This window comes from Prionailurus viverrinus, chromosome X (assembly GCF_022837055.1).
Source record: "Prionailurus viverrinus isolate Anna chromosome X, UM_Priviv_1.0, whole genome shotgun sequence".
In the NCBI taxonomy this organism is placed as follows: domain Eukaryota; kingdom Metazoa; phylum Chordata; class Mammalia; order Carnivora; family Felidae; genus Prionailurus; species Prionailurus viverrinus.
This window is the reverse complement of record NC_062579.1, coordinates 105,309,399-105,453,577: the sequence shown is the minus strand read 5'-3', so window position 1 is coordinate 105,453,577 and position 144,179 is coordinate 105,309,399. Positions and strand designations below refer to the sequence as shown.

The 144,179-nt window shown below is 43.9% G+C and overlaps 2 protein-coding genes across 4 annotated transcripts; one reads left to right on the top strand and one right to left on the bottom strand.

Moving 5' to 3' along the window:
* Positions 1 to 53,137: 53,137 nt before the first annotated feature.
* Positions 53,138 to 108,604, bottom strand: SLC9A6 (solute carrier family 9 member A6). 3 transcript variants are annotated; one of them, XM_047843582.1, is made up of 17 exons: positions 108,576 to 108,604; positions 108,217 to 108,441; positions 98,213 to 98,412; positions 95,282 to 95,359; positions 94,935 to 95,011; positions 94,519 to 94,631; positions 91,444 to 91,549; positions 86,645 to 86,786; positions 84,650 to 84,755; positions 84,261 to 84,349; positions 81,306 to 81,419; positions 76,044 to 76,155; positions 74,983 to 75,136; positions 68,316 to 68,346; positions 65,782 to 65,861; positions 60,047 to 60,152; positions 53,138 to 55,867 (listed from the first exon to the last, which is right to left on the bottom strand). In XM_047843582.1, exons 2-17 carry the CDS (start codon positions 108,383 to 108,385, stop codon positions 55,595 to 55,597), a joined length of 1,950 nt encoding a protein of 649 aa, XP_047699538.1. In that variant the 5' UTR covers positions 108,386 to 108,441; positions 108,576 to 108,604; the 3' UTR covers positions 53,138 to 55,594. The 3 variants fall into 3 exon arrangements, with proteins under 3 accessions (XP_047699538.1, XP_047699539.1, XP_047699537.1); XM_047843583.1 differs by lacking the exon at positions 108,576 to 108,604 and adding an exon at positions 69,524 to 69,613 and having other exon boundaries at positions 108,217 to 108,549; XM_047843581.1 differs by lacking the exon at positions 108,576 to 108,604 and having other exon boundaries at positions 108,217 to 108,549.
* Positions 108,605 to 119,111: 10,507 nt separating this feature from the next.
* MMGT1 (membrane magnesium transporter 1) lies at positions 119,112 to 130,501 on the top strand. Its single transcript, XM_047843584.1, has 4 exons — positions 119,112 to 119,493; positions 123,350 to 123,402; positions 125,636 to 125,739; positions 127,406 to 130,501. Exons 1-4 carry the CDS (start codon positions 119,415 to 119,417, stop codon positions 127,563 to 127,565), a joined length of 396 nt encoding a protein of 131 aa, XP_047699540.1. The 5' UTR covers positions 119,112 to 119,414; the 3' UTR covers positions 127,566 to 130,501.
* The last annotated feature ends 13,678 nt before the right edge of the window (positions 130,502 to 144,179 follow it).

Sequence of the window (144,179 nt, the reverse complement as noted above, 5' to 3'; positions counted from 1 at the left end):
CTCTGCCCGTCCTTCGTTCTCTCTCTGTCTCTCAAAATAAATTAAAATAAAGAGTTTATTGAGTTTATTTATAAAACCTTTTTAAGTTTGTTTATTTTGAGAGAGAGAGAGTGTGCGCACAAGTGGGGCAGGGGCCGAGAGAGAGAGAGAGAGAGAGAGAGAGAAAGAGGGAGAGAGAGAATCCCAACCAGGCTCCGTGCTGTCAGTGGGGAGCCCGACGTGGGGCTTGATCCCACAGTCTGTGAGATCATGACCTGAGCCAAAAATCGAGTCAGATGCTTAACCGACTGAGCCGCCTAGGCGCCCCAAGATAAATTCTTAGTGGAGGTACCACTTGGGGTATTGAAGGGTAGTGGCATTTTGACAGGTATAGTTCAGTGGGAGAGGCATTCTATCTGTGTGTGGGGTGTCGAGGCAGGGATGGGGGTAGCAACACACAGCAGGAACAGTGGAAATGAGAAGCGCCTATTGTGTTTAAGAGACGTCACGCATCCCAGTCGACCTGGAGGTAAGACCTGGGATGTAGTGACACCCTAAGGCAGCACAGGCGGGTTGGGTCATATCCTGGAGAGCATTGAATGCCACGCTCACAGGTTTGGACTTGCCTCACTGGGCAAGAGAGAAACACGAAGGCTTTTGAGCAGGGGGGTTACCCTTGCCCCCCACACTACCTGCACCCCAGCCTGAATCACCCTCACCCTCACCCTGAATCACACATTATCAACTGCACATCTTGTCCTCCAGCGAGAGATCTGAGCAAGTGAACTAGAGAGGCTTGTGACCCGACACCAGGCACAGCACAGACGAAGCTGAACGGTCAGAACAATAGGCATAGTTTGTCTCTCGTGTATCTTTCTCTGAAGCTACGGGTGGATCTGCAAGAGGAGGAATTTAGGGTATGTGGATGATATATAAGGTAAAAGAAAATGAAGCAAAAGGTAATTAGAAGTTCCAGGAAAAAATACATTACAAGACAGAAAAAAATCATATTACTTGACTCCACAGTAAACGATATTAACATAGTTGTAATGGTATAAACACTTTTTCGTTTTATTTTATATTTTCTTTTATTTTATGTTGTTTTTTTAATGTTTTTTTATGTTTTTTTATGTTGTTTATTTTACGTTGTTGGGGAGCCACAGACACTTATTTTTTATTTTATTTTGTATTTATTTTTTAATGTTTTATTTATTTTTGAGAGAGAGAGAGAGCGAGCAGGGGAGGTGCAGAGAGGGAGGGGACAGAGGATCCCAAGCAGGCTCCACACTGACAGCAGCGAGCCCCATGCGGGGCTCGAACTCACAAACCATGAGATCATGACCTGATCTCATGAGGTTGGGTTGCTCAACTGAGCTGAGGTTGGATGCTCAACTGACTGACCCACCCACGCGCCCCAACACTTGTTTTATTTTAAAGTATAATTACTTACAACTAGATAGTGTAAGATTGTTAGATTTCATCTATGTAGTCCTCTCGTAGCATAACAAGAAATCAATAGATGATGTCTGAAACCGATGAACTCAGAAATACCAACAAAATCATACTGTAAAGAAATGTGGTCATAATGACTAGAAGGAGGAGCAGAAGGTATTTAAGTGGTTGCTTCTGTGGAACAGAACTAGGGTGTGATAAAAGGTGAGTAGGTGAACTGTGGCTTTTCATTGTGTGATATTTGATTCTGAATTAATTTTTTGTAGTATTCATATATTAACAGATATTTAAAAAATTTTTTTCAATGTTTATTTATTTTTGGGACAGAGAGAGGCAGAGCATGAACGGGCGAGGGGCAGAGAGAGAGGGAGACACAGAATCGGAAACAGGCTCCAGGCTCCGAGCCATCAGCCCGGAGCCCGACGCGGGGCTCGAACTCACGGACCGCGAGATCGTGACCTGGCTGAAGTCGGACGCTTAACCGACTGCGCCACCCAGGCGCCTCATATCAACAGATATTTTAAATGATGTGTTTTAAAAAAAAAATCTAACTGTGGATCTGCTGTGAAGTTTCACCTGGAGACGGTTGAAACCTAATGAGAAGGATAGTATGAAAGTCATGACAAGAGATGTTAAGGGCCTGGGGCACCTGGGTGGCTCAGTCAGTTAAGCGCTGACTTCGGCTCAGGTCATGATCTCACGGTTTGTGGGTTCGAGCCCCGCGTCGGGCTATGTGCTGACAGCTCAGAGCCTGGAGCCTGCTTCGGATTCTGTCTCCCTCTCTCAAGGTCCCTCCCCAACCAGTGCTCTGTCTCTCTGTCTCTGAAAAATAAATAAATGTAAAAAAAAAAAAAAAAAAGAGAGAGAGAGATTAAGGGCCCGAACTAGGCTGGTTAGGCAAGCAAATGTTCAACCAGATTTGTTCAATTCACATTCATCCAGACCCTCTTCTGTCAGGAGTCTGATTACAATGTTCTCTCTCTCGTCTCTCCTATCCCAAGAAAAGACCAAAGAGGGTGGAGCCATTTCATCTGACAGAAAGCAGGGTGACAGCTGGCTTCCCAAGATTCCATTCTCTTTACCTTCAGCAAATAGATCCTGATCAAATGCAGAATTGAAGATCCAGATATTTTCAAACAGGGTGTTCTCATAGAACTGTGTAGAGGAGCCCCACAAGCTTTCCTGGAATTTGAGAAAGCCATGGTTCAAGAGGCTAAGTGCCTGAGAAGTATTCTATCGAGTTATACAACCGTCTAGAAGCAGTGCCCAAGGAACTCTGCATCAAAGTATTAAAAAATAAGAAACAGAGATGTTGGTTACCCCATGGTTGCACACAACCGAGTGTATATTTAGTCTGCAAGCCCTCCTCCCGAGTCCTCTTGGAACTCTGAAGATTTCCCTTCGAAGCAGAGGTTTCGATGGTAAAAGACGCCAGCACGGTTAGATTGTACGTAAGCCCTGCCATCTGAGCAATCGCCAGGCAGGTTATAGATTAAGTGAATTCAGCCATGTGTGGTGGCTGCAAATCCCTAGACATTTAAGTTTAGGGTCTGATTATTTGAGTGTGTCATGATATTGTATGTACAGACTAAACAATATCTGTTCGCTGCACAAAGACAAGTTACCGAGGCAAGAAGCCAGCTACAGGGGAGGAAGACGAGAATCAGGACAGTGGCTTTGGGGTGCGGGGTGCGGACTGCGCTTGGTTTCCATCCCTCCCTCCCCCCTTGCCCTCATCGATTTCTCAGTATCCCAGCCAGGTCCACTCTGCCCCAACCCTGAGGGGCTGTTCCACCTCAAAGAATTTCACCCTTGAAACTTGGGATCGTCCCAGTTTGCTCTAACTTGTAGCAGTTAACCCTGCTAAGTCCTGTTAACCTCTGGAATTTCTAAGCTAGTCGATGCAGCTTGTATTATATGGTTTGGGTTCATTGCTACTTTTAGAATATGAAAAATACTTTTTTAATAATTGAAACAATTTTTTTAATGTTTATTTACTTTTGAGAGAGAGTGAGTGGGAGGGGTAGAGAGAGAGAGAAGGAGACACAGAATCCAAAGCAGGCTCCAGGCTCCGAGTGGTCAGCACAGAGCCCGATGTGGGGCTCAACTCATGAACCGTGAGATCATGACCTGAGTCGAAGTCGGACGCTTAACCGACTGAGCCACCCAGATGCCCCTGAAAAATATTTTTTAAATTAGAAGTTGGGAGAATGCTCAAGAATGAGAGACCGTTTGTATTTTCACCATGGGCACAAGGCATAAAACATGTCTCTCAACATTGCAGCTGCTAAGTAACGCAGCCAGGTTCCCAGTCTCCTAAATGTTTGCTTATGTGCCTCTGCATTCCCATGATACCATTCAAAAGTTCTCCTGAAGTCCCCCACGATTTAGGTGCACAATAGGAACAGGAAACATCATTTCCCATTTATTCTGATTCCTTTTGCGATAGACCGAATGTTTGTGCCCCCTTCCATTCTTATGTTTGAGCCTAACCCCCAATGTGATGTATTAAGAGGTGGGCCTCTGGGAGGTGATGAGGTCATGAGGTGGAGCCCCCTCGATGGCTTTAGTGACCTTATAAAAGAGACCGCAGAGAGCTCCCTCACCCTTTCCACCATATGAGGACACAGCAAGAAGATGGCTGTCTGTGAACCAGGAAGTGGGCTCTCGCCAGACACTGAATCTGTCAACACCTTGCTCTTGGACTTCCGGCCTCCAGAACTGTGAGTAATACATTTCTGCTGTTCATAGAGCCACCCAGTCTGTGGTCTTTTGTTCTAGCAGCCCAAACAGACCAAGGCATCTTGGGAACCGGGAGCCAACACGATCGCCATTCTAGACTAGACAGTTCAAAGCAGGAAGGGTTTGCTCAAGAAGAGGTGAGTGTGGTGTTTTGTCCTAAACGCTGAGGTTCTGTCATTCCTCCAGTGTTGGGGCCTGTGCTGGGTCCTGGGGCTATGGGAGTGGACAAGGCAGGTCTCTTCCCTGCCCTCATCACACTCACAGTCTAGTAGGGAGAGACAGACCCGAAACAAGAAAACAAAGGGAGAGCATTTCAGAGTGTGAACAGAACTATGGCGGACATAAACAGGGAGGTATGGTAAGAGTCACGGGTGGTGGTGGTGGGGGGGACTATTACGGAGGTTCAACATTTTCCTTTTGGTTATGACGGCCTTGCCCCGAGAACTTTTCAGTCTGGCGAGGGAGACAGACTAAAAACAAGTAGATCAAAAAAACAAAAAAAAACCTAATTGCGGGTTATGACAAAAGAAACAAACAAAGAAACAAAGGGTGGTCAGAGAAGGTCTCTCCCAGGGGGTGCTAATTCAGCTGAGGCCTCGTGGGGGAGAAGGAACCAACGAGCCCAGAGCTGAGGAAAGAACATTCCAAGCAGCGGGAACAGAAAATTGGAAGTCTTTAAGATGGGGGAAAGCAGGTCATTTTCAGAAAGGAGACCGGTGTGGCCTAGCGAACAAAAGGCAGACTGGAAGAAACAAGGTTGAAGAGTTACACAAAGACCGGCTCCAGCCCGCAGAGAGGAGTGGGGTTCTTGTTCAAACCGCACTGAGAAAATGAAAAAGCCGCTTATGGTGTACCGTTCCTTGGCCTTCTGTTCCAGACTGGCTCTTTCTCTGTAAACTTTCACGAGGCAGGTGGGCACAGGTTGTCAGTGAGAAATGTGAACTGTTTGAAAGCAGACTAAGCTAGCCTTGGCCTTTAACAGCCCATAGATATCCAAGTGAATATTCAAAGACAGTGGTTATATGCAGACCGATCCTCGTAGACCATTATGGCCAGCAACCTGGTAAGCCAAGTGAAGCTTGAGTCTCTTCCCTCTTCACTTTCTTTAAAATGTCTAGCAGGGGTGGGGGGCCTGGGTGGCTCAGTCATTGAGCGGCCGACTCTTGGTTTCGGCTCAGGTCGTGATCCCACGGTTCGTGGGTTTGAGCCCCGTGTTGGGCTCTGTGCTGACGAGGGTAGAGAGCTCTCTTTGCCCCCGCCCCAGTACTCATGCCTGTTTTCTCTCTCTCAAAATAAATAAAAATAAACTTAATAAAATGGCTAGCAAGGACAGTGTTTCTAACACGCAGTGATATTTGTTATGTTCATACCGTTTTCCTCTCTTAATAAGTAACTGAAGTAGCAGTTTGGTCAGTAACATACTGCCTCCTTCCAAAGGGGATATGAAGTGGGTCGCATAAATCCATGTAATACCACAGGATCAAAAATGATCAATAGATAAAGTTCATGACCAAGGGGAAATATGGGTAGGAAAAAAACATGAAACCGGGAAGAAAGTCAAAACAGTTTGCTGAAATTCTACAAGTGGTTCACAAACCTAGATACGGGCTGTCTGGTAGACAAATAAAAGAAGGAAGCAAGACCAAATTCATAATGTCTATAAGATAAACCATAGTTTTGCTCAAGATAAGTGCAGCTTTTCCTGGTATGGAAGCCTGAGAGAAATGTCTCTCATGGGTCCTTCTAGACTGGGGACACTGTGCTCAGGTGCACCTATGTTGTTTTTTTTTTTTTAAAGCAACTTTATTGAGGTATCATTTACATACCGCAAAATTCACCTGTTTTTTTAAAATTTTATTTTAGTTTTTAAAGTGTATGTATTTAGAGAGAGAAAGCGCAAGTGGGGGAGGGGCAGAGAGAGAGAGAGAGAGAGAGAGAGAATCCCAAGCAGGCTCTGTGCTGACTGTGCAGCATATGGGCCTCGAACCCACAAACCATGTGATCAGGAGCTGAGCCGAAGTCAGACACTTAACCCACTGAGCCACCCAGGCGCCCCTCACTTGTTTTTTGTTTTTTTTTTTTAAGATTTTATTTTTTTACGTGATATCTGCACCCAACATGGGGCTGGAGCTCACAACCCCAAGATCAAGATTTGCATTCTATTGACCAAGCCAGCCAGGAGCCCTCAAATTCCCCTGGGTTTTTTTTTTCTTTTGAAGTTTATTTATTTATTTTGAAAGAGAGAGAGAAAGCATGAGCGGAGGAGGGGCAGAGAGAGAGGGAGACACAGAATCGGAAGCAGGCTCCAGGCTCCGAGCTATCAGCACAGAGCCCAACACAGGGCTCAATCTCATGAACCAGGAGATCATGACCTGAGTCGAAATCGAGAGTCGGATGCTTAACCGACTGAGCCACCCAGGCGCCCTCAAATTCACCTGTGTTACGTGTGACAGTTGCCTGTGTCCCTGGGTCTTCCGCAAGGCTTCTACATAAGAACGCCTAAGGAGGTTTTGGAATCGGGGAAAGTATTATCTTTCCTTCAGATAAAGTGATTCACGTGGGTAATCATACTTTCTCCTAGCAAACAGCTCTATAATTGTTAGCATATTCCTTCTAATTGCTAATCTTAAGGATTACAGTATTAGTTCCACTTGATAAGATGGAGAACCTAAGAGCAGGGAAACTGAACAATTTAGCTGAAGGCAGACATCTGGCCAGGGCTAGACTTCAAAAGTGGACTGTTACCCAAGCCATATTCTGATTCGAATTGCTTAATATGGGTTGATTTCTCCCTGTTTACAGATGGCTACTCCTGTAGTGTGTACATCTCACTCAATTGAAGTCCGGAAATGTGAAAGGGCTCCAGGAATTCAAACGCCCTTAAGGCCCCATGTCAGATGGCTAAGCACAGATTAACTGTGACTAATACACTCCAAAGCTATAAATGAAAAAAAGAAGATGTTTGCTTCTTCATTTTTGGAGACGCATACGAACATTTTATTTTGAACTTGAGAAAAGCACCATCACGTTGGTCCAACGGGGATGTATAGATAATCACTCAAGAGCACAATGTGAAATATGAGGATATTATTGCAAAAGACCTTGTTATTGTCCAGAATACACTAACAGAAGAATAACAGGCAGACCAAAACGTTCATAAATTCATCCTTTTTGTTTATCTGGCCTTTTTGCACTCCTTGTAAAGTATTCTACACGGTCAAGCAAGGATTTGACCATTCTGGAGCCCACAGTCCTCGACCAGGACATTTTATGATCTCTCCAGACTCCAGCCAGCACAGACTAAGAGCTGGAGAGGGACAGAGAGGCCAGAAGGTGCTTTCTGGGATCATCTAAGAGTCCTGCACAGTGCTGAGAACATAGTAGGTAGTCAGTAATCGGATCTTAACCCGAAGATGCTAGGGTGGGGAAAGAGTTATTATTTTCCTGTTTTTTTTTTTCCTTAAAAACCAGCTTTTTTGTTGAGTGTAAGTGTATAGCTTGGTGAATTTTCACAAGCTGACCACACCTGCCTAACCAGTTAGCCATTTCCAACGGAAGATTTTTTTTTTAAGTTTATTTATTTCTTTTGAGAGAGACAGAAAGTGTGAGTGGGAGAGGGGCAGCGAGAGGGAGAGAGAGAGAGAATTCCAAGCAGGTCCCACACGGCCAGCCCAGAGCCTGACGTGGGGCTCGAACTCACGCACTGTCAGATCATGACCTGAGCTCAAGTCGAGAACCGGACGCTTAACCGACTGAGCCACCCAGGCACCCCTCTGATGGAGGATTTTTAACAAGAAATGTGCAAAAAAAAAAAAAAAAAGAAATAGGCAAGACCTATCCTCTGCACTGGAGAAAAGCATAGTCTAGTAGAGGAGACAGATGACAAGCAAAAATGCAAAACCGTGTCATTATCATCCATGTGCTGAGGGCCCCAATAGAAGTGTGTATGAGGTGCCCAGAGACGCGGTGGAGAAAGGGGTTCGCCTTACTTTGACTTACTGAAGTCCTCGGAGAGGAGGGGACATTTGGGATGGAACTTAAAGGACAAGAGCGTCTTGGGTGGAGGAGGGTGGGGACAGAACTTGGCACGTGAAAAGAACAGCACGGACAGAGGCAAGTTTGGGAGAACTAAGGGAAGGAGACTGCAGCAGGAATGCCGGGTGCAGGAAACTTCCCCCGTTGACCCCACAGCCTTCTCCCTCAGATACTCTCCTTTTCTGCCTGCCTCGCAGCGCAACTTCTCCAAAGATTCGTCTCCTCATACCGCCTCTTCGTCCCCAGCCCCCATCCACTCCTCAACTCACTCTGATCTGTCGTCCTCACTCTCTACTTGACTGAAACCACTCTTGCTGAGGCAGCCAATTTACACGCTGGCAAAGCAAAGGAACATTCTTCTGTCCTATTATGTAGCCTCTCAGCAATATCCAGACGTCAATCCTTCTTTCCTAGGACTATCTCTTTTCTTGGTTTTGGTGGCATCCCACATCTTGGCTTTCATTGTGCTTCTCCTTCAGTGCCTTTTGCTAAATCCCCCTCTTCCTCTGCTCTTGCAAAGAGTTAATACGCTAATGCATGGAAAGTGTTTAGAAAAGTTCATGGTAAATAGTAAACACTCAATAAATGGTACGTGTTATTATTTCTAGTGTTCCTGTGTCATCTGTTTCATTTTTCCAGTCCTGCTATTGATTTACGCTTTTTTTTTTTTCAACGTTTATTTTTTTGGGGACAGAGAGAGACAGAGCATGAACGGGGGAGGGGCAGAGAGAGGGAGACACAGAATGGGAAACAGGCTCCAGACTCTGAGCCATCAGCCCAGAGCCCGACGCGGGGCTCGAACTCACGGACCGCGAGATCGTGACCTGAGCTGAAGTCGGACGCTTAACCGACTGCGCCACCCAGGCGCCCCGATTTACGCTTATTTTAAGTTATTATCCAACCTCTGGATTTTGTTGTTCCTCAGGACTCATGCTTTAAATGCCATCACCTAATTATGAATCACAAATTTCCAGTTCTAGCCTTTCTTATCCACTGAACCCTTTTTTTCACACAGTAGCCAGAATATTTTTTGACAGAGAGAGAGAGAGAGAGAAAGCAAGCATGCGCATGCAAGTAGGGGAAGGGCCGAGTGGGAGGGAGAGACAGTCTCCAGCAGCCTCTGAAGTGGGATCCGTGCCGACAGCCGAGAGCCTGAAGTGGGGCTCGACCTTCCGACTGTGAGATCATGACCTGAGCCGAAATCCAGAGTCGGACCTTTAAATGACTGAACCACCCGGGCACCTCCAGAGTATTCTTTTTGAGACTTATAGATCATCATATTCACTGGTGGGTATATTGAGTAACTAAGATTGGTATCAAGGCAACAATATCTGCTCTTTTTTTAAAGCAAACTCTGGGGGCGTCTGGGTGGCGCAGTCGGTTAAGCGTCCGACTTCAGCCAGGTCACGATCTCGCGGTCCGTGAGTTCGAGCCCCGCGTCGGGCTCTGGGCTGATGGCTCGGAGCCTGGAGCCTGCTTCCGATGCTGTGTCTCCCTCTCTCTCTGCCCCTCCCCCGTTCATGCTCTGTCTCTCTCTGTCCCAAAAAGAAATAAAAAACGTTGAAAAAAAAATTAAAAAAAAAAAAAGTAAACTCTGTGCCCAGTATGGGGCTTGAACTCGCGACCCCGAGATCAAGAGTCTCCTGCTCTACTAACTAAGCCAGCCAGGAGCCCCAAGAATGTCTACTCTGGTCACTTTTCTTAAACCCCAGTATTGTTAACATACAGTGTTATATTACTTTTGAGTGTACAATATAGTGATTCAACAATTCTATACCTTACTCAGCGCTTATCATGATAAGTGTATTCGTCCAAAAAAAAAAAAGTTTTATTGGGGCCCCTGGGTGGCTCAGTCTGCTAAGTGTCAGACTTCGGCTCGGGTCATGATCTCACAGTGTAAGTTCGAGCCCCACATGTGGAGCCTTCTGGGTATTCTCTCTCTCCTTCTCTCTCTGCCCCTCCCTCACTTGCTCTCACGCTCTCAAAATAAATAAATAAACCTAAAAAAATAAAACAATTAAAAAGTTTTATTTATTTAAATGATCTCCACGTGCCATGTGGGGCTCGAACTCCCAACCCGAGAACGAGAGTCGCATGTTCTTCTGACAGCCAGCCAGGCGCCCCTACTCTTGTCACTTTTATTCAACACCATCCTGGAGGTTCTAGCCAGTGCAGTGAGTCAAGAAAAAGAAATGAAGGCATACAAATTGGCGAGGAAAAAAGTTACTTTTATTCAGATACCATAATTGTGTATAGAAAAAAAAATTTAAGGAATCTACAAAAATAAAACAACTACGGTAATAAGCATATTAAGCAAGGTCACAGGTATAAGATCAATATACAAATTCATTGTGTTTCTATATACTGGCAATGAGAAATCGGGAAATAAAAAATCAAAACACATTATTGTTTGCGATAGCATCAAAAAAACCCTTCAAGGGGCGCCTGGGTGGCGCAGTCGGTTGAGCGGCCGACTTCAGCCAGGTCACGATCTCGCGGTCCGGGAGTTCGAGCCCCGCGTCGGGCTCTGGGCTGATGGCTCGGAGCCTGGAGCCTGTTTCCGATTCTGTGTCTCCCTCTCTCGCTGCCCCTCCCCCGTTCATGCTCTGTCTCTCTCTGTCCCAAAAATAAATAAACGTTGAAAAAAAAAAATTAAAAAAAAAAAAACCTTCAAAACCCAGAAAAAAATCTAATAAAAGACATTCAAGTTCTCTAGATTGAAAAATAAAACACATTGCCAAAAGAAATTAAAACAGACCTAAATAAATGGAGAGATACATCATGTTGATGGGCTGGAAGTATCAATAAGGGTAGGATGTCAGTTCTCCCCAGATAGATCTATGGATTTATTGCAGTCCCATTTGTAATCCCAGCAAATTACTCTTGTAGAGATTAACAAGATGATTATAACATTTATATGAAAATGCAAAAGATCTGGCCCAAACAATCTTTTTTTAAAAAGTTTTTTTTTAAATGTTCATATTTGAGAGAGAGAGAGAGGGAAGCAGATCGAGAGCTGGGGAGGGCCAGAGAGAGGGAGACACAGAATCCGAAGCAGGCTCCAGACTCCGAGCTGTCAGCACAGAGCCCATTGCGGGGCTCGAACTCGCAGACCGCGAGATCATGACCTGGGCTGAAGTCGGACGCTCAACCGACTGAGCCACTCAGGCGCCCCAAACCAATCTTAAAAAAGAAAAATGGGGGATGTTGCACAGTATCTGAATTAATGCTTAATTCTAAAGCTAATAATGTGTGATACTGGCATAAAAACAGACAGGTAAATGGAAAATGTAGGGAGTCCAAAAATATATATTTAATTGGTTTTCAACAAAGGTCCAAAGGCAATTAAATGGGGAAAAGATAGCCTTTTCAGCAAACGGTACTTGCCACAGCTAGATATTCTTATGGAAAAACAAATGAACATTGCCACCCCCTCACTGCTTACTTAAAAAGTAATGTCAGGGGGCGCCTGGGTGGCTCAGTCGGTTGAGCGTCCGACTTCGGCCCAGGTCATGATCTCGCGGTCTGTGAGTTTGAGCCCCTCGATGGTCTCTGTGCTGACAGCTCGGAGCCTGGAGCCTCCTTCGGATTCTGTGTCTCCCTCTCTCTGGCCCTCCCCCCGCTCACACTCTGTCTCACTCTCTCTCAAAAATAAATAAACATTAAAAAAAAAGTAATCTCAGATGCATAATATACCTAAATGCAGTTAGGTATAGTTAAAACTATAAAACTTTTAGAAGAATATTTGCATGAACCAGGGAAAGGCAACAGTTTCTTAGACAAGATATAGAAAGCCCTGACACGGGGTGCCTGGTTGGCCCAGTCAGTAGAGCGTGCAACTCTTGATCTTGGGGTTGTGAGTTTGAGCCCCACGTTGGGTATAGAGATTCCTTTAAAAGGAAGAATAAAGAGAAAAGAAATAAATAAAAGGAAAAAAAGTTACAAACATTTTTTAAAAAAAAGAAATCACTGACATAAAGAAAAACAAAGACAAATCAAATTTTAATCAAAATTAAAAATTTCTTTTCATCAAAAGACACCAGTAAGAAAATGGACAATCAAGTCACAGACTGGGAAAAAAAAAATTCACCATACACATTACTGACAAAGGACTGAAGACAAAAACCCCAATGGGAACATGGGCAAAAGGCTTAAAAGACACTTGACAAAAGAAGATAGATGAAAATACACACAATAGGGGCACCTGGCTGGCTCTGGCAGAAGAGCATCTGACTCTTGATCTCAGGGTTGTGAGATCAAGCCCCATGTTAGGTGTAGAGATTACTTAAATAAATAAAACTTAAAAAAAAAGAAAAGAAACACAATAAACTTATGAGAAGGTTCTTGACACTATTGGTCATCAGGGCAATGCACACTAGAGCTGCAGCGAAATACCTCTTCACACTCTTTAGAATGGCTACAAGAAAAAAAGACTGACAGCATAAAATGTTAGCAAAGTTGTGGAGCAACGGGAAACCCCACACGATGTTGGGAGGAATATAAAATGGTAAACCATTTTGAAAACCTGTCGAGCAGATCCTTATAAAGTGAAACATACGTCTTGCCTGTGACCTAACACTTCCACACCTGGGCATCTATCCCAAACAAATGTAAGCTTATGGCCACAAAAAGGCTCACATAAGAAGACTCCCAGTGGCCTTAGTCATGTAGTCGAAAACCAGGAGTAGAGGACCAAAACGTATGTACATCCACAGGAGAAAGGGCAAACGGTGGCAAATCAATATCCTGGAGTATCAGTCACCAGGAAAAAGAACAAACTCCTGATACATGCAACAGCACGGATGAATCTTAAAAATACCATGTTGAACAAAAGAAGCCAGACATAAGAGTGTATACCATTATGAGTTCATTTATATGAAGTCCAGGAACAAACAGAACTAATCTATAGGTGGGGGTAAGGGGCATGAAAGAACTTTCTAGAGTGATGGAGATGTTTTATTGATTTTTTTCATTAAGTTTTTCATTTTAATTCCAATATAGCTAACATGCGGTGTTATATTAGTTTCAAGTGTACAATATCGCGATTTGACAATTCCATACTTTATTCAGTGCTCGTGATGGAGATGTTTTATGGCTTGATTGGGGCGTTGGTTACACAGAGGTTTATAATTGTCTAGACTCACTGAACTTAAGATGAGTGAATTTTTGCAAATGTATAATTAAAATTTAATTAAAAGTATAAATTAAAATGCAATGAAAATTAAAAATAAAGCCCCGGGGCCTGAAACAGCAACAAAAACACGTCTTTTATCCAACTATTCGATTGGCAGCACGGCTTGGATGATTACGTAGGCATCTCAAATGGAACTCGGGTATTGGATGGTAGTCTCAAAATCCTTTGACACCATGAAGAGCATAAAATAAGGTCATGTGATGGAGGATGACTGGACAAGGGATTATTTTAGTTTGGGTAATTAGGAAGCCATGCAGTGAGCTGAGGAAAGAATGTTCCAGACAGTGGGAAAGCAAATGCGAAGACTCTAAGACAGAAATGATCCGGCCACGTGCCTGGAACTTAGTGAACAAGGGAGAAGTGGTGGGAGAGGACATCAAAGAGGTCGGGCTAGAACTGTAGGGCCATGGTGGAGAGCTTGGATTTTGTTTTGTGTGGGATGAGGAGCCGTTGGAGGGGTCCAAACAGGCCCACGGTCTGCCTTACATAACAAAGGATCGCTTTGGCCGCTCTGTGGAGAGTAGATGGGGAAGACTGGAAGCCAAGTGACCAGTCAGAAGCTGCACTGGTTTTTCCCCTTAACCTCTTTACCTCTTACCCCCATTACCTTCTCTGCCTTCTCTGACCCTGAACGCTGAACCCCGTAGATAGAATCTTCGGGGCTCCTTTGCTGGCTGGGTTCTTGTTGAGTTTGGCCAATGGCAGGCACTGGCAGGAGATCAGAAGGTGGAGAGGAGACATCGGGGTCCTCATTGTCGCTCTTCTTGCCCCATTTCCTTTCTTCCTCAACCAGGTCCTGGCCGTGGCTGTGTTGCTGCAGCTCCTGTGCTGGTTGCTGGTGCTTCAGACCTTTTGGTTGTTTTCTTAAGCCTGCTCATACCTTGGTTTAATGGTCAACAGCTCATGGTTTATATATAATAGTTAAAGTCAAGAATATCTTGTTTGCCATGGTAAATTGGAATTGTCGACTAGGCATTCGAATGGAAACATCACACAGGCATGCAGACACACGAATCTGGAGCTCAGTACAGATGTTGGCTAGAAACAGAAATTGGGGGGGGGGGGAAGACATAGACGTTTGGGGGCATCGGTGTGTCGGGAGCAGGCCCTGACTTCCACTGGGGAAACTGAAATTGCCAGACACTCACTTTCCCTGACCCCCCGCAGCCGGGGCCCGGATGTGTGAGCGAGGCTCAGCTGCCCTAGGACTCCCGTCGGGGACTTTGAATCTGGAGCCAGTGTTACAAAGAAGCAAGGGACAGTTTCGAATTTGTCCTGATGGCAGCAGCTGTGGCATCAAAGCGGTCCCCGGCAGCGGTTGGCGGTGACAGTGTCAGCATTTGGTGTCCAGTCCAGAGGCACCTAACCAGGCTGTTTTTGTGGTGTGAGCTTGGCTGAGACTCTGACCCCTCAGTCCCAGATTGTTTCCAAGCCTGGTTCACTGGTTTTCCTGTCAGTTCTGTTTGCTACCTGATTTCCTGCCAGTAAATTCCTTTTCTCCTTCCGTGAACCAGAGTCAGTTTCTGTCGATTGCAGCGAAGAGCCCTTTTAGCACAATGCCTTGAACTTGGGAGGCACTCAACAAGTATTTGCTGATTAAGTGTCTGAATAAGTTCCCCCTCACACAAAGTTACTCAGTAAGGAGTCCCATGCTTTTCTACCATGGTCTAATGGCGGCCACTCTTTGTTTTGTTTTGTTTTGTTTTTTCATTGACAGCTTCCCTTGGAGTTTCTAAAGGACTGAGAAACAAGAGGTCAGCAGCTGAAGTGACTGTCATCCCAATCTAACAGGAATAAACATATTGACTCATGGGTGAAGTCAGTTTCCTTCTAAAAATAACACGTGGGAATTATTATTCATGGGGAAGGACCTTCTCTGGATCCTCTGTTATTTAATGATGTCCACATCAACCCACTCACCATTCGCCACATTTTCAACAGCACTGGTAGGGCCCATGACCTCCTGACTTTCACATACGTGTCCACGATGAAAGCAAGGATGCCTTTTGTGCTTTGCCACGGGAGTAAAGAGATCACATTTTCCCTTTCAAAACTCCTCAAGGTAATTCAATTCCTCCCTCCCCTCCAGTGCTTTTAAATGAAAGTCAACTGTTGTCTTTGAGGAGATTTAAAGAAATTATTGAAACAGCTGGAGTCTAAATCTGCTTTGGCAAAAACAAAACCAAAAAAGTGTGGGATTATCCTTCACTGCTCTGTCTTACATTTTATTGATTTTGAGCTGCACAAGAGGCCATCTGCTGTGACTCCTGGAAAGAAACCAACTTTCTGTCCACAGACAACTCCAAACCCAAAATGAAGGCCAGCTTCTCAGCTGTGGTGGGGACCCAATCCAGGAGAGTGTGCGGTCACTTGGAGCCTTTGCTGATGGAAAAGGGGGAAATGTCAGCAGATGGAGAAATGAATTAATTTAAAAGGGATCACTACATCTGACGCTAAATTCTGTCACGTCTACCTTCGTAGCTGTCTCATACCTACGCTCTCCTGTCCATCCTTGTTTAGTCTTGGACAATGAATGCTTCTCCATTTTTTTTAAAGTGTATTTATCCATTTTGAGTGTGAGAGAGAGAGAGAGAGAGGGAGGGAGGGAGGGAGAGAAAGAGAGAGGGGAGAGACACGTGAGCGAGTGGGGAAGGGGCAGAGAGAGAATCCCCAGCAGGCTCCACACTGTCAGCGCAGAGCCCGACACAGGGCTCGATCTCACTACCGTGAATCCTGGGTCTGTAACATTCTCTTTGTCTCTCTCCACTTATATCTTCCCAGGAGCGCCCAGTGTTCTTAGAATGCAACCTAGATCCTGTGCTGCGGCACCATCGGTCTTTATGCCTACAAGCCGCTGAACAGCACTCTTTTCTACGTGCGCCCCGCAAGCCGGCCGTCCCACAGTCTGTGCTCTCTCCCGGCTCCACGTCTTTGCAAGTCATTTTTGTACTTCTTCAATGGGGCCTCCGCCCCTCCGCCTGGGGAGCGATAGTTTGCTAAGCCTTTTCCTTCTCTCCACAGCTCCTGCCTCCTTCGCAGAGGGAGGACCTCTTCTTATGGGTTCCCACAGTCTCCTGAAGATATCTCTACCACCGGTCTTATTAAACTGCGTTTTAATTGCGTTTATTATTCCCTAGCACTAAATTGGGAGCTCCTTAAAAGCATAGGCCTCCCTTCTCTCCTCCCTCTCTCCTTCGGTCTCTTCTTCTCTCCCTCATTTCTTTCTTTCTGTCACACTGAACTATCTTACCCCCAGCCCACCGCCCCCCCCAGCCTGACGAGGGGCCCCCCACCACACTCTATGCAAACATGTCATCGCACTGATTACACCCTACTGTGACTGAATGTTTACTCGTCTACCCAGCTAGACCAGGTAGTCATTCGTTCACCTATGCATATATTTATTCATTTCCTCAAATATTTGTTGAGCACCTGCTGTTCTAGGCACCAGGGATACAGCCGTTAACACAAAAGGCACACGTTCTGCTTCTGCTTCCTTGGAGCTTACATTCTCATGGAGGGAGACACACTCTAGACAAATACATATATCAGGTGATGATAAGGACTTCAAATAAGAAGAAATCAAGTCAAGGCGATAGGGAGGGGCGGGGAGGTGTGCTATTGAGGGCGGCGAGGAAAGGCGTCTTGGGTAAGATGGTACGTTTGGGCACAGGACTGAAGGAAGGAAGGGACCAAGCCATGCAGGTTCTAGACAGAGGGAACAGCAAGCACAGAGGCCATGAGAATAGAATGTGCTGGGCATTTTTGAGGGACAGTGTGGAAGTCAGCGTGGCTGGAACAGTATGAGTAAGGAGGGTGGTGGGAGGCATCGCTGAGCCTTTGAGTTGGACAACCTTCAAAAGTAAAGAAGATTGGGGCGCCCGGGGGGGTCAGCCGGTTAAGCGTCTGATTCTTGATTTCAGCTCAGGTCATGCGTGATCTCCTGGTTTGTGAGTTCAGGCCCCACGTTGGGCTCTGCGCTGACAACGAGGATTGTCTTGGGATTCTCTCTCTCTTTCTCTCCCCCTCTCTCTCCTCCCCTTCCCTGCTCTCTCTCACACACACTCTCTCTCTCTCTCTCTCTCACAGAATAAATTAATAAACATTAAAAAAAAATAAAGGTCACGGACTAGGGAAGACGGGGAGCTTCACGCATGTTCAGCACCCAACACAGAATAACATTTTGTGAGTATTAAGAGCAGTTGTTTACTTCATCTCTGCCATGGGCTTATTATCTTTAATGCTCACAATAACCCTGCCAGGGAGGGGGTGTTAACCGAATTGTACACATGAAGCAACTGAGTCTACGTGATTTGCCAAAGGTCACTAAGATAATAGGTAGGACAGGAGGGAACAGCACTTGGGTCCGTCTGACTGCAGGATGTATCCTTATAGCCGAAAAGCAGTACTGAATAACGCCACAGCCTGACTCGGGGAGTGAAATGAAACATTCGCATAGCTTGAACGGTTAAAAATAAAAAAGGGCACAGCATACCGTTTAAAACTTAGAAGTACAAGAAACACCAGGAGCGTGATGCCATGGTGTTCTTACCTTGACAAATGACCACAAACTTGGTGGTCTACGAGAACTGAAATTTATTCTGTTCTGGAGGCCGGGAGTCCAATACCAAGATGGCGGGCAGGGCCAAAGTCTCTAGGGGGAGAGTCCTGGTTGGCCTCCTCCGGTTTCTGGTGGCTTCTCATCTGTCTTAAACACTTGTCATGGGATTCAGGGTCCACCTGGATAATCCAGGATGATCTCGTCTCGGAACCCTTAACTTATTACATCTGTGAAGGCCTTTTTTCCAAATATGGTCACACTCACAGGTTCTAAAAGTTAGAAGGTAGACATATCCTTTTGCGGGGGGGGGGCACCATTCAACCAGTTATAGCTGGTGACATGACATTAAGAGATTCATAGTCCTCCAGTGACCATCCTGACCACATTTGGGCCCCCACACTCCTCCTGAATCTCAGTCTTTCTCAAATGCCTCAGATCCTACAAAGGAGGAAGCAAAACAGTAATATCAGGTGTGTGTGAATTCTTGCATTGAAGTATCATAAAGTAAATCCAATAGGTTTGTATTTCGACAACCGTGTGCTTGTCCGTCACTCCAGACAACCACTGGGGCGACACTCAAAATATTTAACGACTGGTCTGATGCAGGTACCAACCCATCCGAATGGGCATAATCAGTAGTAACTGGTCACTAATCCATCCCGTTCCAGAAGTTTCTTGGTCTTCAGAGTTTTCTTTCACATTACTTACACTATTTGGTTTCCTCAATGACTCTGTGAGCGTAGCAGAGCATGTTATCTCAGAGATGAGCAAACAGAGGCAGAGAAGTTAGCTGACCATCCTGAGATCACTCAGTTGTGTGTGTTAGATGGAGTTCTTGAACCCTTCTGATTCCTAGGCCAGTAGTTGTTCCATGTTACCAGACTTGGACTGCTAGGGTAGACTTAGTTTATTTTGCAATGAATGTAACATCCATGGAAGATTAAGGCTGACCATCTCTTCAGGAAGTCAAATGGAGGAGCCAGGCCAGTGGTCAAGACCCAAAACGCCTTCAGGAGTTGGCAGGTGAACAAAGAGAGCCCTGCCTGGGGGTGAGACAGACAGCAGAATGGAGCCTGCGTTGATCTGGAAAAAAAACGTATCTTGCCTAAAGGTGTTTAAAATAATTTTTTAAAAATGTTTATTTACTTATTTTGAGAGAGAGAGATAGAGAGCCTGAGCAGGGGATGGGCAGAGAGAGAGGGAGAGAGAAAATCCCAAGCAGGCTCTGCACTGTCAGTGTGGAGCCTGACGCATGGCTTGAACTCACGAACTGTGAGATCATGACCTGAGCTGACACCAAGATTCAGATGCTTAACAGACTGAGCCACCCAGGTGCCCCCCCCTTTTTTTAATAACACTGAGCTCCCCAAACACAACACATCTGCTGCTTTGTGTGTATGTACCCTGTGATACTCCAACCATCTCAATGACAGAAAACAAATTTGAGATTCAGAGAGGCCAAGCAATTCTCCCAAAGTCAAACAGCTTGTTATTGACAGCTGAGATGAAAACTGAGCTCCGCTCACCCCTGCTCAGTCCTCTTCCCATGCTTATCCCCAGTCTGCACTTGTCCCTATAGAGCCTACCACCCCCCGGACTGTGGATCATAGTCCGGGCTTTTCCTATCCCGGTGGCACCAACCTCCCTGGGTCCTCATAATCGATTCCCCAAACCTTCTCCCTGTTCCCTATGGCCCTGCCCCATGTTTGGCCTAACCCCAAAAAAGAATTCTTGCTAGCGTAGCAGTGGGAGGCAATGCCTTAGTATGAATCGGTACAGCCAGTTAGGTCGGTTGGCTATGCCAAGTCAAGGATAAATTCCTTTATAGCAGAGTGGTCAGGGAAGGCAATATAACATCAGGGCTAACAGTTTGGGATCTCCACTTACAGAGACCTGGGTTCAAATCCTGCCCATGTTACTTTGGAAAAGTTACTTATCTCCTCTCTGCCTTAGTTTTCTTCTCTGCAGAATTGTTTCAGATTTGGTTTTTGCTTCCCAGCACTACAATGAGGATTAGAGAGAGTACATGCAAAGTTCTTAGCACGGTGTCTGGCATTCGGTAATCCATCACAAGTGACAGCATTTGGGAAAAAAAATCAATAAGAAAATACATCCCAATGATGAGTATTCTTCGGCAGTCTGGGCTGCTTCCGTACTCCAGGCCTAACCGGACTTCAGAGAAGAGAGGGGTGAGAAGGAAGAAAAAAATCTTCTAGGTCAAATGTGTTCCCATATGTGAATATATGTAGCCAGATTATGTTCATGTAAAGAAGGGATCTTTCATATACTTTCTCTGTAAATAAGGGTTCTTCGGGATAGAAGGAACATACTTAAAGATCATAAAAGCCATTTATGAAAAGCCCACAGCTAACATCATCCTCAACGGGGAAAAACTGAGAGCTTTTTCCCTGAGATCAGGAACACGACAAGGATGCCCACTCTCACCACTGCTGTTTAACATAGTGCTGGAAGTTCTAGCATCAGCAATCAGACAACAAAAGGAAATCAAAGGCATCAAAATTGGCCAAGATGAAGTCAAGCTTTCGCTTTTTGCAGATGACATGACATTATACATGGAAAATCCGATAGACTCCACCAAAAGTCTGCTAGAACTGATCCAGGAATTCAGCAAAGTTGCAGGATACAAAATCAATGTACAGAAATCAGTTGCATTCTTATACACTAACAATGAAGCAACAGAAAGACAAATAAAGAAACTGATCCCATTCACAATTGCACCAAGAAGCATAATATACCTAGGAATAAATCTAACCAAAGATGTAAAGGATCTGTATGCTGAAAACTATAGAAAGCTTATGAAGGAAATTGAAGAAGATTTAAAGAAATGGAAAGACATTCCCTGCTCATGGATTGGAAAAATAAATATTGTCAAAATGTCAATACTACCCAAAGCTATCTACACATTCAATGCAATCCCAATCAAAATCGCACCAGCATTCTTCTCGAAACTAGAACAAGCAATCCTAAAATTCATATGGAACCACAAAAGGCCCCGAATAGCCAAAGGAATTTTGAAGAAGAAGACCAAAGCAGGAGGCATCACAATCCCAGACTTTAGCCTCTACTACAAAGCTGTCATCATCAAGACAGCACGGTATTGGCACCAAAACAGACACATAGACCAATGGAATAGAATAGAAACCCCAGAACTAGACCCACAAACGTATGGCCAACTCATCTTTGACAAAGCAGGAAAGAACATCCAATGGAAAAAAGACAGCCTCTTTAACAAATGGTGCTGGGAGAACTGGACAGCAACATGCAGAAGGTTGAAACTAGACCACTTTCTCACACCATTCACAAAAATAAACTCAAAATGGATAAAGGACCTGAATGTGAGACAGGAAACCATCAAAACCCTAGAGGAGAAAGCAGGAAAAGACCTCTCTGACCTCAGCCGTAGCAATCTCTTACTCGACACATCCCCAAAGGCAAGGGAATTAAAAGCAAAAGTGAATTCCTGGGACCTTATGAAGATAAAAAGCTTCTGCACAGCAAAGGAAACAACCAACAAAACTAAAAGGCAACCAACGGAATGGGAAAAGATATTCGCAAATGACATATCGGACAAAGGGCTAGTATCCAAAATCTATAAAGAGCTCACCAAACTCCACACCCAAAAAACAAATAACCCAGTGAAGAAATGGGCAGAAAACATGAATAGACACTTGTGTAAAGAAGACATCCGGATGGCCAACAGGCACATGAAAAGATGTTCAGCGTCGCTCCTTATCAGGGAAATACAAATCAAAACCACACTCAGGTATCACCTCACGCCAGTCAGAGTGGCCAAAATGAACAAATCAGGAGACTACAGATGATGGAGAGGATGTGGAGAAACGGGAACCCTCTTGCACTGTTGGTGGGAATGCAAATTGGTGCAGCCGCTCTGGAAAGCAGTGTGGAGGTTCCTCAGAAAATTAAAAATAGACCTACCCTATGACCCAGCAATAGCACTGCTAGGAATTTACCCAAGGGATACAGGAGCACTGATGCATAGGGCCACTTGTACCCCGATGTTCATAGCAGCACTCTCAACAATAGCCAAATTATGGAAAGAGCCTAAATGTCCATCAACTGATGAATGGATAAAGAAATTGTGGTTTATATACACAATGGAATATTACGTGGCAATGAGAAAAAATGAAATATGGCCTTTTGTAGCAACGTGGATGGAACTGGAGAGTGTGATGCTAAGTGAAATAAGCCATACAGAGAAAGACAGATACCATATGGTTTCACTCTTATGTGGATCCTGAGAAACTTAACAGGAACCTATGGGGGAGGGGAAGGAAAAAAAAAAAAAAAGAGGTTAGAATGGGAGAGAGCCAAAGCATAAGAGACTGTTAAAAACTGAGAACAAACTGAGGGTTGATGGGGGGTGGGAGGGAGGAGAGGGTGGGTGATGGGTATTGAGGAGGGCACCTGTTGGGATGAGCACTGGGTGTTGTATGGAAACCAATTTGTCAATGAATTTCAGAAAAAAAAAATAGGGGTTCTTGGCAGGGATGTTTTTGGTGCACCAGGAATAAACTGACAGAAATGGAATAATCATGGAACAGACAAATGGAGGCCAATATATATAATTGGGGATACAAGCCAGGAAACTGGAAGAGGCCAGAGATGACTGGGAATAAACCACAAGGGAAAGAAAACATGGGGCAGACTCCATATCCTCTTGTCCTGTTCAACATTTCTAATCAGTAACTGGAATTCAGACTAGAGGGAAAATTAATTGTATATGGAGGCAGCATACACCTTGCAAGGGATGGGTAAATACCTTGCATGACAGAATCAGTTTTCAGAAAGACCTGAGGGGCACCGGGCTGGCTCAGTCAGGAGAGCATGCAACTCTTGATCCCGGGGTTGTGAGTTTGAGCCCCATGTTGGGTTTGGCAATTACTTAAAAATAAAATCTTAGGGGCGCCTGGATGGCTCAGTTAGTTAAGCATCTGACTTCAGCTAAGGTCATGATCTCATGGTTCATGGGTCAAGCCCCGCGTTGGGCTCTGTGTGGACAGCTCAGAGCCTGGAGCCTGCTTCGGATTTTGTGTCTCCCGCTCTCTGTGCCCTCCTGCCCCCTGCTTATGTTATGTATCTCTCTCTCTCTCTCTCTCTCTCAAAAAAAAAAAAAGAATAAATAAATAAATAAAATCTTAGGGAAAAAAAAACAACCTGAAAAGAAATCTGACTTCCCGGCCCAATAAGATAGCTATTGCAACTAAAAAGCCCTGGACACAACAGAACAAACAAACATATGAAGACTCTAAAAGGTGTAGATAAGAAGGCAGACTTGGCCAGGGACCTCAACACCTCAGGAATGACACGGCAGTGAGTTCTCTGGGTTTCCCTTTGCTGCCCATGTATCTGGAATGGGCACTGGAGAAGCCTACAACCTGGAACAACCAATAGGTATAGATGAAAAACTCTCCAAGAAGGGCCTGCTCTTTCTACCCAAAGGACTAGAAAAAGGGTGGCCCACAAGAACAGAAAACCTTTTTGACAATACCTGCCCCACTCCAGCTAAACACCAGTCTGTGTGTCTATCTCTCCACCAATTACCACGCTGTCTTGATTACGATGGGTATACAGTGCATCTTCCGTTGGATGCACATTTCAATTTGAGTGGGCACTTTTATTATTGACTTGGGACATTTCCTCTTTTCTAATGTGCGAACTTAGTGCTGTGAATTGTCCTTCGGCACTGCTGTAGTCGTGTCCCACAAATTTGGATGTGTTGTATTCTCATTGTCATTTCTTGGACTGTATCATTTTGTTTCCTTGAGCCTCTTGTCCCACAGATTAGTTAGAAGTGTGTTACTTAGTTTCCAAGCACTGGGGATTTTCCTTTTATCTTTGTGTTCTTCCTTTCTAGTTGGTTTGTGGTTTGATTCCATTGTGGCTGGAGAACACACACTGTATGATTTGAATTCTCTCAAATTTCTGAATGTTCTTGGTGAATGTTCCATGGGCACTTGAAAATAACATGTATTCTACTTTTATTGGGTGGAGTGTTCTACAGACATTGATTGGATACTGTTGGTTAGAGGTGTAATTGAGTTCTCCAATATCCTTGCTGATTTTCTTTCTAATTGTTCTACCAATTGCTGAGAGTCAGGTGTTGACAAGTCTCCAGGTATAACTGTGGATTTTCCATTCCTTTTTTCAGCTTTTTCAGGAAGTTTTTGCTTTATGTATTTTGAAGCTCTGTTGTTTGATGAACATTTAGAATCGCCGTGTTTTAGTGGTAGATTGATCCTTTTATCATTATGTAATTTCCCCCTTTCACCTGGTAGTTTATGGTTTTGGTCTGAAGTCTACTCTATATGGTATTAATATAGCCACTATTACTTTTTAAAAATTAATGTTTGTACAATATATCTTTTCCTATACTTTTTCTTTCAATCTCCTTATGTTGTTATGTTTGAAGTGGATTTCTTGTAGAGTTGGGTTATGCTTTTTAATTCACTCTGGCATTTTCTTCTTTTAATTGATATATTTAAGCCATTTATATTTAATATAGTTACTGATATGTTAGGATTTAAGTTTACCATTTCATTATTTTTTTCTCTTTGTTCTCTCTGTTTCCTTTTCCTGCCTTCCTGTGTATCGCTTAAACATTTTTTAGAATTACATTTTGATCTATGTATATTTGAAAAATGAAGAGTAAAAAAAATCCTACCAAAATTCTTTTTGTGATGACATATGAATTGTCTAAGATGATGTAGGCTTTCTTTACCATGCTCCTGACTTCCCCCTGAGCCCTCCCTGGCAGAATCTTTAACATCTATATTTCTATCAACAGCCTGTCCAAACTAACATAGGATTTTTCTATCATACTTTTCAAAATTCTCCCAGCCTCTACCCGTTACCCAATTTCAAAGTCACTTCCACATGTTTAGGAATTTGTTGTAGCAGCACTCTCCTGGTACAAAATCTGCATCAGTCAAGTTTCAACCAGAGAAATAAAACCAGTTTGAAGTATATATTGAAATTTATTGGAAGAAATTGGCATATGAAATTGTGGGAGCTAGCTAGGCAAGTTTGAAATCCACAGAATAGACCAACAGGAAGGGCAATCGGGAATTCTTGGTCATGAGCTGAAGATGCTGTCCAAAGGCAGGATTTCTCTGCCAGGGAAACCTCAGCTCTGCTCTTAAGACCTTTTGCCTGATTGAATCAGTCCCACCCAAATTATCTAGGGTAATGTCCCTTACTAAAATTCAACTGATTATGGGCTTTCATCACATGTACAAAATACTTTCATAGCAACACATAGATAAATGTTTGGTTGAATAACTGGGGACTGTAGGACACATAAAACTGGCCATGACAGACTGTAAATTACCACGGTCACCTTTTAAAACTGTTCGACAGCATATACTAAAGCTAAGCATACATGTACTCTATGAACCAGCAAGTATCCTTCTAGGTTTATACCTAATATAAATTCACGTATCCACCAAAGTCATGTATAAGAATGTTGATAACAACATTATTTGTATTAGCCTGAAACTGGAAACAATGCAAATTTCCATCAACAGAAGAATGGATAAATAAATTGTGATACATCCACATAATGGACTACTACTTAGCAATGGAAAAGAACCATCTACTGCTATATACAAGGGTATAGATGAATCTCACGACAGTAATAGTTAAGCAAAACAAGCCATTCACAAATGAGTACATTTTGTATGATTCCATTCATATGAAGTTCAAAAACATGCAAAACTAATCTACAGTGTTAGAAATCCCACCTTGGGGTGGGGAGTTATTTGACCGGAAGCCTTCTGGGCGCTGGTAATGTTCTGTTTCTTGATCTGTGTGATGACTAAAAGTGTGTGTGTGTGTGTGTGTGTGTGTGTGTGTGTGGGAGAGGGAGAGAGAGAGAGAGACAGAGAGACAGAGAGATCAGTCAAGCTGTGCACTTAAGATCTATACACTTTACTTAAATTATACCTTAATAAATTTTTTTTTAAATAATAAGAAGGTCCAGACAGGCCAGAATAATGAGTATCATGAGTAAAATGTCTAACAATTTTAAAGTAGTGTATGAGGAAGGCCTAACTGGCAGCGCGGAGAAAAACTTGGGGGCTTCCGTTAACCACAAGTTCTGTATGAGTCAGCCACACGACGTGGTAATTTTAAAAGCGCGTGTCATTTAAGCTGCTTTAGCAAATGCAAAAGCTTCTGTTATATTTCATCTTGTTGGTTCTGGCCCATCATTTTCAAATCTCTTTGGATCTTCATTTTGTCATGTAGGACAGAATGGGGTTGTAAGAAGAACTCCTGGCTAGGAAAATAAAGACTTGGAACTCCCATCCTAATTGAGACAACCATTTTTCATGTCGAGCAAGAGTCCAATGAGTTGTTTTCTTTATGCCTGGGCTTAGATTTAGAGACCAAATGCAATGCTGCTGGGAAGTTCTTGACAAATTTAAGAGGGTCCAGAGGCCAATAGGAGGACAATGAGTAGTAACCCTGCCATATACGGAGGAGCTTGAGATAAAAACCTAAGAAGGGATATGGAAGGTTTTTTTTTCATTTTGAATATTGGACGGGCTAGTTTATGGAAGAGGGAATAGCTGTTCATTCCCAAGGGCAGAGCTAAACCTGCAGGGAGGTGTGATGGGAAAGCTTGCCTGTGTTCTGTATTAAGAAGGAACTGCCTATGGGGCACCTGGGTGGCTCAGCTGGTTAAGTATCCAACTTCGGTTCAGGTCATGAGCTCGTGGTTGATGAGTTCAAGCCCCACATCGGGCTCTGTGCTGACAGCTCAGAGCCTCAAGCCTGCTTCAGAGTCTCTGTCACCCTCTCTCTCTGCCCCTCCCCTGCTCACGCTCTGTCTCTCTCTCTCTCTCAAAAATAAACAAACATTAATTTCTTTTTTTTTTTAAAGAAGGAACCACCTAATGTCTGGGGCCCTGAGAAAGGAAGAGGAGGTGGCCATCACGGGTGAGTTTAATCGGTCCCTCAAAGACCACAAGCTGGCTAGTGCTCAGAGGACCCTGCTTCACGGAGCCTCTTTCCAGATGTGAAGAAGCAAACAATGGCACCAAGGGGAAGGAAGGAGCAATCGCAAAGATAATGAGGAAGGACTCATGCTGATACCTGTGCCCTATTACCCACTATGCATTTGCAATCTCTTAAAGGTGGTCCGGCGGGGGGGGGGGGGGGGGGCGGGGCTCTACAGGTAAAGCACCAAGCATTTTAAAACTAGAAATGGACCAGAAATAGAAGGAGAGCTTTGTTGCAGCTTCCTCGACTCACCTCTGCAAAATGGAGCTCGTATCAACCACCAGCATAATGTTTGTAGAACAGAGAGGCCATCCAAGTGTTGTTCAGACTCTCCAGTCCATTTATGGGGCCACCAGTTTCCAAATCTTGCTTCTGTCAAGCGGCATAAAAAACACCTTAGTATATAACCCTTTCAAAAACATCCTCTCCAGCCACACTCCCACTGCCCCTCCAAGATCTTCATGTTCATAAGAAAGTGATTTTGCTTTAACTGTATTTAATTTAGCCGAGCTGGCATCAAATACAAAGGATTCTGCCAGCAAGGGTTGGGCAATCTGACCCCGTCCAGAATGCGATGCTTGTTTTAATATATGGCTGCAAAAATATTGTCACAAGTATCCCTGACTATCTATAAAGTACATAAAGTTATTAAAATACATTCTCTCACTAAAGCAGTACAAAAAATGCATAAACAAAGCTAGAAGCAAGCATATTTCATTTGCTTAAATAACACTAAGGAAGCCACTGAAGCAAAGCTTCTGATGGGCTGGCAGGCAGCAGGGAGATAATTTCAGCGATGATATGACATGATAAATTGCTTCTGCTGTCCACAATTTTCACTCAAGAAAATAACTCATTTCTACTCCCATCACATTGTTCTTTCTCACTGATGCGTGTGTCGGTTCTGTCATCTCTGGTGTCTGAGGACCGAGGTTGTCGTTTGTGGCTGTATCTCCAAAGATGCAAAAGCACAAAAGAAAAATAAACCCACAAAGCACAGCCTGCTTTTGGACAACTTCTTACATGTAAATGTCACCATTTGGGTCCCATGTACGCGTTTGCATTGAGAGTCCAGAGATACACATAGAACGATACCTTTTTGCAACAAGGTACCTTGAGAGGAGGCAGAAGCAGCTACACGGTGACCCTATGGATGCTTGATTTGGAATTCTAGCATTTACCAGATGTGTGGGTTTCAGTAATTCACTTAGCTCTTCAGTCGCCTCAGCTGCAAAATATGGAGGTAATACAACTTCTTAGGGTTGTTAAGAAAATTAGGTGATGTCATCAATGTCAGGTGTCTAATCACACGGTTTGCGTCTGTTAATTGGTATCACCTCGCATAATTATTCAGTCTTTTGAAAAAGTGTACTTATTTATTTTGAGAAAGACAGAGAGAGAGAGAGCACACAGGGGAAGGGCAGAGAGGGAGAGAGAGAGCATCCCAAGCAGGCTCCACGCCGTCAGTGCAGAGCCCGATGTGGGGCTCGAACTCACAAACCATGAGGTCATGACCTGAGCTGAAATCAAGAGTTGGGGACGCTTAACCAACTGAGCCCCCCAGGCGGCCCAGTTATTCAGTCATTTAATGAATATTTACTGAATACCTATTTTCCAAGCACTGTTCTAGGTGCTGAGAACACAGCATATGAATAAAGAAACCAAAATCCCTTCTCTAAAATATCTTAAACCTACTGAAGGGAAACAAACAGTAAACAAACAAACAAACAAAAAACCAAGTAAAACCTGCAGGTTGTGAGAAGGCAATAATTTCCATAGAGTACACCATGGCAGGGGAAGGAGAATGAGGAGCGTGGGAATTGAGTGTGGGGTTGCATGTTTTCATGGTGTGGTTGCCTAAGATGATGGCGTGTGAGCAGATGTCTGCAGGAAGTGAAGGAAGGAGCCGTGGGCTATGAGCCATACGATGTCCAGGCGGTATGTTGCGGACAGAGGGAACTGCAACGCAACAGCCTTGAAACGGAAGCGGGAAGAGGGTGTTCAGAACAGCGGGGAGGCCATCGTGGAGTTGTATGAATGATGGGGGTGGGGAAGTAGTAGAAAATGAAATCAGAGAAGTATGGGGCCAGAGCACAGGGGACCTTGCAGTGCCTGGCATCTAGCAGGTGCTATGTATGTAATAGGTATTATTATGTAATGCCTTCCTTACCATCAAACTTAAATATTTAAGGAATCATCCTTGGGGCGTCTGGGTGTCTCAGTCAGTTGAGCGTCTGACTTTGGCTCAGGTCACGATCTTGCATTTGACGAGTTCGAGCCCCACGTCGGGCTCTGTGCTGAGAGCTCGGAGCCTGGAGCCTGCTTCAGATTCTGTGTCTCCCTCTCTCTCTGCCCCTCCCCTGCTCATGCTCTGTCTCTCTCGGTCTCAAAAATAAATAGACGTTAAAAAAAAATTTAAAGAATCATCCTTTTCTGGGGCGCCTGGGTGGCTCAGTTGGTTAAGCGTCTGACTCTCAGTTCAGGTCATGATCTCACAGTTTGTGGGATTGAGCCCTTTGCCAGGCTCTGTGCTGACAGCATGGAACCAGCTTTGGATTCTCTCTCTCCTTCTCTCTCTGCCCTGCTAGGTCTCTCTCTCTCGCTCTCAAAATAAATAAACATTAAAAAAAATAAAATCTTAAAAAAAAAGAATCATCCTTTTCTGGGTTGGAAACTATAGAAGGCACAAGGGTGGCAACAGGGAGATTATTGAAATAATCAGGTGAGAAATGATGGTGGCGTGGACAAGAGAAACAGCAGTGGAGATTGTGGGACACGTTTGGATTCTGGATATATTTTGGTGTCAGAGCCAGCAGGGTTTCCTGATGTAGTAGATGTCGGGTGTGGGTGGAAGAGAAGAGTCAAAGATGACCTCAGGGTTTTGGTGCCTGAGCCACTGGAAAGATGGGATTGTCATAATCTGAGATGAAGACTACAGGTAGAGCAGATTCTAGGTGGTCAGCAACTCGTTTTGGCCACATTATATTTGAGAGGTCTGCTAGACATCCACGTGGACAGGTTAAGTAGGGAGGTGGATATCCACATCTAGAATTCAGGGGAGAGGCCCATGACGGTGGTATCAGTATATGGATTGTATTTAAATCCACGGAACTGGATGAGATCACCAAGGAGTAAGGATAGATAATGAGGAGGCTTCTTCTGAGCGCTGGGAGGAAGAGTCTGCTCCAGGCCTCTCCCCAGCTTCTGCTGGTTTGCCGGCAGTCTTTGGTGTTCCTTACTTACAGATGCACCGCATGGATCTCTGTCTTCATCTTTTTTAAAAGTATTTTTTAGGTCGATTCATTTTTGAGAGAGACAGAGCGTGAGCAGGGGAGGGGCAGAGAGAGAGGGAGACACAGAATCCAAAGCAGGCTCCAGGCTCTGAGCCGTCAGCACAGAGCCCAATGCGGGGCTCGAACCCACGAACTGAGAGATCATGACCTGAGCCGAAGTCGGACGCCTAACCGATTGAGCCACCCAGGCGCCCCAGTCTATTTTTTTTTTAATGTTTATTTATATTTGAGAGAGACAGAGTGCAAGCAGAGGAGGGGCAGAGAGAGAGGGAGACACAGAATCCAAAGCAGGCTCCAGGCTCTGAGCCATCAGCACAGAGCCCGACGTGGGGCTCGAACCCATGAACTGTGAGATCATGACCTGAGCTGACGTCAGATGCTTAACTGACTGAGCCACCCAGGCGCCCCTCTGTCTTCATCTTCACACGACGTTCTGTGTGTGTGTGTGTGTATGGCCAAATTTCCCCATTTTTAAGGACACCCACCAGTCCTATGGGATCAGGGCCCACACTAATGACCTCATCTTAATTTGACTATCTGAAAAGACCCTATTTCCATATAATGTCACACTCATAGAGACTCGGGGTTAGGATTTCAACATCTTTTGCGGGGGGGATATAATGTAACCCATAACAACCATAAAGCTTAACTTTTAATGTTATTTTTCATTGTTCTCAACTACTTTTTTAGTTATAAAAGTTAACATACTGTGGCCAAGGGGCGCCTGGGTGGCTCAGTCGGTTAAGCTAAGAAGTTAGAAAAAAGAATAGGTGAACCCAAAGAGATAGAAGTAGATTCATGGTTGGCTGCGGGTGGGGACAGAGAACGACTGTTCATAAATAAGGGTTATTTTTACAGTGATGCAAATGTTCTGGAATTAGATCATTGTGATGATTACCAACTCTGTGAGTACACTAAAACCCACTTAATTGTACATTACAAAAGGGTAAATTTAATGGTACATGAATTATATCTCAATTTAAAAAAATGAAGTCAGAGGGGGCTCCTGGCTGGCTCAGTCAGTAGAGCATGGGACTCTTGATCTTGGGGTCATGAGTTCAAGCCCCCCGTTGGGTGTAGAGATTACTTAAAAATTAATAAAAAACAAGGAAGTCAGAGGGAGGAGGAGGAATCAACAAAGGAGCAGTCAGTGAAGCGGGGAGAAAATGAGGACAGTGGATTGTTCTGGAAGAAAAGAGAAAAAAAGTGTTTCAACAGGAGCGTGTCAAATTCTGTTGAGACTTAACCTAGGTTGAGGTTCTATCATTGGCTTTAGCATCATGAAGATCACTGATGACCTGGAACAGAGCCATTTGGGTGGGATGATGGGGTGAAAGCTTGACTGGCCTGAGATGGAGAGAACATGCATTGGTCACTTTTGGAGGGTGCTAAGAATCCAACTCATAAGACTGGTAAATAGAGGGAAAGAATCAAGCATCCTTTCTGCCTTTCTATACAAATGGTACCACTATAAAACCATATAGTAGATGAGGGGTCATTTCTATTTGTAGAAGTATTTCCAGGGGCACCTGGGTGGCTCAGTCGGTTAAGCCTCCGACTTCAGCTCAGGTCATGATCTCACGGTCCGTGAGTTCGAGCCCCGCGTTGGGCTCTGTGCTGACAGCTCAGCTCAGAGCCTGTAGCCTGCTTCAGATTCTGTGACTCCTTCTCTCTGCTCCTCCCCTGCTCGCATTCTGTCTCTCTCTCTCTCAAAAATAAATAAACATAAAAAAAAAACCCAAGTATTTCCAGCTGATAACTGAAGATGGGATGGTAGAATTCTAATATCACCACTTTGCACCCTTCCGTGGAAATCTATGCCTGAGATGAGCCACATTAGCAAGAGCTGCTAACATCGCACAGACATGATCACGTTTTCATACTTCCCGATGGAAGCACACACCATCACCAACGAAGTGGTCTTGCTAAAAGCAAAAACAAAACGAAGCAAAAAATCAAATCTGGTTCAGCCTCTAGATTCAATCACCGATATCCAAAAAAAAAAAAAAAAAAATAGAGGAGACACAGGAGCATGTTAAATATCTCGTGAATCTGCTGACTAATCTTCCTTTCCATCCACTGCCCTGATCTAAGCCAACATCCTCTCTCACCTGGATAACGAGAGTCATCTCCCAACTGACTTCCTGCCTCCACTCTCGCTCCCCTACAGCCCAGGTTCCCCATAGGAGCCAGAACAATGGTCTTTTCAAAACATAGATTGGGTTATGTCTCTCCCCCACTTAAAACTGTTTGATGGTTTCTCCACTGTCATCAAAATATGAACCCCAAATCCATAACGTGACTGTGTCTACACCTCCCTTCTCCCCTCCCAGGACTCCGTCCCCTTCCTCATGCTCTGTGAACTTTTCTTAGTCCCTCAGACATACCTATGCACTGTGAGCACCGGCCCTTCAAGTTTATTGTCCCTTCACTTCACCCTCACCCCGTGGACCTGGTTGACTTCTCATCCTTCAAGTCACAGCTTAAATGCCACTTCCTCCAGAAAGCCTACTGTGGCCCTTGCGCTCAGGTTTCAGGGCCCTTGCTCTGTGTTTCCAGAGCTCTCCGCATATTCTTCCTGTCCTAGCCTTGATTTAACTGAATTGTAGCTGCCTCTTTTCTGTCTCTCCATCTAGATTAGAAGCTCTGGAGGCCAGAGACGTCTCCTCATGTGTTCCCTTCTTTAGGCCATGTGTCTAGCTCATAGTCAGCTCTTTGCTTCAGCCCAGGCTTATTCCCTCATCTTTGAAAGTCTGGCTCGTCCTTTGCATCTCAGGCTTGTGGTCAGGATGCTGTCCCTGCCCACCCGGTCATTCTACCCCCATTCCCCCACTTTCTTTAAAAAAATTTTTTTTTAATGTTTATTTATTTTTGAGAGAGAGAGAGAGCATGAGCGGGGGAGGGACAGAGAGAGAGAGGGAAGACACAGAATCTGAAGCAGGTTCTAGGTTCTGAGCTGTCAGCACAGAGCCGGACGCGGAGCCCGACGTGGGGCTCGAACTCACGGACCGTGAGACCATGACCTGAGCCGAAGTCGGAGGCTTACCCGACTGAGCCACCCAGGTGCCCGCCCCCGCCAATTTCATTCGCTGTGTGGCACTTACCACTCTTGGATCTTTTACTTGTCTGTGTTTCTTTTCTTTGTTTATTGTCTACCTTTTCAAGCAGAAATGTACATTCCATGGGAACAGGGACCTTGTCTGGTTTTGCCCCACGCCGTACCGTGGTGCCTGGGTTAAAGCTTGGCACATGGTGGGATGAATGTTGGATGAATACACGATGGATGAATTGAATGAATGAACCAATGTATAAATGAAATGAATCAAATGTAACCCTCAGAGGAGAGCAGCAGTCCTCACGTGGGAGCAGTAAACTAAGTGACGAGCCTGCAAAGTCTTGGCTTGGGCCTAGGATGGGTCACCAGTGGTTCCCTAAGGGCTGTTTTTTCCTGCTTCCTAGGACCATCTCCTAAATAAGTTCTCATGTTTGTTTGTTTGTTTTTTATTGAGAGAGAGAAAGAGAGAGAGAGAGAGAGAGCATGAGCTGGGGAGGGGCAGAGAGAGAGGGAGACACAGAATCCGAAGCAGGCTCCAGGCTCTGAGCTGTCAGCACAGAGCCCGGCACGGGGCTCGAACCCATGAACTGTGAGACCATGACCTAACCTGAAGTCGGACGCTCAACGTACTGAGCCACCCAGGCGCCCTTGAGAGAGAGAGAGAGAGAGGCGCTATCCCAAGCAGGCTCTGAGTGGTCAGTACAGAGCCCAATGCGGGGCTCGAGCTCACAAACCATGAGATCATGACCTGAACTGAAGAGTCAGATGCTTAACCGACTGAGACACCCAGTCTCAGTCGGTTTTTTTTTTTTTTTAATTTCTTTTTTTTTTTTTTAATTTCCAAATGGGACAGACCCTTGATACCGAAAGAAGAAAACATAGCCCCGCCCTGTGGCTGGCTGAAAAAAAGGGGCTGGCAGAGTGGCTTCTCAAAACTTTCATTGGGGTGCTGGAGACCAGTTAATTGGTAATAGGTAAGGCCTGGGGCATAGATGTCCCACGAACAGTCATGAGAACCAGCATCCTGCTGGCTAGTGACAAGACCCAGGGCAGGACTCAGTGGCCTTTTAGAACAGTCCCAGCTTTTCTGGAGAGCAGTGGAGAGGAATATTGGCAGACAATGCCCGCATTCCCTCGCTGCCCTTCAGGGCTCCCACGTTCCCACCCCCACCCCCCCACTCCCCACCCCCACACCACCACCAGCAGGAACAGAAAGTCATTCCATCTCCAGAAGTTCTGCCCACAGGAACGTGTCCAACCTACTAAACAGAGTTCTTTGCTCTTGTGAATACTAAGTAGGGAACCCAAAGGGAGCCCTTGCCAATATAACTTCTTCCTTGCTCCGCATCAAAATTGAGGTTCTGAGCTTTCCAACAAACATCTCTGAAGCCACCCCCTTACTTTTGTTGAAACTGCAAAGTAAAGAGCTCTCTTGAAAAAAGCCTCTCCCCTACCTCTCCCTTTGGTGGAGAGCCATGCCCGTTTGGACATCTCCCAAGGACCAGACTTTTTATGCCAGGCTTTTTATGAACAGAGTGCAAATTCCCTCAAATGCTGCCTGATGGATCGAAGTCCTGTGGGATCCGACCCTTGGAAGATTCACACCCAAAGGCCTCTGGATTATTAAGTACTAGCAGAATGGACAGCAAACTGAAAATATAAAACCAAATGCCCCAAACCCCATTTGTCCTCTATTTCACATACCACCGTAGACAATTCAGCTCATTTATGTGCCCCTGGTTCAAGAGAGCCTATGTGGTGCTGCCCGAATAATAGAAGACATAATTCCTACCCCTGAAAGAGTCCAGTGGGGCCAGATAGACGATTCGGGAAGGACACACGTGACAATGAAGAATCGTGCAGTACAGACACATACGGGGTGACCAGTATTCTCTGCACCACCTCTGGGGAGTGGTCAGAGGTTCTCCGTGTCCTTGGGGCCCCAGGACATAAAACACCTGGCTCCAGAACTTGAGGACCACCCCTCACCCAGGGCTGTAGATAACAGCTCAAGTTTGAGATCTGGTCCCTGGAACCAGAAAATCTCGGAAGAGCAAAAGAGCTTCCCACCTGAAACCTATCTTTGTTAGACTTCCATTCTTTGTTAACTAAGAGTCACTTGGGAAGCACACTCTCCCGGGCGCCTGGGTGGCTCAGTCCATTAAGCGTCAGAGTCTTGATTTGGGCTCAGGTCATGATCTCGCAGGGTTCGAGCCCCACATCAGGCTGTGCACTGACAGTGTGGAGCCTGCTTGGGATCCTCTCTCTCTGCCCCTCCCCTGCTCTCTCTCTCTCTCTCTCTCTCTCTCCAAATAAATAAACTTTAAAAAAAATTTTAAAAAGAAGGCACCAGCCCCCCCCACCCCCCCCCACTCCTCAGATCTGAGTGACTTCCGCCCCCGCCCCCCCTCCCCCGGAGGCCTAGAAGAAATCAATGAGTTCAGGAAATGCAGACATTTTGTGTGAGAGACAAAGAGAGGACACACAAAAAAGCAAGTTGGCGGAACTGGTTATCCCTTCGCTTCAGGGCTGGCCACGCAATATCCCCATTGCTGAATGAGTGGAAGGGAAGTGAGAAAGCGGAGATGTGGGGCAGAGAGTAGGGATCTCATGTTTGTGTGTGTGTGTGTGTGTGTGTGTGTGTTTGAGAGACAGCAAGAGAGAGCAAATGAGGGAGGGGCAGAGAGAGAGGGACAGAGAATTCCAAGCAGGCTCCGAACTGACAGGGCAGAGCCTGACTCAGGGCTCGATCCCATGAACTGGGAGATCACGACCTGCTGAAATCAAGAGTCGGTCACTTGACTGACTGACTGAGCCGCCCAGGCGCTCCTGCATCTCGTGGTTTCCAGAAACCATCAAACGGCAGACACCCTCTGCCTCAGCAGTCCAGACAGAGCACACAGCGGTCCGGTCCGTGAGACAGGAGGGACCACCAAGTGTTGACCTGCCCACCGCCTCCCCTGTCCACCAGCAAGCCCAGCCCTCCCGCGGCAGTCTCTAAATAGGGAGGGGAAAGCCCCACGCTGGGTGTTTCATTTGGTGAGGAATCAAATGACCCAAATGCCGGCAACATACACAGAATCCCTAAAGGTGTTTCTGAAATACAGCCCTGGACTCCCAATCCCTGGGGTGTGGCTGACATCCCTTTTTTTTCTGAAAAATCTTCTGGGGAGTGCTTTTTAGGGAACTGCCTTCGGAACCTGCAGCCAATTCCTTGGGATAGCCTCGGTGCTAAATTGATTTTGTTTTTTAATTGGCCAACATCTGATCCAGGGCCGCTGGGCCAATGTGCCAACAAGGCCACGCTACTTTGGGTCCAAAGGGAGGGTGGAAGGGATTATTCTCAGGTGTCACGTAACATGGCTCTGAAGAGCAGCCCCTGAGATGTCCAGCATCCTGGCAGCAGCCCTGGAATAAGTGTGCAATCTCCCAAGGGGGCGTCTTGGAAGGACAACGCGCGTTTACTAAATGCAAAAGTTCTGATGTCATTGAACAAATAGGAAAGCTTTGATATGCTTGTTAAAAATCAATCTCTCTCTTTTGTACGCCATGTGTTTGGGGAGGAGGGGAAGGAAACGGGGGCTGCCACTAAATTCACACGCTCTCTTCCGGGGGCTGGGGGGAGAGGGGCGGTGGCTTCAGTGCAGGGCCTGGCAAACGTTTTCTGTAAGGGCCAGATAGCAGATCTTTGCAGCTTCGTGGGCCAAGTGGGCTCTGTCGCCTGGGCTGAACTCTGCCTCTGTAGTGCAACAGCAGCTACATACAATGCGCCGACCAATGAGCATGGCTGTGTGCCAATAAAACTTTATTTGCAGAAACAGCCGGCTGGGACTTGCTCTGTGGGCTGAATTTGGTCCGCGGGCTGTGGTGTGCGACCTCTGCTCTCTGCGGAGCGAACACCCACTTGCAGACTTCTTGTTTAACATCTCCAAACGACTTCCTGAAAGGTAAAGGGGCAAGTTTGGTCCCTAGGCTCCCGTGATCACTTGTCTTCAACCGTTCTCCGTTGAATCCCATGATGTCATGCTGCAATGCAGTGGGTCATTGACGGGGTCACATTACTCAGAGAAAAACAGGATGTTTGACACCTAAAATACTCAGAACAAGCCCAGAGCTCATCTCTGCAAAAATGCTCTTATATAATGGGAAGTCAGGACAAAGGGAAGGCCGCAAGGGGTGGCTGCGTGGGGACAGCCACTCCCATGGAGGAGGCGTGCCGGTCCGGGCTCAGATGGCAGGCCTGCTGCCCGGAGAGAGCACATCTCTGCTTGCAGCTGTCACTCTAGTGGGCAGATGACTTCATTTCGACTCCCCCCCCCCCCAAATAAAGGGGTAATAATCTCCCACTTGGGAGAAATACCATATGGTAGATGCTTTGAAAAGTTGTAAGAAAAGTATAAATTACTTAGGGGGGGGAAGCTATATACAAAAGCATGACATTTGTCTAGAAAAGGATCAGGCAGTTTCTTTGAAATACCATAGCTTCCTAGAAAACCGAGTCTAAACCAGCGGGATTAGGTAACAAGAGGGGTATTATCAAGGCAGATCACCGGGGAGATCTGGCTCTTGTGTTTACATACCTTCAGTGCAGCTCAAATCCAGAACACTTATCCGCACAGCTCTCCCGTGACCTGCCCCTGCCGGAACCTCAGTGCCCACCGCTCTCTGCCCTGTATCCACGCTCAAAAATATATGACATAACGGCTTCTAGTTCCCCAGACGCCCAGAGGTATGTGGCTTCCTGCCTCTGAGCCTCTTTCTCGTTGGGGTTCCTTGTCCTGGAAGGCCCTTCTCACCCTTCAAACTTCAGCCCCCTTTGGCTATTCCTTGCCCCCCCAGATGTGTTCAGCACCCCTTCTTCTGTGCTACCCTGAGGTCTTACACATATTTCTCCTGTTGCACTTACCACACTGCCTGGTCATTTAATTGAATATACGACTGATCTCTTCCAGTAGAGCGTGAGTTCCTTGCTGTCTGATTTGTCTCTGGATCCCCAGAGCATAGAGGGCATTGGCTCACAGGAAGGACACCATAAACCTTTGTGCCAGTGGATGTCCAATCATGGGGACACCTTACGTGTCCAGCTGTTGTCTTTTGAACCAAAGCTGTATTTGCCAGGGCTAGCCTGAGTTAGGGCTCCAAGTTAAGGTCTCTACAACACAACCACCTTTAGCCTTGGCTTCCTGGGCACGAGGCTCCCGGCAACTGAGTCACTGGCATAGCTCTTCTCTTAACTTCTTTTTTTTTGAGAGACACATAAAGAGAGAAAGTGTGAGCAAGTGGTGGAGGGGCAGAGGGAGAGAGAGAGAGAGAGAGAGAGAGAATCTCAAGAAGGCACCGTGCTCAGCTCAGGTCCCACGACCCTGAGATCATGACCTGAGCCGACATCGAGAGTCGGACGCTCACCCAACTGAGCCACCCAGGCGCCCCTCTTCCATTAGCTTTAACTGAACTCATATACACCAAGACTTCCAGTCCTGTTACTGGGAGTCTCCCAGCCAGCTCCTTCTTATCCTCCAGGGGCTCATCTTCAGGGTCTCCTCTTCTGAGAGGCTGTCCCTGACACTCCAGTCATGGGTTGGTCTCTCCATCACTTTGCCATGGCACACGTTCTTTTTGCTTTCTCCCACTCATCACAATCTGTAAGGATTGATAGTATCTCTTTACTGGCTTAAGGTCTGCTTCTCCTACTAGAGGGTTAGCTCCATGAGGAGAGGGCCCACCCATCTCCTTCACTGTTGCAACCTTGGCCCAGCACAGCACTTGGCATTTCGTAGGCATTCGAGAGATATCTGTTGAGTGAACGGTATGAAGTCTGGGCAACACAACACATCCGGAACGCCTCACGCGGTACCCACTGCCTGTAGGCTCACTGTAAATGTTTTCTTTATCAACATCTCTTCCATCACACAAATCCCAGGAAACAACCAGGATAACGAAGCTACATTTCCCCCACGCCAGCACTTACAAAAATGCTTTCCTTCACCTACAGGCAAACATAAAGGGAGATGATAGCCAAAAAAAGAGATCAGTTGTCATCTTTCATGTCCAAATAAGACGCGTGCAGAGTTGATGGCATTCCTATTTCCCTCAAGTGCCGCGGAAGCTAAATCTCTCACAGCTTGAGCAAATGGAAAGACCAGAAACGGTCACACATAACCTTAAAAGTGGATCTGACCATACTGCAGAGCGAGGCGAGCCTGGGTTAGGAGATTATGCCCATATAAGGCCCTGCAGGCAGCTCCCAGTGGAGCCTGAGATAATTTGGCACCTCTCGGCAGAGAACAACAGGATTGCTTTCAGGGCTGTGTTCACAAATAATCCTAGAGCTGCTATCTACGTTTTCATCTAAACATTTGAGGGAAAACCTAATACCACCCTAAACATCTCAGGCCTCAAAGACTCTTGACAGAAGTGCTGAAAAGAACTCAGAGGCAGCCATCTTGGACACGCTGAGGAAGAGGGTGGGATAGGAGGACAGGGCTCTGGACGTCACCTGAGTTCAGACACGGGCTGACATCTGCTTTTTTTTTTTTTCTGCCGGTTTCCTGGGAGGTGATGTGGGGGAGGAGTTGGCAAACTCTCCCTGTAATGAGCTAACTTTGTGGGCCATGTGGCCTCGGTCACAACTCCTCAACTCTGCTGTTGCCGTGGAAATGGCTTAGACCGTGTGTAACCGAATAGGTATGGCTGTGCCTCGATAAAACTTTATTGATAGACACTGACCTTTGAGTCTCATGTAATTTTCACTTCAAGAAATATTGTTTTGATTTTTTTTAAGCATTTGGAAACGTAACAGCCATGCTTTGCTCTTGCCAGTATAAAAACAGGCAGTGGGGCACCTGGGAGGCTCAGTCGGTTAAGTCTCCAACGTGATTTCGGCTCAGGTCACGATCTCACGGTTCGTGACTTCGAGCCCCACGTCAGGCTGTGAGCTGACGGCACGGAGCCTGCTTGGGATCCTCTCTCCCTCTCTCTCTGCCTGTCTCCAGCTTGCATGCTGTCTCTCTGTCTCTCTGAAAATAAATTTAAAAAGATCAGGCAGTGGGCCAGCAGCCTTGGGCCTTTGGACTCACTTGGGTTTTCCAAGCTTACTTCTGCCACGTTTTGGTTAGGTGGCCTTGAGCAAGTCCCCGGAATCTCTGAGCCTTGGTTTCCCCATCCGTCAGGACCAACCTGCCAGCTGCGGAATGAGGATTCACAAAGATAAGGCATGGACAACGGTGAGTACAGTTTTTGGCACTCAACACCTGTTAGCTGAAATCTGAAATTCCCTTGGATTTGAGCTGGGGCTCTCCCTCCTGATGAGCCAAGTGCCTAGCACATTGCCTGGCACACAGTAGACCCCCACGGATAGTGCGTTGAATGAATGAATGAGTGAACGAACGAACGAACGAACGAGCAGCTATTGCCCAGGCCAAGTCCTCTGGTATTTGAAGTCCAAGAAAAACACCCTTTCTCCCTCATCTCTAGGGCTCAAGACGTTTGCAGTGGTCGGGGGGGGGGGGGAGGGCAAGAAGATCACCGTGCGGCACCACCCGCCTTCTGGTCCCTCGAGGGCTGCTGGCCTGCCCACCGCCAGCCTCCCTGGACGACACGGCTCCCACACAAACACACTGGGGCTTTTTCGAGCCAAACTGCTCTCTGCAGACGCGCCCTCTTCCAGAGGACTGTGTGCTCCAGCTGCTAAGGTAAAAGACGGGTTAGCCAGTGACTCAGGCCCGTGTGCTTCATGGGGGGAAGCCATTTATTTTATATAAACAGCATCTGGTGCTCATCTACCCCTCAGGAGGAGGCTGTGGGGATTCCTGGCATAAGGGTCATTTTAAGTTTCAAAGTTCCTCCCGGGTCCAGGAAAAAAAAAAAAAAAACACGGCAGAAAACACGGGAAGGGAGATCATCTTGAGCCGTCTGCAGCCGTCCCTGAGCCACAAAGAGCATCATGAGAGGATCAGAGGCCCCAGCAAAGGGCTCACTGGGGAAAGGCCCCCGCAAGGCCAAGGTGGGCCTGATACGGTGCTGGTTTCCCACCCAGAGAGGCAGCGCGGGGGTCACTGGGCGCGCTGTCTCAGCAGCGTCCCGCTTGGATAAGCCTCGGCCTCCGGAGACACCGGCAAGGGGCCCGGGGGCTACGCGAGCACCGACGAGACCCTTAGAGGCTTCCAGCCTTCCCTCCAGAGGAAGGCTTGACTTGGCTCCGACTACAAATACCGTCAACCACATCACAGCCGTTTCACAAAAGTGCTCAGAAAATGGAAAATGTCCAGGGCATTTGTGGGAACCAAGAAGGAGCCAAGCACAAGCATGGCATCATTTTTCCCCACCACCCAAGGAGCCACCTTCCCAAGTCCTAAAGAGGCAGAAAGCGGGGGGAGGGGGTGTCAGGGGGCCTGGGAGCCCACTGAGCCGGCCTCTGTGAGCTCCAGGAAGCCTAAGCCTGTCTGCATCTCAGAGCCTGCTGTGGGCCTTTGGGCCCATAATAGTGATAATATCCGTAACAGCTACCACTGACGGAGTGTTCACGGTAGCCCAGGCACTCTACTAAGTAGCTGTGTGACCTGGGACATTCACCGAACCTCTCTGAGCCTCAATTTGTTGCTTATGTGTAAAGAGGGAGAATGGGAGTGCTTAGCTCAGAGGGCTGTCGTGAGGACTCATCGAGGCGACGTGTGTGAAGGCCTCGACCGTGTCCCTAGCCCCTATCAGGCATGCCGTAAGTGGCCACGATCGCTATTATTATTCCACGTGAAAACCCTCAAGTGATTAGGGTCAAAGGGGAAAATGAGAACAGCCTTGACTCTGTTTGACTTCTGCCCTCCCTCACCCTCCGTCTTCTCACCTTACCTGAGACACAGACCATTTCAACTCTCTCCCGACCCCCCGGGAGGGCAGACTAATCACTCGTCGGTCTAGGTGCCCATCAACGGCAACTCTGAACAGACTGTCTCTTCCTCCCTCCGGGCCGGGTCTGTTTTCTGCATTTCACATCCCCTTGACAACGTGACCTTGGCCTCCACAGGGCAACGCGGGAGGCACTGTGAAGCTGTGAATCAGAAATGCCAAGGCCGGGGCGCCTGGGTGGCTCAGTTGGTTAAGTGTCCAACTTTAGATCAGGTCATGATTTCACGGTTCTCGAGTTCGAGCCCCACATCGGGCTCTGTGCCTGAGGGGTGCACCGTCTAGTGGGGGAGCCGAGCAAAATAAACGAACACTTCTCTGTTCGTGAAAAGTTCTCTGCAGCAGAGGAGTTCCGGGCACCGTCGGGCCCCAGAGGAACGGGAGCCGAACTCATCTGGGGGCGTGTTTGTTTTAGTCCCAGAAAAAGCTGGCGGCAATGACAAAACACAGGCTTTGCTGAAAACAAGTGGGATTCAGCAGCCCAGGAAACCAAATGCAGCGGGTGCGCCACGTGCAAAGGCAGCTCTGGAGCTTTCTTCCTCTGGGTCATGGTGGTTCTGGCTTTCTTTCCCGTCCACCCCGGAGGCTGCCAATTATGCTCCTGCCCCCAACCCACAAGGAAGAGTTAATCCTTAAGAAGATGCCCACACGGGCGCCTGGGTGGCTCAGTCAGTTGAGCACCCGACTCTTAATTTCAGGTCGGGTCATGATCTCAGGGTTGTGAGATTGAGCCCCGCATTGGGCTCTGTGCTGAGTGCGGAGCCTGCTTGGGATTCTCTCTCTCCCTCTCTCTCTGTCCCTCCCCTGCTCACACACGCTCTGTCTCAAAATAAATAAGTAAACTTAAAAAAAAATGCTCACAATTTGAAGTTACAAAATACACAATAAAAATACAAAATCCGGGGCACCTGGGTGGCTCAGTCGGTTAAGTGTCTCTTGGTTTGGGCTCAGGTCACGATCCCGCTTTGTTTGTGGGATCGAGCCCCGCATTGGGCTCTGCACTGACAGAGTGGAGCCTACTTGGGATTCTCTCTCTCTCTCTCTCTCTCTCTCTCTCTGCCCCACCCCTGCTTGCACACTCTCTCTCTCTCAAAATAAATAAATAAGCATTTTTTACAAATGCAAGATCCTGTATACACTGGGATTTCAATTTTAGACACTTCGTTTCTGTATGTGGGAGTGCATAGACACGTACAGTAAAAGGACCAGAAGGAAACACATCAAAATGTTAATGATGGTTTTCTTTGGGAAGCATTTTTATATCTTCCTGTTTCTTGTTAAACATTTACATTTTCCCACACTGAACATGTATTAATCTTTATTATCGGGACGCCTGGGGAGCTCTGTTGGTAGAGCATCAGACTTTTATTATTGGAAAAATAATGTTGATTTCATAAGTAAAGAGCCAGCAAAAGGCTACCTGCTGTATGACTCTGTTTATATGACACTCTGGAAAAGGCAAAACTATAGGGACAGAAAACAGTTCAGTGGTTGCCAGGTGCCTGGGGTGGGGACACAAGGGAATTCTTTGGAGTGATTAAAAATGTTCTGTATCTTTATTGTGCTGATAGTTACATGACTGTGTGTTTTTCAACACTTGCCGAACTGAACACGAAAAAGGATAAATTTTACTGTATACAGATCGTTCCTTAATAAATCAGTTCTTTTTTTTCAGTTAGAGTCTAGACCATTTCTCCAGTTCTATTATTCCTGGACAACGGTTCTATTATTCCTCTGACAAACCTAGGAAGATAATGAGAATTTTGGAATACATGATTTCAAAAGAAGGATTAAAGAAACAAAGAAAATTTTCCTCTGCCTGTCAGTCTCTCCAAGTTTAGCCTTGGATGGCCAGGGCTTGAGTTTTATTTTTTGTTCTTTGCTCCTTTTTTTTTTTTTTTTTAAAGTCACTTGCAACCAGGATTTATGTGAAAGATACAGTTTTTCTTGGTATTTAATGAGGTGAATTTAGTATGCATTCAAGTATACGATTTACAACTGGAGTGATATCTTTATGAAACATTTACATCTGTGACAACACCTAATAAAACGTTTTATTGGAAACATGGCTTGCACAGTTGGACCAGATGCATCACAAATTGATCATTTATACTGCTGCTCTTGCCAGCATCGTATCTAAATTCAATCAGATGGGGGAATCGAGAAAAGGGCAAGCCGGTGACATCGTTTATGAAGATTGGAGTTTTCACTCACTGCAAGGGACATGACATAAAGACTATCGTAGAGTAGGAAACTATGTGAGACTGAGGCTTATCTGTGGAAGGAAAGAGGAATACGGACCCTCCCTCACACATAAAGTCCGAGGGACTACTGTCTCTATGGCACAGGGATAGGTGCTACGTTTCATGTTCTGAATGCCCAGGGTAGACGCTGTCGAATTCAGTCGTGTGCTTTAAATACTTGTGACTGATTTGTGCTTTATTTAATATAGAATCAGATCACTGTCCGTAATTACTGACACTGGATGCTGTGTACTTGAGACAGAATCCGAAGCTGCCCTTAGGTTCCCAACGAGAAAGTTCTATGATACATCAATGATACGGAAAGGCGGGTAACTGGCTCAGTACAGAGAAAAAAGCTGTCCCTGCTAGTTTTTAATTCGCCTGTAAATTCTTCTGTTTTTCCTTCCAAGTGGCTCCAAATGCATGGTACAGAAACCACACATACGGACGCTTTGGGTTCAAATGAAGTCAGTCGAGAAATCACAGAGAGATACCGAGAATTAGGAAGTATCTAAGCAATTGATCCTGGCAAAGGGCATGACGAAAAGGTGGCACGGAGTTTCTGCAGAAGACAACTGGCCGTGTCAGTCTACTTTATTTACAAGCTAGGATAGTGGCCATCCTCGCCTGGACACCCACAGGTACCTCATACTCAGTGTGTCCAAACCTGAACCCCTTCCCTCTCCCCCTCCCCCGATCTGCCCTTCCTCTGCTCCACGTCGTAGGGAATGGAAACACCACTCGCCATCAGTCACTTGGTCCGATGGCCTGGCAGTTATCCCAGATGTACTTTTCCTCACCGCCCATGTCCAAGCAGTCAGTATGTCTCTCCTAAGCCTGTCTTCGCTATTCCCTTACTGTCACCGTTGGTCAGCGATGCCTCCATATTCCTGGACCCAGCGGACGATCCTCTGTCTTTGTATTACTTGATCTCTTTGCTGACTTTGGCATTATTGGCCATCCCCTCCTTATAAAAATTCTTTTTTCTCCCTTGATATCTGTGACCCCACTCTCTTGTTTGCCACCAACTTCTCAAGTTATTCCCTTCCATCCTTTTATTCTATTTTCCCTTTATTTTTAAGAAGTGTTTATTTCTTTTGACAGAGAGAGAGAGAGAGAGAGCATGCGCACACATGCGTGAGCTGGGGTGGGCAGAGAGAGGTAGAGAGAGAATCCCAAGCAGGCTCTGTGCTGTCAGCGCTGAGCCTGACACTGGGCTTGAAGTCACGAACTGTGAGATCATGACCTGAGCCAAAAGCAAGAGTTGGACGCTCAATTGACTGAGCCACCCAGGCCCCACTACTTACCCTTTAAATGTCACTGGTTTTGTTTGTTCTGGCTTGGGTTTGGCTTATTTCATATTTTTTTTTCTAGGACTCCCTCTATCATACACTGTCTTTTGGTGATCCCATCCACATCCAAAGCCTAGATCTCTCTCTCCTGTACTTCGGGCTCATAGATCTAACTTATCCTTTAAGGCTCAATTCAACCCATCTAAATACAGGTCTGTCTCTACCACTATTCTGTGAGCTCCTTGAGGGCACGACCCTTGCCTCATTCACCTTTGAGTTCCCAGGACCTAGCCTAGGCACTCAGGCAATGTTTGCTGAATAAATAAATGAGTGGTTAGTAGAATCAAGTAATCACCTATGAAAGGTAGACGTTTGACTCCCATTACTGGCATCGCTACCAATGGGTCAGAAAAAGTAGAGCTCGGCCGGAGAGAGTACGGAGTAACGAGGGCAAAGTTGCAGGCTCCGCCATGACACAGATCAGTCAGCTTGTCCTGGACAGTAACCACAGGCCAACTTTGAACTCTGACCGGCCATCTTGAAAATGTCAGGTTGGTCACCAAGAGGAGGGGATGAGAACACAGAGTCACTAGCCCAAAGGGTGGTAGGGTCTAGCCCTAGCAAGTTATCTTCCTCTCTCCTCAGTATCTCCACCTGAGCTCCCTTTGTGGGGTGGGGTTGGTGTGTCGGTTCAAGGAAACCTTGGAGAGACGGAGAGACTTTTCTCCTTTAGTGTCTCTAGGGGCTACACATCTAACCCACTCTCCACTAGGAAAGACTAAGGTGAGCCCATAAAGCTGTCTTTATAGTGTGAAGGGCATACGTTGTGAGATTCGGAGTTCAGTGAACACTTTCAGGAAAGCACATTCGTCCTACAATTTCTGGGTGGAGGACTAACATCTTGCTGAGGAAGGACTATAGTCACGAATTAACATAAAAGCAATTTTAGGAAATACTTATCAGGACCCACGTTACATTTTTTAAAAAAAAGGGACACCTCTCCGAGGATCATCTTTCCTTCAAGGTAGTTCTCAAGTGACTTTTCCCAAGTCTGGAGGCAACGAAGACTCCATTTTGGAAACATTGGCTAGGGGAGCTGGTGACTCACACCTCAGATGAATTAATAAAAGTTAAGAAAACAAAAACCAGATGTTTCCTTCTCTCTAATATAGGCCTCTATGCTTTCTTTTGTCCGTTACACTGTCCATTGCTGATTTCCTTCTACTGAGGCAAAAATCAATTTTTACAAAGTTTGAATCCCTCCTGCATATTCGGTGAACTCTGTCCCAATAGTCGCTATTTGGCTAAAACTTCCACAAAGACAAAGTGCTTGAGAACAGCATAGCCGAGAGCTCTGGATTTGCTAGAGAACTCTTATAACGGCCTTTGGGGAAAAGCACAAAATGAAGCGGTCTCCTTGTTTGCACGTAAGCCTCCACAGAACCAGAAAGGGTCTGGCCAGCTAGCCGTGGCTTCCTTTCCAGATCCAGTGTTCATTCCTTGGCCCTTGACCCTCCCGGAAAATGCTAAGAACTGCATTTTAGAGAGCCCACAACATATATTTTCATTCTTCTGGCCAGACCGGTGGAGGATACACCAAAATCCAGAGTGACGCACTTTTTAATTCCCTAATAACACCACCCATCATTCCCTGAGAACTTCGGAAGCTTTCCGCTTTTTGTAAGGAGGGAAAATAATTTATTTTTTCCTCCATCTATTGTACTTTGGTTAAAGCAATTATTTTCCCCAGACACCACCCATAGCAGCAAACTCCAGATGTTCCTGGGTTATAATGGGAGAATGGATTACAAGTCCTGGCGCTGTTTTCAAACTTGGCGTCCTCTCCCAACTTTCTCAGTTGGGGCCCTCAGTCCCCGTCTCCCACCCCCTTCGCCATTGGGCTCCATCTTTGCTTAAGTGATCCAGAGGCAAACTTAGATTTGTACCTTGCCGGCTACGTCTCTTCACTTCTTCGTCATGAAAGTATTTTCTAAAATTGCAGTTACTGCCATTCCGCCCACCCATTTGCCCAACCCAGGCTGCTGGGAATCACTGTAACCGCCCCCCTCCCCAGTCATTGGCTACACTTTAGTCTCCGAGTCCTGCTGAGTCTACCGACTAAATGTCTCCTGCATCTGTTCTCTCCTCTCCACCCCACCAGTAGTTCTCTAGTCCGGGCCAGCTCTCTCACCTGGCCAAGTGTTCTGACCATTGCAGTCACAAGAGGGACCTTTCTAGAACCCAAATATTTTTTTCTATAAATTTTTTTTAATTAGAGAGAGAGAGAGAGAGAGAGAGGGAAAGAGAGAGAGAGAGGTGGGGAGAGGGGCAGGGGAGAGAGAGAATCTGAAGCAGGCTCCAGGCTCAGCGCAGAACCTGACACAGGGCTCCATCCCCCGACCCCGGGATCACAACTTGAGCCGAAAGCAAGAGTTGGATGCTCTACCTACTGAGCCACCCAGGCGCCCCTTAGAACCCAAATGTGATCGTGCCTCCCCCACACTGCCACTCCCTGGTAATGTAGCGGGCATGGTGGCCTAGCACAGAGCAGACACGCAAAACTCAATAGTAACGGAGACCACACTCTCTCCCTCGAAGGCCGCGTGTCCGTGACCTATTTATTGCTGCCGGAACAGATTGCCATCGACTTGGTGGCTTAACACAATGCCCACTTGCCATCTTAGGGTTCTGTAAGTCGGAAGTCTGACATGATTTCACTGGGCTAACATCAAGGTGTCTGCAGGCTGCGTTCTTTCCGGAGGCTGTATGGGACAATCCAATTCCTTGCCTTTTCCAGCTTCCAGAGACTTCCTGCCTTTCTTTTCGAAGCCAGGCACGTAGCATCTCTCTGACCCTGCTTCTGTTGTCACATCTCTTTCCCTGAACACAGCCAGGCAAGCTTCTCTAGTTTTGTGAGCCTGTGTGATTAGGTTGGGCCCAGGATAACCTCCCTGTCTCAAGATCAGCTAATTGGCCACAGTCGCCTGTAGATCAAAACTGTGACTGAGTCCACCCTGGGCTCAGCCCATATGCCATGTTCAGTGTTCGCTGCCTGCAAGTGAGGAAGTGAATTATCGGTTGGCTGGAATGTTTAAATATCAACCTCTTGGTTCCCCTTAGAAGGCGGGGTTGTGATTGTCAAGGTTTCAAGAAAGTGTTAACAAAACCCAATTTTGTAGCACAATCAGGGGTCCAACTGCCCTTCTCTTGCTTTCTCACACTAAACCAGCTCTACGGTTAAAAAACAAAAACAAAAAACAGGCATCTCCCACTGTCTGACAGAAGTCTTCCAGATTTTTCCGATGAAAAAAAAAAAAACAGCTCACATGCTTTTTGCCTAGTCTACACGGGAACACAGCTGTATAGGAAATTCAAATGAACACACGAAAAAAAAAAATCATGCGATGAAGCCTCGTGACTCCCAAAGCAACTGAGAATTGACTACTTCTCAAGCAATTTTTGTAAGATTAGTATTTAAGCACACAGTGAGCCACTTCAGTTCCAACAAATCTGGAGAAACCAAACCTCGTTTCCAAGAAGTGCTCACTGAGCCTTCGGTGCATTTGATTGCATCACTGCAAAAGAAATAACTCGCACAACTAAGCTGTGTCTCTTTGGTGGGACCCGGCGCCCACCAGACAGCACCAAGTGGAAAATGAGTAGACCTGGTGCCCAAGCGGATGCCAAGGGCAGGACTCCCAGGATATAGGTGCAGTATGGTGCAGGGAGAAGGAGAACAGCTCTTTGACTAGGCAGACAGAATTGTCCAGAAACCGTCAGGTCTCAGGGAGTTCCGGCTCCAGCCACGACAGCCCCAGCCAAGCCGGTTCCCAGAGTTCAGTCTTCACCGTGGCAACCGCTTGGGACACCTCCAACTTGCTTGAACTGGAGATTTCAAAGGAAAGGAGCCCGGGGTAGAATCATGGTCTGGAAAGTGTTTTCCATATTTTACTCATATAGCACCTCATCAGCGAAACCTTACAGACTACTCAACCTGTTTCCAGAGCCTTCTGAATCCTGGTCAAACCGTTACAATGTACCTCACTTCGTCTGATCCTCTCAACAGGGCTGGCAGCTACTTGGGGCTGGAACCGCAATCCAGCACCCACCACGGTGCTGGCACGGGACAGTAGCTAAATAAATGTTTACTGCATCAGTGAACTGTTGTCATTTTGTCAAAGAAGAAACGGGCTCAGAGAGGTTTAAGTGGCTTCCTAAGCGCTCCTTTCAACACACATTTGTTGAGTGTCCACCCTAAACCAGACCTTTCTACCACTCTTCCCCCGATGTCTGCCCGGCTGGTTCCTTCAAGCCTTGGTTTTCATGTTATCTCTGGAGTCCTCCCACACTCTTCCCCTGCCAACTGCCACATTCCCTCCTTGTCACTTAGCACAATCTCTAACTATTTTATGGATTTTATTTCTGCTTGGCCTTCCCCGACTGGAACATAAGCTCTGTGAGGGCAGGGAGCCGGCTCGACTTTCTCGTAAGATGGGGGGACATGTGGCCACTGAAACAAAAAGCCAGTGTGGTCTCGGGCCCATTCATAAACAAAGTCTAGAACCGTAGACTCCTGGTACATGTCCAGAAGATAGGAAGACAGTGGGGCTGTTAGCCTGGGGGCAAAAAGACCCAGAAGACATACCCATTCCTCTTTTCAAATGTCTAAAGGCTACAAGCCAACAGAGGCCACGGACCCGCCTTGCAGGTGCAGCAGGGAAGGGCCGAAGGGGAGAAAGTCCCAGGGGCAGGTTTGGCTTCAAGGTGCCCCTCGTGACAATTGTCGGGTACTGTCTTCCCCACTGATAAGGAAGTGCGAGGAGGGTAGCCCGCGTTTACTTCATTCCCCACTATCTGTATATAGCACAGTACATCGTATGTCTGTCACTCGATAGCTATTTGATTGGATGTACGTTGTGTGGACGATCAAGTATAGCTGGCGAGTTGTCACTGTTCACTCTGCCTGGGATGCTCTGCGTTCTCACCTCCCATCGTCTGGCGGAGCCCTTGTTTACCTTCAAGGTCTTAGCTTAAATTCCACCTCGTCCGTAAAAGCTTCCCTACCCCCCTACCACCAGTCCCCCTCCTGGCCTCCCGTACTCTGCCATCATAGCCTTTACGGCTAGTGTAGCTCATGCGACCTGCTGATCGTTTAAGACAGCTACTCCTCTGCCAGGAGGCAATCAGTCCTTCTTGCATGAATGATTCCTAACAACCCCATGAAACAGCTATTGGCATCTCCTGTAGAACATGCTCTGTGAGAGCAAGGATCGCTGTGGAGTTGTTCCCTAGGGTATCCACACAGTAAGCGGAAGCACTCAAATATTTGTTGAGCGAATTAACTCTACAGCTAAGCAAGTGGAAAGGCCCAGCAAAGTCAAGTAACCAGCCGGCAGGACACAGTGAGCAAAGAGCAGAGAAGAGACTGGATTTGAAACCAGGTGTGCGTAACTCCGAAGTCTGGGTTTTTTCCTACGACACCGAACTATGTGAGCGCAGAGCCGCTGTTTAGGACCACACACTCCGCCGTAAAACATGGGCCCCCTTGGTGAAAACGGTGGAAGGCAGAGTGGAAAGGCATGAAGCTAGGCAGGTTGACTCGGCTGTGGGCTCAAAGAGACCCAGGAGGGCACTTTGCTAAGAATTCGAGAAACTTCCCAACCACGATAACTCATGTCCAGCAGCCAACAGCACGGCAAATGGAGGGACACAGCTGAGACTTCATGCCCTACCCTGGCCTGATGTCAAGCGAGTGGTGGCCAACAGGACAGAAGTCTGCAATTCCCTGCATCATCCTTCTAGTTCTCGAGATGGATTAGCCCGTAGCCCACCACTGGAGCCACCCAGAGCAGCGGTTAACAATCTAGACTTTGGATCCAGACTGGATTTGAGGCCTGTCTGTCACTTACTAGCAGCGCCACAACTTTCCTGCACCTCGGTTTTCACATCTGTGAAATGAGAATAATAAAACGTACCCTCACAGCATGATTAAGATTAAATTAAAATGAGGGGGCGCTTGGGCGGCTCCATTAGGCATCCGACCTTTGATTTTGGTTCAGGTCATGATCTCACAGTCGTGGGATAGAGCCCTGTGTTGGGGTCTGCACTGGGAGTGGGGCCTGCTTGGGATTCAATCTCTCCTTCTCCCTCGGTCCCGCCCCCTCTCACGCTCGCTCGCGCTCTCTCTCTCTCTCTCAAAAAAAAAAAAAAAAAAAAGATTAAATTAAAATGTAAATTTGAAAAAAGACCGTGTATACACACAGCCTGTATCAGAGAGGGGTGCAAAAAATGGGACCTACTATTATTATGATTTCCAATTTATTCCAAGCCTCATACCTTATACTGCATAATCCATACGGGGGGCTTCCTATCAAGGATGTCCCGATGAAGTTCAAAACATCTATACTTTCATCTCTTTACACTGCCGCACTGGGTCAGGTTAACAAATGTCCCTGCTCAAATCAAATGTTGGGTTTCACCTGTGAATTAGAAAACATACGTTTGTGGGGCGCCTGGGGGGCTCAGTCGGTTGGTCGTCTTGACTTCGGCTCAGGTCATGATCTCATGGCTCGTGGGTTCCAGCCTCGCGTCGGGCTCTGTGCTGATGGCTCAGAGCCTGGAGCCTGCTATGGATTCTGTGTCTCCCTCTCTCTCAGCCTCTCCCCAGCTTGTGCTCGCTCTCTTAATAAATAAGACATTAAAAAAATTTTTTTTTAAAGAAAACATGGGTTTGTTCCAGAAGAGGTGTGGTGTGTAGGCCACCTGCATCTCTCACTGGATCACGAACAAGAAAGCTGGCAGCAAAACACAGAACCAGTGTGGTTGGTGCCTTTACTAGACAAAGTTGCTGTCAATAACAATCTAACCTCTAAAACCGCTCAGGTACAAAAAGAAAGACCTATCTTTAACTTGCAAAAAGGATTATTTGCATGATCATGCTTTCCACCAGACTTGGAACTGCCTTTCTCCCTAAGCAGATACAGAATCTACTCTCGCCAAATAACGCAATGAACATTTTCGTGACATTATCCATTACCAAGCTAACAGGCTACAAACCAATGTGACAGAATTCGACTGCCCTGAGTCGAATTGTTAATTCGGCTGCCATTTGTTAAACGGTTCAATCGTGACCATAAGCAAATATGTCCAGCCTTACCCATAAGCCCTCCCCTCCCCCCCCCCCAAATTGGCAACCCCATATGTTACGTTCTGGTAGGTTTCTGTTTGTTCTTTTATTAAACATCAGTCTTTCCTGCTTTCCCAGTAGGTGTATAGGTAGAAAAATAAATGAAGTCAGTACTCTTTACTGCTTTCTCGCTAGAATAAACTGTGACTCAAATACGGTGACTGGTTATTTGCAAGGCTATAATTTTTTTTAATGACAGATTTTCCTAAAAGAAACCACTATAACATCTGTCCAAGTACTGCAAGGGAAAACAAAAAATACATACAGATTAAGTCTATTTCTTTAACAGCACATTGCCAAACACAGACAAGGAGGGTAGATGCCAAGGAACCTTACAAAATAACTTTAAAAGATGCAATGTTTGAGTCATTCAAACGTGTAGGGTTCACAGAGAACAGAACAGCAAGTCCGAGAGCAGCTCTACTTGTGCGTGATGGTAACTCAGACTGTCCTTCATTCAAGTTCACTCGGGTGTCTAAAACCAATGGGTATGAGAGCACAGTTTGCGTTTTCTTCTTTGCTTGGAGATGCACACACAGATCAGAGGAGACGAGAATCTTCCAGAAGCTGACGTAAGCACAGAAGGCTTGGTTCCCCTCTGATACAGCACGAAGGCAGATTCCGTTGACTCAAGCTGTATCGGTTTCCCTAAGAAAAAGTCTTACGCATGCTGAAAGAGACGAGTTACTGAATTTGTCATGCTAAGTATTTACAGCCATTTTCATGAAGTGAGCTCAGTAACCTGACAGAATATAAAAGGTAGTTGTTCATTTTTTGTATGACCTTTTACAACTTGAATAACTGCGTGGGTAAATGATGCTGAAGTTCAAAGCCCCTCAAACACACATTAGCAAGAATTAGAGACTGCGTGAAGAGGCACACATTATATAAAATGCACACTTCGCGGGGTTCCTGCATAGCAGGAAAGTCGGTACCACCACATAACAAATGGCTATCTATGCCAACAGTTAGAGCTGCCACTCAAGGGTACAACGGGAGAATTCCCTTAAAATCTCCGGGAGTGTTTGCAACAGTACAGCTACCTGGGGGAGAATGTTTTGCTCGGAAAAGATATTTTTGGCTGGAAAATTTTAGTATCACGTAAACAAATCAATTTTGCGAATTGGGGAAGATTTAAGGCAATGCTACTCAGACCCGAGGGGGGAAAGACCCACAAGAGCTCGTATTTTTCTTCTGAAACCTTAACAGGTCAGGATCGACATCAGAGACTAACCCCCTTCTAAGCGTTCAACACACCTGCAGGTGTTTTCAGCATTACAAAGTAGAATCTTTCATTGTCTCAGTAGGAAATGGGAAGTTGCTATGTACTCTTCCTTGAAAACTGTAAAAACAAAAAACAAAAACAAAAACAAAACCCACCACACCCACACACACCCACACACCACACCCACACCCACACATGGCAGCTTGGGCATTTCATATTAAAAAGTCACATGAAAACTAAGACAACTACCGCCGGTGCACATAAAGGAGCCACTGCCCTTATGATAAGCGCTCCAGGGCAGCGCGGTTCTTTACGACGGACTTTGATGTAGTGTGGCAACGATCATGGAGTCATAAATTAACTTTTAACATCAAGTGCAGACTAACGACTGACAATTAGACACAGTAAGTTCAAAAATTTTACATTTTGCTCCTGTTTGGCTGCTAAAGAGCAGCAATTTAAATTGATATAAAAACATTTGACCACAAAGCTTGCTATACAGATCAAGTTTACAATCAAAAAGTAAGCAGCAACTGAGTTTCTTATTTAAACTTATCTGGTATTGAATATTTACACATTTGGGAAGAGAGATCTCCGAAAGACCACCCCCACCCCTTTACTCCCTTCCTGCGCTCTGCCCCTGCCCCTGCCAACGGAAACCACGTGCCCTGAACTATGAACACCCGTACTTTTGGCTAAGCTGGCCGGATAACGCGACGCCTTCCTACGGTCTTGGTCTGGGAGAAAAGTAACGAAGTCTTGGATGTCTTTTCCGAACACCAGTGTCAATGAATCTGTTCTTTCACGGCGAGGGGGGAAAGCGCCCCCCCACCCCGCCCATTTCACTCCCAAGCCCAGCGGGGCAAGATCTGAATACCCTCAGCCTCTAATGCCACAACAGGCCACCGGAGAAAAAAGAAAGAAAAAGGTCACATCCAAGGCAGGAGCAATGAACACGTGCTTGTTTCTCTCCTCCCTGGGCTTCCCCAGAGATAACACGCCCTCTTTCCTCTCCCTCCCCTCCCACAAAACAAAATTAATTCACGGCACAAGAACTTGGTACTCTGGTTAAGTATCAGGTAAGTGTAAGAAAGAGTACATGTGTCACTTTTTATACTTTAACTGAGACGTAAAGCTAACGGAACACACAACATCACTGTGAAAATAACTTTTTTCTAAAACAGATCCAATCTACATAGTGCAGCCAATGAAACATAAAGGAGTAGTTTGTTCACAATCTGCCTTGTACAGGGTATTTATATTCTCTCGATGCCATATAAAGAGCATTTATATAGCTTAAACATTCAGAGACATGCACTGGGACTTTTTAGGTAGTACAAATTTCTTCACAATCACATGTGCAAATTTTACAAATCACTAAGTGAGTATTAGTAAGCTTAGGCCGGACTGTGTCTCGTATTATCTAACAAATTTAATGGGGGTTCAGAATCATCCATGGGAAGAACCAAGCGTGTTCCCCGAATGACCAGTTCGTGGTCCCCAAATGAGAGCTCCCGATCCAAGGCATCTTCGGAACTATTTCCCATAAACCTCCTAGGGGCACCGGATGTTCCTGATTCGGTGTTCACAGTAGAATCCCCATACGTCAGACTAATGTCGCCATCATTGAGAATGAGATCGGAGTCATCGTCTTTCAACTGCTCCTGGTTCTAAATGCAAATAAAATAAGTCTTAAGAATTGCTGTGCGACTCAAGAAACATTTCCAATGGGAGAATTTTCAAGGATTCCCTATTTAAAACCCTCCAGCACCAGCCTGCTGCCTTCAGAAGGCCTACAGTCCTTACCTTAAAGACGCCTCGTGACCCAGACCCTTCACCCTCTGCTGCGACTGCTTCACCCACTCCAACCACCCCACCGTGTGCCTGCCATCTGAACCGCTGACAGGTGCCCCAATCGCTCACGCTTTCCCTTATCTTCCGTCTCCCCCGCCTTCCTTCCTGTAACTAGAGCCTATCACTGAGGTCTCACCTTAAAATAAAGTCCCTTTCTGCTAGGAGTCTTCCTTGACCTTGCAAAGTGGGCTTAGGTGTGCCTCCTGTGTTCTCTCCTAGCATCCTGTACTTCGCCCTCTCTCTGCAGCGGCCTTTACCTGTGTACCAGGACCGCGTGTGCACTGGTCTGCTCGGCATATCCCACACCAGCCTCTGAGCCCCTTCTCTGCCCTGATCCAGCCACCTGACGGTTCAGGGCACACAGAAAGTATTCTCCAAATGTTAGTTTAATGGATTACTGAATGGGTTTATATAAGTGAAGCTTTTTTTTTTAAAAAAAATTTTTTTTTCAACGTTTATTTATTTTTGGGACAGAGAGAGACAGAGCATGAACGGGGGAGGAGCAGAGAGAGAGGGAGACACAGAACCGGAAACAGGCTCCAGGCTCCGAGCCATCAGCCCAGAGCCCGACGCGGGGCTCGAACTCCCGGACCGAGAGATCGTGACCTGGCTGAAGTCGGACGCTCAACCGACTGCGCCACCCAGGCGCCCCTAAGTGAAGCTTTTAACTTCTGTATTAACAATGCCTAATAAGAGAATACCCCCAAATATGTTGAACCCTCACTGCGTATTTGTCTACCAGCTCAATAAGCCTCGGTTGTAACGGAGACTTTGCGGCCACAAAAGTATAATTAAATAACGTTCTACAAAAGGGGGAAAAATCAAGCATACATATAATGCCATTTTGGTCAATGAAAAAAATGTACGTGTGCACAGGCTGATAGAAGCGGCTTACATCCAGCTCTTCTAAGCTGCGTGTTTAAAAATCTTAGAATTTGTCTAACATAGACCGAGGGGGCTGTTAGGCGCAAATTTGAAACAGCTTTAATTTTTTTAAAAACAATTTTAACTTGTTTTTAAATTTAAAGCTTTAATTTTCAAGTGGAAATTTGCCCGCTCGAAGATACGTGAATCAAAACCCAAACAAGCCCGCTCCACCAACCAACCATAATCCCCTTCTGCCCGATACAAGTTCCAAGGCCAAGTCTGAGCAGCGTCTGTCTATCCCCTCACTGAGCAATACTTCCAACGAAGTTGTGGCGCCTTCACGCATCAGTGGGGCTCTGGAGCACCTTCTAAGGTCTTCATTAAGGTTGAGGTTTGGGCCAACGTCTACCAAATTTTAAAATGTATATGCTTTTTGCCCCAGCAATTTAACCTTTAAGATCTATTTTATATACCTTTATATGTACTTGGATAAATTCATATGTAACAAGAACGGTCACCATAACAGGAGAGGCAGGAAGCAATAAGTGCCCCTGCCTTCTACTATAAACATTATTTGTAATAACAAAGAAAGAAAAGGAAACAACTTAAAGGTCTAGCCAAAGGCGGATGATTAAGTCAATGTTGCTGCAAGCACTATGCAGCCATGAATAAGGAGAAGGCAATGGGGTCTCATGGGCTCCTCAAAAGGTGGCCACAATGTATCAGTAAGTGAACAACCCAAGTAGCAGGATGATGCAGTTGTGATCTCATTCGTGTAAGCCAGTGACAAAGCTATACACACATGTATAAGTTTGTGCGGATAAAACAGATTAGGAAGTACACACAATAAATCCTTTGTAAAGACTGCCTCTGCGGGGGAGACGTATGTGGGAGGAGGGAACTTCGATATTTTGTATTGTCTATTCCACACTATTTGGCCACAAGTATGTTTTTTTTTTACGTTTATTTATTTTTGAGAGAGACAGATTACGAGTGGGGCAGGGGCAGAGAGAGAGGGAGGCACAGAACCCAAAGCAGGCTCCAGGCTCTGAGCCGGCAGCACAGAGCCCAATGTGGGGCTCGAACCCATGAACCACGAGATCATGACCTGAGCCGAAGTCGAATGCTTAACCGACTGAGCCACCCAGGCGCCCCTTGGCCACAGTATGTTAACTTTTATAACTAGAAAAGTAGTTGAGAACAATGAAAAATAACACTAAAAGTTAAGTTTTATGGTTGTTATGGGTTACATTATATCCCCCCGCAAAAGATGTTGAAATCCTAACCTCGAGTCCCTGTGAATGTGACATTATATGGAAATAGGGTCTCTTCAGATAATCAAATTAAGATGAGGTCATTAGTGTGGGCCCTGATCCCATAGGACTGGTGGGTGTCCTTAAAAATGGGGAAATTTGGCCACACACACACACACACACACAGAACGTCGTGTGAAGATGAAGACAGAGGGGCGCCTGGGTAGCTCAGTCAGTTAAGCATCTGACTTCAGCTCAGGTCATGATCTCACAGTTCATGGGTTCGAGCCCCACGTCGGGCTCTGTGCTGATGGCTCAGAGCCTGGAGCCTGCTTTGGATTCTGTGTCTCCCTCTCTCTCTGCCCCTCCCCTACTCATGCTCTGTCTCTCTCAAAAATGAATCGACTTAAAAAATACTTTTAAAAAAGATGAAGACAGAGATCCATGCGGTGCATCTGTAAGTAAGGAACACCAAAGACTGCCGGCAAACCAGCAGAAGCTGGGGAGAGGCCTGGAGCAGGCTCTTCCTCCCAGCCCTCGGAAGAAGCCAACACTGCCCACACTTCGACCTCAGACATCAAGCCTCCAGAACTATGAGACAATACATTTCTGGTGAACCATGCGGTTTGCGGTACTTTGTTATGGCAGTCCCGGGAAACGAACACGATCATGTTGTGTTTAGCTATATTCCACAGGGCACGCGGTTGTTGGGGAACTCGTGGCTTCTGGTGACGGTGAGCAGGTCTCTGGAATCCACGAGCCGACGCTCCCTGACTGGACTGACGAAGCTGGCTGTCCCCTCTGCACAGGGCCTCGTGGACTGACAGGGCACAGAGGGGAAGGAGGCCGCTTGAAAGGGAGCCCGGGAGATGCGGGAGAGGGAGGCAAGACAACACACGTGTCCCCGCTGCACGAGGCACAGTCTGTCAGAAATGTGCACGGACTCAGCGGAACACAAAGCTGTGGGGCGGCCCTCCCCGCTGGTGCCACCCCCCTCAAGACTCCTCTTCCGGTCCATTCCCTGGGGGGGTCTGCTCTCACGTGCCACAGAGGAGGCCGTAGGGAACGGAAGGCTGCGGGTCTATGCTGCTTCACCGCTGCCTGGCCTCTCTACTCATGGTGTTGCATCACAGTGGTCAAGTTGGTGGGTTTTGTTAACGTGGGCACTTTATGCGATGCCCCAGGTTATTTTTGAAGGGTTGGGTTAGAAGCAAATTTAAAAAAAAAAAAAAAAGAACTTGAAAAATAAGAGGTTCGTACTTTCAAATAAAGGCTGGTTAGCACCGGCCATTTCTTTCCGTGTCGCAGCACTTGCCGCACCACCAATCATGTGTCGGTAGCTAAGGAAAAAAATCTGGAATCTCGATTACATGTAGATATGCTAGCATATCCTAGCAATGTGGAACACGGGTAGATAAATGCTCGCTGATCCTCAAACGCTGGCAGGTTTCAAGTACGAGACCATCTGGTGCGCTGCAGGGATATCAAAGTTTGCCGCGTCAGTCCTCTCAACACGTCTGCGGCCGCTCTAGTCCGTAGGGGAAAACAGGACACCTCTAGCTCAGAGGTGACACCGAGCTCAGGCCACATACCGCAAATACACGAAAACCGGCACGGGACCAGAACCACGTCCCAAAATCACGGACAGTAAGGTGAGGGAACGCGCCGTATCTGTTTTCAAATGACGTTTCAAAGACTGTGAATGGTAGCTGCGGATTTCAGTGTATTTTCTGGCTGAGCAAACTATACTTCTAGTCCCTCTTGTGGATTCTGTACGTCAGAGGCAAGCAAAGCAAAATCAAACCAGCGACCCGTCCACAGAGCGGATGAATTTCACTTCATGAAGAACTTCGCTTGTGGATAAAACCAACTTACCTCATAAGCTTGGGGGCTGGTCAGGCATCTCGCGATGGGCCCGCAGCAGGCGGGGAGCGTGGTGGTGAGGGGAGGCCCGCTGTGCGTCAGCAGAGGCTTCAGGTAGCTGTGCTGGTTAAGGAAGAGCCGGGTTCCGTTCTTCACAAATTCAAAAGAGCCACCCCTTTGATCACTACCGCCCTCGCTGCGTACCTGCCACTTCGGAGGAGAGCAAAGGGCTTTCACTTATGTCGCTCATTTTGTCACCGTGTTATACACGCCCGTGAGATAGCCAAGGGAGAGTTTGCGATGACCTCTGTTTCACAGAAATGGAAAGCGAGGCTCAGAGAAATCAGTGATCTGCCTGAAGTCACACAATGAAGCAAAGGGAAGGACCAATACACAAACCCAGACGGGTTTGATTCCAAGTACCATTTCCACGGCGTCCTAGTGCCTTTCTGATTTTACTAAAGCCAAACGGAAGACAAAATCACTCTCGATTTAGCACCAAAGGAGATATGGAAGAAAGTAAAGGGTGGTAAGAGGAGAAAAAAGATGAAATATTCGGTTGCAGAATATAGTGACAAAAATGGTTTTAATCATTTACTGTGAGTTCAGCTGGCCTCTCGAATGAGTTGAAACTTAGTATCAAAGGAAATTCAATTCTAAAAACGTTTAAAAAATGATGTATCGTTGAGTTCCTCTATCATAGACCCTCATTTCAGTATTCATTCATCTTCAAAAACTAAAAACAGACATGGTAACATATGTGATACTCAGAAGAAAACAAGAGGGAATCATAAGAAAAAGTAGAGAGAATGGGAGAAAGACACATACACATATACATTAAAAATGAGGAATAGTCTGGGCACCTGGGCAGCTCAGTCAGTTAGGCATCTGACTCTTGACTTCGGCTCAGGTCATGATCTCAGAGTTTGTGAGATCAAGCCCCACATGGGGCTCTGCACTGACAGCATAGAGCCTGCCTGGGATTCTTTCTCTCCCTCTCTCTCTCTGCCCCTCCCTTGATCATCCTCTCTCTCAAAGAAATAAAAATTTTAAACATGAGGAAAAGTCCTGTATCTATTAAAGAAATTAATAACCTTCTCAGACAAAACACTCCAGGCCCAGGTGACCTCACTGGTAAAATCTTCCCAGCATTTAAAGGAAAAAAAACCCACCAATCCTCCAGAAAATAGAAAAAGAGAAAAATTCTACCCCCTTCATTTTGTTAAACCAACATGTTATCTTGTTAATGATACCTGACAGGGGCATTATGACAAAAACAACAACAACAACAACAACAACAAAACAAACAAACAAAAAAACCCCACAAGCCAGTCAGTATCACTCATGAAAACAGACACAAAAATCAGACACAAAAGATTAGTAAACTAAATCCAATGGTACATACATGGGATAACATATCATGACCAAGTGAGATTTGTTCCAGCAATGCAAGACTGGTTTAATATTCAAACAATCAGTGGGGCGCCTGAGTGGCTCAGTCAGTTGGGCATCGACTTTGGCTCAGGTCAGGATCTCACAGTTTGTGGGCTTGAGCCCCGCGTCGGGCTCTGGGCTGATGGCTCGGAGCCTGGAGCCTGTTTCCGATTCTGTGTCTCCCTCTCTCTCTGCCCCTCCCTACTAATGCTCTATCTGTCTGCCTGTCTCTCTCAAAAATGAATAAACATAAAAAAACCACAATCAGTGAAAATCAGCACAAAGACAGATTAAAGGAGAAAAAACAAATACGTGATCATCTCATTTGATGCAGAAAACTCATCTGATAATATTCAATACCTGTTCATGATAAAAACTCTTGGCAAACTAGAAATAGAAGGGGATATTCTTAACTTGACAAAGGCTATCTCAAAAACCTACAGCTAATATCATACTTAATGGTGAAATATTGAAAATTTTCTTCCTGAGGTCAGGAATAAGACAAAATGTCCACTTATATTCAACCTTGTACTGGAAAGGTCCAGCCAGTGTAGTAAGGTGTAAAAAAAGAAAATATAAGGAATTAGAAAAGAAAAAAAAATAGATAAGACACTATTATTCACTTGATTTTATGAACAGTAAATCAAAAAGAATCTATAAACTCTTCAATAATAAGTGAACTTAACAAGATTGCTGGATACAAAGTCAACATATAAAAATCCCAATTACATATCTACATATTAAGAGTAAATGAGTAGAAAATAAAGTACCATTTGCAATAGCATCAAATACTTAGGGGTAACAAATATAATGAAAGATGTGCAAGACTTGGCACTTAAAACTATAAAACATTAATGAGAGAAATTAAAGATCTAAAGAAATGGAGGGATATACTCTGTTCATGGATTCGAAACTCAATACTGTTAAGATGTCAGTTCTCTCCAAATTCATCTACTGATTTAATACAAACCCCAAAGAATTGCCAGCAGGTTTTCTTGGTGTGTGTGTGTGTGTGTGTGTGTGTGTGTGTGTGTGTGTATGGAAAGTGGCAAGCTGTTTCTAAAATTTAGATGAAACTGCAGTGAGCCTAAAACAGCCAAGGCAATACTAAGGAATAACAAACCTGTAGGCTTTCCCTTATTGGACAGCAAGATTTATTACAAAGTGTAATAACTAACAGAGTGTGGTATTAATGTGAAAAAACGACAAATAGAAAAGAAAGTCCAGAGGCAGACCTCCACTTATATGGCCAAGTGGTTTACAACAAAGGCTCCAGAGCAATTAAGAAGGTTAAGGACAGCATTTTCAATAAATGGTGCTGGGTCAAGTGAATTCTTATATGGGAGAAAAGTAGGTCTTGACCCATACCTCACACCATACACAAAAGCTGACTTGTGGCGGATCGAAGACTTAAATGTGACAGCTAAGATAATCACACTTTTAGAAGAAAACATAGGACCTTGGGATATAAAAGATTTATCAAGACATGAAAGCACTAACCAAAAGAAAAGAGTAATAAAGTAAACCTCATTAAAATGAAGAATTTCTGTCCCTCACATCATAGGATGAAGAAAATGAAAAGGTGAGCTACAGACTGGGAGAAGATACTCATCGTGTGTATAATCAACACAGAACCCAATTCAGTAACGCAGAAAGAACTACAAGTTAATAAGGAAAAGATAAGATGCCTCAAATAATGGGCAAAAGAACTAAACAGACCCTGCTTCATAAAAAAAAAAATGACATCCAAGTAGCCAACAAATATATGAAGGGATGCCTGGCCTCACTGGCCGTCAGAGAACTGCAAATTAAACCACATATGGTAGCACTACACACCCACTGAAATGGCTAACATTTAAAAGGTGGATTAAAGATTGAGTTTTGGTGGAGGTGTGGGACAAGTGGCACTCCCTTAAGTCACTGGTGGGAGTGTCAATCAGTTTACAGCCACTCTGGAAAACTGGCTGCCAGGATCGAGTCCAGCTCAACAATACACTTGCCCTAAATTTTTCTCCTGGGTATACACTCAACAGAAATGAGTGCTGGTGTTCACCAAAGGATGCATACATAGATGTTTAACTTTGTTTGTAATAGCCCAAACTGGGAAATGACTCAGATGTTTATCAACAGTGGAATGGCTGGAGAAAAAACAAAACAAAACAAAACAAAACAAAACAAAACAAAACAAAACAAAACACAACCCTGTAGTATATTCACACTGTGGAACACCACATAGCAATGAACAAGAATGAATTACTGGCACAGGCAACAATATGGATAAATTACACGCTGTTAAGTGAAAAGAAGCAAGACATAAAATAATATGTAATATAGGATTTCATTTAGTTGAAGATGAAAACCCATGTTGCTAGAAATCAGAAGAGTGGCTGCCCTTTGAGGGGGGCAGGGAAGGCACTACTGACACTAAGGGAACACAGGCCAGCTTCTGGGATGCTGGAGATCTTCTATATATCTTTAATTTTTTTAAAGTTTATTTATGTGTGAGAGAGAGAGACAGCGCGTGATCACAAGCAGGAAAGGGGTAGAGAGAGAGGGATAGAGAGAATCTCAAGCAGGCTCTATGCTGTCAGCACGGAAGCCCAATGCGGGGCTCAAACCCATGAGCTGTGAGATCATGACCTGAGCCGAAACCAAGAGTTGGGCATTTAACCAACTGAGGGCCACCCAGGTGCCCCTATATCTTCAGATGGGTAGCAAGCACACAGGCATATACATAGGTCACAAGCTTAAGATTTGGATATATTATTTAAGGTATATATATCTCCATTACAATAATCTGGCTATACAATGGAACTGAGATCTAGAGTGTGAATGATTAATTTTACTAGGGCACTAGGTATGTACTGAGTCAAATCTTGGTGTTTACTTCTGTAAGAATACACAGAAAAATAAACTATCATTCTACACTTTCTCTACATTAGGATTGTTTTATACATATATTATGCAGAAAATGTATAAAACATTTTATTCAGGAAATATTAAACAATTTTTGTTAAATTAGAGGGATGAAAAAGCCCCAAGAGATATGGGAGTGGCTTATACCCAAAATGCTGAAAACGGAGCCAAAAGTAATGACGTAATCATTAAACAATTTTAAAGAGCCAGGATCTCCTACTGGGAGTCTTAATACAACAGATATGATTGCATTCTTGTTTCCATATACTAATTTAATTTTGAGTACTTGCAAAAAGTGATTATAAAAATCCAGCCAACAGAATATAGTAAGTAGTAGCTTCTAACGAAAAGTGCCAAGTGCATTTTTCTTTAAGTTTATTTATTTATAAGATGGGGGGCAGAGAGAGAGGGTGGGAGAGAGAATCCCAAGCAGGCTCCACACTGTCAGCACGGAGCCTGACACGGGACTCAAATTCACGAACCGTAAGATCATGACCTGATCCGAAATTGAGTCAGACGCTTAACCAACTGAGCCATCCAGTGCCCCCCAACTTCATTTTTCTCAAATATTCAAGGCTTTCATCACAAAGTCAAAAGCAAGGGAAAAGTTTTTACATGGTTGTCCCAAATTGCCTTCAGTAGAACATGAACCAGGTTTTGATTCATTTACTAATAAGCTTCAGCTTGAAAGAACTCCGTGGTCCCTTTTTCTAGTTCAATTTTCAAGTAAGAAATTAATTTTAATAAATAGTAAGAGATAAAATATTTTTTGAAAGGCATGATTTAAACGGGTCATAGGATGTAACACAACCCAAAGCAGAGGTATGAAGAAGACGACTATGATAGGAGAAGAAAGAGATTTGGCAAACAGGGAAACACTGGCACCCTTAGTGGAGAGGAGAATCTTCCAGTCTTCTGAAAGGTCAGAGAAAACAGGCCTGTCCCTGACTACTGAGGTATCTAGTATTTCTGTGTTTTCCATCTCATCCGCATGCTTTTCCCTAAGGCAGCCTTTCCTCTTTGACCCTAGAGCAAGTGCACTGACAAGGACCAACAAACAGCTTTTGCAAGATTCACTGAATTAGGTAAAAGACCATGACTGCTCAATAAGTAAACCAATATATGGGACAGAGTCAATCGTAAGGGCTCCTGAGTACCCCCTCTCACAGCCAGCCTCTGCACTAACCAGTCCCTGCTGGTTTCGTGGGTTTTCAGGGCAATTCATTTGTGTGGGTTTCCTTTAATAGCTTTCTCCATCTGCTCCACTGAAGGGGAAAGGGAAGCCCAAACGTGGGTTTTGTATTCCACTTCTGGAAGGGAAGAGTCACAACAGTTGTTCCATTAAATTGTAACTGGCCACGTTCACATTACCATTTTTCCTCCTCAGTTAAGGATACTTATGATCAAAGTTGTACCATATCCGGAAAAGCCAGGCGCTCTCTGCTTTGGTGGTTCTTCTTTCATTTTCCGGAATGCCCTGCAAACAGATAATAAAGAAATCAATCTATACACCAAGATAAAAGACACATTTATTTAGAGTCATTTCTTTGTAGACTTGGAAATATAGCCTACTTCATAGAAGATACTCTCTATCATGGGTAACATCAGAAATTTACTAGCTTGCATATTGCAGCTTTGGAATATGAAATGGAAATGTTTTTCTCAACACCTCTATTACTCAAGGCTGCCTGCTGATTTAGGAGTCTACTGTCATTTAAAAAAAATCAATGTGGAATAATTCATCCCTAAATCTGAAAGACTTACACCCACAATGTGAATTGCATCTTAAGTAGAAAACATCACATCGACATCCCTATCTTTGGGAGTTGTTATGGGTCCCAAAAGTAACTGGCATTTTCAAAGGTGCTACTATGTTCTGAGAACACTAGCAAAATAAAGTAGAAAAAACCCATGGTAGGCCTGACTGGCTAGAAGAGAAAACTAACACAGCAAGCGGGCCTCTTCTAAAATAGCTTCCAAAAACAAACTGGATCCTTATTCGTAATGTGGTACAGTCAGCAGCGGGGCAGTTAGGTGATCTGGTTCATCTCAGCTCTGACATGGACTAAGCTGGACAAGTCCCTTCCCCTCTGAGGGCCTGGATTTCTTCACGTACACGGCGTGAGGCTTAGAGAATCTCAAAAGCCCTCTGCAGCATGGATGTTCCATGGTTCCATGATTTGTGAAGAACACAGTTTAGATTCTGGGTTTTGGTCCTTTCCTGTCCTTCCTGGTCTTTAAACGAAATAAATCTTCCTCTCAGCATGTACCAAAACATACACAATGCAAGAATCTTGGAGTACAGGTGTACTTCCTTTCACACCAGTACACAGAGGTTTGCGTGCCTCTGCGTTTCCAAGGGCAGTTAATCTACAAATCTCATGACCCCTTCAGCACAGAAACACCTGGACACCGACCCCCACACACTCCATACTTACTATCATGTTCCTCTCTGCTTCCCAGTGGACACTCGAAACACTGACTAAACCATATAACCAACCAAGACATCCACAAGGTTTTGAAGGCTAGGGAAAAATGGTATTTTTTCTGTATGTCCCAGCTGGGACTCACCTACCTGGCATTCTCTCTCCATTTCTATTTGTCCTCTGTGGTGACTGAGGTGACACAGCGGGTGAAGACTTATGTGGATCATGACAAAGCATTTGTCTGGTGAGCCGTGTGATATTTTATTCTTGTTTGGACACAGGGGTGGAGGCACTGGGGAGCTACTACCTCTTAGACACCACTCCAATCAGCGCAGCATCATGGGGATTTATCCAGCCTTGTTTGTGCAAGTATTTCAAGCCCACGAAACTACACTTGTATGGTTCTGACCACAAAAGAGGCGAGTACTTATTGTGTTACATACACACTCATCATTCAACAGCTGACAAAATTAGCATCAAGGAAATGAATCTGAGAAATGTATTTTTGGGGGGAACCGCACCCTGAAGACAAATAGACCACGGCTCGTTTCAGACCAGAAAAAGAATGTATTTTAAAAGAGATGCTTTCTACCTTTAAAAATTTAATTTCTGTGATTTCCCATCTAATACCTTAGGACAGAGTCATGTATTCAGTGGTGCTCAGAGACCCTTATAAAGCAGATGGGGGGACGCCTGGGTGGCTCAGTCAGTTGAGTGTCCGACTCTTGATTTTGGTTTAGGTCATGATCTCACAGTTTCATGAGGTCAAGCCCCGCGTTGGGCTCTGCACTAACCCTGCAGAGCCTGCTTGGGATTCTCTCTCTCTCTCTCTCTCTCTCTCTCTCTCTCTCTTTCTCTCCGCCCCTCCCCTGCTCATGCTCTCTCTCAAAATAAATAAACTTAAAAAAATTATTTTTTAAAAAGCAGATAGAAAAGACCAGAAAAGGATGGTCAGTCTCAGGCTCAGGTTCAGAGGAACAAATGAGAAATGGACACCTAGGATTAAGCAAGGTTGAGGCCCAGGGCAAGGAAGTGCATTCTCCTGAACAGTCAGGGAAGACTGGTTGAAGACTGCAAAGCTTCCAGGCAGTTCTCAAGGGCAGCTGCTGGTCATCCAATTGGAAAGTTACACAGGAAGAGCAGCTGGAGTGAGGCTGACATCAGAGACAAGCCTTCATGCTCAAACCAGAGTGGAAAAAGGCTCCCTGTGCCAGAGCAGTCACTTGAAAACCCAGGAGTGCTTAAGGGACTGTTCCCCTTCGTGGCCAAAGCCCAGGCTGGCCCACAGATATGAGAGCTGTCACCCTTGATAACCACATGTTGTCTAAAATTTGGTTTTGTCTCTATCAAGCGGTGAGAAAAGCCAGGAATGATGTCAGTTAAAAGCTGGTACAAACAGGACAGGATCTAAATAATAGTGGCGTGAAGTCTAGAGTAGACCATTGTCTTTCCAAACGGCTGCACATTCGACAAAAATGCTAGAGACAACACAAACGCATATTTACCAAATGTTCTTGGTCGGAATCAACACCAACCCTAAAGGAGAAACACAAAAGGCAAATGAGATCTTGAGGCCAAGTCAAGGTCTATTCACATACGAACAGTGTCAGGCAGCTACTTTTCCTAACACGCGAGCTGCGGAATGGTTAACATTTTCTTGCTTCTCTCTGGTTGTTGATGTCGATTTTTGGCCCCTGCCACTTTCTTAGCAACAGCTTGGATCCTGAGGCAGGCAGGGTCTACTAATGATTCCCTTCCTGCAGTCCCACTGACCAGTTTCAGAAAAATAACATTCTCGGCCCCGAATGGAAGTGCACTAGAAGCAGAGTCGGGGAAAGCAGCGCCGCCCTGATTGCCGAATAGGAACCGCTGGCTAGTTCCAAACATAAGGCGGGCACAATGCAGTTCCAGGAGGGAGCTGCGTGTTTTCGGACCTCTCAGCTCTCATGGCAACATTCTGTTATGATGACTGAAGACAGGGCCCGGTTACAGTTTTTTTTCATAGGCTAATGGACAGATATTAGCCTCGGTTCTTCATAATTATCTTTTATGTGCTTAAAATTCCTGCTTTCCGTAACCCAGGGAACAGCTTCATTATGAAGCTCTCTTTGATTCCCCTCTCTCCCCTCAAGACCAGCACCCACCAACTTTGTTCATTCTTTCTCTAAACCGTTTCCCAAATCTTCTTTCCTTTCTATCCAAACTGCTCGGGCTCAGGCCTCATTCTGACTCATGAGGTCGGAGGCAGTTGGCCGAAAGGTTGTCCAGCTGCCAGGCTGTCCCCTAGAGTCAGGTGTCTAAAGCATGGAACTCACTGGGTCATTCCCTTGGCAAAAGACTCTGAGAGTGGCTTACGAGCGACAGGGCCAAGTCTAAAGCCCCTTGGGCGGCTTTGAAGACGCTACAAACTAGCGACCCCTGCCACTCTGACCTAGCTCTCCACTCTCATTTCTCCTCATTCTCCTCTACATATCCTCTATTAGCCATTCCCACCCCCTTCTCTCCCTGGCCCCTGTCCTCTCCCAAGCCTCCATGCCTTTGCTCAGGCCATCCCCTCTAACTGAAACACGTGGCCCTTCCAACAACTTTTTCTAATTCCGAACGAATCATTCTATAACCCCTGCAGGTGGAATCATTCTTTCCTCCACGCTTCTACAGCACTTTCTAGATTCCTCTATTAGGACACTTAGCACAGTAGAGTATAATTATTTACCTGTCAGTCTCCCCAAATAGACTGTGAGCTCCTTGAGGGTAAAGGCCATGTCTCAATTCATCTCTGTATCCCCAGAGTCTAGCACAGTACCTGATACACAATAGGTGCTCAAATGTTTATCGATTAAGGTCACTACTACAGACAACACAGAAAAAACAGCAGTGTGAGAAGCTGTAGCAGGAGCATCTCAGAATACAAACACACCGAAGGGAGGAAAATGATGCAAGACCTCATCTGGAAGGCAAGTGAATCATGGTCAAGTACTTGAAAACGGACAGCCATGACCAGATTCATAATTCAAAGAAAGGCTCAGTTCTTCTGCGTTAAATGGCCAGAAGCTGTTTAATACCTTCTCAGCCATATTAAACTCTGGACCCATTTGTGTACATAAAGTGACATCTAGTGGTCTTGGAGATAGCACATTTCTAACACTCAGAATGTTACTAGAAGCCAGGTCAGTGTAATAAACATTTACGGAGCATTTATTATCTGCCAGGCACTGTGCTAGGCACAGGGCATAGACACGAATGAGACACAGCCCCTTCCCTCAAGGAGCTCACAGACTAGTGGGGGCTACAGAAACAACTAGAGCGCAATCCCCCAAGGGCTCTGCAATCAAGGAGAGCTGGGCTCCAGTTTGGCCTCGGCCCCTTTCTAGCTGTGTGAACTTGGGTTATGCAGTCCAATGAACTCCAAGTTTATCACCCGGAAAATGGGGATAATATCCACCACTTAGAGTTGATGCAAGGATTAAATGAGAAAATGTATCTGAAGGTTTTAAAGGTATCTGATGCATCACTTCATCCTCACTAAACAGCAGCTCGTATAGCACTTCTGTCATCACGAGGCCGACCCAAATAAGCGTTGTCATAGAGATACCCGCGGGAAGCACACGGAAGGAAGAGTGGCTCTGTTGGAAGAGGGCAAAGGGAGGAGGCCTCTGAGCTGTGCTATTTCCTGGGGGTGAAGGAGAATTCCAGGCAGAGGAAACAGGAGGTGCAAAGGCTCAGAGACAGAGGACTGCCAAGTGTGTGCGGGAAATGACAGGGAGCCAAGTGTGACTGTCACAAACTACCTGAAAGGACACAGGGATAAGCTGGCTGGCTGGCTCCAGCTCACTGAGGACCCTTTGTCCACACAACAGCTGGAGTGATCCTTTCACACCGTAAAACAGATCATGTCACTCCCTTGCTTTAAAATCCTACACGATTTCCAACCGGATTTAAAAATCCAAACTCCTCACCATGTCCTACAAGACCAAATAGCAGGGTTTCCCAAACTACGGCCCAGAGGCCACATCTGGTATGCCTCCTGTTTGCTGGGAACTCAGCCATCGCAACTGATTTACATATTATCTATGGCTGCTTTCACGCTAGGGCTGAGTAGTGGAGACAGAGACCATATGGGCTGTAAAGCCTAGAATATTTACTATCTGGCCCTTTACAGGACATGCTTGCCAACTCCTGCCCCTGTAGGGTCTTGCCCACCTCATTTCCTACCTACCCATCAATCACTATTTCCAGCTATGTGGGTTTTTTTTCTGTTCATTATACAGGCAAAGTTTGTCCTGCCTCAGGGCCTTTGCACTTGCTTTCCCCACTGCCTGGACCACTCTTCTTCCCACTCACTGTTTAACTCTCAATGTCCTGTCATTCAGGTAGACTGAGCTCAAATGGAACCTGAGAGACCTTAGCTTACCTCTGTGTATGAAGTTCACTCTATCCCCAGTCATTATCACAGTACCGTGTTTGTCGTCACAGTATTTAATACCATCTAAATTGTTTTCTTCATTTATTCATTTACTAGCTTATTGTCTGTCTTTTCCCGCTAAAGTATAGATTCCATGAGACCAGGGACCTTTTCTATCTTATTGCTACCACTATATCCCTCCCTCCAGAGCAGGGTCTTTTAACCTTTGCATTACTGATATTTCAGCCCAGATGACTGTTTGTTGTGGGGTGCTGCTCTGTGCACTACCAGACATTAAGGGGTATCCTTAGCCTCTGCCGACGAGATGCCAGGAGCAGCCTCCTCTCTTGGGATTGTGACAATCGAAAATGTCTCTAGACATTGCCAAATGCCTTCCCTCCCCCCCACCTGAGAACTACTAAGAGTCTAAAACAGTGCCTGGCACATGGTTGGTATCCATTGGTATTAATCAAATGAAGGAATAAACGGTACATTTGAAATGTTGTGCTAGGAGCTTTACAGACATTAGCTCACTGAATCCTTACAACAACCCTGGAGGAGGCAGGTACCATCACACACACACGTTACAAATGAGGAAACAGAGGCTCACAAAGGTTAAAGAACTTGCCCAAGATCATAGAATTGGTGAATGAAGGAGCAAGAACCCAGAGTCAGATCTAAGCCTGCATGAATCTTAAACTTTAAAGACTTATCAGCATCCTCAAAATTGCACTAGAAACCTTTCAGGGGAGGGAAAAGAAACGTAAAATCCAGCCTCTGCTCACAAAGAGGTCATAAAACCCCAAAACAACAATAAAAAGAACTAATCTAAGACTGTAAGGCAATGCATATAATTAAGTGCCAAACTATGCTACGGGACAGGCAAGATGGGCCAAGGCACTTGCAGAGCTGGTGAGATTGATTCAACTCTACGAGAAGGGTGTTTTTCTTGGAGGGGGGGTAAGCATGGGTAATTTTGTGTGGATGTCAGTCAGGAAAGAGAACTGAGACTCTACTGGACAGCATTATTTTTCATAAATTATCTTATATTTAATTTTGTTCTTCTCAGTAGAATAAGGAAAAATCTTCACCTACAAGCTCTTAAGAAAGGAGTTTAATCCTTCTGAAATTTAACACCCTCATTTCTCAATGCAGCACAGTCCACGAGAAAGGTGAGACTGGAGGCTTCTCTGTCTGCTACTTCATTCTCTGTATGACCTTGAACAGCTTAGAAACTTCTAAAGCCACTATTTCCTCACTTGCAAAATGGAGGTATTGTGATAAGATAAATATGTGAAATGCACTTAGCACAATGCCCAGCACATAGCAGGTGCTCAGCAAATGCCAGGGCTTCCCTGAAGTCATGGTCAGAATTATAAGAACATTATTTTCGATTATATGCCATAATAGCACAGAAATTGGAAGAAAGGAGTTTGAATAGTAAAGAGAAATAAAGAAAAAATAACAACATTCAAAGTGTGATTTAGGGCTGGCTGGTCTTTAGAATGTTTAAGAGAAAGGCATAATAACATGAAAAGATGCTCAACATCACTCCTCATCAGGGAAATACAAATCAAAACCACACTGAGATATCACCTCACACCAGTCAGAATGGCTAAAATGAACAAATCAGGAGACTATAGATGCTGGCGAGGATGTGGAGAAACGGGAACCCTCTTGCCCTGTTGGTGGGAATGCAAACTGGTGCAGCCGCTCTGGAAAACAGTGTGGGGGTTCCTCAAAAAATTAAAAATAGACCTACCCTATGACCCAGCAATAGCACTGCTAGGAATTTACCCAAGGGATACAGGAGTGCTGAGGCATAGGGGCACCTGTACCCCAATGTTTAGAGCAGCACTTTCAACAACAGCCAAATTATGGAAAGAGCCTAAATGTCCATCAACTGACGAATGGATAAAGAAATTGTGGTTTATATACACAATGGAATACTACGTGGCAATGAGAAAGAATGAAATCTGGCCTTTTGTAGCAACATGGATGGAACTGGAGAGTGTTATGCTGAGTGAAATAAGTCAGTCAGAGAAAGACAGACACCATATGTTTTCACTCTTATGTGGATCCTGAGAAACTTAACAGAAGACCATGGGGGAGGGGAAGAAAAAAAAAAAGTTAGAGAGGGAGGGAGCCAAACCATAAGAGACTCTTAAAAACTGAGAATAGGGGCGCCTGGGTGGCTCAGTCAGTTAAGCATCCGACTTCGGCTCAGGTCATGATCTCACGGTCTGTGAGTTCGAGCCCTGTCAGGCTCTGTGCTGACAGCTCAGAGCCTGGAGCCTGTTTCAGATTCTGTGTCTCCCTCTGTCTCTGACCTTCCCCCATTCATGCTCTGTATCTGTCTCAAAAATAAATAAATGATAAAAAAAAAAATTAAAAAAAAAAGCCTGAGAATAAACAGGGTTGGTGGTGGGGGGGGGAGGGGAAAGTGGGTGATGGGCATTGAGGAGGGCACCTGTTGGGAAGAGCACTGGGTGTTGTATGGAAACCAATCTGACAATAAATTTCATATTAAAAAAATAACATGGGGGCGCCTGGGTGGTGCAGTCGGTTAAGCGTCCGACTTCAGCCAGGTCACGATCTCGCGGTCCGTGAGTTCGAGCCCCGCGTCAGGCTCTGGGCTGATGGCTCGGAGCCTGGAGCCTGTTTCCGATTCTGTGTCTCCCTCTCTCTCTGCCCCTCCCCCGTTCATGCTGTGCCTCTCTCTGTCCCAAAAATAAATAAACGTTGAAAAATAAATAAATAAATAAATAAATAACATAAAATAAAATAAAAAAGAGAAAGGCATAATAGAATGAAAAACATGGAGAAGAGATTTCATAAAATGTGAAGTGCTGTTTTCTCTAATGAACCCTACATGTTCTAGAGGCTCAGTAGAGGGTCTATGAAGTTTCAGCCAAACACAGAACTAAAATCTACAAAAGCTTTAGCAACACAGGCTGCTGTATCCATGGAAACAATGCAGAACTCTTGAGATACAGGGAGCTTTCCAACTGAATACATTAATGAGTATGCATTTAACACTTCACACTCTTGGCCTTGGGTTGTCAGGTTAGCAACAGTGGTGATCATAAAGTTGAGAAAGAAAGATAATGTCTAGGACTGATTAGGGTTGGGACAAACTGGATTGTCTCACAGGCTGCAGATAAGAAGAAACAGTTTTGATTTGATCGGGTGATATGGGTCAAAAGCCTTAAATATATGCGTAGCCTTTGATTAAGCAACTCCACTCCTAGGAATGGATCCTAAGGAAATGATCAAACAAATGCACATTGGTGTATGCGTTTATGAACGTTCACACTGTTAATGGTAATACTAATAGCAAATCCTCAAATGTTAATGCTACTAGAAAAATCTTAGAAACAATGCAAAAGTCCAAAGACAGGGATTTGTTTAAATAGCTTATGATGTATACAGCCATTAAATTATGATGTAAATGTATTTACTGACATAAATGTCCATGCTAGATTACAGTTAAAAATCACTTTACAAGAATCCCTGTAGCGCTGCCCCTTTTTTGTTAAAAAATATATATACATAATGCACAGCAAGAGATCTTGGAAGGACATCCCTCGAAGTGTGAACAACTTTCTTTTGCCCATTTCCCATTTTCTCTGTACTACGCTGTATACTTTTTTAAAGGAAAGAAATAAAACCTCATACATTCGTCAAAGCTTAGAATTTTCTCCTAATTAAAAGAAAACCCCCCCCGAATGATCATTTAACTGCAAACGAGGTCCCCAGGCGCTACCTACCTTATATGCAAGCATGACAGCATGGCAGTTGTGCCGCCGCCAAATACCCATACAGTAAAAAACACAATCAGAAGCGTGGTGCTGAACATCATCTGGCGTGCGTAAGTTGCAGTATCCCGAATGGCCAAAGCAAATGCCATTGCGCCGCGGAGGCCTAGAAGGGAACGGAAGAGGTCTTTTCCTTCGATAACTCATTACCAACGCGAGCTTCATAAATTCAGAGAAATAAAGCACATTCTGAGAACTCAGAAGCACGTGAACAACTACATGAACATACGAAGCATACACAGATAAAGAGAATTAGTAGATGATACTGACATGCCCTGACCTTTTAATAATAGTTAACATTTTATTTTTAAGTTCACATATACTAAAATCTACTCTTTTCTGGTGTACAGTCCCATGCGCTTTGATGAGGCACCAAAGTGTGTGGCCACGACCACGACTAAGACACAGAACAGTGTCGTCGCCCTCACCAACCCCCTCCCCGAATTCCTTGGGGCCACGCAGTTTTAGCCCAACCTCTCTGTCACCCTGCCAAACCCCTGCCAACCCCCGAGCTATTTCTCCATCACTACGCTTTTGTCTTTTTTGAGAATGTAACCTTTTGAGACTGGCTTCTTTCACGCTGCACGATGCCCTGAGGGTTCGTCCATGTTGTGCTTATCCACAGTTTGGTGTTTCAGTGCTGAGGAGCACTCCGTGGCCTCATGGACATCCTACAGTTTGCCTATTCATTCACCCACTGGGCTATTTCCAGATTTTGGCAATTGTGAATACAGCTGTCGTAAATACATAACAGGTTTTTGTGTGAAAATACATTAATCTTTATCTTCTCCACTACGTGTGCTGTATTTCTGAACCAGCAATTTGAAACCAGAAAAACATTCTCAGAGAAGGGAATCGGACACTATAAAAAGAATTTTCTATTGGAGGTTGCGACTTCCACGTTTCAGGGAGTCTCATCTTACTAGCACATCATTTCCATTTAAAATCAAGTTGGCATATGTGTGGTGAGTGGCTTCTTGGAGTAGGCTAAGAGAGGGAAAGTTACAACTTACCAGCAAACATCATCATGTGCTGAAAATTTGATCCAATCTTACTTCTTCTACCCAAATTAAGTAAGAGGGACAAGGGGTAAATATTAGCAGCTCTTCCCAAGAAAATAGCAACCTAAAATTAATAGGTTAAGGCAAATTTCTTTTTTACCATTAATGCTATTTAGACTACACATTCAAGATGGTGAAAGACCATCTCCAGAAGTTCGGTCTCCAATGGTGGGAGCCAGGTTTCTCACTATTGGAATCGGAGTTCACAGATCAGTCAAGAGGAGGTGGCCAGGATGATGCACGTGATAACAGATTAGAGTTGGAGACATCAGTATGAACTTATGTTTAGCTTAACAGACATACGGATGGTTACATATGTATTTATAGATATACGCACATATAGCAGCTAGCATATACATACATATTTCCTCCCTGTGTCAGCTGAGAGGGCCTAGAAGCCAGGATACCTCAATGGCACTGAATACACTACAGCCCAGATCCTGATATCTAATACCATTCCCCAATAAGAGGAGCCAGGGATCCTTGGAAAAATGGCTGATTCAAGGCTAGGGCAGAAAATATACAAGAAGAGTCTGAAGCATCTTCCCTAGGAAGTAAGGAAGTGTTCAAGGGGTGCCTGGGTGGCTCAGTCGGTTAAGCATCCGAGTCTTGATCTCAGCTCAGGGCTTGATCTCAGGGTTGTGAGTTCAAGCCCTGTGTTGGGCTCCACGCTGAGTGTGAAGCCTACTTAAAAAACAAAAAACAAAAAACAAAACTTCGGGACCCCTGGGTGGCTCAGTCGGTTAAGCATCCGACTCTTGGTTTCAGCTCAGGTCAGGATCTCATGGTTTGTGGGTTCGAGCCCTGCACTGTGCTCTATGCTGACAGTTCAGAGCTTGCTTGGGATTCTCTCTCTCTCCCTCTCTCTCTGCCCCTCTCCTGCTCATGTGCTGTCTCTCAAGCTAAATAAACTTAAAAAAATTCAAAACACATAACGATGGTGGTAAGGGGACAAAGGGACAAAATACCCACTGAAAGAGTTCCAAATGGCCAAAGCAGGAACAGTTTGGGCAACAAAATTTTAGAAAGTAGGAATGTATCATGACCCAAAGTATAAAATAAATATCGAGTCCATCCTGATATAAATGACAAGAAAACAATAAATGGAGGGGGACAGATAAATACCCCATGGAAAGAACTCCTTGAGGAGATGGACTCCATCTAAGCGGTACGATATAGAAAGGGGGAAAATGAGTAACTTTACAGTGGAGTGGCCTGACCAACACTATCTCAACCAAGTGATTAAGGCTGACGCCAACATTATTAACATGCCTGCAAGTATGTACCTTTGATACAACGCGAGGAGAATGGCACCTTACCTCTGTGACTTCCTCCCAAAGAATGCACAACCCCAGGCTAATCACGGGGAAGATGTCAGACAAATTCTGGTTGGGACACGCCCTGCAAAACATTTTACCGGTAGCCCCTCAAAACTATCAAGGATCATCAAAAACAAGTTTGCAAAACCGTCACGGTCGACCAGAACTTAACAAAGCATGACAACTAAATGAAATGTGGCATCGTGGATGGGATTTTGGACGAGGAAAAGGCCATGAGGGAAAAATTCTGAGAGCCTGAATAAAGTATGAGCTTCAGGTGATGATAATGTGTCAATATTGGTTCACGAACTGTGACAAGTGCACCATGCTAACGTGAGATGTTAATAACAGGGGAACCTGGGCATGGGGTATATGAGAGCTTTCTGTATTATGCTCACAATTTTTCTGTAAATCTAAAACTACTCTAGAGTACAAAGACCATTAAAAATAGCGATTCCGTGGGGTGCCTGGGTGGCTCAGTCAGTTAAGCATCTGACTCCTGGTTTTGGCTCAGGTCATGAGCTCATGGTTTCATGGGTTTGAGCCTGCTTGGGATTCTCTCTCTCCCTATCTGCCTCTCCCCCACTTGTGCAGCGTCTGTCTCTCTCTCTCTCTCTCTCTCTCCCTCTCTCTCTCTCAAAAATAAATAAATAAACTTAAAAAATAAAAAATAGTGATTCCTTGAAAAAAGAAAACACAAAATAGCATGTGGGCCAACATGGCAGTGACTGCTAGTTTTATCCCCAATATCTATCTTTCCCTTCCTCTCTAGGAGGAGACACTCCTCACTTCCGCCTCCAATTTTCATCTGTGTACACGGGCACCTAGATAAAGAATGTAATTCCCAGCCTCTCTTGTAGGTAAGTGTAACCCAATGGATGTTAAAGTGGAAATGATGTGTACCTATCCTGGGTCACGTCCTTAAAAAGAATCGGCAGACACAGGGCTGAGCCACCTTGGCCCCTAAGAGAAAGGGCAATTTCCCAAGGATGGTTGCAAGGAGGCTGCGTGGGTCCCTGATGACTTTGTGAGGTAGAGCGGCCACACCAGTTCAGACTTTTACATGAGAAAGAAAGAAACTTCTACCTTGCTTCAACCTGGGTTAATTGGGGTCACTGTCACATAAAACCAAACCTACATCCGAACTAATATAGCCAGCAAGAGGACAACTCTCTCCCGGTAAAAGTCAATGTTCATGGTAGGCGATTGTACCGAGGAACCGGAATTCCTAACAGACTCAGAAACCTCTGGAGAATATTCAGCCTCGTTTCTGGAGAAGTATAGTGGATCAAGCCACTTGACTGCTCAAAAAATTTTCAAAGACTGGCAGGATAGGAAGTTATACTGGTCTCATGGGAGTCTTCCAGCTAGGGTTCTTCTCTTATTTATAGGGTTTTCTCTTTTTTGCCTGAAGTTCGTTCCCAGAAAACGAAAACACTCCAGAACGGCATTTCAGTAAGACCTCACTTTCACAGACATGCTGCTTAAAGTCTTAATTTAAAAAATATTTCTGCTAATCTGTTTTTTTTTTATTTTTTTTTAATGTTTATTTATTTTTGAGACAGAGAGAGACAGAGCATGAATGGGGGAGGGGCAGAGAGAGAGGGAGACACAGAACCTGAAGCGGGCTCCAGGCTCTGAGCTGTCAGCACAGAGCCCGACGCGGGGCTCGAACTCACGGACCGTGAGATCATGACCTGAGCCGAAGTCGGACGCTTAACCGACTGAGCCACCCAGGCGCCCCTCTGCTAATCTCTTTGGCAGAAACTTCATTCTGAAGCAGTTTTTAAAACTATTTCTTTTGGAAACCACTAATTCAAACATCTCACCCTCAACCACACTCTCTGCTTCCATGTTTGTTTATCTATCCCACTCGGATGGTTCCCCCACCTCCCTGGGACCTCCCACGCACGCAAAGAGTTCTCAACTCTTCCCTCAAACAACCAGTCCAGCCCTCTCTCCTCTTTACTTCCATTCTCAGCCACATCTTTTTTTTTTTTTTTCAACATTTATTTGTTTTTGGGACAGAGAGAGACAGAGCATGAACGGGGGAGGGGCAGAGAGAGAGGGAGACACAGAATCGGAAACAGGCTCCAGGCTCCGAGCCATCAGCCCAGAGCCCGACGCGGGGCTCGAACTCACGGACCGCGAGATCGTGACCCGGCTGAAGTCGGACGCTTAACCGACTGCGCCACCCAGGCGCCCCTCAGCCACATCTTATTAACATTCTTCCCGGGGCGCCCGGGTGGCTCAGCTGGTTAAGTGTCTCGACTCTTGATTCCGGCACAGGTCATGATCTCACAGTTTGTGAGATCGAGCCCTGAGTCGGGCTACATGCTGACAGCACGGAGCCTGCTTGGGATTCTCTCTCTCCCTCTCCCCCACTCACACTCTCTTTCTCTCTCAAAATAAAAAAAAAAAATAAGCTTAATAAAAAGAAATTAAAAAATAACACTCTTCCCTATACCCTGGATTCATCTGCCCCTCTCTGGGATTTCACTGTAGTCACTGGACTAGACCCCAAGCCTGCAAGGACCCATCTCAGTCTTCTTCATGCTGCCGGCCAAGTACTCCAGGACACAGTAGTACAACAGGGCAGACTGATTCCACTGTCAGTTACCTATTCCTCAAACCCAAATGGGTCCTTAATACTGCTCAGCAATCCCACAGCATTTCTCTGGTCAATTCACTCGCTCACTCGCTCCCCCACTCTCTACAACTATTTCCAAATCTCCTCCAAACTCCTATTACCTGTGGAAGACAGCCTCCAAGATGGCTCCCAATGATCCCTGCCTCCTAGTACTCGCCCCTCTGTGTAGTCCCTGCTCACACTGTATCAGCGTCCATCTGTGTGACCAATAGGTGGAAGGGATGATGGTCACTTCCTAGATTAGGTTATAAAAGACACTTCGGCTTCCATCTTGACGCTCTCCCTCTGGGGGAAGCTATGTTGTGAGCTGCCCCATGGAGAAGTCCCTGGAGAAAAACTTAGGCCTCCAGCTAACAGCCATGTGAGTGAGCCTGGGGAGGATCCCCCACCCTCGGTCAAGTCCTGAGAGAGTGCAGTTCCAGCCCAGAGCGAGACAGTAACCTCGCAAGAGATCTTTGTGCCAGAACCCAGCTAGGCTGTTCCTGGATTCCTGACCCTCAGAAACTGTGTGAGGTAATACATATTTGTTGTTTGAAGCTGCTAAATTTTAGGCTAATTTGTTCTACAACAGAAAACTGATAGGCCACCTGCTCCTACCTCCTTCTCAGCAGGTGCTCCCACCTCCTACTCCACAGATAAAAATAGAAGCCAGCAGACAGGAATGCCATCTTACTTGTGTACGGCAGCCATCTTTACACGCCCTGTCCTCTCCTGGGACAACGGTGGAGCTGTGCCTCCTCCCTCTGGAGGCCAACCCCTCTCCACATGTGTTAGATTCCATTTTCACCTGCTTTCTCCCGAGGCTGGCACTCGCTTTCATGGACTCAGCTTTTCCATTTTGACTGCTTTTTAAAGACAGGGACAGAGACTAAGACAGAAGAAAGCAGCCTCCGTCGGCCTTTCACCCTCCTGCGACCACTGCCTTAGGGAGCAGAGCGCAAACTCTTCCCCAGGACCCACTCTTTCTCTCTCCCCTTCAATGACAGAGGACAGTTGTATTCTGGGGGACTGGCGGGATGGGCGGGGACTTCCTTCTGTCATTTTGACCTGTGTTATCTGTGCACTCAACAACAACGAAGAGGGAATGGAATACAGAATAGGAACAAGAGTCGAAATCCTTATTCGTTTTACTCAGAGGAAAATTTCATATATTTAAATGTATTCTTATCAACCACCCCTCCAGAAAACAAGCACAAGCCTCAAGTGAAAACAAGTTTTCAAAATAGAACACATAACAAAGGATACAAATGCACCTACTACAAATGTCGGGTTAAAGACATGGTTCTGGAAGGTGAACAGTGTCAGTCCCATGTAGGAGAAGATGAAATTCTCTGCCAAGAAATTGAGAAGCTCAAACAACTGAAACGAAATTTTAAAAGGTTAGTCCAGTAAGTGCATTAAGTTACGTCATTTGAAAACATGACTATCACTAAGATAATGAACCAGACCCTTCCCCTAGGTAAAGCCCACGTACATCCCCAAAATATGTGCTTCAGAGGGGAGCAAACGTAGACAGGACATTTCTGGTCCCACGGAGAAAGCCAGAAATGTCGCCTCCGCACGTCCCTCCATTGGCTTCCTTTGCCCAATCCCCATGTTCGGTCATTCTCCTCTTCCTTCTCCAAACCTTGTGAAGTGTTCTCTGGGGATGTTCCTTGCCATCCCTGCCACTGCCTTAGTCTGTCTTTCTGGCTTTCATCACCGCCCGCCCCTACTGCTGCAAAGGGCCCCTGACTGTGTCCCTGACGCCCCCATCCTGCACCCTCACCCAGGGGGTCTCTCTCAGCATGGCAGTTTGAAGACCCTTCCCTCTTTTAGGCTGGAATATCTAGTTCAAATTCTCTTCTCTTGGCATTGAACACTTCATGACAAGTCTTGTATCACCTCCTCGTGTGATTTCACTTTTGACGTGGGTCTTAGCCCTCATTTAGGGAGCAGGGGCTTACGCGTTATAGCCACATGCTCTGTCCCCTCCCCTGCTGCCTGCCCACCCCCACCACTTCACACCACTGCCTGTCAAGTGTTACTGACACGATAGGGATTCAAGATTTGCCGACTGAATGAATTCCAGGCCCTCTGTAATCCACATCCCTCGGTCCATCAGAGTTATCTACCACTGCTCTTGAACGTGAGCCCTCTGGCCCACTAAGCAGGGTAGTGGTTAAGTAACAACATGGGCCCAGGGGTCAAAATGCCTTGGCTCGAATCCTGCTTTTCCCACTAGCTGCCTGTGTAGCTCCGGGCAAGTTAACCTTTCTAAACCGGAGTTGCCTCATTCTTGAAAAATGGGAATTAAAAATGGAAATAAGTATATATTTAATTTACTTTAAATGACTTAATATACTATTATTATTAGTTACTCATTTGCTTAATTATCAAGCTAAGCTTTTTTAGTTTAATAGCTAAGACAGTTTTTATCATGCGCCTGGTACTATGCTTGTGACTTTTACAAGCATTATCTTGTTTTAATCTCACAACTCCGTGAGCTAGGTATTATGATTATCCTCATTTTAAAGATAATAAAACTGAAGCACAGAGAAGTTATGTAACTTGCCCCTGTCACACAGCCAGCAAGAACTGGAACCAGGATTTGGAACAACACAGAATCTCTGTTTTAATCCACAACACCAAGGGTTGGCAAACTTTTCCTGGGAAGGACCAAAGAGAAAGTAAATATTTGAGGCTTTGCAGGCCACACGGTCCCTGTCACAGTCACTCAATTCTGCCAATGAAGCACAAAAGCAGCCACGGACTACATGTTTAAAAAAAAAAAAAAGGGGGGTGTGGCAGTGTGCCAAGAAAACTACTAGTGGACACCGAAATCTGGATTTCATATAATTTTCATGTGTCACAAAATCTTCTTCTTCTTTCGATCTGTTTCCAACCACCGGAGAAATGTAAACATCATCCTCAGCTCACAGACCTTACAGGCAGGTCTGGTCATTGACTGCCAACCCCCGGGGCCACACTTCGCTGCTTCCATTCGCGAACGTTACCTGCTTTCTGTTTCTACCTTTGCTGGTATTATTTCCCTGTGGGTTTTTTTTCTTATGCTTATGCTTTTTCTAGGCTTTTCTGAATCCTTCCTATCTTTCTAGGTGTACCATTTCTTCTCTGATAGTTTTCCCGCCTCTTCGGGCCTCAAACCCTCTCTCCACTTCTCTGACCTCTTGTAGGACATATCATCTGAAACACAGAATCTAGAAGTTCTATTAATCTGGGATTTTTTTTTTTTACTGCTATACAAGCTTCATATCACCAATAAGACTGGAAACTCCTGCCTTGTTGTTTCTGAATTCCCCACCTCATTGTCTAGAAAAAATGCCAGATACCCCAGCTGATTTTCTTCTCTACACTTAATGAAGTGAATGAATTTATAAAAGGGATCTGTAGCCCCAGTGTATATGCTTGGGGAAGAAAAGTCTAATCTCTTGAGGAGTTAGAAAAAAGCACAGGTTCATATGCTACATTTCTGGCTCCAGAAGAAAGAAAAAAAGAATTAGGGCATTTGCTCCTGCTTTATCAGAGGAGTCCTTTCCCGGGTAATCTCACTGTGTTCTAATCATTTGGGAAAACGGAAAGCTTCGATTTCTCGATATAACCATAATCGGGCACGTTTCTATTCCAGACATTACATATTGTTCATCCACTCGTTACATACGCTTCGTAAGACTAGAAAACCCTACGTCTATTTCCTTTAGAACTCCCTTCAGGTACCCTGCACAACTGATCATTCAGTACCACGGGAAACCCAAGCACTGGTGTAGCTGACGTTCCTGGAAACACAGCGGCTGTGAAGTGCCTGAAGGGAAGTCGATCTTCTCTTCTCTGGGGCACCCGGCAGCAGACCCAGTCGGATCAGAAATGAACCTTATTTCTATCACCCGGAGGTACTTCTAGCCAGACCTGAACGAACTTCCAAAACGTTCCTCTTAGGAAAACAAGGAAAGGAAGCTAACTGATCGCTGGAGCCACGATACTAATGGCCCCTCGCTTTTCTGCTGAACTATCTCTACCCTAAGAGCTGCCACCCTTCAACCCCCATCGATTTCCAGAGTCAAAGTGAGAGAAGCTGAAATGAATAGGCATTGTTTGGAACCAACTAAAGATGATTTTTCAGTAACAACAACAACAAAAAAGAAAGACTTCTGTTTTGCTGCAAGGAGGAGGAGTTTATTCACAAACTAAAGTTTGTCTTACCTGTTTAGTTCTATGCTGAGACTCTGTGGACAGATTATTGTACGTGTAATGGGCCTGTGTGATGCCGCAGAACAACACTGCAACCACGCCTATAAAGACAACAAGTTCCAAGTTCACATCAAAGGAGAATTCCCGACTTTCAGAGTGAGGCTTTTACTTCACAGAAGATCATATGCTCAGTGTTGGAATTTCCAGTTGTCACTTACTTTGTTAAGAGGAACCACTTCCGTTAAAAATATTTTCTTTTTATACCATCAAGTAACTGCGTAAATCCCGGCCCTAACGAGTTTGTTCCAATACTAGAAGCTCTGCCCATAGGTAGAAAAAAAAAATGACTGCTAAAGTCACTCCCTGTGAACGTTTACAATGAAAAGGGGCAAGGACCCTACCTGTGAAACCCCACGCTTCAGCCAAGAGGAAAGTACTCCAGGACATCAAGAAGAACAAGCCTGTCTCCAACAAATGGAACTCCCGTAATTTGGTGAACTTTGTCACGTAAGACCGTCAAGGTTGATAACAAGATCTCGTGATATTGAAGTGCGACTAGAAAAAAAAAAGTCGAAGCAAGGCAACCACGCAAGAAGGGTTCTCCGGTCTAACACAAAAGTCACAGAATAAGGAGGCACCAAAGCGAAGGAACTCTTAAAATGAGCGTCATACTGAGGAGTCAGCAGTCTCTGCTTCCGTGAGGAAGCCGCAGTTTTGTCAATCCGATCGTTTTATGGGTATCGCATGCCTGGCCGGAAACCACATCATAAAGGACAGGCAGAGACGGGAGTGACAGAGCAGACACACAACATGCCAGCTCTGATTATAAATCTGCAACCCGAAGCAAGACAGCTTCCGTAATTATAGCGATTTACATTCACTCAGTACATGGCATTTCCATGAGATTTCATGTTCATTTGATCCCCTAGCACCTCTGTGATGCAGAGTAGTCCATGATGAAGCAACTGAGGCACGTCACCCATGTACACTAATCTCAAAAGTATTTTGTTAGTCAAGGGGAGAAGGGCCTGTGTAGGCCTGTGACAAATCTCAGACTGGAGTCTACATTCGCTTCAACAACTGTGTACCACAACAAAAAGATTCCTAACAAGATATACTCCCTACCCTCAAGGAGATTGTTAATGGGGCAGTGATACGATCTGTCCTGGCTCCTCCTTCAGAACATCTTACTGTCTCTTTGTGCCTCAGTTCACCTGTAAAAAGCCATAAGACGAGTCCCTTCCAGCGCAAAGCTGAAGTAGAGCAAACTTACAGATCCTTGAAAAAAGTTTTTTTTTTTTTTTAAAGATTTTATTTTTGGGGCGCCTGGGCGGCTCAGTTGATTGAGCGTCCGACTGCGGCTCAGGTCACGATCTCACGGTTCGTGAGTTTGAGCCCCGCGTCGGGCTCTGTGCTGACAGCTCGGGACCTGGAGCCCACTTCGGATTCTGTGTCTCCCTCTCTCTCTGCTTCTCCCCTGCTCACACTCTGTCTCTCTCTCAAAAATAAATAAATATGTAAAAATTTTTAAAAAAGATTTTACTTTTAAGTAGCCTCTACACCCAATGTGGGGCTTGAACTCACAACCCTGAGATCAAGAGTCACACGCTCTACTGACTGAGTCAGCCAGGTGCCCCAAAGAGTATCTGTTTTATATAAAAATATCTTATAGTTCTCGAACTGGAAGCTCTTTAGAGGTCATCTAGTCCCACTCATCTTCCCTGCTGTCCCCACCTGCCACCTTCCTACACTAAAGGTCCACAGGCGAAATGTCGGTGCTCCTATACAGGAAGCACCGGGAAGGCAGAGGCCACGTTTGTCTTGTCCATCTTTGACGCCCAGAGCGTAGCATCTGGCATGCAGGAGGCAATCAGGAAGTGTTTTTTGAATGAACATAAGAATGGCTTGCCCAACATTTCCAGTAGCAGACTGGTGGCAATGCCAAAGACTCTGGAACAGAAGGTTAAAATCGGTTAAGAGCTGAGACGAACTCCCATCTGTCCAAACCCAGGAAGCCTCTTTTGTTCAATAGGCATCGTGGTCGCACATTTCTATTCGTCCTATTCAACAAAGAGCAAATGAAGAGTAGTGCAGAATACTCCGAGGCTCTGTGAAATATATTTACCTTATATCAATTTAGTCTACAATCTTGGAGGGGTCACTGTCTCTAATTAGACTTTTTTAGTGAAAGTTTGAGGGCATGGAGCTGAATGCGAAACGATGAAATTCCTTTATTTATCTATCGGAAAAGATGACTGCCTAACGTTTTCAAGCCAAGTACTTGGTTATAAGGTTAATAATTATAACACAGTGACAATTATGGAATTAGGAGAGACCGTGGAATACAGTATTCAACCACTTTGTTAGGTTAACAAGGAAAATTAATAAAAGGATATTAAAGCTGTCACCACGCCAGTAGCGGCACCCATTGCGAAAGATCCACTGAAGATCCCAAGGAAAATCCCAATGGACTTGAACATGGCTGTGACATCAAAGGTGTGGCTGTTGTCTCCGGCTGGCTGGTATGCCACTATTGAGCTACAAAAGAGTGACTGTTTTTACTTCCAGAAGCAGGTTTTACTTTAAAAACAATGTAAAAAAAAATAAAAAATAAAAATAAATAAATGAATAAATACATCATCTGGTGTAGTAGAGCTTGAAAGATGAAACTGGGGTCAGGGTGGGGGGTGTGGGGGAGAGGACAAAAACTTTCTATTCGAATTGCCAAAACAAGGACAAAAGGTTACCAAAATGCCCTGTGGTGGATGCAACTAGCAAGAAAACTCTGCTTTGATGTAAATGACATTTTCAGGGGACAGAATGTTTTACGGTCCTCTATATGAAGTTGCACCAAGGCTTTTCCTCCAGCGACAACATCCTGTGCAGCACTGTTCTTTCAGGACTCTGTTTAAGACTTACTAGCACTCAGTGCCTACAAGCCCTGACACACTAATGTGAAGAAACGAATGAAAAATTCCACTTATTTCCAGCAGAGGGATAAGAATATAAAGAATACTGCTCAATACTGTTCAGTACTCAACCAGGTCACATTTTGTTTTCCCTGTCGACTTGTAGAATACCAGAATGGGCCCTATGCCTAACATCCATTCACTCACTGAAATGGACTTTTACAGGCAAATGGGCCTGAAAGTCCATCCAGGGAATTTGAATCCACTTGACCGTACTTTTAGCTCGCCCAGCTGGATCTCCACCTCAAACTTCTGAAAGAAAAGTCATTCTGCAAGCAGCTAAGACAGACAATTACAGGAGGCGCTCTCCATCTTGAACCTACAGTCCAAACCTGGTCTAAAAATGCTTCTTTTTAGAACAGTCGCCCAACAGAAATGGCGGAGAAAATCACTGTTGCCAGCAGGTGTCTGGCGAGAGTACCTACCATTACTAAATCAGTTCTCATCTCAGTTAATTGAGGTCCGAGGGTTTTTATATAAAGTCTAGACTCAAAGAGATCATATAAGTCATGTCAAAGAGATGAAGGAGAAAAAACACATTCCTAGGAATATATAATGAATTCTCCCTGTGGTTACTGCAGTGTGTGTGTGTGTGTGTGTGTGTGTGTGTGTGTGTGTGTTTTAAGGTTCAAGGCTGAAAAATGGGCTTGCTACACCATGTATACCAAGTTCTTCTCATGCCTCCCCAGTTAGGTTAAAAAATTATTATTTTAATAAATAAGAAATGGCCTCTAATGTCGTGCTATCTTGCCCATACATAAAGGGCCTCACCACCATAAATGAGATCTGACCACACAAGAACAGGAAAATGTAGCAGCTGGCTGGAGAAAAGCATCTTGCAGCTACAATCTTCTTTCTCCCTGGCGACAGCTTTCAAAATGCTGGCTGGAACAAAAAAAAAATATCTACGCCATGCCTCCTAAGACTGCTTTCCCTGGATTCGTTCACGTAAACTCAAGACTCACACTAGTCATGATTTTGTTCTTTAATCACTAAAATATACAGGAACACATGAAAGCATGGTGGGCTGAGAACACACGAGAGGCTTATTTTTTCTTGTCGAACACTGGCCTCTGGATTGATATCCTAGCTCATCTCTTCCACAAATAGTACTTTATCTTGAGGCAGCCATATTTTTATACTTTAAAATGTTTATTCATTTTTGAGAGAGACACACAGAGAGAGACAGAGTGTGAGCAGGGGAGGGGCAGAGAGAGAGGGAGACACAGAATCCGAAGCAGGCTCCAGGCTCTGAGCTGGCAGCACGGAGCCCGACGCGGGGCTCGAACCCATGAACCGTGAGATCACGACCTGAGCCCAAGTGGGATGCTCAACCGACTGAACCACCCAGGCGCCCCTATAAATACTTTTGCTAATCCTAAAAGTTATACAACGTACAACCGAGGGGGAAAAATCATCCCTTCGTTCTACTGCCCTGACAGAGCTGTCTTATTTGCCTTCTCTATTTCTTTCCCCTCTACTTGTTACATGTGTGCTATTTCATGTTTAGTTGTAATTATAGGGAATATATGGTTTTTAATTCTGCTTCTTCATCCGACAGTGACATAAACTATTAGTCTCTCTAACCATGGTTTTTAAGACTTCAAAAATGGTCCAGATGGATGTAACGATTTGTTTAACCATTTCCCCACTGTTAGATATTTAAAAGTTGCTTCTAATATTTTTGCTACTCTAAACAAAAATGTGAAAGAGCATATTTACTCTTTTTACAAATTTTGGACTATTTTCTTGTGCTACATTCCTGGACACTACATTACTATACCTGCGGCTCCTTTTACATGTTGTGCAACTTTCAAAGTAGATCTGTTTTTAGAGGGAAATAGGACCACCTCTCTCAATGTTTTACTGGTCACATCCATTGGCCTAGAAATTCTACTTCTTTTTTAAAAAAATTTTTAAAGTTTATTTATCCTGAGTGGGGAAGGGGCAGACAGAAACCCAAGCAGGCTCCACACCATCAGCACAGAGCCTGACGAGGGGCTTGAACTCACAAACCGCAAGATCATGACCCGAGCCAAAACCAAGAGTCAGATACTTAACCGACTAAGCCACCCAGGCGCCCCTAGAAATTCTACCTCTAAAAAATATCCTACAGAAATATCCATAATGATTCATAGAAATTTACACATAAATATGTTCACTGCAGTGCCATTCATAATAATGTATTAGAAAACACCACACATTAATAGGGGATAGGAGAGGTAAATTTGTGGTGTATCCATACAATAGGATAATAGAAGTTATCAATGTAGTAAAATGCCCAAATGAGAAAAGCAAGTTATAGAAGAATATGTTTAGCGCTATGCTTTTGTTTAAAAATTATTAACATATTTATACGCATTTTATTATTCTAAAGGAAAAGTCTGGATGAAAACTTTAACAGTGGTTATTTCTGAGAGCTGAAATTTCAGGAATTTTCTCCATTCTAAGTCAAATACTTTGAAATTTTTGTTACAAACGTATTAATTTTATTATCATAAATAATGACAAAAGATAGAATACAAAAGAGTAGGTGATACTAATTTCAATGTTAACAATGTAAAAGTGATCTTGGTTAGAACACCAGGGTTTCTCAGTCCCGGCACTATTGATATTTGGGGCCAGAGAATTATCTGTTGGGTGGTGAATGCTGTCCCGTGTATTGAAGGATACTGAGCAGCATCCCTGGCCTCCACCCACCAGATGGTTTGGAGTAAAGGCAACTGTTTACAGGGCTAGGTATTTGCTTAGTAGGAGTGGGTTGACAGGATTGAATTCCTCAGAGGTTTAGAATCATTCACCTGCAAACACTTCTAATAACATGCATAGTAATTTCTATAAGTAGATTAAAATATTGCTCATTTCAATAACTGTCCTTAAAAAGTGTATTATTTGGCACTTCTGAAAATTAACAAATGTTTCTGCAATGCTTATGTTAAAGAAGAGAAATACAACTTGAACTACAACGAGAGGTTGCTCAATCATCAAATTGGCAAAAATACAAAAGTTTGACAAATATTCTGTTGGTGAAGCTATGAGGAAACAGGCACTCCCATAATTCAATGGTTAAAGTACAAAATGGCATAATCTCTTTGACGGGCGATTTAGCAATGTCTAACAAAAATACAAATGTATTGGGGTGCCTGGGTGGCTCAGTCAGTTGAGCGTCTGACTTTGGCTCAGGTCATAATCTCGCAGTTTGTGAGCTCAAGCCCCGTGTCGAGCTCTGTGCTGACAGCTCAGAGCCTGGAGCCTGCTTCGGATTCTGTGTCTCCTCCTCTCTCTGCCCCTTCCCCACTCATGCTCTGTCTCTCAAAAATAAATAACGTTAAAAAAATTTTTTTTTAAAAATTACAAATGTATTTACCGTTTAACATGCTAATCTCACTTCTGGAAAATTATCCCACTAATATACCTCTGTCCGTATAAAACAGGTGAGTTCAAGGTTAATCACTGCAGCATTGCTTGGGATAGCAAAGGACTGAAAACTCTTACGTTTCCAGCAATAGGAGACTGATTAAATAAACTATAATACAGTTCATAGTATAGTACATAGAATGAGTAAACCCTCTGTATTGATATGGAAAGATCTCCAGGATATAGTTGCATGAGAGAAAGCTAGGTATAGAACATATTTATCATGCTTTTAAAATAAGAACTAAGAGGCAAATAAAAATATTTATTCATATGTGTATTTGCATTTGTATAAGACACAGGAAGACACACAAGAAATTAATAAAAAAGGTTACATATCAGGGGCTGGAGGGACAGGTGGATGAGAACAGGAGTAAAAATGTGACTTTTCTATGTCACCTCTCTATACGGTTTTGATTTTTGAACCACGTAAATATATTATCTGTTCCAAAATTTAATTTAAAGAGAAACATTCATATTATAATGTTAAAAAAAAGAATAAAAAATTATACACACGCCATAATCACAACTGTGTAAAAATAGCATGGATACAAAACAAAAATAAAAGGCAATGTACCCTGAATCTTTATAGTAACTGTCTTTAGGTGTGAGGAGGACATATCATTTTTTCTTCCTTTTTCTTCCTGGAATTTTCCATGTTGTCTGTAAGTATGTATTTCTTTAAGAGGAAACAAAAGCCTCATTCTTTCAAATGTCTGCATTCATAATGCACTTTATTCAATAAGTAACTTGTGGTTCCTAGTACCCTGACATTGAATATACAGAATATAGTAAGAAAAAAGAACACTTACGAAGACAGCACTATGGCAACGGCGTCATTGAGGACACTCTCCCCAAAAAGAAGTGCGTAGAGTTCAACATCCACTTGAAGCTCATGGAATATGGCAAGGACAGTCACTAGCAAGTAGAAAGGGTCAGAGGAATATTCAGATATTACAAATATAACATAGTCGTCTCCACACGTGATTATGATGGTTACTTAGAAATTCATCTCTACCTCTTAGGATCCAATCCCAATAAACATTCTCTTATCATATTAAAGATTAGGTAAGTTCATGTCAATACTTCTCTCTTCCCTAATTGTGTACCTGCAACATCTCCTTTATCTTACAAACAGCTGAAATTAGCTTGGAGGACTGAGTTGACCTACATGTGTCATGCAAATGCTAATATTCTTGTCTTGTATATTTCTTTTCCATAAAGAATATATACAAAATTTCTTACAGACCAGGCAATCATTAATCTTTGATGAAGAAGGGTATTATGAAAAGCATCTCTTCCTGCAAATTTCCTTTTTTTCTTTGGAGACTTACAACTCATTTCTATTTGACTTGCAAATTTCAAGCACACTGGGTTAGCCAAGACAGTAGGAAGTGAAAGGCACAAGTTTGGTATTGGTTGAGATAAAATTTATGACCAGAGTTATAGCTTCTATAGTTAATAAGAAGCCAATGATCAGACGATTACAGCTTGAGAAGATAAAAAAAAATCCTTCTTCTAGGCAACAATTCTATGAGAATTCTTAGAAAATCAGATGAGACTGAAGTTGCATTATAACTTTGATTGCTGAGTCACATACAGCTCACTCCCTAGACAAACCCGAGCACACGTGAAAGAATATTATAACCAGAGATGGGATAGCTCTTTCAAATGCCAACCAACAAAACAGGAAACTTCCATTTTAAAAGACGTAGTTTCTACTGCAAAGCATTTCATCTGGAATATATGGAGATAAACGCTTACCAAGGGGAGGAGAAAAGGAGGGCAAAAGCAGTGCTGAAGAATTTTGAGAAGAGGATTTACAGCTCACCCTTCTAACAAGTATACAATTATAAAATAACACAATTATTATAGGGGCAAATGCCTATATAACTCAGAAGAGATGTAACTGTCCAACTTAATATAAGCAAAACAGTTTCGCTAGAGCCATTCTGGCAATATTTTGTAACCAAAACAAAACCGGAAGACTGAAGTAACGTAGCTAGTCCAATTGACTCAGATTTCTCATAGACATTGCAGTCGAGGACCTTGCTTCCAAGCAAAAGGACCCAGAAAAGAGAGACCACTGGCTCCTTGCAAAAACCAATCCTATTTTCACACTGATAATGCGTGCAGCTCTAAACAGTAAGGTGGCAGCCTTTATTGTCTTTAAGGGAGCCATTTGATTTTCAGCTTTAAAAATGTTAAACTACACAAACGCCTCTCTAAAATGCCCTCTGAGGGGCGCCTGGGTGGCGCAGTCGGTTAAGCGTCCGACTTCAGCCAGGTCACGATCTTGCGGTCTGTGAGTTCGAGCCCCGCGTCGGGCTCTGGGCTGATGGCTCAGAGCCTGGAGCCTGTTTCCGATTCTGTGTCTCCCTCTCTCTCTGCCCTTCCCCCGTTCATGCTCTGTCTCTCTCTGTCCCAAAAATAAATAAACGTTGGAAAAAAAAAAATTTAAAATGCCCTCTGAGCTTTATAAAATCATCTCATATAGAGAACATATTTTCCTACTTCCTGTAATATAATTCCCTGTGTTATCAGTTAACACAGGAATTCAGAGTTAACCTTAAGATCATACCTCGAATTGTACTGGATGACAATTAAAGTAGATCAGTAAATGAACAAGGGCAAAAAGTAAAACAGAACAAACCTCTGCCAAGGTTCTAAAGCCTAGTAAAAGAAACCCTGCATCCTGAGTTCAAAAACTGCAGTCTATGTTCCCATTGCTACGTCTTCAGCCTGCATATTCTCTAAATTTTTAATATTTATTTTTGAGAGACAGAGTGTGAGCGGGGGATGGGGGGAGAGGGAAACACAGAATCCGTTGCAGGCTCCAGGCTCTGAACCGTCAGCACAGAGCCCGACGCCAAGCTTGAACTCACAAACCGTAAGATCATGACCTGAGCCAAAGTCGGACGCTTAACCGACTGAGACACCCAGGTGCCCCCCCCCCAGTGTGCATATTCTCTAGATTCCTAATGTGAATGTAGCTGTGAGGCTCACCAGTACTGTATCACAAAAGCTACAAACTAACTCTATAGAATTATATTCATTCTCCAGCTGTGCTCATATCAAAACTATTTCATAGCTGTAAAACCAATCCTTTAATGTACAGTAAGGCCCACCAATGATGCCAAATCACGCTTATAGAGGCACAACTGCCTTCTTTTTTAATACATATTTATAAATATTTTTATTTTTTTATTTTAGAGAGATACAGCAAGTGTGCAAGTGGGAGAGAGGGGCAGAGGGAGAGAGGGAGAGAGGGAGAGAGAGAGAGAGAGAGAGAGAATCTCGAGCAGGCTCCATGGTCAGCATGGAGCCCAATGTAGGGCTCAATCCCATGACTCTAGGATCATGAGCTGAGCTGAAATCAAGAGTAGGGCCCTCAACTGACTAAACTACCCAGGTACCCCACACAACTGCCTTCTAACAATCATTTAAAAACTGTTTTTCTTACTCTTAAATGCAGATAGTTGAATATAAACATTAGATTTTTAAGGAAATGGTTTCCAGAAGCTTGAAAGAATATGCTATTATTACCCATTTTAACTAATCTAGTTCATAGTCACCAAATACCCAATTACTAAAGATAGAACCAACCTGAATTTCTGAAGCAAAGGCCTTAGAGCCCTCATCTAAATAGCATCAAACTGTGGACCACTAATGAGCAAAAGTAATAAAATAAAATAAAAACAAAATGTATGTTTAAGCCAAAAGGACCCATACATTTTGTTTTTTCCTCCACAGTTGGAAAGTATAATACTATGGGAATTTATGAATTCTACACCTAAAGGAAGGATCACACACACACACCGTTTTGCTGGCAAAACATGGTACCGTAAGTACTTAAGAACTTAAGCTCCCCTCTCGTGGACACATACCTGGGTCAGTTGCTGATACAATGGCACCAAACAGCAGACAGTCTGTAAAGTAAAAATCTCCCGCAAGCTGTCCGGTCACTTTCATCAGTGTGACACAGCCATACATTATTGACCTGGTCAATAAACACATTTCTACTTTAGAGAAAACAGTAACTGTTACAGAAGTTAGAATATCCTAAGAGGATGGGTCTACTGTAGTACTCGGTGACTAATCGCAAATTTAACTCATGTCATTTAAATATGGTAATACCTTGGCCTTAAGGAAAATTCAAACAACTTGATATCTACGTGAATACATTTTACTGAAAAAGGTCCTTAGACACACTCAGGAACATAATACCGCAAAAATTGAATATGCATTATTTAAAAAGTATAATTTGAAGGATAAAAAAATGTTTTAACCTTCAAGTACTTACCCAATTACAAAACAAGAAATTGCTGTTCCAAGAAAAGCATATGCTAGGATAGACCCAAGGTTTCGAAAGAAATGTCTCTGACAAAAAAAAAAAAAAGTTATAGTGCGTTAGAATACTTACCAATTATTTGAAAAAGAAAAGGCTTTCTATTCTAGTCTGCTTTGCTGATATTAAATGCATTATTCATTAAAGGAAATAAGAGAAAGAATTTTTGTGCAGGCATAAATTTCAGCAGGGAGAGAAGGGAGGGAAACCTGGAAAGAACTGCCTATTTCTGAAGTGACAAAGATGAAAAAGCCCATGGAGGTTAAGGTCGTTCAAAGTATATGAAATACAAAAGCACTTACTCTTTTCAGACTATATCCTGCATAAAATATGATAGGAGGAAGCAATATGTTGAAAAATACTTCTGGATCAAAGGTAACCTGTTAAAATAAAGAGTTCTTTTAGATGAATTCCCTTAGGAGACCTCGTATTACATTATCAAATTATCAAAAAGAAAAAAGATTTAATTTTAAACTGGTGAAAGGCAAGAACATTACTGTGGTAACTGCCAAATATTTCATATAGGATAGCTGTTGTTCTATTTCTCAACCAAACGACAAGGAGACAGTGTCGGAGCAATCTGTTAAGTCCTATCTGTGGAAAGCGTGTTACAATACACGCATTAGGGGCACCTGGGTGGCTCAGTAGGTTAAGCTTCCGACTTCAGCTCACATCAGGATCTCACAGTTCGTGGGTTTGAGTCCCACGTCGGGCTCTGTGCCTGGAGAGCCTGGAGCCTGCTTCAGATTCTGTGTCTTCCTCTCTCTCTCTGCCCCTCCCCCACTCATGCTCTGTCGCTCTCTCGCTCAAGAATAAATAAACATTAAAAAATACTATGACATGGGAATGCAAGCTGGTGCAGCCACTCTGGAAAACAGGATGGAGGTTCCTCACAAAACTAAAAATAGAACTATCCTACAACCCAGCAGTTGCACGACTAGGCATTCATCCACGGGATACAGGTGTGCTGTTTCGAAGGGACACATGCACCCCATTGTTTATGGCAGCACTATCAACAGTAGCCAAAGTATGGAAAGAACCCAAATGTCATCAACTGACCAGCTATATTCTAAAATACATAGTGAACACCACGCTGTGAGGTATAGAACATTAAATGCATCTTAGAGTAGATTATCATCTTGACCTGAAGAATATAAATAGAGTAGATTTTTTTCCTCTTTCTTGAGTAGAGTCAAAATTTGCTGCTTGGATGGGAATGCGAGCTGGTGCAGCCACTCTGGAAAACAGTATGGAGGTTCCTCAAAAACCTAAAAATAGAACTACCCTACGACCCAGCAATTGCACTACTAGGCATTTATCCAAGGGATACAGGTGTGCTGTTTCGAAGGGGCACATGCACCCCCATGTTTATGGCAGCACTATCAGCAACAGCCAAAATATGGAAAGAGCCCAAATGTCCATCGATGGATGAATGGATACAGAAGATGTGGTATATATATTTATACAATGGAGTATTACTCGGCAATCAAAAATAAGGAAATCTTGCCCTTTGCAACTACGTGGATGGAACTGGAGGGTATTATGCTAAGTGAAATTAGTCAGAGAAAGACAAAAATCACATGACTTCACTCCTATGAGGACTTTAAGAGACAAAACAGATGAACAGAAGGGAAGGGAAACAAAAATAATATAAAAACAGGGAGGGGGACACAACAGAAGAGGCTCATAAATATGGAGAACAAACAGAGGGTCGCTGGAGGGGTTGTGGGAGGGGGGATGGGGTAAATGGGTAAGGGGCACTAAGGAATCTACTCCTGAAATCATTGTTGCACTATATGCTAATTTGGATGTGAATTTAAAAAAAATAAAAAACGTTAAAAAAATACTATGACATTAAAAATCTTAAAAATGGTGGGGGGGGGGGCGCCTGGGTAGCTCAGTGTGTCGTGTCCAACTTCGGCTCAGGTCATGGTCTCACGGCTGGTGAGTTCAAGGCCCGCGTCAGGCTCTGTGCTGACAGCTCGGAGCCTGGAGCCTGCTTCGGATTCTGTGTGTGTGTCTCTCTCTGTCCCTCCCCTGCTCACATTCTGTCTGTCTCTGTCTCAAGAATAAACATTTAAAAAAATCTTTAAAATGGGGAAAAAAAACCATGAACATATCTTTGCTTTAAATAAAAGAGACCTCAAACTGGTAACAAAATTTGGGGGTATGGCATTATTGCTGGCAAGAAGAAACAGACTTCTTACATAGGGAACATCCCTAAAAATATATAGCATAATATTACAGTTAAAATACTTCTGTGTGACTAAGATTTCTAGTCCTGACAGCCTATTTCTTTTAATATCTATTCCCTATAATAATACAGGCACCCCTTTCTGTTCATGAGGCTACGGTAGGATCTGACATGAACAGAAAGCAGCTACACACATAGCCCATGCTAAAATTTTATTTACTAGAACTTTTAAGGAACTGAAATTTTCCACAGGTGGAAAGAACTCTTGCTGCAAAGTAAATGAAGTTCGTATGAAATTTTAAAGAGCATTAAAGATGGTCAGGACCACAACCAAGTAGCTGTGAGAGCCAAGTCCTGCCCATGCAGAAGACAGAAATGGAGGCAAATGGCCAAGGGTGGGCGGAAAAAAAGAGACATGCGCGATGAAGCCCTTAGAAGCTTCATGGGAGGGGGGACTATGATGGGGACAGGAGAAAGCAGCTCCAGGAATGTCTGGGAGCCAGTAAGACTGCAACACAGCCTCCTACATAAAGCTTTATGCACAGCATGGTACAATAACTGATACTCAGAATGGGGACCCTGAAGTTGTGCCAGATTATGAATCAAAGAAAGATTAAATTGTCCTCAGTATAGAATACAATCAAAGCAAGAAAGAATTCAGAGAAATATTAATGGAATATTTTAGGTATTACTCAATGTGCTGATGTACGATAAAACTCTAAAGACCATCTGCAAATTGAAAGAAATGCTTATGAATTCTGCTCAAGTCAATACTGGTCACCATTTATTACAATTATAAACATCATGCAGTGAAACAAAAAGGATTACAGTACTTAGCCTCAATCAGAAAATGAAATGTACAGATGTCCATTTCCTTAGCATTACGTTTGTTAATTGAGATCTTTCTCCATTTTAAAAGACAGATGATTTTAAACATCATTAAAAATTCATTATAAATTTTTCTCCTGAATCATTTTGCTTCTAGTTACATATACACTTTTAAAAAAAATCCCAATAGTCCCTTTAACTGAGAACTTACCTTTCTAAGCATTTCATTATCTTGCACGTTATTGAGTTCATGTGAACTGATCTCTCCTTTAAGTGTATATTCATAAAATTTCCCACTAACATTTACCAATAAGGTAGTTGGGCTTGACTGCACTTCACAGCTCAGGGTCACATTATTTACATCGCTTGGGACATGAATGCCATATCGAAGCACAAGGCCCACCAAAAGACCTGGAAATAATAAAAGAACCATATAAGCTCTTCTCTAGGACAAAGACTACTTCTTTTATACCCCATACATACCTTTGGGTTGAGAGCAGAAGAACTCTTATGATAGTCCCCTGTGCTTCAGAACCAATTTTTAGGCTGAACGCAGTTATATTTTAAAGTATTACTCAATTCACACATCTGAGTCCAATATTCATATACTACAGTGGGACAAGAGGGAAAAACATTCCCTAGGGTACAGCATATATCACTGCCTTTCTAAGTCAACAAGAAGTAAGTGATGACGAATGTAACAAAATGAAAAAACACCTTCAAATTACCTGCACACAGAATATGCTCTAAGGTGTCCCAAACGGACAGTGTGATCGTGTTAGAAATATGTTTACCACCTCCCCCTCCATCCGCCTATTCACAAGACTGTTAAACAAAACACAACATTTCTCAAGTTACTGAGAAATAACTCAACCCTACAGTACCGGGTTGGCCGAACCGTACACACTTAACAAATTGGAACGTCAATAATATTTGTGGATCGATCCAGTTCTTCTACCACTAAAAGGTCAGACTGTAATTTTAAAACATGTGCTTTAAAATCAAAACACGGAATAGAAGGTCTCAGCCTGGCACTATGACATCAACATATTGCTAGAATTGTTCTTGGATCATCATATTGGTATTCAAGTGTGCACAAACAAAATCTATGTTGATCAAACTATTTAATAATGGCTTTACTGAGATGTAATCCACATACCATAAAGTTTACCCTTTTAAACCACACAATTCAGTGGCTTTTAGTATATTCACAAAGTTGTATACTGATCACCACCATCCAATTCCAAAACATTTTCACTGCTCCAAAAAGAAACCCCATACCTATTAGCAGTCATTTCCACTCCCCTCAATTCCTAGGCCCCGGCAATCACTAATCTGTTTTCCCTATATATAGATTTGCCTATCCTGGACATTTCATACAAATAGAATCCTATAATATGCGACTTTGTAGGTCTGCCTTCTTTACTTAGCGTCATGTTTTTAAGGTTTATCCATGTTGTAGCATGTATCAGAACTTCACTCCTTTTTATGGTCAAATAATACTTTATTGTATAGATATACTTCAACTGCAAACTGAACTCAAACTTCTGGATCTTTGCTTAACTCCAAGATGTACAGCACACCACTAGCACATTTTACCTCCCTGTTGCCTTTCACACTAACTTGCCAACCATCCTTTTAATATATATAAACAGAGTATTGTGCTGAGAAGGTCCCCAGGGTTCAGAGATGAAAACAAGGTCCCTCCCCCAAGTAGCCCTCAGTCCAGTTAGCAAAACAGACAAAATAAACAATTACAGCACAAGGTGTTATACAAGGTGTTATAAAAACAGAAAAGAGGTACCTAACCAAGCCTGAGGAAGTGGGACAATAGGGAAGCCTTTCCACAGATGTCACCTAAGCAAGGAAACAAGTAAAAGAGGTTTTCCAGGTAGGAGGCACAGTAGTACACATCCAGTCACAGAAGAGCGAGAGAACACAGCCCATTCAGGGAATCACACGTAGCTCGGTATGGCTGGGTTATAAAGTGGCAGAGCTAAGGTGTAAAAGATCGGCAAGAGCTGAGTCATAAAAGACCTTGCAAGTTGGAGAAGAGAGTTTAGACTATATCTCGAAAACGAAAGGAAGTCATAGAAGGGTTATAAATAAACAGGGGCTTGACATCAGATGTCTATTTTAGAAAGAGATGGTTGGTCTAGACTACGGAGGTTCAAAGAGGCCAGAGAGAAGGCCACTGCAGTCATTCAGGCACTAAGAGCTTAGGGCTTAATCTAAGAGAGCAGAAAAAGGGACAGAGAAAGATTTTTAGAAGGTATTATCCTTTAGAAGGATTCAGTGACTGAGTAGACCAGGAGGAAGGGAGGAGACTGGGAGAAAGACTGGGCGCCAAACTGACTTGGCAACTAGGTGGGTAAGCTGGCCTGAGCGACCAGACAGGTAGCAACAGGGCCATTCTGTGAGAAAGGGAAAAGATTCACAGGGGAAAACGTACAGTTCTGTTTTGGACACGCTGAGTTTGATGTACCTGTGACACATGCACAGTGGAGTATGTGGGATCTGAAGCTCAAGGAAGTACGGGGTCTCAAGTGGAGATGGCTGAAGTCAGGTGCCTTTGAGATTACCTGGGGAGCAAATAAAATGGGAAGAGGACTATGGATATACGCCCAGAGCTTTATCCCAACATTTAATAGCCAACATGAAGCAGCTGGTAGAGGAGGGGCAACTGATGGAGGCGTCTAAGAAGGAAAAGCAACAGGAGTAGGAAGAAGAGAGGAGGGAGTGATGCAGTCAATGCTGCAGCAAAGTCAAGGAAGACAGGTGTTAAAAAGTGTCCGTTGGGTTTGGCAACGAGGAGCTCCCAGGTGACCTTGGTAAGGGCAGTCTCAGTGGAGTGGTAGGGGCAAAAGTCAGACCAGAGTGGGAAGTGATGAAATGGGGGCAGAGGAGAAGACCTAAGAAGTGGGGAGGGAGCAGAGATGAGGGATTCTCCGAGGCAAATTACAGTCATGCGTTTTTTTAAAGTGAGCAGCAATGAATAACTACTACACGTCACGATGATCTCAACCTTTTAAAAAGTTTTAACAAAGTTTCAGATTGAAAATAAATGAAAGAGAAAATATTTTCAGGCCATATATCTGATAAGGGACTAATATCCAAAATACATAAAGAACTCACATAGCTCAATAGCAAAAAAAAAAAAAAAAAAAAATCTGATTAAAAAGTGGCCAGAAGATCTGAACGTTTTTCCAAAGAAGACATAGAGATGGCCAACAGGTACATGAAAGCATGCTCAACATCATTAAGCATCAGGGAAATGGGGAAATGCAGATTAAAGCCATGACGAGATCACCTCATACCTGTTACAATGGCGAAGATCAAAAAGACGATAAATAATAAAAAGTGCTGGGGCGCCTGGGTGGCGCAGTCGGTTAAGCGTCCGACTTCAGCCAGGTCACGATCTCGCGGTCTGTGAGTTCGAGCCCCGCGTCAGGCTCTGGGCTGATGGCTCAGAGCCTGGAGCCTGTTTCCGATTCTGTGTCTCCCTCTCTCTCTGCCCCTCCCCCGTTCATGCTCTGTCTCTCTCTGTCCCAAAAATAAATAAACGTTGAAAAAAAAATTAAAAAAAAAAAAAAAAGTGTTGGCAAGGATGTGAAGAAAAGGGAGCCCTTGTGCACTGTTGGTGGGATTGTAAATTGGTGCAGCCACTATGAAAACTAGTATGGAGATTCCTCAAAAAATTAAAAATAACACTCCTATATGATCTAGTAATTCTACTTTGGGGTATTTATCAGAGGTAAACAAAAGCACTACTCAAAAAGATAATATGCACCCCCATGTTCACTGCAGCATCATCTACAATAGGCAAGATATGGAAATAACCTAAATGGCCATCGATGGATGAATGGAGAAAGAAAATGTGATATGTACACACACACACACACACACACACACACACACACACACACAGGAATATTATTCAGCCATAAAAAAGAATGAAATCTTGCCATTTACAACAATATGGATGGTCCCTGAAGAGGTTCACTTATGCTAAGTGAAATAAATCATACAGAGAAAGACAAATACCATTATGATACCTCTTATATGTGGAATCAAAAAACAAAACAAAACAAAACAAAACAAAACCAAGCTCATGGATACAGAAAACAGACTGGTGGTTGCCAGAGACAGGAGGTGGGGTGGGAGGTGCAAGAAATGAGTGAAGTATACACTTATTTAAAAATTTAAAAAATGAGGGGCGCCTGGGTGGCGCAGTCGGTTAGGCGTCCGACTTCAGCCAGGTCACGATCTCGCGGTCCGGGAGTTCGAGCCCCGCGTCGGGCTCTGGGCTGATGGCTCGGAGCCTGGAGCCTGTTTCCGATTCTGTGTCTCCCTCTCTCTCTGCCCCTCCCCCGTTCATGCTCTGTCTCTCTCTGTCCCCCCAAAAAAAAAAAAAAATTTAAAAAATGAGCCTGAGTGGCTCAGTCAGTTAAGCATCCAACTGGATTTCGGCTCAGGTCATGATCTCATGGCTTGGGAGTTCAAGCCTCATGTCTGGCTCTGTGCTGACAGCACGGAGCCTGCTTGGGATTCTCTTTCTCCCCCTCCCTCTGCCCCTCCCCTGCTCATGCTCACTCTCTCTGTCGTTCAAAATAAATAAATAAACTTTAAAAAAAATAATAATTAAAATTAAAACAATGAAAGATACACTGTGAAAATAGCCCACCTCTAAAAACCAAAATGAAAAAGTGATGGCTGGGTATCAACTGGGTTTGATAAACACGGCCTGGGTGAGAAAAGGCTATAGGTCCATAGTCATCCTGCCTACATGATACGGTAAGAGCTCTTTTGTCTACTATCCCATAAGACCTAATTAAGAGGTGCAGAAAAAGTTACCCCCTTATGTGTATGTGCAAAAATCAAAGCTAAGCTACTACAAATAATAACAGCAGTACAAATTCTTTCCAAGTCCTTAAGCCTGACTGTGTAAGGAATGGTATCTACCCATTCTATTGAACTCTGACTCAAAGCTGAAATGTCGCTGGGTGCCCTGAGGAGGGCTCAGCACTTGGACAAATTTGGAACACACACTTCGGCAGTTAAAACTTCAGTGAGGAGAATAATTACTTAGGTTGGAAAAAATCAAGATCCTTTTATTACAGCATCAGACATCTGAAAAACTGGAATTTCTTTGAATAAAGTTGACAGTTCAAGTTAATTGGGGTTCTGTGAAAGGTCAAATCATCATCACGGAGTTAAAGCAATTCTCAGTCAAGAGAAAGGGCACAAAAAGAGGGCTTTGTTAAAGGGATAAGGCGGAAACTTCTAGCCTCCCACAGAGGCACAAAAAAATATTGATATCACGAAATTTAAAATCACCACTAACAGGCAACAAAGAATACAACCACAAAGCGCTATCTTTCACAAAACAGAGAGGCCCCACCCCTCCTACACATTCTTGACCCTCTGGTGTTGGAACCCCTCCCAGGGATAAAGAACTCAGTATCACCCAAAGCCACAACACCGTATAGGTCTCGCCATCAATGGAAATTGATTTTCTAGTAGATTTCAGCCCATTTTCCCAAGCTATCACACTAGAAGCCTCTGATAGTCAAAAATATGGAAGGAACATCACTGGGATATTAAGTGTGGCCAAAATTGATAAAATTTCTACAGATTAACAAGTGTTCGTATGTACATATATATTTATATACATATAGTGTATGTAGGTACATATATATTTATATACACATATCTGTGTATGTGTGTATATAACATTTATCTACTTCTTGAAGAATGCTGTTAGATTTTGTTGTAAAAGTCAACTCGACTTCAAGACAGCCAAAAAAAAAAAAAAAAGGCAAGGCCTTTGCCAGCCTCTGGTTAGTTTTACATGTGTTTATTTTTTTGTCTTCTAGCACATTCCCTGTAGTAGCTCTTCCAATCTTGACCCTCCTTCTCAGATCCTCAATCTCACTGCCTACTTTTCAGAGAGCCTACTTTTCAGAGAAGCTATAGGCCATCTGATGTACACTGCCTCAATCCCATGCCTCTCCATGTCAACATTAGCTCATTTCCCCTAACCCCCCCCCCCTTCTCAGGGAAAGATCAACCTCTTTTCCAAGGGAATCCTTTCGCCTAGCACCCTGAGTCAATCAATCTCCATCCTAATTCTTTCTGCATATATTATCTGATCCTCATAACCTTATGCAGTCCACACTATTATAAATCTCTCAGTCACTGTTTCCTCATCACTAAAATGGGGATAAATGATTTGCCCCACAGTATTTGGCATTAAGTGATAAAAACCAGCATGGAAATCTGGTTTTTCTATTTCCAAAGCCTCTCTAATTTTCTAATCATCTCCTGGCTCTCACCACTAACTGCTTCAGTGGTTAAGGTCTCCATTCTCTCACAATCCACCTCCAAAACCCTTACAACTGTAAGTATTATCTTTCTACATATCCGATCTCATGAAATTTAGTACAGCATAGTGTACGATGTAGGAGAATAAGCACAAGTTTGAAAGTCAGATAGATGTATTAATTCTGGCTCTATCAAGTTCTAGTCTGTGACCTTAGGGTAGATAACCTCTCACTGGACCTCAGTTTTCTCAAATGTAGTAATGAGAATACTAACCAGTTTATCGTTACAGTTAAGCTTTATCTCTTCAATATAAGGCAATATGGTTCCAGGCTAAGAGAATGGGGCTTCTGAGCCAGGCTGACTGGGTTTGAATCCTGGCTCAATACTTACAAATTATGTCACTTCAGGCAGGTCATTTAACCTCTCTGTGCCCCAATTTCTTTACCTGTAAATGGGAAAGATAACAGTACCCATCTCACAGGGTTGTTAGGAGCTTTAAATGAAATGATACTTGTAGAGTGTGTTATAATGCTCAACAAACATTACCTATTAAGGCACTAGATCGTAAGTGCTTTGTGGGCAGGGATGATGACTCATATCTGTATTTCCCATCACATCTCATACGTCAAAGACACTTAATATTTCCTGATGAATCACATCAGTTAAGTGTAGGATCCCGGATACTATAAGTTTCAGGCAAAACATTTCTTCCCTGTCCCTTGCTTTTTATACAATCTGTAAGCACACTACAGTGGGTGATCACTTTTCAGACTTAATTAACTACCCTGACAATTTTTACTAAAGGTGACTCACTTTTAAGCTTCTTAAGCAAGCGAGCCCAATGAATAGAACACTTGGGTGCTTTCACACTGTGTCTGTAGCTGTAGCAACTAGGCTATATTACAATCTAGAAACTGACCATATTGGCTTTTTTTTTCTTTTTTTATTCTTGACTCTCAAAAATATAAAGGAGAGGCTTATTTTAAATAGCATTTTTCCAGGATTTAGGAAGCTAAACGGACATCACAGAAATAAAACTGTCAGTGGGCTGAATCTTGGAGGGCTGGATATTCCCAGAGTAAGGAGCCTATTCATCTGGAAGTCAAGCTGAAAAATAAAGGTCTTAAAATAATATATTAACATAACAGCTCTGATGGTATAAGAGTCATAAGAAAAGGTAAATGGCAGACAGTAATTAGGATTTAAAAACATCAATTTCCATGGCACTGAAAATACTTCGACCCAATCCCATCTATTCTCAAGTTAGACTTGGGAATTAGTCAGGAGGCTGTTCATCCACAGCCTCCATTGCCATAGTGAGAAAATGGAACCGGCTGCAGAATGCCAAGCCGTGGCAAACCAAGCCCAAAATCCTTCTACTTTATATTCTGCAAGGGACACCTTTGTTTTTCCTTCACAAAATACTAATGCTAAGGTATTCCATCACCTTTCACTAACTCAGACACACCAGGAAATGCAGTCAGTAATCCCACTTTCAATTTAGCTCAAGAGTTAGAGGAGGTTAAAGATATCAACTACCAAGGAGCAAATGTTTCCAGGGCAATTCTAAGTCCTTATTGGATAGGAAGGAAGGAAGGAAGGAAGGAAGGAAGGAAGAAACCACTACGTTTGCCTCTTAACTTATAAGAGAAATTAAAAGAACTGTTCTGAGCCTAACCTGAGAAAATGCAGTTATAAGAGCAGTAACAATAGTATCACAGTTATCATTTATTGAACATTTACTTAGGGGTCAGGTACTAAGCTAAAAACAATTCTTCCTCGCAATAATCCAACTATCATTTTTCCCAATTTATAGATGACAGTGTAAGAGGGTAGGGGACTCTTGTCTAAGATCACGCAGAACAGATGGCACAGTGGTACAGGAACCCAGGTCTGGCTCTAAAGCAGGGGTTGGTGACTTACAGTGATGGTTTGTTTTTGCATGGCCCGAGAGCTAAAAACTGTTTTTACATTTTGTAGGTTTATAAAAGGTTTCTAAAAAGAAAAAAACAAAAAGAAGAAAACGCAACAGAGACACAGAGACATATGTGACCCACAAAATCAACACGAATTATTATCTGACTCTTCATAGAAAAAATTAGCAGACCTCTGGTCTTAAAGCCTTGCACCTTTAACCACTACATTGTACTCTCTCTCCATATGGAGGGAAGAGGGTTCTGTGATCGGTTCCTTATTTTAACACCATAATACTCATTTGGCATTTAACTAAATTTAAGATGCCATTATTTTGTTTATATGGCCTGTCTGCCCAAGAAAGCAAAGTTTTTTGAAGGTGGGGATCTATTTCTTTGTATTTTCTGTGCCTAATACATAGTTGGCTGCCTAGCAAATGTTTGTTGAGAGCAGTAAATATAAATAAATCATGTATGCATTTGATTTTACATTGCTATACAAGAAATTATACAGAGATGTGTAGCTTATCTGGCCATTTAGCTTAAGGGGTGCTGTAAATAAAATGCAAAAAAATACGAAATATGAAAACCAGCTAATATGTCTAAAACCCAAGAATCCTAGGGAGCAGAGATACTTGCACATAGGCTTAGCATTTTATTACCTTACAAATGAAAAAGAAGCCGGAGTTCATGCATTTTCCCGATGCACACAACTACCTTGTTGGGCCACCCTTGAGATGCACATTCTAGAAGTCTGTATGGACTGGAAATGGCTGGGGGGGGGGGTGTGGGGAGGGTCGTGGAGAAATGTCTTTTTGTGCCAAGGCTGCTTCTACCGATTTGCAAGTCCGGAAACAAAGCTCAACAAGCTCATCAGTGTAAGCTTGTTCCACGTGAAGATAATCTTCACTCACAGACTGCACTCATCTTTTCAGCCGTCTATATACCCTCACGACCACATTAAGACAGTCGGCAATATGTATCTTTTCCTCTCACGAGGCCTCCGCACAGGCCAAAACGCCTGTGAGCCCATGGTTTGCTTTGCCCTACTCTCAAGACCAAAATATAAAAATACGCAAATAAATCTCAAAAAGAAAGCACACAAAGACACAAGGACTGAAGCCATTTACTCAACGATCGGTCAATAACCTTATGCCACCAGCGTCACCCATACTGCCTATGTGTGGTGTTCCTAATTACTGTTCGGCTGAACTGTCCTGATCATCCTATAGTACAACACAGCGCTGGGAGATCTTTAACTCTTCCCTGTCCTCACCTCGGTACGCCTAGATGAGGAGGGTCGACCGCACGTATACTACTCAGATGTTACAAGCATAGTACAATAAACCAGGACATCATTAAAAATACCCTAAGCCTTGTTTATAGCTTCTTTCGCGTTCAGGGCTACACGGGAGTAAGGTTTTCATTCTCAACCTCGAAAGGACAGGGCGTAGCAAGAGCGGGGGTGATGGGTAAAGGTGGACTCTTGGCTCCAAGAGGACGCCAGATTCTGAGCAGCAGAGGCACTACTGCAGCTTCAATGGACCTTAAACAAACTGACACCCCAGAGAAATGGATCGCTAGGCTGTCTTCCCCTCCCCCAGTCCCCAGCCCAATCCCAGACACCGCACCCACTCCCTTCCCATCCTCAGTCCCGGGTCCCGGTCCCGAGCTCGGTAGGCAGAGGCGGGGGTGGGGGGGGGGGGATGCGTGGAAGAAAAAGGGGGTGGGGTCGAAGGAAAAAAGGTGTGGACACGCAAAGGAAAGGGGGTGCGAGGCAGAGAAAACGGGGGACGAGGCCGAGGAGGAAATGAGGTGAGGCAGAGAAACGGGGGTGAGGGGGCAGGCGAGGCAGAAAATACAAGGCATCAGAAGGGGAGCCGAACACAGGCCGAGCAGGGCCAGGAGAGGAGGCGAAGCAGCCGGCCTTCAGAGAAAGGGGGAGCGCCAGGGGGCGGACATGGGTTGAGGCACTTGCCATAAATCATAGCCAGGCCGGTTTCGTGCAGGAAGCGGGCCCGGCGGTGCTTGAAGAGCCAGATCGTGAGAATGGTGAGGGTGAGCAGCAGGATGAAGATGAGCAGGTTGGCGCTGTCCTGCCGGTGGCTCTCCTCGGCTTGCTTCTCGGACACGATCTCCTCGTCCATGGCTCTCGCCGCTCCGCCGGCGCCGTCCGAAGCCCCGGCCCAGCTAAAGACGCCCACTGCGAGGAGCAACCAGAGCGGCCGCATGAGCGGGCGGGCCCCGGGGCCGCCGCCGCCGCCGCCGCGGCTGAGGGGCGCCCGCAGCCAGCCGCGTCGAGCCATGACTCCCCCCGCCCCCCGCCCCGCTCCTCACCCGCAGCCGCCCGCGGTCGGACCACTCCCCGAGGGCTCACGGGAAAGGGGCGGGGCCCCAGGGAAGCCGTCGGAGCGCGCGCCGGCGCCGCCGCCGCCGCCGCCGCCGCCCTTAAAGGGGACGCGACACTCCCGGCTGGTTCGGCCCCATCCCTTCGTCTTTCGGGTCTCCACCGCACGGGTTTCCCCCAGCCCCGGACGCGCACCCTCAGGCACTGCCACGGAACGAAAGGCTGTCGAATCTAGCCCACGGCCTTCTGGAAAAGAACCCTCAGCTGGGCGTAATCAAGCCGAGGCAGATCGCGCTAGGTCTACTTTGGTCCTAGCCTTATAGCTCTCAGGGGACTCGAGCTTTCATGAGCCATCTCAATATTGTCCCCCGGTGTCTCTTAACTGGATAAAAAGTTGTCCCCTTGGGAGATGCCTGAAACTCCATCTCATTTAAATCGGGTTCTCCTTGTTCAGCCCTCACTGGGAAAAACAACAACACTGTAGTAGCTCATAAAAGAATCGACTCAAAGGCAAGGAATATGCGTGTGCCGGTACGTTCCGTTTTCCTCACACGTAAACCACCCGAGATACGAGTTATCGTTCACGTCAGGAACCTGTGCAGAGACACTCATCAGTCTCGCAAAGAAGATCCAATCGGTGTGTGCTCAAATCTACCTGAGCTCCAAGCACTCCTCTCCCCTCCCAAAGAAGAAATCTTTTGAGGTGTGGCGCGTTTCTCCCTATCCTCTTGCACCTCTTGCACGCTGTCTTAACGCACGTTTCACCCAACTGATGTCACCTTTGACACCATCTCTCGTCTCTCTTCCTCAAAGAGTATTTACTCTCAGCCTCTCGACCTGGCACACCAGAAAATCCACAGTTCTTCCTATTTTCCCCCATACGTATCAGATCACACCTTAGTCTGTATGGGCTCTCTGTTACAGTCTCTGGACTTTCATCTCTACCTCTACGTGAATGAACTACAAATCCCAAACTCTGATCTGCCACCCTCCCTTCACCCCTCTACGGGTTGGACACTGAGCACACATCCTTTTGAGGGACCTAGAAAACTCAAAAACTAAAACTGCTTTAAAAAAAAAAAAGTTGGGGCGCCTGGGTGGCGCAGTCGGTTGAGCGTCCGACTTCAGCCAGGTCACGATCTCGCGGTCCGGGAGTTCGAGCCCCGCGTCGGGCTCTGGGCTGATGGCTCAGAGCCTGGAGCCTGTTTCCGATTCTGTGTCTCCCTCTGTCTCTGCCCCTCCCCCGTTCATGCTCTGTCTCTCTCTGTCCCAAAAATAAATAAAAACGTTGGGAAAAAAAATTTTAATAAAAAAAAAGTTAATGTTTATTTATTTTTGAGAGACAGAGCACAAGCGGGGGAGGGGCAGAGAGGAAGGGAGGCACGGAATCCAAAGCAGGCTCCAGGCTCGGAGCTGTCAACACAGAGCCCGACGTGGGGCTCGAGCTCACAAACCGTGAGATCAGCGGTGAGCTGAAGTCTGACGTCGAACCTAAGACTGAGCCACCCAGGTGCCCCTCAAAAACTAGAACTGCTTTGAAATGAGCTCATTCCCCCCACTACAGACCTGAATGCTTTCTGAAAATGTTCCTACCATTTCATACCATTAATGGTATCCAATTCCCATTATTCTGCTTAGTAGAGGTCCTGATTCTCAAACTCTTTTTTTTTTTTTTTTTTTTTTTTTTTTTTTTTTTTATCTCATGGCCATATAACCTCCTTGCTAAGGCAAATAACATCCAGGCAACTCCAAGATACCCCATTTTGGACTCACTTCCACTAACTAGCTCTTTAAGTTCTGTGAGGATAGTGAGCTGGAAAAAAAAAAAAAAGACCTAGAACAGGTGTTCAACTCCAAATTCTGGCTCTGTCGCATCAGGAACTATCCTAGGGACTCTGAGCCCATTTTCTCCTCTTAGTACCTGTGTCTGTCAGCATTCCCAAGAAACCTCGTGGCTGCCTGTCCCCTATACCCTGGCTCCAGCCTAACCACACTGCCCTGTGCACGCAGGGCTAGACTTTAGAGAAGCTAGAAGCCCAGGTGAGGATCCTTCCCAGTCTCCCCACTGCCCCATCCCCAGACCTGTCTTGGTCACTCCAGAAGACCAAGAAAATTAGTTTACCTGTTTCTTCAGGCCTAACCACCTAATCCCAGGCTGTTTTGCCTCAGCACAAATCATTCTTTTAGTGTCGGGAACTTGAAAAACACCAAAGTCACAGACTGCTTCCCTGACCACACAAAGCAAATGTCTTCAAGCCCCAGACTCTGCCTCTGTTTACAGGCCCCAGAAACTTAGTAGCCCCTTTGAGCCTTCCCTCCTTTTTCACTGTGAAAATCAAGACCCTCAAGAAGACTCTTCACCGTCTTTACCCCGCAACCTACTTAAGTATCTGGTTAGGGCCCCTCCTTTCTTCTCTCCTCCAGCCTCAGGTGAAAGAGGTGCTTCCTCCTCCCTGATGAAACCACCTACACTGCAGTCTGTACTCCGCATTCTGTGACCTCCTTCCTGCCTCTTCCAGGATCTAGTCTGATAATCATCTCTCTCCACCGTTTGCAATGGCTCCTTGTCCACTATCTTTCTTTTTATTGAAGTATAGGTGACATACGCCATAGGTTACATTGTTAGTTTCAGGTGCCCAACAGAGTGATTCCACAAGGCTGTGCGTTATGCTGTGCTCACAAGTGTAGCTCCCATCTGTCCCCATGCAGCGCTATTATAATACCACTGACTACATTCCCTATGCTGTACCTTTCATCCCTGTGACTGATTTATTCAAAAACTGGTCTTCCTGTTCTCCCAAACCACTTCCAGGTCTCTTCTGAGAAACAGGCCTGTGTCTACGTCTGCCTCCACTCTCGCACTAGTTCTTTCTCCCCCTCGGCGATGAGCTTCTCAAAAGAGTTGGCTACGTTCTCTACACTCTGATCCCTTAGTCCAGAGATTAGCAATGTACAGCCAGCTGAATCCAGCCTGCCACCTGTTTTGGTATGACCTGAAACTAGGAATGCTTTATACATTTTTTTTAATAGCTGAAAAAAAAATCAAAAGAAGAATATTCTGTGGGAATGCAAGCTGGTGCAGCCACTCTGGAAAACAGGATGGAGTTTTCTCAAAAAACTAAAAATAGAACTACCCTATGACCCAGCAATTGCACTACTAGGTATTTATCCAGGGGATACAGGTGTGCTGTTTCGAAGGGGCACATGCACCTCAATGTTTACAGTAGTTCTATCAGCAATAGCCAAAGTATGGAAAGAGCCCAAATGTCCATCAACGCATGAATGGATAAAGAAGATGTGGTATACACACACACACACACACACACACACACACACACAATGGAGTATTACTTGGCAATCAAAAAGAATTAAGTCTTGCCATTTGGAACTACGTGGATGGAACTGGAAGGTATTATGCTAAGTGAAATTAGTCAGAGAAAGACACAAATCATATGAGTTCACTCATATGAGGACTTTAAGAGACAAAACAGATGAACAGAAGGGAAGGGAAACAAAAATAATATAAAACCAGGGAGGGGGACAAAACAGAAGAGACTCATAAATATGGAGAACAAACTGAGGGTTGCTGGAGGGGTTGTGGGAGGGGGGATGGGCTAACTGGGTAAGGGGCATTAAGGAATCTACTCCTGAAATCATTGCTTCACTATATGCTCACTAATTTGGATGTAAATTTTAAAAAATAAAAAAATAAAGTTAAAAAAAAGGATAAAAAAGAATATTCTGTGACACGTGAAAATGATGTGAAATTCACATTTCAGTGTCTATCAGTAAAGGTTTATTGGCCACGACCATGCCCATTTGTCTGCTTATGGTCTGTGGCGGCTTTTGCACTATAAGGCAGAGTTGAGTCGTTGCCAAAGAGACTGTGGAGCCTGCAAACAGCCTAAGCTATTTGCTGCCTGGTCCTTTATGGGAAAGGTTTGCTGACCTCTGCCATGGTCTCCACCAGTTATCCTTCCATACTTCTACTAGAGGGATCTTTCTGAAGCACAAATCTGATTATATATAGCACAGCCCAGCTCCAACCTCCCCCCTCCCCCGCCCCCACCATTGTCTTCGGTTCTGGCTCCTTAGCGTGGCACACAACACTCCCGAAGCCCTGACTTCCGACCACTTCTTTACCTCCTAGCCCGTCCTTCTCCCCAAAATATATGTTGCTTCAGCCATGCTGAAGTCCTCGTAGTTTCCCAAATGCTTCACGTGGTTTCCTACATCTATGTGCATTTCCATGCACTCCCTCTGCCTGAATGTTCTTCAACCCTTTCCTCACCTAACTTCTGCTCACCTGACAAAACTCAGTTTAAAGCTTTCCAGGATGCCCTCGGGCTGAGTGTGGGGCCCCTTGTATGAGCCCCCACAGCCCCTTGCGCAACTCTCTCTTAAGCCTTCCTGAAGTACCATCATGCTTGATTTACAGATCTGTTACTCTACAGGTCATGGGAACCTTGAGGGCAGTAACCAGGTGTTACTTATTTCTTTACCGACAGCACCTAGCATAAAGTCTAACCAAAACAGGTATTCAATAAAACACATCTGGGCATCCATGACCGTCTCTCAAATTGAACTGAGTACCAAGGAAATCACCATGTTTGCAGAGGACATTAAATTCTCTTAGCGACATAGACTCGGTTCAAGGACTAAACTGAAAGAGACTTTACAGTACTGGGTACATAGTAAGTGTTCAGGAAATACTTGGTCACTGAAAAGTGTAGATAAGTTTAGCCTCTCGGTTAGCACAGTCCTCGGCTTACTGGATGTGCTTGATAAACGCTGAGTTGATTAATTCCTGTGTTGGGGGAAATGCCAGAAACTAAGCTGAGGCCATACCTGGAAGGTCTTTATGCTGCAGACATTTTTAACTCATTTATCTCCCTGGTCAACACTTCCCCAGTGATGGGGCGCCTGGGTGGCTCAGTTGGTTGAACATGTCTTTTTCTCAGCCCAGGTCATGATCTCCCGGTTCGTGGTATCCAGCCCTGCGTCAGGCTCTGCGCTGTCATTGTGGAGCCTGCTTGGGATTCTCTCTCTCCCTCTCTCTCTGCCCTTCCCCCACGCTCCCTCTCTCTCAAAAGAAACTTTAAAAAAATCTTTAAAAAAAAAGATTCTCTCTCTCTCTCTCTCTCTCTCTCTCTCTCTCCCCCTCTGCTCCTCTCCCCTGCTCGCGCATTCTCTAAAATAAAAAATAAAAAATAATAAACCCCAAACTCCCCCAATGTTAATTTGACAGCAGAAAGGGGCAGGAGGTGAGGCCAGCTGAGAAGTTAGAAAGGTGAGAAAAAAGTGGTTAGAACAGTAGTCTTGCTGAAAAGTCAGGGGGCCTTAACTTATCGGTTGCAGTAGGAATGGAAAAGGGAGAAGGGAGGCTGGATGCAAGAGCCAATGCAGATGTAGGATTAACCCGTCTTTGCAACTGATTGGCTGGGTAGACTGGGAATGCTTGAGGGAGAACGACTGGAAGATGACTGGAGGGTTTTGACCCTGCATAACTAGAAAACACAGGACTGCTGATAGCGTTAAGATGGGAGGCAGGAGGTACAGGTTGGCTCTGGACAGGTCGGTTTTAAGGGACCAGCGGGATGGCCAAGTAGAGGGTCTGCAGTTCACGAGTGAAGTCAGGACCGGTTAAAGATTTGGGAGCTATATGCACAGTATTGAAGTTATGGGAGTTCATGTGTTCTCCAAAGAAGGGAAGGTAGAAAGAGACCCGGTTTTGGGGCAGTGCTATAGGGAATGCCTATATTCAAGAAGTGGGAGACTGGGGCGCTCGGGGGGCTCAATCGGTTAAGCGGCTGACTTGGGCTCAGGTCACGATCTCACGGTTCACGAGTTCGAGCCCCACGTTGGGCTCTTGTTGACAGCTCGGAGCCTGGAGCCTGCTTCAGATTCCGTGTTTCCGTCTCTCTCTGCCCCTCCCCTGCTGATGCTCTGTCTCTCTCTCAAAAATAAATTAAAATATATATATATAAATTTTTTAAAAAAAGAAGCAAGAGAAAGAACAGGTCACAAATATCAGTTAGGACCTGGTATAATGCTGGAGTTTTCCATTTATTTTCTAAATGTACCAGCTCAATGTGCTAAAAAAAAAAGCAAGTAAGACCTCTGGTGCCATTTTCAGTGCCAAGGCTACTTGAAATGAATAATCATATTACCTCAGACAAGTAACCTAGGATACTTCGTGCAGATGTGGTAATGAAACCCCAGGAGAGTTATTAGTAGCTCTAGAAATGGTCCAGAGAAGAGCAATTAAAATCACCAAAGGTGAGAAGCAACTGATGTTTCAGGAAAAACTAAAGGGATAAGGAACCCTTTTAGTCTGGAAAAATACCTAGGAGAGTCAACAGTAGCACAGCAGCAATAATGGCTAGCATTTATTTAGTACTCACCATGTGAGATTATTCCAAACGACTTACATGGATGGTCTCACTCAGAACAAACAACAATCTTTCAAGGTAAGTACTATTATTATCCCCACTTTACAGATGAGGAAATTGAGGCATAGTTAAGTAACTTGCCCAATCTCCCAGATAGTAAAGGAGAAGCCAGGATTCAAACCCATCATGATTCTAGAGCATATGCTTTTAACCCCAGTGGTATAAACCTTTCAGTGAACAAATCTTAAAGATATGAATCAAGTAATCACAGTCTTGCTTACTAAGATTCAAAACTCTAGATACCAAAGCACCACTCAACACGTTAAGAGGGATACAGCGTTTTGTTTGAATTTCTTACACTGAACATACACTATTTTTGTGAAGAAAAAAGAGATTATGCAATTATCAAGACAAATATTGAAAATAGTAGTTTAGGGGCACCTGGGTGGCTCAGTCAGCTGAGCGTCCAACTTCAGCTCAGGTCATGATCTCACGGTTCGTGGGTTTGAGCCCCACATCGGGCTCTGTGCTGACAGCTCAGAGCCTGGAGCCTGCTTCGGATTCTGTGTCTCCCTCTCTCTGTCTCTCTCTGCCCCTCTGCCGTTAGCGCTCTGTATCTCTGTCTTTCAAAAATGAATAAAACCATTAAAAAATTAAAAAAAAATAGTAGTTTACCCAGCAGGTGGTAAAATTCTAGAATTTGTTACCCAGTGAGGTTGGAAGTATAGTTTGAAGAAAGGTTTAGTACCTGCAATAGATATATTCCTCTTCTAGATAACCTGTACAGTCAAAGGGAAAGTGGGTTTTTGAACGAGGTAGGAAAGGACAGAGCATGCTGGATAGAAAGAGAATCTGCATGGGAAATGGCACGTACGAATGGTGTATGAAGTTACTCGCCTCGCTGGGTGGCACATAACAAAATGAATTAACTTGAAGACAATTTTGGATTGTGGTGCCTTCACTATACAACGAACGATCCTGGGAAGACTTGATGAGTCTTCATAAATAACATCTGGGTAGGAAACACTTCAGAGGTCTTTGTCCCCACCTTTAACAAATCCCCATCATGTACCCACTGTGAATATGGAAAATGGCTGTTTCTGTAGGCAAACTAAAGGCACTTCTGGGTTCACCTAGGAACTTAAATGCTCTTTCACATGAAGTTTCTCTTTTGTTATAAGGGTTCATGAACACAGCGCTGCCCCTTGCTGTACCTTGCACCTTTGGGATTAACTCCAACCTGGGATACAATGGATGAATGGACCCAAGGTACTTATTTGAATGATACAGAACTTGGTAACCGTGACTATGAATACTTAGGCTTCCCTTCATGTTAAAATCTACAGATAAGACCATTAAAATCCCACTCCATGAATAGGAGTTGACCATTTACTTCTAGAAAATGTGAAACTAGCCTCGTTTCTTTTGCATTCTTTACACGGGTAAGATATTTAAAAGAAGAGAACGGGGCATTCATATTAAGAATGTAATGGAGAGGGGCGCCTGGGTGGCGCAGTCGGTTAAGCGTCCGACTTCAGCCAGGTCACGATCTCGCGGTCCGTGAGTTCGAGCCCCGCGTCAGGCTCTGGGCTGATGGCTCAGAGCCTGGAGCCTGTTTCCGATTCTGTGTCTCCCTCTCTCTCTGCCCCTCCTCTGTTCATACTCTGTCTCTCCCTGTCTCAAAAATAAATAAATGTTAAAAAAAAAATTTAAAAAAAAGAATGTAATGGAGAAAATCAGGGGCACCTGGGTGGCTCAGTTGGTTAAGCGTCTGGCTTCAGCTCAGGTCGTGATATCAAAGTTCATGGGTTTGAGCTCCACATCGGGCTCTGTGCTGACAGCTCGGAGCCTGGGGCCTGCTTCAGATTCTGTGTCTCCTTCTCTCTCTGCCCCTCCCCCTCCTCATGCTCTGTCTCTCTCGCTCAAAAAGAAATAAAAAATTCTTTAAAAAAGGAACGTGATGGCAAAAATCATATCCAGTGCCTGGTGGCTTATACAAATACCAGATTCCTTACTGGCTCTTTCCGTACCCTCCTCTTTTTAAAGGAAAGGAACCGGGGCGCCTGGGTGGCTCAGTTGGTTAAGCATTCAACTTGGGCTCAGGTCATGATTTCACAGTTCAGGGGTTCAAGCCCCACATCGGACTCTGTGCTGACAGCTCGGAGCCTGGGGCCTGCTTCAGATTCTGTGTCTCTCTCTCTCTCAATGCCCCTCCTCCACTCACGCTTTGTCTCCCTCTCTCTAAAAAATAAATAAACATTAAGAAAAGAAAGGAACCAGATCTAAGCTCTCTTCAGAAACCTCCTAATAATTTTTCTACTTCAGATAAATTAATATTAGCAGAGACAATTTAGTAAGGTGCCTGAAAAGGCTAATTTCAATTTGACCATTGTCAAAGCTAAAACCAAGTTCTTTTCCTTTTTTTTTTTTTTTTTTTTTTGGTCTTTACCTTTTCTATCTTGCTACCTCCCGGGGCGGAAGGAAGCACTTTCAAATCAGTACAGAAAGATTATTTCCTTGTTCTTCCTGATTGTGAGGTTTATAAATACACCTACATTTGTAAGGAATACATTATACTGTACTTGATATTGATCGAGTACTGTGTCAAATCTTGGCTTAGAGGTGAAAAAATTGGAGCAGGCCCAGAGAAAAATAATGACCATAATTAAGGGTTTGGAAAATGGGATCGAGGACAAAACACATAAAGTTTAGGAAATCTGAAGGCTCTTGGATGCCTTCTTCATTTTCTAGTTTTGTTTTCAGCTTTGGGGAAGCTCAAGTATATAAGCAAATGTTCATTATCAATCAAAGAGTTATCGAAATTTAAGGGGGCACCCAAGTCCACAGCGATTTTTGAACCCAATCCAAAATAATGGAAGGACTCTTTATAGAGATCCTTTCAAACAAGGATACGTCACTCCCCACTTCTTTCCCATAATTCATTCAGCAAACATTGGTTGAATGCCTACTGCATGTGACAGGCAATGTTTCAGGCATGGACAGAAATCTCTCTTCTCTCCAAACTTACGTTCCAGTGTGGGAAGAGAGACAATGAACAAAAACAACACAACAAACATCATAAACAGGTAAATTATAGAATATTTCAAAAGGTGATATAGAAATAGAGTAGGCTACGGGGAACAGGAATGGGAGATTGCAAATTTAAAGGGGGTGGCCAGGATAGGGATCTTCGAGCACACGTCAGTTAGCAAAACGTGGAATCCTGACAGGGCAGAGGGCATTTACCTCCTAATGTGCAGCTTACAACGCTGTGCCAATCAGTCAGGGGGCACTGGAGGAGCTGAGAATGAATTCCGTTTCGGCCACATTAAGTTTGAAGTGCCGCGGTACAGAAATAAATGATTAGCGGGTCTGGAAATGCAGATCTGGAGCGAAGGAGAGACGTTTGAGATCGAGACGTCGCTTTGGAATCCCTGTGGTCGAAGCGGTGGGAATGAATAGGTGAGCTCGCCAAAGGAGAGCAGGGTGGAAATAATTCCAGGGAAGAACCTCACTAATGAATGTCTACATTTTAGGGGATGGACACAAAGACAAATCAAGAAAGGAGAGTATACTTTTTTTTTTTTCTGATCAGAGAGAGAGAGAGAGAGAGAGAGAGAGAGAAAATGGGCCGGCGTCGTTCGCGCCCTTTCATTGCAACCTAACGTAAACTGGCTCCCTCCAGAACATAATTGTCCCACGGCACCATACCCCCTGGGGCGTGAATCTTCCTTCAAGCCCTTCTGAAGGTAAGGGGAAAGGAACTAACTTTTACGGAGCATCCCACGCATGCCAAGTGTTTGGGGCTCCAAATCCCGGGATTTTCCTCCTCTATACCCCCGCCCCCCAACCCCGCCGCCGCTTCCCTTTCTGCCTCCTTCAGCAGTGTCGGCTCCCAGAAGGCTGAAGCACTGGACCGGCGGTCAGAAAACACACGAGACGTCTGGAGCGAAAAGGCAAAGCAAACAAACAAACCCCCCTGCCAGGAGTAGAGACCCGGGGCCGCCTTGAACCTCCCCCTCCGGCCCTCTCGCCGCCCCGCCCCTCAAGCCCCACCCCGGCCTCTCCGCAGGCCCCGCCCCTTGCCCCGCGGCCCACGCTCATTTGCTGGCGCCCTTCCGTTCCGCTTCTCCATTGATCCGCTTTCGCTTCTTTCTGCAAGGCTCTCAGCTCAGCGCTGCCCCTCGCGGAGAGGCCGCGCGGCGCAGGCTCGGCTCGTGGTCACTCGCGGACCTTATTCCGTGTCGCTTTCCCCTCCTTCCCGGCATTCCTGCTTCCGCTTTCTCACGGCTCTTTGGTTTTTCCACCTCTAAGGCATTTCGCGCCCAGGGGTTCGGTGACGTCATCTGTCTGCGCTGCGCGGACACCCGCCCGTGGAAGCAGGAACAGCTCCGCCGCCCTTCGCCTCTTTTGTTGGGCTGCCGCTCCTCCGGAATCATGGCGCCGTCGCTATGGAAGGGGCTGGTGGGCGTCGGCCTCTTTGCCCTAGCCCACGCGGCCTTTTCCGCTGCTCAGCGTAAGTGCCGGGGTGGGGTGGGGGCGAGACCGCGGCCGCTCCTGTGCGGGACTCCGGGGGCGGTGTGTGGGCGCACGCTGAGGGAGTGTCGGACCGAGTTTCCCGGGGATGGTCATTTGAGCCCTTAGAGTTGGGGGTGACTCCGAGAAGCGGCGCGGGGCTTGAGTTTGAGGAGACGGGCACCTGAAATTGCAGCAGGGATGGAAGGGGAAGGGGGTGCCTGGGAGAGGGCTCTGAGCTGGCTGCAGGGTGGGCAGAGAGGGAGGCCGTGGGGCTGCAGGGTGGCCAGAGAGGGAGTTGGCCCGGAATCCGGGACGAGTGATGTCAGATCCAGCGTGGGGCTGAGCAGGCTAAGTGTCGGCTTGAGGACCTCTGGTGCTCATGGTCCCACGACAGCTAGGTGGACAGCATCTTGGGCGCTCCTGGGCTGTCCAGGCGGAGACTGAGAAGTTAAATGACCGTTTGCCTTGTGGGGGCACTGTGTTGCAGGAGAAAGGGCACTGGACCGGGAGTCTGGAGGGCTGGTTCTGAAAAACTTGCTTTACCACTAAATCTGTATGACCTTGGGCAAGTCATGTCCCTTCTGTGAGCTTTCACTGAGGTGGATTTTAATTCTTGCCTTTCCTGTGTCACAGAGTGGTTGGGAAATTTAAAAGCAAACAAGTAAAAGTACTTTAACATACCAATACGGTTGTATCGTGGAGAAGAAACTTGGAAGGCCAACAGACGAGGTAGTGCAGTGTTTAGACAGCGGATCCGTTTTTAGGTCTGTCTTCTAGACCAGGGGTCAGCAAACTCTGGCAGGTGGGCCAAATGCAGCCTCTCTCCTGTTTTTGTAGTCAGCTACACATAGTTTCACATTTTTTAATTTGTTGGGGGAAAAAGCAAAAGAATATCATTTTATGATCCGTGACAGTTATAAAAAATAAAAAAAATCTAAGTTTCAGTCTCCATCGATAAAGTTTTACTGGCAGACAGCCACACCCATTCATTTAGGTGTTGCCTGGCTGCTTTCTAAGTGGGGAGTTGAGATGTTGACACAGACAGTGTGGCCTGCAAAACCTAAAATATTTATTATTTGACTCTTCACGGGAAAAGTTTGCTAACCTCTGTCCTAGCGCACGTGGGCAGCTCATTTAATCCATTGCTATGATCTGTCTGCCTAGCATAATCCTCCCCACAGTAGGTACTCAATACATTTGTTAAATGAAGGAAGTGAATTTAAAGTTGAACTTTATTCGTTTGCTAGATTACTTCCCACCTTCAGGAGTAAAGTAGAAAATGAAATGTGAATTCCTTCAAAGCTTTAATTTTTTTTTTCAAGATAAAATCTTCTGTTTATTATACACAGTTAAAATGACCGAGCTATTTTCACTACTTTTTTCATGCATGTATTATGGCATGACATTTGTCTGACGGAAATTCAGTTTTATTTTTTACGTACGTTGTTATTTTGAAATTTTAGATTTGCAGAAAAGTTTCAAAGGTAGTACAGAGTTACCGTATACCCCTCGCCCAGTTTCCCACATTGGTAACATCTTCTGTTACCGTGGCATATTGTCACAACTGAGAGACTGACGCTGGCATATTACTGTTAACTGAAGTCTAGCTTTTATTTGGATTTTACAAGTTTTTCCGATAAGGTCTTCTATTCCAGGAATCAATCCAGGGTATCACATTACATTTGGTTGTCTTGTTTCCCCCGTCTTCTCTATTCTGTGACAGCTTCTCCAAAGCTCCAATCTTTAATGATAACAATAATAACAGCTAACATTCATTACGTGCTTACCATGTGCCAGGCACTGAACTAAGCACTTTATGTGTATTATATAATTCAGTCCTACCAAAAGCGCTGTGGGGGAGGTAGCTGTTGTTATGATTTCTTTTGAAAGATGAAGAAGTTGAGACGAACATAGCTAGGAAACTTGCACAAACTGACAGAGATGATACATGGCGGGGTCAGGATTCAAAGACAAGCAGTTTGGCTCTAGAGCCTATGTGCTGCACCACTTTATGAAATTCAGTTTCATGTAACTGGTTGAAATTGCTCTGTGCTTAGGCGCTGGAGGTACAGTGATGCCCTGGGGAAGTTCAAAGTCAAGTGGGGAAACAAATGGATCAATAAATAATCACAATAAAGTAATATAGATGCTATGCTAAAAGTACATAAGGATGCTTGGAGATGGTCCAGGGGTGGGAGGTGAGGGACAAGGAGGTTAAGGAACATATCTCAGAGCCTTGCTGCCCAAGTGTGTTTAACAGACCAGCCTCGAGGGAATCACCTGGGAGCTTGCTAGAAAGGCAGAAACTCAGGCCCTGCCCCAGAGTTTATTGAATCCTAATCTGCATTTTAATAAGATCCTCAGATGATTTGGTTGTGCAGTCCTTTGAGAAGCGCTACTGTAGACGAGATTAGGGTACTGTTGAGTTCTGCGTCATTGTGTACAGTTGGCTTCGGCGTTGGAATTTTAAGAGTTCTAGAGCGAGGAGATCATGGAAGTAAGTCTGACTCCTTCATTTCACAAATGAGGAAATGCCTGGTTAAAGGTAGTGTTAGAGTCAGATTAGCCTTCATGCAAAGAAGAAGGCTGGCTGGGAATCGAACTGACAGTAGGAAGCTAGCCAAACCTATTTTTGGTATTGGCTGGATGTTTTCTTTTACACCGGTCCTTATGTTAAACCCATAAGATAAAACTTGAGAAATGTCTCTAAGTGCACTCTTTTAAGAGTCACTGCATGTTCCCTGACAGCAGTTTGGGTTTTTTAGTCCACAGCACATTATTAAATAGGGCTTGTGCAAGATTCTTCTAGAGTTAGAGACTCGTGTTTCCGGTGAGATGAGAATGCCTTGTGGCATTTGTCACTGCAGTGGGGCCTCTTTATAATGCTTATGTTGCAAAAAGACTAATATTTACCTTGGAAGCTAATTGTGTCCCGTCAGACCATAGCAGCGGATAGCAAACTATTGTACTGTAGCAATGCCCATCTTTGCTGCACTGAGCTTTGTTACGGCAGAATGGCTATCATGTATCTTACTTAATCTTCACATTATCCCCATTTTACTGTTGCAGAAACATGGGCAGTTGAAAAATAGATACTGTATTTCTTTGACACTCAGACACACGTCCCCTTCCAAGTCCTTCATTCTAACAGTCTGAAATTGAGATACATGTTACAACTCATGGTGATGGATGTCTTCGGGTTGAATGAGATAAACTCAATGACAGTAAGTTGAGGAGCTGGTTTTATGATCCAGGCTTATCAGCTTCCAAATCCTGATGCTTTTCTTTCCTACCTTGCTGCTTCCTGAGGCTAAGGCAGCAGCGGAATTGTAATTTAATCGGAGAGGCAGAAATTGACATCCTGGAATTTCACCTGTTCTCCCACTGCTCCAACATATTCTGGCAGGAGAAAAACATATCCATACCGGTATTACTTGGTCCATACTATGTGATGGTGGTGCTACTTCAGAGTTGAGATTTTCTGTAGGCTTACTCGTTTTTAAATAATTGTGATTTCTTTGACCCGTTAGTGAAAGAAACAGTTTCAGAGGATTCTAGTTTTCCTATAGTACTGAAAGAAGGAAAAAAATGTGGTTTTAGGTATTTCTTCCTTGTACTTGCTCACCTTTCACTCTTTCTGTGTTTTATAAGGTGACAAAGCAGGTCGTGATGAAAATAAAATAGTTCAAGATCAGGCTGACTGCCTTAGAAGATAGAGGTTTTTGAGGAATCCGGGATTAGCGTTGCTTTATGTAGCATATAAGTCAGCCGCTTCTTTGGTGTATTGATTTGCTTGCATTTTAAGAAAGAAAAATGGGCTACAATTTCCTTAATGGTATGCTTCTGGTTTATAGATCGTTCTTATATGCGATTAACAGAAAAGGAAGATGAATCACTGCCAATAGATGTAAGTTGGTCATTTATATTCCGTTAAAATATATTTTAAAAATTAGCCACATAGCTTATAATAATTTTTTACTGGTTTTTATTCTCATAAAATTTTCCAGACATGAAATAACATCTGTTCTCTACTTTACTTTTTGTCACTCATTGTAAAACCCGAAGATTTGGAAACAAAAGATTTCTGTGTTTGGTTTCTAGAACTGTAGTTTAAATAGTCATTCTTGAAGTTTCTTCGTTCGTAGTCTGAGACGAACTTAAAAAGTTGATTATTTGGCTTCATTTTTTAGCAAAGTTCCTTTTTATGTAAAGTTTAAGAACAAGAAAAAGTAACATTGTTTAGGGACATATATGTAGGCGGTAAAAGTAAATAAAAACAAACACACGTGTTGTTGGTTTTTTTTAAGCTAAAATGTTACATTAGTTTCACTCACCCTTTTTATCTTTAAAGGATTGTAAATGACACACTAGTAACTTCTTTGTAACAGAATCAAACAGTATGTGTAAAAAGTAAAACCAACCCTGTACAATAAAAGAGAAGTGACCCCACTGGTCAGCAATTCTGCTTCTACTCCCAACAGTTCGGAGTATGTCAGTGGTTCAGCCCTCTTCCTGTGCACAAACAGTATTATCTTTACTTACATATGTACAGTTTTACCTAATCAAAACAGTTTTTCTTTTAAAAAGTTATTATCTCTGTGTATATATGTATGGTTTTATAATTAGCTTTTTATTACTTAACAGTTTATTGTGACATAATTTCATGATAAGTCATTGATTTGCCACATTCTTGTTAATGGTGCCTGTGATTACATTGTATGAAATAGGTCTCGGTACACTGGTGGGGGAATGTAAATTGGTATAACATGTGATATGAGTTTTAATTTAGAAAGTTAAGAGTAATAGCTTGTGGCTAATTTTGACTTTAGTTGTGTGTAATGAAAGTTTTGATAGATGAGACTATTAACTCACTCTTCTATCACCTTTGCTTTGTGGTGGATTAACCGCCCCCCCCCCCCCCCACCACACATGTATTCATTTATATCTTTTTAAAATACCTTGCTGCTGTTTACAAATTGGGAAATTTGGAAAATACAGAAAAATCACAATCAAGAAAATCAAATGTGCCTGTAATCCCATGTTGGTTAATATCAAACATTGCAAGTTTCTGCTTGCACAACCCCTTTGGAAAACATTTTGGTATTACCTAATAAAGTTGAACGTGTGTATACTCTCCCCCAGTGGTTCTACTCCCATGTACCAGGAGACATACACCAGGATATCCATACTGACATTTTAAAAGTAACACACAGGAAACAGCCCCCGTAGCCGTCAGCAGTGGAATGAATAACTTTTGGAATATTCATATAATATAAGACATGATGAGAATGAATGGACTACAAGGATACATATACTACAATAGGGGCGAATCTCACAAGAAAGTCCAAAAATGGGAAAAAAAGGAAGCAATATACATTTTAGAGGTACATACATAGCTGGTAAAATTATAAAGAAAAGCCTCAAAAACTGGTTAATCTACAGTTCAGTACAATAGTTCACCTTGAGGGAAGGGTGAAGGATAGAACTGGAGAGGGACATGTGGGACTTGAAAGGTACTGGTAGGTTTATTTCTTAAGCTGGGTGGTGGGTCAGGGGTGTTCTTTTTTTTTTTTTTTTTTTTTTTTTTAATTTTTTTTCAACGTTTTTTATTTTATTTTTGGGACAGAGAGAGACAGAGCATGAACAGGGGAGGGGCAGAGAGAGAGGGAGACACAGAATTGGAAACAGGCTCCAGGCTCTGAGCCATCAGCCCAGAGCCCGACGCGGGGCTCGAACTCCCGGACCGCGAGATCGTGACCTGGCTGAAGTCGGACGCCCAACCGACTGCGCCACCCAGGCGCCCCAGGGGTGTTCTTTTTATACTCAATGATATTTAACCATAATACATTTAAAAATTCTTAGTTGCTCTTGGAAGCAGGTAACTGTTGATAACTGAGTTCTGAATGGCTCAGTACCTGTTTGCCATTTGAGAAGACCCAGAAGTATCTTTGCAGCCAATCCACAGAATGTATAGAAGATTTTGGTGTGTCTGAGTTCAAATTATTTAAAGGGAGAATTGATTCCTTGGTAGGACCTGGGAGAAATACTTGTCAGAGGCTAAAAAGAGATGGAGAGAAAATGGCAAAGTTTTATGATAATATTTGTATGTTATTTGATAATCTCAATCTTTATACTCACAGATAGTTCTTCAGACACTTCTGGCCTTTGCAGTTACCTGTTATGGTATAGTTCATATTGCAGGGGAGTTTAAAGACATGGATGCCACTTCAGAACTAAAAAATAAGTAAGTCCTTCCCTTTTCATAGGCATTAAGTTTCATAGGGGTTTTGCTTCATTTACATAATTTAAAATGTATGTTTTCTGGTACATAAAAGTTGGTTTTGTTTTTACATTTTGATTATGCAGCTCGTTTGAGTAGTGAGGTGAAAATACCGAGGCCGTGTTTGATGAGATGGAAAAATGGAAGTCGTATGACAGATTATTGACAGTAGACTAAGATGTGTTGTATTTGCTTAAAATTATTTATTGGTTCGACGGATGGAAAGAAATAGACGTATAGGAAGATATCCCCTCAGAAATTGTTTCCTTTCATCCTTCCTCTTTTTCCTTCCCTTTCTTTCCTTCCCTTTCTTTCCTTCCCTTCTTTCCTTCCTTCCTTCCTTCCTTCCTTCCTTCCTTCCTTCCTTCCTTTCTCCCCCCACTCTCTTTATCCACTTGTTCCAGCTCAGTGTTTGGAAGAATAGGGGTTTTCTGTTTCCTCTACCACTTGAACCTAGTCTGTGACATAGACTGTGCTCTCTGGCCCTTTCCTCTTCCTGGACTACAGTATATTTGTTATTTTGCTTTCTTTTTTTCTCCTGTACTTCTAAGCTATTTCCTTGAGCTTTGCTTGCTTTTTCTTTTCCATATTTCTTACTGTCATGAAATTATCCTTGTACCTTTGTTCAGTTCCATCTCTGGACTTCACCCACCTTCTTGAACCTGGAAATTTTAACCCTTTACAATGTCTCCTCAGAAGGATTCACAGTGAGCATTTATTTGTTAGAGGAAACCCACCCCCTTGTTACTTTTACTTTTCAATTTACATTTTAAATAGTCACATCCCAGGCTTCCTGTTTTACGTGGGAGTATGCTTGGATTTTTAGGTGGGCTGACTTTGAGATGTGAATTTTTATCGAGGCAGAGTCCTTCTTTCTCCAGGAAAATAATGTTTAAACAAACCAATACTAAAAGCCATACACTTAGGTGTTTGTGAACTTTTTTAGACTATATATATATATATATATATATATATATATATATATATATATCTATCTTGCTGAGAAAATAGAAAGGACACTCTACTATCACCACCCACTGTAGTTCTTACAAAGAGTCTACCAAGAATTGCAGGCAGAGGGCCAGGAAAGAAGTAAAACAGAATGGCATTAAGTAGGTGGTAGCAAAATATATACATTTAGTAGGTGGTAGCAAAATGTATGAGTTTGGACAACAGAAGGTACAGAAGGGCCAAAAGGAGCTTTTTGTTGTACTTGAAAGATTCTTGGAAACAGATCTGTGAAACGATCGTATTGCTTGAGTAGCGAGGGCCAAATGAAAATAATCAAAGGTAAAATCTGTGTACTGGTTTAAAAAATTTTTGGCATGGCTAGCTAGAGTAAGATTTATAGATGTGATTACAGTTGAGCGATGATTCGTGCTATTATTCATAGAAAGGAACGGCTGAAAGACAAATTTGAGGGCTTTGTGTTGCTTTCCCAGGCTTCTTATTTTCCTTGCGCAGGAAAAAGAAATGAAACACAGTATGATTATAGCCTGTTTATAGCCTGATTTCACGGATTTAAACTTAGTTAAGAGCAAATTCATAATTCATTAGAAGCCTGCTTGTTTTCAAATAGGCTTTTTGACAGGTTTATCTAAAGTGGATGCTCTTTGTTTTTTCTTTTAAGGACATTTGACACATTAAGGAATCACCCATCATTTTATGTATTTAATCATCGTGGTCGAGTGCTGTTCCGGCCTTCGGATACAACAAACTCTTCAAATCAAGATGCATTGTCCTCTAATACATCATTGAAGTTACGAAAACTTGAATCACTGCGTCGTTAAGATTTTTACAGATTATAATAACAGGACAGGACACAGAGCTGGAATATTGGAGTTTGGGGTATAAAACACTCCCCCCCCCCCATCATCAGTATTTATATTATATTGATTTTTCAGACCTAATTAAAAAGAGTCTATGGCCCTTGTTTGTACACTGTTAATCAAATCATTAATGGAGTATAAGTTATCTGTGAAATGAGTCTTTGAGCTTTCATAGAGAGAATTCCTTTTTCCACTTAAAAGAAATTCCTATCTTTTGTAAAAGTCACTGTTTTGAACACATTTCTTTGAAAAATGTTGATGGTTTTGTAACTATTTATTTTCTTAGATTTCTCTTCTTTTGCACTTGAGTTTTTGGGATCCTTTTGGCAATAATGTGACTACTGCATTTTGCAGCACGAATGATAGCAGGAAGGTCTTTGGTTCTTAACAACAAATGGACTTCTCTGAAGAGACCAAAATGGTGACTTAGCAGTTTTCCTGACGCCCCCTAAACAGTGGCTCTGCTCCAGCAGATACATACCAGTTTTTAATTTCTCACGACCTCTCACCCCGCCCCACTCCCGTATACCTTCCCACGTCAGCTGTCTTGTGCCATCACTTCTCTGGGGTTCTGTGTGCAGTGAGCGATTCTTGTGTCCGAAATTCTTTGTCATAAGTAGGTTTAACAAATTCAACTTGCCGTAAAGCTACTTGTGTTCTCTTCATTTATCTGTGGGAAATTTCCCTAACCGATTATGTAGTTTAAGGATAGCTGCAGATAGACCAAAAAGACCACTCATGGTTTCATTAATTATCCTGTCTGCAGAAGAATAGTAATCACAGAAGAAAGCCCATGACTGGTCATTAGCCTGTTTAACTTCTTCGAAGACTCTGTTATTTTACTGCATACTAAACTAGTGAATTAGTAAGACTAAAGGAAAGTTCTCATCAGAGGTCAACTTCCAAGGCCTCGGGACAAATGTGTTTTAAATATTTGGAACTAATACCTTTAATTAAAAACAAGGTCATTTAAGAAATTGTTTTATGGCTTCGGATTTATAGCAGGCTTAGAGTTTTCCATCTTCATTGTGTGTTGCTGAAGGTAAGGATGAGGGTACAGAGGAGACTTTGGTTTTTTTTGTTTAGAAACAGTAATTTTAGGTTCAGGGAAATTTGGCTAGCTCTTTGATCTGCAGGGAGCGTCACATTCTTTTGTAGAGAAGGTTGCTTTTGTTGAACTGTGCAGGTATGAAAACATTGCTTTTGTTGAATTGTGTAGGTGCAAAGGGAATAACTGTGCAGATTTGAAAAGGAAATATGCTTTAGGCAAGAGTCAGTCGTAAGGTGCCCTTATGCCTGGTGGCATTTTTCCCATTAGAAATGAACCTCAGCTCTTCTATTCTGCCTGGTAACACACAGCCCCAAAGCACGAGATTATTTCGTCGTTGAGTTCTTATTGTCGTTTAGTTTTGTTTTGCCAAGCCAGTCTGTCTGTGGAACACTGACTCTGCTCTCTAAGGAGAACAAAGTTAGAAATCTGCTGATAGCCTAGAATAATTTAGAAATGAATGAACAGTGGAATTCAGGGGTTAATGTGGTTATAATGTAAATCAAATCTGCCTTGTGTGTGAGAAGGCAGCTCCTTATATCAGGCTTGTCTACCATTTCCTCAGGTATGACTTGACTTGCAAGAGCCTCTTTTCTGTTTTTTGGGGGCTGTCTTCCTTTTTTAATATTCACATACCTTCGATGCTGCCATTCAAAGGGTATAGTTCAGTGGTTTTGTAATATATTTTCACAAAGTTGTATGACCAGCACCACAGTGAGTTTTAGAACATTTCTGTCACCCCCAAAAGAAACCCTGTACCCTTTGGCAGGCACCTCTCATACCCCACCCCACCTCCCAGTGCCTCCCAGCCCCGGGCAACCACTAATCTGCTTTCCGCCTCTATAGATTTGCCTGTTCTGGCCATTTAATACGAGTGGATTCGTACAGTGTCTGGTCTTTGAGTGACTGGCTTCTCGAATGTAGTTTTGTTGCACGTGGAGTGAGCGTGTCTCCTCCCGAGAACTGTGATTTCTGTGGAAGGAAGTGGTTGGTAAAATCAGGGGATGTGACCGGGGAGGGCCAGACACTTACTCGTTTTCTAGTCACTTTTAGGCTGAATAGTTTTTGCTCGTAATCAGTCACTCATGATCTACTACTATTTACAAGATTTTGGCTCGGCTCTAGAATGGATATTGAAATCTTTGCCTGCCCAGTCAGGAAAGTCCAAGTAAAAATCATGCCCAATATTTTGGCAGATAATTGACATAGTTTTCAGGTGCGTCTAACTTTGTTAGCAGGTGTGTATACCTCAAGCCAGATGAGCTTCCCAAATTTCTTCTTTACTTCCCTCCCGTGAATTTCTGTTTCTGTTTTCAAGTATGTACCATAGGACTAAAGCTGATTTGGATGCATCGTAACAGTGCTAAATGAATTAAATTCAGAATTTTATTTATAATACTTTGAGACCGTCCATGACTACCTAGGGTAGTCCAAAAATGTAGTGATGTGAGCTAGTTAAGCCTGCAGGTGACTGCCAATTTTAGAGACATTCAGAAGCGTGTACTCAATATTGAAGGCTCGCTAGAATATAGCAAGACACTTCTTAATAACCAGGGAACCAGCCAAATGCTCTCGGCTAATGTCCCAGCCACAGACCATGCAGATCGGCGGATTAGAGACCATGATGCTCTGCTAACTCCCTAATGATTGTTTCCTAAGCACTGTGGCTTATTTTTGAGTGACATGACAGCATCTTCCTGGTTGTATGTGGCCTGTTTCCATGATGTATTGAGTAGTGTTGTTTGTTGTGAACATCAATGCCTGTAACACCAAGCTAAACACCTTCTTTTGGATATGTTTCCTCTCTTTAAATGACCTTGCCCTGTCCAATAAATAAATGATTGTCTCACCCTGTTTTTGGTAGTGGTTTTTGTTTTTGTTTTGTTTTTTAAATATCATTCTCTTCTGCTTCTCTGTCCCCAGAAAAATGTAAGAGCTAATTTTATGACTGTATTTTTTTTTCCAGTGTGATGCTGTTTTACTAAATTCAATGGATACTTCACTTTTTCTTGTACATGTAAAGTCTAATGGCTATTTTGTGTTTTTTTTTTTAGAGTCAAAACAGAATGTGTAATCTCACTTATATTTACAAATTATCACATGCCCTTTGGAGTATAAGAATTTCAGTCCGTGAGTAGCAGTGTCCAGTCATCCCGTTGCAAATTTGTTATAACTTTATACTTGACATCATTATGATTAAAGCATCAGGTGGCCAATCGGGAGTCTGATGAAAATCCAGGGGGAAGTTCTGGTTTGTAAAACTCGGCACCTCTCTGGAGTATTTTGAAAACTAACACCACCAGCATTCAATTCTACCTAGGGATATGTCAAAATAACCTACAAATCAAGTATGAAGTTAATATGCACGTGGCAAAAACAACAAATCAGATTGTACAGAAAGGCATGACATTAAAACCTGCCCCTTCCCTCCCGTGCCTAATGCCCCTCTCCAAAGGTAACCAGCTTAAAGTGTCATGTGTATTTGTTCGGGGATGTCATTATTTGCCAGCAAATATATCTTAAAAAAATTTTTACACTAATGGAGTCAGAATGTATACACTCTTCTGTATCTTGCTATTTTTGCCACCTGTGTCTTGCAAGATCTTTCTGTATCAGGCTATACAGAAATACCTCATTCTTTTTAATGACTGTGTGGCGTTCCAGTGTATGAATGTGTTACAAATGTCGAAACACTGATGGGATCTCAGGTTTTCAGTATTTTACTATGGTTAAACCATACTCCAGTGAACAGACTTGTACGTATAATGAGATTACACCCACAGGGTTACTTCCTAGCAGTAGGATTGCTGGGTCAAAGGCTATTTTTCACTTTCAGTTAAGTAGTTATTGCCAAATGGTTCTCCAGAAGTCTTTGCCTACTTATTCTCCCACATATAATGTATAAGAACAATTATTCCCAAGGCCTATGCCGTTGCTGGGTACTAAACTTTTAAACATCTGATCATCTGAAACTGAATAAGTGATACCTTGCACCTTACTTCAGCTATATTGCATTTTAATAAAGGATATGGGACACATTTTCATGTTTATTGGTTACTTATATTTCATTTTCTGTGAACTGTGTGGTCATGTTCTGTTTTCTACTAGATGCTTTGTTTTTTATTGATTTGTATGAGCTCTTTGTAAGCTAAGAAAATTGGTCCATTGTCATATGTTTAGCAATATTTTCCTGAGATTGATTTATTTACTTATTTATGTAGTTAAACTTCTCAGTCTTTATGGCTTTTGGGATTCATGCCTTGCTTAGAAAGGCCTTCTTTACATTTAAGAATAAATTTAATGTATTTTTCCAGTACTTTTAAGGTTTTTTTTTTAATCTTTACATCTTTGATTCATTTGGACTTTATTTAGGTAGAAGGAGTGAGGTAAGGATTCAACATTTTTCTCCCCAAATAGCTGTGTGGTTATCCCAACTCCATTTTTTGACTTTTTTCCCCCACACTGATTTGAAAAGCCATCCTCATTCATACATTGAATTTATGTACATACTTAGACCTGTTTCTGAGTTCTGAAGTCTGTTGCAAAAATGACTGGGATTTTTCCTACTTATTCATGCATGTTTATATTTCCAGATGGACATTAGTATCATTTGGTCCATTTCTAGAATCCTGTTGATTACTTTTCTAAAATTGTATTTTGAAAAATTTCAAACTTATGGGAAACGTGAAAGAGTAATAATAAGAATGCCAATATACGTTTCATTTAGAGTCACCATTCCTAATATTTTGCCACTTTTGTTTTTCTCTCCTGAATAGTTTATGGTAAATTGGGGACTTCATAATCACACTTCACGACATCACGACATCCTTAAATATGTCAGTGTGCCATTTCTATAAGAATGAGTACATTTCCCATTTAACCACAATACAACTCTCACACTGAAGAAAATGGTGAACCATCCAATATATTCAAATTTCCCCATGTGTCCCCAGAATGACTTTCATAGCTGAGCCCACCAAGGTTCACACATTATAGTATGTCTCTCTAGTCTCCTTTTTATTTTATTTTATTTTATTTTATTTTATTTTATTTTATTTTATTTTATTTTACATTTATTTATTTTGAGAGAGAGTGAGCAAGCGAGCACGAGTGGGAGAGAGGCAGAGGGAAGGAGGGAGGGAGGGGGAGAGAGAGAGAGAGAGGGAGAGAGAGAGAGAGAGAGAGAGAGAATATCCCAAGCAGGCTCCACACTGCCAGTGCAGAGCCCAATACGGGGCTTGAACTCACAAACTGTGAGATCATGACCTGAGCCGAAATTGAGAGTCGGATGCTTAACCAACTGAGTCACCCAGATGCCCCTCTAGTCCCTTTTAAACAGTTCCTCTACCTCTTTTTAAAAAATGATATTTTCCAAATAAACTTTATTTCTCAGAACTGTTTTAAATGTACACAGAAATTGGGAAGATAGCACAGAGTTCCCACATACCCCATGCTCAGTTTCCCCTATTGCTAACATCTTACATTACCATGAGACATTTGATACAATCAAGGAACCAATATTGATACATTGTTACAAACTACAGTTAATATTCAAGTTTCCCCAGATTTTACTTAACGTCCTTTGTGTGTTCCAGGATTCCAGCCAGGATACTGCATTGCATTTAACTGTAATGTCTTCTTAGGTTTTCCTTGGCTGTGGCAGTTTTTTATACTGTCCTTGTTTCTGATGATCTTGACAGCTTTGAGGGATACTGGCCAGGTATTTGGTAAAATTTCCCTTTATTGCAATTTGTCTGATGTTTTTACCATTACACTGGGATTACGCGTGCTATTGTTCTATCAAGGGTACATATTTATGAACGTGACTTACCACTGTTGATGTAATTCCTGATCACCTAAGTTAGTGTTTGTCAGGTTTCTCCACTGTAAAGTTCCTTTTTTTTCCCCCCCATTTCCATACTGTCCTCTTTGGGAGGAAGTCACTATGCATAGGCCACACAGGGAATAGGGACTTCTGCTCTACTTCCTTGAGGATGGAGTATCTACATAAGTTATTTTTGGCATTCTTCCTTTTTTTAAATTTATGTTTATTTTTTTTTATTTTTACATTTATTTATTTTTGAAAGACAGAGAAAGAGCACAAGTAGGGGAGGGGCACAGAGAGAATGAGACACAGAACCCGAAGCAGGCTCCAGGCTCTGAGTTGTCAGCACAGAGCCCAACGCGGGGCTCGAACTCACAAACCTTGAGATCATGACCTGAGCCGAAGTTGGATGCCCAACCGACTGAGCCACCCAGGAGCCCCATTTGGCATTCTTCTGCACCGGAGGTATGTTTCTTCTTTCCCCCTTATTAACTTATTTGGTCATTTATATGAGTTTCGACTCTTGGGTATGTTTTTTTACACTTTGGATTATCATGCAACACTACTTTGAGGTGGAAATTGCCCCAGTGTTGGACATTGGTAGCTCTTTCACTGGGCTCCTGTGTGTCCCTTTGACATACTCCCATTGTTGCGGATTTTTTCGTTTTGTTTTAAGCACTTCCTTACCTCCTGCCACAAGATGTTCCAGGCTCATCGTGTATATTTCCTTCCCCAGTCCTAGAATCGGGCTTTTCTCCAGGGAACCTGAGTCCTTTTCTTGAAGAATGGTATTAGAAACCAGGATCTGGGCCCCAGTGCTGCTGGGGTTTTGTTGCTTCAAGACCCTTTCAACTGATGGGGCAAGAAAATATATGTGCATACACTAACCTGTGCATATACACACATATATAAATATTTCCATACATAACTGCTGTATCTCTATTATGTGAAACACGAGTTCATACCGACATTCCATCCATCATCACATAAATCATTCTAACCACCTCCCCTTGCTGATCTGCAAACCGCTACTCCCATGCTAAGAAACCTGGCTCCCACGGTCTGCTACCTGTTTACTTGAATTGTTTAAACCCATTATACATGGTTTCAGAATCGTTACCCTGTACTCTCATGGAAAACGACATTCCCAACTACAGCAGTGATTATACATGTTTGTTTGCCATTGGTTTTATAGACCCCACTCATTTCCAAAGTTACTTAGGTCTACACCCCTCCCCTTCAGTATGTTTGCTTCACAAATTTGTAATACAGTTCGATTGCTTTGTCACATTCTGCATTCTATCTTGGGATTCCCCTGGCCTAAATGATTTTTAAAAATTTGTATACATCAGTGGCACAAAAACAGACACTCAGCTCAATGAAACAGACTAGAGAATCGAGAAATGGACCCACACACGTATGGCCAACTAATCTTTGACAAAGCAGGAAAGAATATCCAATGGAATAAAGACAGTCTTTTCAGCAAGTGGTGCTGGGAAAACTGGACAGCGACATGCAGAAGAATGAACCTGGACCACTTTCTTACACCATACCCAAGAATAAACTCAAAATGGATGAAAGACCTAAATGTAAGACAGGAATCCATCAAAATCCTCGAGGAGAAAGCAGGCAAAAACTTCTTTGACCTTGGCCGCAGCAACTTCTTACTTAACACGTCTCCAGAGGCAAGGGAAACAAAAGCAAAAATGAACTATTGGGACCTCATCAAAAGAAAAAGCTTCTGCACGGTGAAGGAAACAATCAGCAAAACTAAAAGGCAACCGACAGAATGGGAGAAGATATTTGCAAATGACATATCAGATAAAGGGTTAATATCCAAAATCTCTAAAGAACTTACCAAACTCAACGCCCAAACAACAAATAATCCAGTGAAGAAATGGGCAAAAGACATGAATAGACACTTCTCCAAGGAAGACATCCAGATGGCCAACTGACACATGAAAAAATACTCAACATCACTCATCATCAGGGAAATGCAAATCAAAACCACAATGAGATACCACCTCACACCTGTCAGAATGGCTAACATTAACAACTCAGGCAACAACAGATGTTGACAAGGATGCAGGAAAGAGGATCTCTTTTGCATTATTGGTGGGAATTCAAGCTGGTGCAGCCACTCTGGAAAACGGGATGGAGGTTCCTCAAAAAACTAAAAATAGAACTATCCTATGAGCCAGCAATTGCACTACTAGGTATTTATCCAAGGGATACAGGTGTGCTGTTTCAAAGGGACACATGCACCCCCATGTTTATAGCAGCACTATCCACAATAGCCAAAGTATGGAAAGAGCCCAAATGTCCATTGCTGGATAAATGGATAAAGAAGATGTGTATATATACAATGGAGTATTACTCGGCAATCAAAAAGAAGGAAATCTTGCCATTTGCAAAGACGTGGATGGAACTAGAGGGTATTATGCTAAGCAAAATTAGTCAGAGAAAGACAAAAATCATATGACTTCACTCAGATGAGGACTTTAAGATACAAAACAGATAAACAGAAGGGAAGGGAAGTAAAAGTAATATACAAACAGGGAGGGGGACAAAACATAAGAGACTCTTAAATATGGGGAACAAACAGAGGGTTACTGGAGGGGGTGTGGGAGGCGGATGGGCTAAATGGGGAAGGGGCATTAAAGAATCTACTGAAATCATTGTTGCGCTAGATGCTAACTAACTTGGATGTAAATTAAAAAAAATAAATTGTATACATCAGGGTTCACTTTTTGTGCTTTGAAGTTCAATGGATTTTGAGAAATTGATAATGTTATGTATCCACAATTGCACTCTCATATAGAATAATTTCATAGCTCTAAAAATCCCTGTGCTTCAGCTCCTCAACCCTCTCCCTTTCCCTTGAGCCCCAGTTTACCACTCATCTTTTAACCGTCTCTATGGTGTTGCCTCTTCCAGAATGTCATATAGTCAGAATCCTGCATTATGTAGCCTTTTTAGACTGGCTTCTTTCCCTTAACAATATGCATTCAAGGTTCCTCTATGTCTGTCTACTGTTTAATTCATTTTTTTGAATCTATGAATAACAGTCCACTGGATCAATGTTCCACTGTTTATTTGCACATCACCTTTTGAAGGACATCTCCAGTTTTTGACAATTGTGCATAATGCTGCTTAAACACATGCACATTTTTGTACGGGCATAATTATTCATATTAGTTGGATAAATACCAAGGTGCATGCTTAGCTGGACCATATGGTGAGATAATGCTCTGCATCCTCGTCAGCAACTGGTATTGCCAGGTTTTAAGTTTTGGCTATTTTAATAAGTATGCAGCGATATCTCATTTTAATCTGCCGTTCCCTCATGACAAATGACGTTGAGCACCTTTTCACATACTTCTTTGCCAGCTGTATTTGTCTTCGGTGAAGTATCTAATTTGGATCTTTTCCCCAACTTCAAATTGTGCTGTTTCTTTTCTTACTGTTGAGGTTTAAGAGATTTTGGTATATTTCAAATACAAGTCTTTTACAGATATGTGTTTTTCAAAGATTTTCTCCCACTCTGTGGTTTGTCGTTTTTTTTTTTTTAATGTTTATTTTTGAGAGAGAGAGAGAGAGAGAGAGAGAGAGAGAGAGACAGAGAGACAGAGGATGCAAAGCAGGTTCTGCGCTGAGGGCAGCAAGCCCAAGCTCGATGCGGGGCTCGAAGTCACCAACCGTGAGATCATGACCTGAGCTGAAGTCGACGCTCAACCGACTGAGCCACCCAGGCTCCCCTGTGGTTTGGCTTTTCATTCTTGTAAAAGCGTGTATCACAGTGAAGTTTTTAATTTTAGTAAAGTCCAACTTATCAGATTTCTTTTGTGAATTTTCCTTTTGGTTTTGAATTTAGAAACTCATTTCCAAACCCAAGGTCGTCTAGATTTTCTCCTATGTTTTCTTACAGAAATGTTATTGTTTTTCATTTTATATTTAGGCCCATTATACACTTTGAGTTAATTGTTGTGAAAGACAGAAGATCTGTGTCTAGGTTCATTTTTTTCCCACATGGATGGATAGCTGATTGTTCCAATCCCATTTGTTGAGAAAACTATGCTTTCTCCCTTGAATCACCTTTGCTCCTTTGTCAAAAGTCAGTTAACTATATGTGCTGGTCTCTTTCTGGCTTGTCTACTCTGTTTCATTCATCCACGTGTCTACTCTTTTGTCAGTACCATACTGTCTTTATGACTATAGCTTTATTTTTTTTTAATTTTTTAAATGTTTATTCATTTTTTTTTTTTGATAGAGAGAGTGTGAGCGGGGGAGGGGCAGAGAATGAGGGAGACACAGAATCCAAAGCAGGCTCCAGGCTCCGAGCCATCAGCATAGAGCCCGACGCGGGGCTCGAACTCACAGACTGTGAGATCATGACCTGAGCCAAAGTCGGATGCTTAACCGACTGAACCACCCAGGAGCCCCAACGACTATGGCTTTATATTAAGTCTTGGAATTGGGTAGTGTGGGTCCTCCGTGTTTGTTCTTATTTTTCAGTATTGTGTTGGCTGTTCGGGGTCTTCCATCTTTCCCTATAGTCTTTGTGGCCAGTTGGTCAAGAAAATAACTTGCTGAGATTTTGATTTGGGATTGCTTTGAACAGATCATGCTGGACAGAATTGATATTTTAATAATATTGAATCTTCCGATTTGTGAACATGGAATATCTCTTTACTTATATAGCTCTTGTGGTTTTCCATACAGAGATCCTGTACATATTTCATTTGATGTGTATGTGTTCCATTATTTTGGTGCTGTTGCAAATGGCATTTTTTTAAATTTCATATTCCAATATTAATCACCGGTATTTAGGAAAGCAATTGACTTTTATATATTAACCTTATATCTTACTCCTTGTTATTGTTATGTTTAAAATTGGGAATGGATCTTGAATTTTGTCATATGCATTTTTGGTATATATTGAGACAATCATAATTTTTTCTTTGTTTACCTATTGAAGTGGTAAATTATAAGAATAGATTCTAATTTTTTTATTTAAAAATTTTTTTTTAACATTTATTTTTGACACAGAGAGAGAGCGAGAGACAGAGCATGAGCAGGGAAGGAGCAGAGAGAGAGGGAGACACAGAATCCGAAGCAGGCTCCAGGCTCCAAACTGTCAGCACAGAGCTCGATGTGGGGCTCGAACTCACAGACCGCGAGATCATGACCTGTGCCGAAGTCGGACGCTCAACCGACTAAGCCACGCAGGTGCCCCAAGAATAGATTTTTAAATGTTGACTCATCTTTGCATTCAAGGGATGTAGCAAATATCCATTAAAAATAACAGCCTGCTAGGATTTTTGTTTTTTCGATTTTCTTTCATGGTAACCCTGCTTCTGTAATAGTTTCTTCAAACCACAGGTTCACTAGTAAGACTAAACTTCTGCTAAAAGTTGAATTTATTTCTTCCGTGGTTATTAAGGGCACTGTCCTCCTTCTCTGCCCTGACTTATAAGCCTTTCTTTTTCCAGGCAAACGTTTTATAATGTAACTTCATTCATACAAAAATATATGGGACATTTTACATAAGATGAAACTTAGTAAAATGGATGTTTGTAAATTTATCATCAAACTTAAAAATGAGAGTATTACCAATGCAATTGTATCCACCTCTTCTGTTATGCTTAGCAATTTTTTTTTCCTTCTTAAGAAATCTTTTCCTATTTTGGAGGCGCCTGGGTGGCTCCATTGGTTAGGTGGCCGACACTTGATATTGGCTCAGGTTGTGATCTCCAGGTCTTGAGATCAAGCCCCATGTGCTCCGTGCTTAGCATGGAGCCTTCTTGGGATTCTCTCTCTCTCTCTCTCTCTCTCTCTCTCTCTCTCTCTCTCTCCCCCCCACTCCTGCTCATGCTTCCTCTTTCTCTCTCTCAAAATAAATTTAAGAAATAAACATGAATAAATAAATAAACATTAAAAAAAGAAATAAACATGAAAAAAGACGTATTTTCCTAATTTGAAGTCTTTTTTCTTTTTTTTATTGAAGTATAGTTGACATCCTATTCTGAAGTCTTCCAAATTTCTTCTACAGTCTTTTTTATATATTTAAGTACTTAATCATCTAAATTGTTTCTTTTTTTGTATATGGTGTAAAGAAGAAACCCAGTCTATTTTTCACATAGATTGCCAATTGTCCCAGTGCCATATACTGCAAAAAGAAGAAAAGTCTGTTCTTACCCCAGTGATCTGAAATGGCATCTCTGAAATGCATGAAATGTCCATCTATGCGTGACGCGGGCTCTGCTTTGTTCAATGTATGTCTCTCTCTATCCCCGGCACATTGTCTTTATTACTAAAGGTTAGTAAGTCTTGAGACAGCAAGTCAGATTCTCCTACTTTGTTCTTCTTTATGTTTGTCTGGGCTATTTGGGGGCATCTACTTTTCCATGTAAATTTCAGAATCAGCTTGTCAAGTTTCATGAACAACTCTATTGGGATTTAGATTGTAATTGTGCTAGATTTATACACTAAATGAGTGGTCAAGGAAATGGACACCACGTCTTCCTATCTATGGTGTTTATGGTATAGCCGTCTCTTTAAATATTCTCTGGTGTCTTTCAATAAAATTTTATAATTATCTGCATACTGGTTTTACACACATTTGGTTATATTCATTCCATTCTCTCTCTCTCTCGCATACACACACACACTCTCATATACATATATATTCCCTACATATACTATGTATTTCTATCTTTATATATTTATTCCTTATATAGTTTAGCTAACTTTAGCAATAGCTTAAAAACTTACATTCCCAAAATTTCTTGTGGCTGTTATATAGAAATACAGTTAATTTTCATGTGTTGATTTTACATCTAGCCTCATTGTTCAACTCTTAGTCTATAGACTACTTTGAGTTTTCAGGTTAGCTAAACAACTTATTTATCTTTTGTTGTCTCGTGGTGCAAGCTAGGGATTCTTGTAGTGCAGTGTTGAATAGACATGGTGATAGTGGACATTCTTGTCCTGGCAAAGAATATTTCTCATTTTCATCACAAGGAATGATGTGCATTGCAGATTTCTGGCAGATTCACTCTTCAACCAATGCTTTTGATTTTGTCCTCATGGATAGTTATTACGTCTTATCATTTGTGCTTTCTACATTGATTAGGAGCATTGTATGACTTTGCTCCTTTGTGAATACAGCGTACTGGTTACGGATTTCTTGCCTCTCAGCTCCCAATTCAGGCCCACCAGATTTGGCCTGATCTGGTTCCTTTGTTTTCTTGCGGCAGTCGTCACTGAAGTTTGTCTGTAGGGGGCGCCAGAGACATTGCAGGGGGAAAGTTTTGCTTCCTGATCGGGTGGCGCTGGCACCTGCTGGGCACCAGGCTTCTCCAGCACCAGACCCTGCACGCAGCTTCTCCTGTACCCAGCTGCTACAGGGCGGTGTGGCCGGCAGCACGCCAACAGCTCCCCTTTAAACCCTCCCAAGCGGTAATACATCCGAGCGCTTCCGGTGAGACATCGCTGCGTACAACATCCTCAGCAACCCCTGAGGCAGATTTCAGGCAACTGTCAGAAGGCTGATTTCTAGAAAGTTCCAACGGTGTGACACCACGACTTGACTGCCATTGTCTGAGTTACTTCTAGTCTCCTTCAGTAAGGTAAGGATTTCAACTCCTGGGGTGGGAATACTTTTCCTTGGGCACTTTATCTCTGCCCTGGAAGGGGGACTCTTCCTTGGGTGTTCTCAGGCCAGGGGGTGGTACTATTCCTTGATTGACCTATCTCAACCCTGGGAGGGATTGAGGTGCTTCCTTGGGTGCTATAGATCAGCCATGGGGTGGGGAGACTATTTTGTAGGGGTTCTGCCTTCAGCTATATGGGGGACTCTTTCTTGGGTGATTGTTTCAGCCCCAGGGGGGAGCTTTTCCTTGGGCACTCTCTCTCTCAGCTGTGTTGATGAGGGGGCTTCTTTGGGTGTTATTTCAGTCCAGCGAGGAGGATCTCTTCTTTGGGTGATTAGCTCAGTACTGGGGGAAGGCTTTCCCATGGGTGCTCCTTATCTCAGCAATGTTGGGGGAAGGGACCTGCCTTTCTTGCTTATCAGCCATGCAGTGGGGAGTTACTTTCTTGATTGCTTCATTTCAGCCCTGGGTTGGGGGCTGTTTCTTAGATTCCATATCTAAGCCCTGTGAAAGCGCGCTCCTCTATGGGTGCTTTATATTGCCCTGGGGTGGGGGTTCTTCCTTGGATGCTCTGTCTTAGACACGGAGAGGGGGCTTTTACTTAGGTGCCCTGTCTGAGTGGAGGCAGGGTGGAGATCTTCCCAAGGCCCTCCATCTCAACCATGTTAAAAAGGGGGGCTTTTTCCTGGCGTGTTTGCTCTCAGCCCTGGACAAAGGGATTCTCCCTTTGGTGCTACAGCTCTCATTCCAGAGGCTGGGTTTCCAGCACCACAAAAATCCTCTGCCATACATTGAGTCATAGCTCGGCGTCTCCAAGATCAGGACTTCAACCCTTTGGGGGTGGGGATTTTCCTCTTAAGTTCTCGCTAAGTCCTGGAGAGGACTTTTCACTGGTTGTTCTATTTCAGCCCAAGTGTGACACTCTTTCTGGGCTGTTTATGTCAACACTGGAGGAGGGGCTTTCCCTTCGGCACCATATCTCAGCTAAGCATTTGGGGGACTTTCCTTGGGTGCTATATTTCAGCCCTGGTGAGGATGCTTCCTTTGGTGCTGTAACTCAGTGCTGGGAGTTGTGCTTTTCCTTGGGTGCTCTTTCTAAGCCTTGAAGGCTGGCTCTTCCCTGGGGCTCTATCGCAGCCCTAGTGGGGATGGGAGGGACACGTTATATCTGCACTTGTGGAAGAGGCCATCGGTATTGAGGCACAGGACAGGTAATAATCCTTGTCTCCCAAAAACTAGACTTGATGGTATTCCGTTTTACCCCAATCTTCAATTAGAGTTTTCCTTAATCTTTCTGTGCTTTGGTTTCCTTATTTATAACAATGAGAATGATAGTCATACCTAGTTCACAGGGCTCTGCAGGGGATTAAGTGAGTGAGTCAATACATGTAAGGCATTTAGAACAGTACCTGGCAGGTACTCAAGGAAATGTTTTCACCCTCTTTGTACTCTCCTGTTGTGGAAGATGCAAATGGTGTGGAAAATTGTTTCTTGTGATTTTATTCAAATAACACGGGGCATAGTTTTGGTTACCTTTGGATGTTGACAGCTTAAAGATAACCTAGGGGTGCCTGGGTGGCTCAGTCGGTTAAGTGTCCGACTTCGGTTCAGGTCACGATCTCGTGGTTTGTGAGTTCGAGCCCCGTGTCGGGCTCTGTGCTGACAGCTCAGAGCCTGGAGGCCGCTTCAGATTCTGTGTCTCCCTCTCTCTCTCTGCCCCTCCTCTGCTCTGTCTCTCTCTCTCAAAAATAAATGAACATTAAAAAAATAAAAAAAAGATAACCTTCTATACTTCTGGTCCTTATTCCCCAACATCGGAAAGCACCCCTCTCTACCTGGCACCTTGATGGACATATTTGAATTTCCCTGTGTTTGGGGACTTAACATTTTCAAACTACCTAACCCTTCACCATCTATGTGTAGCATTAGGTAGGTAACTAATAGTTGTCAATGATGAATTTAAAGCATAAACACACACACACACACACACACACACACACACACACACACACGAATGATTTCCCCTAAAGAGGGTTGACACAGAATGGGTTATACCTCGTCCATGGGTAACCACGTGTTTGGCTCCTTTTGGTTGATGAGAGCCACTCATTCCCCAAACGTTTTGATTAATCATGGTTGTATCATGTTTGACTTTGGACAATCCCTTGTATTTTCACTTCCTCCTCATTTCATTTAGACTGCATTAAAATTAAGTTGCATTTCTGAGAACAGAGCATTTATTTTTTTAGGTTCATTTATTTATTTTGAAGAGAGAGAGCATGAGTGGGAGAGGGGCAGAAAGAGAGGGCGAGAGAGAATCCCAAGCAGGCTCCATGCTGGCAGCACAGAGCCCAACACGGGACTTGAACCCATGAACCATGAGATCGTGACCTGAGCCTGAATCAAGTCAGATGCTTAACTGACTAAACCACCCAGGCGCCCTGAGAACAGAGCATTTCTTGGTGGATGGTAAATTCTTGTTGCACGATTAATACTTATATTAATGATGCAAATGCATGATTTTAGACATATATGCAGGGGCGCCTGGGTGGCGCAGTCGGTTAAGCATCCGACTTCAGCCAGGTCACGATCTCGCGGTCCGTGAGTTCGAACCCCGCGTCGGGCTCTCTGGGCTGATGGCTCAGAACCTGGAGCCTGTTTCCGATTCTGTGTCTCCCTCTCTCTCTGCCCCTCCCCCGTTCATGCTCTGTCTCTCTCTGTCCCAAAAATAAATAAACGTTAAAAAAAAAATAGACATATATGCAGACTTTCCGATTTTGCAGTGGTTACATTTTTTGTCATTAATGGACATGTTGGTTGATTCTTTTCAGTGAATGGTGACTGATGGGGCAGATGAGTTTGCTGCAGGGCTTGAAAACACAATGAAAAGTCCTGGAGAACTCGACGGTCCTTCGTCATCTAAGAGAAGGTAGAGTATGGCCTTGCTGTTAATGAAATAGGAAGGAAGATGGTAATCATGTCTTTGAGGAACAGATATGAGCATGCTTGCAAATAAACGAGAAAGAATCTAATAATGTGCAACCAGT

Bases quoted from the DNA above. Each gene is read 5' to 3' on its own strand.
- MMGT1 (XM_047843584.1), top strand. From the start codon at position 119,415: ATGGCGCCGTCGCTATGGAAGGGGCTGGTGGGCGTCGGCCTCTTTGCC. The intron at 123,403-125,635 runs GTAAGTTGGTCA...TTATACTCACAG, and splicing joins ATGAATCACTGCCAATAGAT to ATAGTTCTTCAGACACTTCT. The intron at 125,740-127,405 runs GTAAGTCCTTCC...TTTTCTTTTAAG, and splicing joins ACTTCAGAACTAAAAAATAA to GACATTTGACACATTAAGGA.
- SLC9A6 (XM_047843583.1), bottom strand. From the start codon at position 108,544: ATGGCTCGACGCGGCTGGCTGCGGGCGCCCCTCAGCCGCGGCGGCGGC. The intron at 98,413-108,216 runs GCAAGTGCCTCA...TATTATTTCCAG, and splicing joins CGGCCTGGCTATGATTTATG to GTCTTTTGGTGGGCCTTGTG. The intron at 84,756-86,644 runs ATATCCTTTTAT...TGACGGTCTTAC, and splicing joins CTGGCGTGGTGACAGCTTTA to GTGACAAAGTTCACCAAATT.